The sequence below is a fragment of the Callithrix jacchus genome, chromosome 2 (genome assembly GCF_049354715.1).
Source record: "Callithrix jacchus isolate 240 chromosome 2, calJac240_pri, whole genome shotgun sequence".
Taxonomy (NCBI): Eukaryota; Metazoa; Chordata; class Mammalia; order Primates; family Cebidae; genus Callithrix; species Callithrix jacchus.
The window spans coordinates 68,019,246-68,163,424 of NC_133503.1; the positions used below are offsets into that span (position 1 = coordinate 68,019,246).

Genomic DNA, 144,179 nt, shown 5'->3' on the forward strand with positions numbered 1-144,179 from the left:
GGAGACCCAGCTAGCACACGCAGAGATTCCACATGGAGAGGCCCAGAGTAAAGAAAGAGAGAGAGGCCTGCCAGTCCCAAGTGCCCCACCTCCCCACTGTTTCTTCTCCAGCCATGTCTGACTGAAACTGCCAGGGCAGCCCACTCCAGGCCTCCCTCAATTCCCGATCCACAGAAACTATGTGAGATAATAAAATGATTGTTATTGTTTCAAGCCACTAAGGTTTGGGGTAATTTGCTTCTCACCGTCGGTAACCAGCCCACATGATCAGCTTAGAGTCATTATGCTTCATCTCCTGCCAGCTGCAGAAAACTGAGGCTTCCTGAGCAAGGAAAATGGAGCAATGACTGTGGGACAGGAATTTTGCAACATCTACTACCAGCCAGAAGTTTCCCAGATGAGGTATTTGACCACTCAACTGAGCAAACGGAGAATACCAGGGGCTTTTTCACAAGTTCCACGTAGCCTGTTGCTCCGATTGTTTAGTTGGTACAATATTTACATAAAAGCTGGGGACATTGGCACTTTTTGACACAGGTTCCTATGTTACTGATGTGTACTGGCCCTTGCTGTGGGTAGCTGATTAAATCATTCAGCCAACCTGAGACTTTTCCTGTGCCAAGCTGCCTCCAGCCCCAGAGACACAGAGAGAAAATACAGCCGCATCCTTGTCCTCCGGGGCTCTGAATCAAGCGTGCCCATAAATAATTTCCAGATCAAGCAGAAAGTATGTAGTATTTGTGAGAAAGTACAACTCAGGTGCAGAGAGAATTCAGATCCTGGTAGTTTTGTCTGAATCTGGTGGGGAAGGAGACGGGAGGGGAGCACCTTTGTGGCCACAGCCACAGCAGCAGCATTGCAAAGCAAGGCAGCTTCCTGCCCACCTTTGTTCCTGGTCTCTTCCTGGTCTCTCCCTGGGGCACCTCCACCACATGGCCTTCTTTCTGTGCCTGGAACTCCTCAAGCTCACCCCTGCCCCAGGGCCTTTGCACTTACTGTTCCTTTTGTCTACAGTGTGTCACCTCTTCCCGACTGTTTCATTATGATTTGGGTCTCAAATCAGATGTTACCTCTTCAAACACTTGTCATTTTTTGGCTAGTCAGCATCAGACCAGACTTTACATCATGGAGGCCAAAGAAGGGTGGAAATCCTCTCTTTCTCTCCTGCCTCCTGGGAATTGTGGGGTGGCATGCGACATGGCCTTAGCTACTCCAAAAGGACAGTTAGAACTTATTCCCCACAGTGACAGCACTCAAGTCCAAAGTCCATCAGGGCAGCAGGGAGGGCAGCATCCTGTCCTATGGCTGGTCTGGCTGAGGTTTTCCTGGGACCTGCCTCCTTTCCAACTCTCACTTTTCATTCCTGGGGATCCCACCATCCTGTTCCTGTTCAGTTCCTGTTCAGCATCCATTGGCCAGGGTTGGTTTCTGTGGCCTCCATTCCTCACTGCCCTAATCCCCACCCCCCGTCACTCCAATCACCATGCCTGACACTCTTCGGGACACTTCACACCATTGCAAATACCTTCTGTTACTGTCTTTATTTCTCTCCTGATTTGAACACCAGCTGTGTGAGAGCTGTCTTATTCACGGTTGTATTTTCAGCACCTTGAACAGTGCCTGACACAAAACCAAGGTCAGAAATTCAGTCTCTAATTGCTGAATGGACATGTGAGTAAACAGGGAGAGCAGGAACCGCATAAGCAAAGGCTAGGAGGGAGGGAGTGTTAGAGAGCAAATGCAAACCTTAGCAATGTGGAAATTAGGGAGTCGCCGTCCCAGTGGGCACCAGCCTCCTGTCCCTCCTCACACGCTTCAGCTCAGGCCATGGCCAGGGCCCCAGCACAAGGCAGCAAACCATCTGGTGGCCCAAATGACAGAGGAACATGTGCTGTGTATGTGCCCTGCATTGCACTACGGGTTTCACAAACCTCCTCTCATTTTATCTTTACAATGATCCTATGAGGTGATGTCAATATCCCCATGGACAGATGAGGAGATGCAGGCCAGGGAGAGTAATGGACAGCTTCCAAGGAAAGATGGGCCAGCTCTAGAACTCACAGAGTTCCCTTTGCAGGACTTACTGATATCAGTCATAAGGAAGACCCTAGAACTGCAGGCTCCAGAGTCACAAAGGGAAGCCCTCACTAGCCTCTGCTTGAATATTCACAGCTACAAGGTGCTCAGTCCATGCCATTGGCAAAAGTTCCCACCTGGCAGGTTTAGGGAAGAGAAGGAGGCAAGTCTTGAGAAAAAGTTCTAGTAAAACCCAGAAAGACCTGAGAGCAGCTCTAACAGGGAAAAGACCAGATGAAATTTGGGCTGCAGGAAAATCCCTAGGACAAGAGAAGACACTGTGGTCAGGGGACTGGAGGCCCAAAAACTCCTGGGCGTGGGGCACCCACTGCTGGAGGTGATGGGGGGATTGCTGAAAGTCAAGGCAGACAGGAAATAGACCATAGAGTAGTCTTCTGGCTGTCCTGGGACTCCTAAGACTGCATTTTGCATGTATCCCAAAGGCAGTACACCTGTGTAGCTGATGCCTCCTTCTGGCAGACAAGGTCACAGCGGGGGCATGTTGCCTGCTAACTGGGGCCCTGGCAGCTACACCAACAACTTGCCGGCAATGAGTGGCCTCTGGAACCTGTGTCCAGTGGTTTCTCCCACAGGTCTGCCCAAACACCACCCCACCTCACCCTCAGGAATCTTGGACCTGCTCAGGCTCCCAGCTGAGGGTTTTGAACGGCTCTCTCCCACCCACCTTGGAGCGGGGGAGAAGATCATTCCAGCTGCTGTCACTAAATTTGATCCTGCTTCAGTCCTGGGTAAAAGGCTATTTATTATTGCCTCTGGGTGTCTTAAGACAGGCAAACTTGCCTGGCTCTGGCCTCTCCTGGATGTGGGTTCAGATCCTGGCTCCCCACCTTTTTGTGCTTTTTTGCACTTTCTAGCAATGAGAGGAAGTGTTGTGCAGGGTAAGTGAGCTAATATGTATCAGTATGGAAGCCCAATAGATGATAACTTCTACTGCCTACAGGAAAGGAAAGAAGTTTTTTGAAATACCAGCGGCAAGTCTTTTTAATCCAGTGTTACAGAGGGAGAGTTCACGGGCTGAACGATAATGAACTCGATAACATCCATAGAGTGCATGTGAGAATGAGAATTCCACTGGGCAACATTTACTCTTCTTATATCATTCAATAAGCTATTATTGAGTGTTTATTCCATGTGCTAAGAGCTGGGGACATAAAGATGAAAATATCTGACCCCTGCCCTACGGGTCAACCAAGAGGCACCTATGTGAATAAACAATTCCAGTTGACCAGATAATTGCTGCCATGAACATGGAGGCTATGTTCAGTGGGAGCACTGGAGAAGGAGTCCTGCCTAATTCTGCCTGGGGACATAAACCGAAAAGTCATCATTGCTATGCTCCAAGCGTCCAGAGTCTAAAAGGGAGGCAAACATGAAACTATAAATACAATTGACCCTTGAACAATGTGAAGCTTAGGGGAATCAAGATCCTACACAGTCCGAAATCTGCCTATAACTTTTGCCTTCTCCAAAACTTAACTTCTAATAACCCACTGGTAACATAAACAGTCCACGAACACATATTTCGTATGTCATGTGTATTATATACTGTATTTTACAATGAAGTAGGCTAGGGAAAATAAAATGTTACTAAGAAAATCATTAGAAAAAGAATATCTTTTCTCTTCATTAAGTGGAAATCGAGCATCATTAAGGTCTTTATCTTATCACCTTGATGTTGAGGAGGAGGACGAGGAGGAATGGGCCTTGTTGTCTCACAGGTGGCAGAGGAGGAAGAAAATCTACATATAAGTGAAACTGTGCAGTTTGAGCCCACGTTGTTTGAGGGCCAAATGTAAAACCAGATACAACTTAAAGATGTGTGAGCAACATTTAGCAGGAGCACTGAAGAAGGAGCAGTAAATTTCTGCCCAGGGGAGTTAAGCCAGGTGTCCCAGAACAAAAGAAGGGGACCTGAAATCTGGAAGACATCAGGGACGATATAAGCTGCCTGAATGTCTGTGGCCTCCCTCCTGCCCTTGCAGTTCCCGACCCAGGCCTTCAGCCCAAGCTGTTCCTGCTGCCAGCTTCCGGCCTTCTTGGCCCCATGCCCACACGTCAGCTCATCCTACTCAGCACCAGCGCCTTCCCCACTCTGCTCCTTGGGGACATCCCATGCTGGGCCCCCACTGTCCCCTGAGGTATCCACTGGCACTAAGCCCACCCTAGTCTTCCCAGAAGGTGAGACCAGGATTGAGGAACCTCTTGGTTCTGTGCCCATGGATGTTAAAAGAAATGTGCTTTTATGGCTTTCTCTCCCTCTGCTTTTTGGAAGCTGCTAACTCATGCATTCCACCCCCTTCAGATTCCACAAACACAAAAACATTGACGTCCCTCCCACTGAGTGGGTCAACATCCTGTAGGGTTAGCTCATTTCCAGAGAAGAGGAAACTGAGGCTCAAAACGGTCAGGAAAAAAAAAAGCAGAAATGGGGTCAGCTCCAAGTTCAGGTCTCCACCAGAGACAACACATCTGACCTATGGGTCCCCTAGGCCAATTGAGGTCATGGGCCACTGTGAACTGGCCTTCACTGAAAGGGTTAAAGGCATCAACATTCATTTTAACAAAGAATTGCTGAGCTTCTACCCTGCGGCTGGCGCTGTTCTATATGCTGGAGATTTGGCAGACAAGACAGACAAACATGGAGCTTGGATTCTAGTGAAAAGAGATACATAATAAATGGGCAAATAAATGAGCAAACAACAACATTTCCAAGAGTGACATATGCAAGGAAGACAATGAAACCGTGTAATGGGATGTAGGGCAACTGGAGGTGAGGGGGCTGCTCATTTAGTCAGAGTGGTCAGGAAGGCCAAAACGACAAGAAGGATCCAGCCACATAAAGAGCTCTGGGAAGTGTTTCAGACCCAGAGAGCAGCAAATGCAAGGACTCCGAGGTGGGAATGAACTTTGCATGTTCATGAAGCAGCAAGAAGGCCAGTGTGGCTGCAGCAGAGTAACGAAGCATTATGAGCTGAAGTCAGACAGGTGGGGGAGCCAGCTCATGTGGAGGGTCTTGTTCATTTGGGAAAGAGGCCAGGGCTGACCTCACTAGGGAAAAATTGGCTGAGTACTTGTCACAGGACCTAGGTGATCACTCACTTACTATGGCAGGAGAGAAGGCTACAAGGCCTGAGGCCTTGGCTATCTGCTTAGTGGCTTTATGGAGTCTGCTTCCTGGAGGCTATTTGGCCTTCTGATCCTTTTTTTTTTTTTCTAGATGGAGTCTCACTCTGCTGCCCAGGCTGGAGTGCAGTGGTTTGATCTCAGCTCATTGCAACCTCTGCCTCCTAGGTTCAAGCGATTCTCCTGCCTCAGCCTCCTGAGTCACTGGGATTACAGGAATGTGCCACCATACCTGGCTAATTTTTGTATTTTTAATAGAGACGGGGTTTCACCATGTTGGTCAGGCTGGTCTCAAACTCCTGACCTCAGGTAATCTGCCCACCTCAGCCTCCCAAAATGCTGGGGTTACAGGTATGAGCCACCACACCTGGTGGATCCATTCATTTCTACTACTATGCCTGGTACTCCTTATTTAAACAGCTTAAAACATCTCTCTTTCATTTTCCTTTGCATGTGAACACCAACTTGCCATAGAGGTTTTTCCATTCCTTGAGTTTCCCAAGCACCCCAAAGTCTTTCTTAGCTCTCAACAAACTAAGCATGGAAAGGAACATACCTCAAAATAATACAAGCCATATATGACAAACCCACAGCCAACATTATATGGAATGGAGAAAAGTTGAAATCATTTCCCCTAAGAACTGGAACAAGGCATGGATGCCCACTTTCACAACTCCTATTCAATATGGTACTGGAAGTCCTAGCCAGAGCAGTCAGGCAAGAAAAAGAAATAAATGGCATCCAAATTTGAAAAAAGGAGTCAAATTATCTCCATTTGCTGACAATATGATCCTATAACCTAGAAACCCTAAAGACTCCAACAAGAGACTCTGGGACTTTATCAATGAATCAGTAAATTTTCAGGATACAAAATCAATATACAAAAATCAGTAGCATTTCTATACACCAATAACAATCAATCTGAGAACCAAATCTAGAAGTTAATCCCATTTACAACAGCTACAAAAAATTACCTAGGAATATATTTACCCAATTAGCTGAAAAATCTCTATAAGGAAAACTACAAAGCACAGGTGAAAGAAATTATAGATGACACAAATTTTAAAAATCCCATGCACACAGATTGGAACAATCAATATCAGTAAAATGACTATACTGGCCAAAATAATTTACATATTTCAATGTGATTCCTATATACTACCAAAGTTGTTTTCTGTGGAATTAGAAAAAACAATCATAAAATTCATTTGGGACCAAAAAACAGATTGAATAACCAAAGCAATCCTAGGCAAAAAGAGCAAAGCTGGAGGCATTTTATCTGACTTTAGATTATACTACAAGGCTATAGTAACCAAAACAACATGGTACACGTAGAAAACAGACACATAGATCAATGGAACAGATTAGCAAACCCAGAGATAAAGTCACATGCCTATAAGCAACTAATCTTTGACAAAATTGCAACAAAAACACACACTGGAATAGGATACCCTATTTAATAAATAGTGCTGAGGAAACTGGATTGCTATATACAGAAGAATGAAACTGGACCCCTATTTCTCACCACATACAAAAATTAACTCAAGATGGACTAAAAGCTTGAATATATGACCTGAGACTAAAAAAATGAAAGAAGAAAATCCCAGAAAAAAGCTCTTCTGGACATTGGCATAGGCAAATAATCCATGACTAAGACCTGAGAAGCAAATGCAACAGAAACAAAAATAGAGGAATGGAGGCCAGGTACAGTGGCTCACACCTATAATCCCAGCACTTTGGGAGGCTGAAGTGGGTGGATAACCTGAAGTCAGGAGTTCAAGACCAGCCTGGCCAATATGGTAAAACCCTGTCTCTACTAAAAATACAAAGATTAGCCAGGCATGGGGACAGGTACCTGTAATCTCAGCTACTCAGGAGTCTGAGGCAGAAGAATTGCTTGAACCTGGGAGGCAAAGGTTGCAGTGAGCTGAGATCACACCACCGCACTCCAGTCTGGGTGACAAGAGCAAAACTCTATCTCAGAAAAAAAAAAATATATAGATGAATGGGACTTAATTAAACTAAAAAACTGCTGCACAGCAAAAAGAAATAATCAACAGCGTGAACAGGCAACCTGCAGAATGGGAGAAAATAATTGCAAACTATGCATCTAACAAATAAACAGAATATACAAGGAACTCAACTCAGTAACAACAAGAAAACATAAATAACCACATTAAACAGTGGGCAAAGGACATGAACAGACATTTTTTTCCAAAAGGACATACAAATGAAAAAATACATATTGAAAAAATGCCCAGTATCATTAATCATTAGAGAAATGCAAATTAAAGCCACAATGAGATATCAACTTACACCTATCAGAATGGCTACTATTAAAATGTAAAAAAAAAAAAAACAGATGTAAGGATATGGAGAAAAGGAAATGCTTATACTCTGTTGGTGGGAATGTAAATTAGTACAACCTCTATGGGAAACAGTATGAAGATTTCTCAAAGAACTAAAAATAGAACTACCATTTGATTCAACAATCCCACTGCTGGGAATCTACCCAAAGGAAAAGAAATCATTACATAAAAAAGTTATCCGTGCTCATGTTTATTGCAACACTGTTCACAATAGCAAAGATGTGGAATCAGCCTATGTGTCTGTCAATGGAAGATTGCATAAGGGAAATGCGGTATATACACACAACATAGTGCTACTCAGCCACAAAAAAGAATGAAATCATGTCTTTTGCAGCAACATGGGTGGAACTGGAGGCCATTATCTTAAGTGAAATAGCTCGGAAAGAGAAGGTCAAATACCACAGGTTCTCACTTATAAGTGGCAGCTCAATAATGTGTAAGCAAGAATGTGAAATAACAGCCACTGCAGTCTCAGAAGGGAGGAAGGTGGGATGGTGGTGAGGGATTACTTAGTGGGTATGATGTACACTCTTCAGGTGATACACTAAAAGCCCCAACTTCACCACTATGCAATATATCCACGTACCCTCTAAATCTACACAAAAAAAGATTTTATGATTTTGAAAAACACGATGGGGAGAAAGAATGGGAGGATGGGAGGATTTAATCAACCATCAGGGCTTCTACTGCTGCTTCTTTTTCTTTTCCTTTTTTTTTTTTTTTTTTTTGAGACTGAGTTTTGCTGTTGTTGCCCAGGCTGGACTGCAATGGCGTGCTGTTGGCTGACCGGTAACCTCCGCCTCCCAGGTTCAAGCGATTCTCCTACCTCAGCCTCCTGCGTAGCTGGGATTACAGGCATGCGCCACCACATCCAGCTAATTTTGTATTTTTAGTAGGGATGGGGTTTCTCCAGGTTGGTCAGGCTGATCTCAAACTCCCGACCGCAGGTGATCCGTCCCCACTTGGCCTCCCAAAATGCTGGGATTACAGGCGTGAGCAACGGCGCCCGCGCCCGCGGCTGCTGCTTCTGTTATTGCAGAAGGTCTTGCTGTTGAACAATGGTCTTACACAGTCCTATGGAGACTCGTCTAGTGTAGCAAAGCACCAGACTGGTCAGACCCTCCCTGTTGATGCTGCCCCAAAGTTCAGCTTTGTTGGAGCACATTCCCATATGCCTATATTCAGCTCTCCTTCCTCAGACACCACTCCAAGTCAGGGTGGCTGGATCTAGAGGGGCTTTTAGCCACATGAACTCAGACACTTTTTTCCTTACTGACGAATTCTTCTTTGGGGGTCACTAGCAGATCCAGGTCAGAGACATCCCAATAAGATTTCCTAACTTTTAAAATAAGAGATCAAGGATTGGGAGGTTCCAATACCTTTCTTTCCAGAAAAACCTGGTATATTTTGTTTCAGAAAAAAAAATAATAATTTAAGCTCAATGTTCCTAAACCTTCTCATTTTTTTCAGTATAAGCCAGAAATATTTACTTTTATGTAAAATTTCCAGATCTTAAAGAATACCACAAATCCTATCAACTACAAAAAAACTATTAATAAATCATTAAATTTCTGTCTTATGCACATATTTTTACATAGATACTCATATGTATGTACATGTATACATTTCCCAGAATTTGAAATCTTTTTTTCCTCTGTTAACAATGAGAAGGTAAAAGATGGCTCTGCTGGCAGCCAGACTGTGATGTTCCCATCTGAACATAAACAATGCTCAATGCTCACAGAATATAAACTGAGCCCCGATGGTCTGGAGCTCATTCTAGGCCATGCTGCATCAAATAGGACAGAGAGAGAGCCAATCTGTGGCCACATAAATTACCAAACACCCCCTCCTTTGACTCATGTGAATGATTGCTGCTTTTTAACTGCCTCCAAGATAAAATGCATTAAAACGCCAATCACCGAATTGTTCTTGCTCCTTGATAATATCCAATTTGGAACCTGCTTCCTTATTCTCACCTAGAATCATCCAAGTCAAACTAATCATCTACAAAACTCTCCCAACCACCTAAGCCCCAGTACCCCTTCAAGTGCTAACACACTCCTATGGTTCCTCAGAAATCATTCTCCCTTGCTGCAGCAAACCCAATAAATCTACCTGCCTTTCAACCACAGTTGTACTCCTGGTGGTCTGCGGTTTTTCCATGCCATTCCCTAGAGCTAATCACCACCCTCTTTAAAGGCTGCATAGGAGGGCATTGTTTGAACTGCACCATCTATGTTACTTCCATTTTTTCAATATTTTCAGTGTAATTGTCAGAGGTGTTTGAACCAGAGCAACTCCATCTTGAGTATGGGCTGGGTAAAATGAGGCTGAGACCTACTGGGCTACATCCCAGGAGGTTAGGCATTCTAAGACACAAGATGAGATAGGAACAGGTCGGCACAAGGTACAGGTCCAAAGACTTTGCTGATAAAAGGATAGGGTATAGAGGCCAGCCAAAACTCACCAAAACGAAGATAGTGAGGAAAGTGACCTCTGGTTGTCCTCACTGCTCATTATATGTTAATTATAATTCATTAGCTTACTAAAAGACACTCCCACGGGTGCCAAGACAGCTTACAAATGCCATGGCAACCTTAGGAAGTTACCATATATGGTCAAAAAAGGAGAGGGAACCTCAGTTCCAGGAATTGCTCACCCTTTTCCTGCAAAATGCATGAATAATCCACCTTGTTTATCATATAATCAAGAAATAGTTACATGTCTCTTTAGTCCAGCAGCCCAAGTCACTACTCTGCCTGTAGAGTAGCCATTCTTTAATTTACTTTCTTAATATACTTCCTTTCACTTTATGGATTCACCTCAAATTCTTTCTTGCACAGGATCCAAGAACCTTCTCTTGGGGTGTGGATCAGGACCGCTTTCCAGTAACAGTATGTTCCTTTATCATAGCATCTCATCACACTTTGTAACTTTCATTGCTTTGTTGTATTTACTTTATTATAACGATTGGCTTATTTTTCTGTCTTCCCCACTGGACCATAATCTCTGTGAGGGTAGAAGCCCCTATTCCCCCTACCCAAAGGCTGTGGCAGAATCAGAGCTCAGTGAATGGTGAACCAAAACTCTTCATCACCAAAGGAAAGAAAACAAGAAGAGCAAAGTCACAATCTAGAACCCCAGAAAAGTCAAGGGCTTGGGAAGGAAGTTGCAGCCTGTGCAATACAGGCCTTGGCTGGCTGCCTACAAGCCAGGACCTCTCCTCAGGGTCTATGAATAGCTGTGACAGAGGGGAGCCCAGTACTGTGGGATGTCCTGGGACCAGAGCCTTATGCTAATAAAGACAGAAAGTTGGTTGGTCCAGAAGCAACTCTCAACCCCAATGCTGAGCGTTTCTTCAACACTCTGATCAGCAGGTCTAAAATGGATAGAGTCAGCATTCCATCTGTTAGCTCAGGAAGGGAAGAGAACTGAGAAATGCCTTTTCATGCTTCCCAATCCACTTGTGTCATTAGACATTCTGGGAAGCCAGAGAAACTTCCTGACCCTGCTAGGAAATAGAACTCATGAAGAATGTCGCCAACAGCTTTGCCGGTGCTGCCTTTCATGTGGCATTGATTCTGGGCCGAAGTGTTTCTTATACTGGGAGGATTTTGGCTGAGGGTTGGAAGGAAAGATCCCACTCTTTGAATGGTGGGATGGGGTAAAACCAGATAGGGGTGTTCATGCTTTTCCTAGGACAGGACATGAGCCAGAGTTAGAATGTGGGAAAAGAGATTTTGTGATACCTGGGTGCAAGGCTCAGATTCTGAGATAAGTTTTAGAAGAATTTATTAGGAGACTTTGTTTGGAAGTAATTTTTTAAAAGCCTCCTGTTCACTAAGGAAAAAGGAAGAATCTCCTCATATGGCTGGGGAACTTGAGGCCAGTGAACTTGGATAATAAATGCAAATAGATTCACTGAGAGCTTGTTTATACAGGATTTAGAGCACAGCCCTGAGAACAGCCTATTCTCAGCAGCCCCTACCCCCTGCACCCTGCCCCACTCTCTCCCTTGCCCTCCTCATCTTAGATCCTTTCCCTTCTACCTATTTTGGGTTTGTCCCTCAAGACTGTGAGCTGCTTGACACCAGGGAACCAGTCCTCCCAGCCTTTTCTTTTCCAACATCCAGGGCACGGTGCACATTTAAATGTTCAGTAGCGGTATGAAGGGAATGAATAAAGTCTAAACTCTTAAGGTGGCTGAAATTGCAATGCTCTGGGTTGAAATGTGTATCCTAAAAAGATGTTGAAGTCCTTACCTCCCACACTTGTGAATGTGACCTTATTTGGAAATAGGGTGTTTGAAGATGATCAAGATGAGGTCATTAGGGAGAGAGCCCTAATCCAGTATGACTATGTCCTTATGAAAAGGGGATATTTGGACACAGAGACACATGTATAGAGGGAAGAGATGTGAAGACACAGGGGGAACGTCATGTACAAGTCAAAGGGGCCACCAGCGGCTAGAGGAATGGCACAGATTCTCCCTCATGACCCTGCAAAGAAACCAACCCTGCTGCCATCTTGATCTTGGACCTCCAACCTCCGGAAATACGAGACAACACAATTCTGTTGTGTTGTGTTTAAGCCACCCAACTTGGGGTATTTTGCTACGCAGCCCTAGGAAACCTGTATGGACAGAACACATGGAAATCTAGCGTCATGAATGCAGTGTTTCAAGGGACTCGTGGGCTCCTTCATTCATTCCTTCATTAAACAAAGGCTTACCGCACACCATGCCTATGCCAGCCCTAGCAGAGGGCCCAGGCAGCAGTCACGGCACGCGGCATGCACCTTCCACTTTCCTGCTGTTGTCCTGTCAACTGTTTGCCCACCTCCTTTCTCTCCTGCAAAAAAATGTGTCCTCAGACCTTTTCAAATGCACTCCCTTTCCCTTGTGAAATACGTCCTTGATTTCAACACTCCGTACCGTTCACATTCAAATGAAGAAACCAACCCAGCCCTGCAGTTACTCTTGTGAACCATGCTACATTTAAGCTCCTGGACGTTGGAACCATCTCTTACCCTTCCCTGGATTCCCCCCTCACCCGCTAGCAGATATTCTGATTGAGTCGTCTACTGGGTGGCCCAGGCACAAGCATCCTTGAAACATCCCAGCAGCTCCTGATGCACAACGGGGTTGAGAAGCCCTGCACTGCAGGCCTATGGTGAGAGGGCTGATCTCTGTCTAATGATAATGATGATGAACACCAGCGACAATAGCTAACACACAGTGTGCACAATGTGCCAAGAACTGCCATGATGACTCACATTTACTCTTTTCAGCCTCATAGCAATCCCATGAGGCGGGATCTTCCCCCATTTGTAAGTGAGAGGAGTGAGGTGAGTTCAAGCCCCCCTGGCTGGACAGTGATGGAGTTGGGATATACAGCCAGGGGCCTGGCTACCTGTCTCACTCTGGAACACAAGACAAGGCTGGGACCCAAGGCTGTCACTAGGTTTGGAAGCACAAATGCTGGTTTTAACACACGTGGAACCACAAGCCAGCAGTTGTCACAGGCAACCTGATTGTTCTTGTCACTTGCTGCCAGCTCAATGTGTCTCCAATGGATCCCCCGAGTAAGGTCCTTCAGTAGGATTCTGTCCTAATTGAGGTCCTGCCTTAACATTGGATGTGTACCGACCTAGCACATTCCACAGGGCAGAGCCTCATGGGAAGGTGGTTAACATGTGAGGTGCAGGAGGAGCTCCTCTGGGGGTCCCCAATAAGGGGTGGGGGGCAGTGCAGAGGAGTGTCTCAGATCTCAGACCCCAGGCTATGTGACCTGGATCCAGGTCCCAGCTCTGCCTCTCAGGGCAACTTGGGCAAGTTGCTAACCTCTCTGGGCCTCAGTTTCCCTGTGCACAAAGTAAAGATGTTGCTAGTAATCGCACCTATCTCAAAGGGTTGTGGTGGGGATTAAATAAGTCCATACAGATAAAGGGCTTGCTACAGAGCCAGGCACCTGCCACACACACGTCTGCCATCACTCTGCTGGATACCAATGTAGGACTTCCACGCCATGATGGATAACGTCTATCTGTCCCTCCAGCTCCTCTCTCCATCCCCAAAGCCTGCTACATCAAAGAGCTCCCTTGTCCCCTGGCTTCCTGTTGTGTTCAGCCAACAGGCAATGCTTCCAGGAGGGAAACGGGGAGTGAGGCTGGGGTTTGGGTTGGCCACCTCCCTCACTGACAGTGGCTGCTTCTCCCCAGCCCTCTGTGTCCCCTTCCTGCTTCAGCCCTAGGGGTAAAGATGCCTGTCTGTGACCACCAAGGCTGTTGCACTATCTTCTGTGGCTCCTCTTCAGCCTACCTGCCCTTTGTAAAAAGTCCCTCTCATCTACTGCTCGAATTATCCACTTGCAGTGCACTGTTTCCTGCCATGACAGTTTCTAACGTGTGCCCTGCAGGGGCTATGTCAGGAAACTTACTTGGTGGCCAGAGTATGAGAATACACTCATTCATGCACAGCGTTCATAGGTAATAAACAGTGCCATGAGAAGAACTTAGTGCTGGATTTCAAAGAAGGATGCTTGAACCCTTCCAGCCCTACAGAATCCCACCAGGAGGTAAGGAAACACACTGAGATTGCTAGAGAAGCCTTAGCTGGGGAGGGCTGCTGGGCAGGGAGCCTGCTAGCCTTTCTCTCCATGCCCATGCCCTGCAGCAGCTGTAGGTCCCCAGGGCTGGTTCCCCAGTCCTTCTGCTAGCCTCCCCCAGAACAACAGGGGGGAACATCACTTTCTGGTGGGCTCAAGCCTCTGTGGGGCCTGGGAATCTGGGGCCCTGCAGGGGACCTGTAGCCTCCACAGATGCATTGGGGGCAGCTGCAGCACTGAGGTTGTTGGTCCAGCTGCTCTTTCTTGAGGATCAAGGGCCTCCTGGAGAGATCCAGGCAGAGATCTTGGGTTGGGAGGGTGGTGCTCAGAACTGCCTTGCTTGGCCATGAAAGTCGGTAGGAGCAGCGGCAGTGGGGAGGGCTGAGGAGTTCCCTCCCAAGTCCTCATCAGATTTGACACTTCGCTACTATCTCCTCCATCCTGCTCTCTCTCTCTCTCTCTCTCTCTCTCTCTTTCCCCGCAAGAACCCTTTCCTGCTACTTTGACTCATACCTCTCAATGTTTCCTGCCCCCATCCTCAGTCTCCTCCTGGTCTTAGAGCAATTTCTCTTTCTCTTTCTGCATCTCCACATTCAACATCCACATTGCTTTCAAGAATCTGAAAGGTGGTTAGGCTGAGCACACAACATGTGTGTTTAGAAAATAGCGTGGTCCCTAGCTACCAGAGATGGGGTGGGGAGTGTGGTATCAGAAATATTTTTCTGTATAGTAATAATAAAACACCCTGCATGATAGTACATTGTTTAGAGTTATAAAACATTTATGCCAGTAATATTACTAAATAACCATAATAGAAGACATTTATTGCCTATTTGTATTGGTACCACCCTAAAAGCTTTACTCACAATATCTACTTTAATATTCACAGCAAGACTGCACAGCATATATTACTTCTTCTCTGAAACAGACCAGGAAACTGAGATTAGAGGAGGAGGGTCATTTCTCAAGGTCATACACTTATTAGGTGGATTCATACCCAGATCTGCTGGACTCCGAAGCTGTGTGCTCATAACCACTGATGCCAGAAAGAGTTAGGATCTGAATTCCACCCAAGATGCTAACTGCTCAGCCGCTACAGTGGAGAAGAGACATCTTTCAAAAAAAGCAAGAGAAACAGCAAAACATCCAGGAATAAACGTGCAGGGAAACAATCCAGGCCAATGAAAAGGAACTGATGCAGCTTAGCAAAGCTCATGAGAGAAGAGCTGGGTAAATGCACTGTAGCTCACGTTCCTGGGCTGTAAGGCCAATTCTCCTCAAATCACCTCATTAATTTGCTGTAATGCCGATAAAAATTCCATTAGTACACGAGAGAAGATCTTGACAAATTAATTAAAAGTTATTTGGGAGAAAAAATGCTCAAGAGCAGCCAAGAAAATGTCCAAGAAATATAACAAGGAGGGGCGCTCACATTACTCAGTCACTCTTTCTGTGGATATTTATTGAGCACCTACTATATACCAGGTTCTAAGGCAACATCCTTGTCCTTTAGATACTAACATGCACTGCAGATCCAGGGGGTGCAAATGGTGTGGTTCTGGGGCGGAGCAGACAGAGGGAACCAGTGACAGCCCAGGCATAGGTTCTTGAAATGGGGTTGGGGGAATTAGGGAACTGATCGTGAGGATGGTTACTGCGTGATTGGGAGGGGCTGCGTCAGTTCATTCCATAGCAATCACCCGAGTCTGGAACCCTGATGATCCCCACTATACAAGGAGGAGGCACAAGCCCAGAGACCTTAAGTAATCTACTCAGGGTCACACAGCCAGTAAGTGGCAGAGTGGGACCCAGCACCCAACTGTGTCTGACTCAAACGTCCCTGCCAGTAACCACTAGAGACACTGATAGGTGGGACATCAAGTCACCTGAAGTCAGTGGGGAAAGGAGGCCCTAGCCAAGTGATGGTGTTGAGATGATTATTTGAGAGCTGATAATTTGATTGTAAAATCAAATTTGAGATGGATCTGATATTTAAATAATGTAAGACAAAAATGTAAAAGTAATAGGGAAAATAAAAGAAAGAAAGATTTCATGGCCCTGAGTTGAGAAAGGCCTTCCTCAGAATGCCATGAGGGTCAGAAGCGAGAAATAAGGCCAATGAGTCTAACCACATTGAAATTTAAAACTTCTGTATTGTAAAAGGCATAAAGACAAATGAGAGATGTAATTTGCAAATTACGTGAAAAGTCAGTGGGGAAAAGAGCAATGTTCTAATAGAAAAATGACAGGCCTGCCATGATGGCTCACACCTCTAGCCCCAGCACTTTGGGAGGCCGAGGTGAGTGGATTTCTTGAGCTCAGTAGTTCGAGGCCAGCCTGGGAAACACGGTGAAACCCCATCTTTACTAAAATACAAAAAATTAGCCCAGCGTGGCAGCATGCGCCTGTAGTCCCAGTTACTCAGGAGGCTGAGGCAGAAGAATTGCAAGAAGCTGGGAGGTGGAGGTTGCAGTGAGCGGAGATTGCACCACTCTACTCCAGCCTGGGCAACAGAGCAAGACTCCATCTCAAAAAAAAAAAAAATGAGGTAAATATTTTCTAGAGAGAAAAAATGCGGAAACTGCAGTGTGATATATATTTTTAATGTATTTTTTAAAAATTGTAAAATTGTGTGTGTGTGTGTGTGTGTGTGTGTGTAAGATCCAAATTGAATACTGGACCTGGCGTTATTGGCAAATTACTTAAACTCTCTATACCTCAGTTTTCTCATCTATAAAATGAGGAATAGGCCAGGCACAGTGGCTCACGCCTGTAATCCCAGCACTTTGGGAAGCTGAGGCAGGTGTAAGGTCAGGAGTTTGAGAACAGCCTGGTCAACATGGCGAAAACCTGTCTCTACTAAAAATACAAAAAAAAATTAGCTGGATGTGATGATGCCCACCTGTAATCCCATCTACTTGGGAGGCTGAGGCAAGAGAATCACTTGAACCCAGGAGGTGAATGTTTCAGTGAGCCAAGATTGTGCCACTACACTCCAGCCTGAGCAACAGAGCAAGACTCCATCTTAAAAAAAAAGGAGGAATAATTGTGTCTTGTTCAAATGGTTGTTTTAAGGAGCATTAAAGCATGCAATACTCCTAGAACAATGCCGAGAACTTACTAAATGCTGTGTAACTGGGTAACTGGTAGCTACCACCATCACCATCATCATCCTTCTCCACAGGGTGGAGGAAAAGATACTCATTACATAGTTTATTGTCAATATCACTGAGAGAGGAGATTAGGGATTACACTGTTACATTTGGCTTTATGCACATCGACATTAACCAAATTTTATATAATGGATATGTTTTGTATTGGAAACTAAAAAAAAGCCATGAGGAGCTTACCCCTCTATACAGAGAGCTGACCAGCAGGGAAGGAGAAAAAAGAAGAGCAAATGGACCGAGAGAAAAGAGGTGAGGTCCCCAGAGAGTGACCAATGAAGGGAGTGACTTCCAGGACTTGGGATGGATGTTGTTCTGCATCCAGTAAGGCAAGGCAGTAATCTGTTTATAAAGTTGCTCTGTGTTTTTACAAAATACACTCTCTTCCATTATTTTACACGTAAGCTAGTTCAAATGGCTTTTTTGGCAGGAGGCAGTGGCTCACGTCTGTAATTCCGCGGTTTTCAGAGGCCAAGGCAGGAAGATCGCTTGAGACTAGGAGTTTGAAAGCAGCCTGGTCAACATAGTGAGACCCCATCTGTACAAAAGAAAAATGTAAAAATTAGCCAGGCATGGTGCTGTCTGCCTGTAGTCACAGCTACTCAGGAGGCTGAGGCAGAAAGATTGCCTGAGCCTGAGAGGTCAAGCTGTGATCACGCCGCTGTGCTTCAGCCTCGGTGGTAAAGCAAGGCACTGTCTCAGAAAAAAGGTGGTTTTTTTTGTACTTGATCACCAAAAAATCCTGACCAAAACAAGTAGCTGGTAACATAAGAAAATATTTTCAACCTTACTGAAAAACAAAGAATTGCAAACTAAAACACAAAGATACCAGTTTTCATCTATCACATTGAAAAATATTTAACGGATTGTTAAATGCTGTATTAGTGAGTGTGACAAGAAATAGTCCACATTCACACACAGATTTTGGGGATACACATTTGTCAGCCTGTGGGAGAGCACTTAGCCATGAACCTATTTGCCTTTAGAAGAAGAAATTCCACCGTGAAAAATTTTCCAAAGAAAATTTGAATCAGGCCGGGCCTGTAATCCAGCACTTTGGGAGGCCAAGGCAGGGGGATCCCCTGAGGTCAGGAGTTTGAGACCAGCCTGGCTAACATGGTGAAACCCTGTTTCTACTACAAATACAAAAAATTAGCTTGGCATCGTGGTGCGCACCTGTAATCCCAGGTACTCGGGAGGCTGAGGCAGGAAAATCACTTAACCAGGAGGCGGAAGTTGCAGTGAGCCGAGATCACGCCATTGCACTCCAGCTTGGGCAAAAAGAGTGAAACTCTGTCTCAAAAAGAAAAAACAAAAAATTTGAATCAGTTCATGAAGATACAAGTTCAAGGATGATTACATTGTTTATATTGGTGAGAAAACTGGAAACAACCTTAGTGTGCCTCAGCAAAATAGTTGAACAGGTAGGACATCACAACAGACAGCAGCCCCCATGACCCCCAGTTCCTGGTGTCCAGGCCTTTGTGTAATGCCATCCCCTTACGTGTGAGTACAACCTATCACTTGCTTCCAGCCAATAGAATACTGCAGCATTGAGTGGATATGACCTCTGTGATTCAATTACAAAAGGTTCGAACTTCCACCCTGCTGGCAGATTCTCTGGCTTGCTGATCTGAAGAAGTAGGGGAGGCCCACATGGAAAGGAGCTGAGGGCAGCCTCTGGTCAACAGCCATGGAGGAATTCAGGCTCTCTGTCCAACAATGCAGGAGGAACTAATTCTGTCGACTATGTAAGTGAGCCTGGAAGCAGATATGTCTTGGTCTGTTTTGTGTTGCTATAACAAAATACCATAGATTAGATATTATACAAAGAAAAGAAATTTATTTCTCATGGTTCTGGAGGCTGAGAAATCCAATATCAAGGTTACAGCAACTTGCAAGGGCCTTCTTCCCACATCACCCCATGGCAAAAGGTGGAAGGGTGAGAGGGCACACATGAGGGCGAGCAAGCTAGGAAGAGGGAGCCAAACTTGCTTGGAAGTAATGTACTTTTACAATAACAAACCCACTTTCATGATAACATAAATTCATTTATGAGGGCAGAGTCTTCATGGCCTAATTATCTCTTAATGATCTCACCTCTTAATATAACCATCACAATGGCAATTAAATGTCAACGTGAGTTTTGGAGGGGACATTCAAACCATAGCAAGATTCTTTCTTCCCCAGTCAAGCCTTCAGAAGATAACTTAACCCTGGAAGACACTTTTCAGTCTAATAAGACCTAGAATGCAGCTAAGCAAAGCCCCAATTCCTGGCCCACAGCAATTGTGAGATAATAAATATGTGTTGTTTTGAGCCACTAAGTTTGTGGTAATTTGTGATATAGAAATAGATAACTAATACTGAAATTATCCCACAGTTAAAAAGGGTTGAGTCATATCTATTTGTATAACTATGGACAATAGCCATGCCAGTCTTAAGTAAAAAAAAAAAAAGGAGATAACAAAACAGTATGTTTTATATAACCCATTTTTACAAATAAGTGCCTAAAATATTTTTATTCTTAGACAAAAAATATTTCATGCCAAAATAATATATAGATTAAATCGTTCATAAGATTATAGCTAAAGGAAAAATATTTTAGGAACCTCACTTCATAGCCTGTATGGTTTCAATTTTTACAACAAGCTTTGTTGCTTTTAGAATCAGAAAAAATAATAAAAATATTTTCATTTAGAAAAAAAGAAAAATAATATTATGGTTAAAACATCAAAGAACTTAAAATATTTCATCATTTGTGGCAGATGCTGCTTAGTGGCCAGCCCCTGCTTCCATTCCCAGCACTCTTCTCCTTTGCTTGTCTTCCACCACAGAAGTTGGAAGGGTGAAATTGCCCCTTCACAAGGCTTCCTTGCAGCTAGGGTGCCTGGGCAATGAGATAAAAGTAGAAGTCTGCTGAGGGGGTCAGATATCACTGACTCCCTTTTCTCTTCTTCCTTCCTGCCCTCACAGAACACATCTTATGGAAAAGTTGCCATTACAAGACCATGTGACGTGCTATGAAAGCAAGTGTACACAGGACTGAGACAGTTCAGAGGAAGGGTGTGTGATCCAGCCTGGAACTTGGAAGTTGGCCATCCAGAAAAGACAATATCTAAGCTTGAGAGAGGAGCAGGTGGAGGATACAGAGAAAGAATAACTTAACAGGAAAACTGGGTCACCATACCCTCAAGGGGCAGCAAATTGGAGATGAAGTCATATCAGCTGAGCATTTATGTATTTCCTCCTTGAATCAGGATGTGTTCAGCTGTAAATAACAGACAATCTGACTCACAGTAGCTTAACCATAAGGTGTTTCATTAGCTTATAAGCAAAAAAGTTGAGAAGTCGACATTTCCAGGGTTGCTCCAGGAACATTATAGTATCTGGGTTCTGAGTCCATTTCTCTTCAGTTCTCACAGTCTTTCCCTCATGGTCACAATATGGCTGCCTGCCTCAACTGCAGGATCAAAGAAAGGAGCTCATGGGATCACCCACTGTGGTAGCAGGAGAAGGTATGCCTGATGTCTGTCTTTCTTATTACAAGAGGAAATTTCCTGGCCCCTTCATCACATTGGCCAAACTGGGTCACATGACAACCCTTAGCAGCAACAGAGGCTATGAAAGCTGTTCTCTAAATTTCCAGCAGTCGAAGTGGATACAGAGCAGGGGCAAAGGGCGATGGACACTATAGTGGACATCAGTGTTCTCTGCCTCTGCCTGGACCAAGAGCAAGCTTCCCAAGACTTCTTTGGCTGGGCCCTAGGCTCACCTCCTGAGCCTCACCTCTGAGCTCCTTATCTCATAGGACTCTAATTAACAGCCCAGCCAGGCTCCAAGGGGCTCAGCCTGGTCTGATTCCTGGATCTGGCTTTGCCTGTATTCTCGGCTATTAGTCTCTTACTTGAGTCTCCACTCCTGGGATGCATATGTCAGTCAGCATGTCCCCCAGCTGCTCAAAATGTTCTCCTCCATTCTTCCCCTAGTAGATGACTAAGGGATCCTACTCTGTGTATTAGTCTGGGTGCTCCAGAGAATTAAAATATTTAGGATATATATTGGACCCAGGAAAGAACTAATCCTGCAAATTTAGTCCAAATTCTGTAAGAAGAAATCCCTCCTGCCTGAGGGAGATTAGTCTTTTTGGTCTGTTTAGGTCTTCCACTGATTGAATAAGTCTACCCACAATATGAAGGGCAATCTGCTTTACTCAAAATCCACCAACATAAATGAAAATCTTACCCAGAAGCATCCTCACAGCAACATCCAGAGTAATGTTTGACCAAATATCTGGGCATCATGGCCCCATCCAAGTTAATGCAATTAACTCTCACACTTTGCTAATTCCTCACTGTTAGGCCCCAGAAAAGTCATTTCTCATATTAGGCCATTCTTGTATTGCTATAAAAAATAAATGAGGCACTGTCATTGATAAAGAAAAGAGAGTTAATTGGCTCACAGTTCTGCTGGCTGCAGAGGCATGGCACCAGCACCTGCTTGGCTTTAGGTGAGGGCCTCAGGAGCCTACAACCATGACAGAAGATGATAGGGGAGCAGGTACATCAGGTGGTGACAGCAGGAGCAAGAAAGCAAGAGGAGAGGGTCCTAGACTTAAAAAAAAAAAAAAAAAAAAAAAAAAAGCATATCTTGTATGGACTCACTCATCACCAAAAGGATGGTGCTAAGCCATTCACAAGGGATCTGCCTCCATGAGCCAAACACCTCCCACTAGGCCCTACCTCCAATACTAGAGATTACATTTCAACATGAGGCTTGGAGGGGACAAATATCCAAACAATGTTATCCACTCCTGGACCCCCAAATCCTATGTTCTTCTCACACTGCAAAATACAATAATCTCTTCCCAATAGTTCCCAAAGTTGTGACTCATTCCAACATTAGGTCCAAAGTCCTAAGTCTCATCCAAGACTCATCTCCTTCTACCTGTGAGTCTGTAAAATCAAAACAAGTTATTTACTTCCAAGATGCAATGGTGGTACAGGCATTGGATAAAGATTCACAAAAGGAGTAATTGGTCAAAAGAAAGGGGCAACAGGTCCCACACCAATCTGAAATCCAGCAGTGCATTTGTTAAATATTAAAGCTCCAAAATAATCTCCTTTGGCTCCATGTCCCACATCCGGGACACACTGGTGCAAGAGGTGGGCTCCCAAGGCCTTGGGTAGCTCTGCCCCTGTGGCTTTGTTGCATGTAACTCACATGGCTGCTTTCACAGATTGGAGTTGATGCTTGAAGCTTTTCCAGGGTCAGGGTTCAAGCTGCCAATGGATCTACCATTCTGGGGGCTGGAGGCCAGTGATCCCCTCCCAACAGCTCCACTAGGCATGGTGGGAACTCTGTGTGGGGGCTTCAACCCCACATTTCCCCCTTAGAATTGCCCTAATAGTGTTTATCTGTGGGGAATCCACCCCTGCAGCAGGCTTCTGCCTGGACACCTAGGCTTTTTGGTACATCCTTTGAAATGTAGATGGAAGGCACCAAGCCTCCTTCATGCTTCCATTCTGAGTATTTGTAGGCTTAACACTACATGGAAACTGCTCAGACTTTTGGCTTGCACCCTATGGTGCTGTTGCCAAAGCTGTACCTGGACCCCTTTGAGCTGAGGCTGGAGCCAGAGCTACCAGGATGCGGGGAGTAGTATCCTGCAGCTGTACATGGAAGTTCCAGGCTGCACCTGGGAAACCATTCTTTCCTCCTTGGCCTCTGGGTATGTGATGGGAGGGGCTTCCTAGAAGATCTCTGAAATGCCTTCAGGGACTTTTCCTCATTGTTTTGGATATCAGCACCTGACTCCCTTTTAGTCATGCAAATCTCTCTAGTAAGTGGTTGCTTCACAGCCTGCTTAGATTCCTTTCCTGAAAATGGGCTTTTCTTTTCTACCACATGGTTAGGCTGCAAATTTTCCAAACTTTTATGCTTCCTTTATATATTAGTTCTAACTTAAGTAATTTATTTGCTTCCACAGATAAGCATAGACTGTTAATAGACTGTTAGAAGCAGTCAGGCCAGATCTTGAAGGTTTTACTGCTTAGAAATTTCTTCTACTAGATACTCTAGGTAATCACTCTGAAGTTCAAACTTTCACAGTTCCCCAGAGCATTAACACAATATAGCCAAGTTTTTTGTTAAGGCATATCAAGGGTGACCTTTGTCCCAGTTCCCAATAGTTTCCTCATTTCTTTCTTTCTTTTTTCTTTTTTTCTTTCTTACTTTTTTTTTTTTTTTTTTTTTTTTTGAGACAGAGTCTTGGTCTGTTGCCCAGGCCAGAGTGCAGAGTGCTGTGTCATGATCTTGGCTTACTGCAACCTCCTCTTACTGGGTTCAAAAGATTTTCCTGCCTCAGCCTCATGAGTAGCTGAGACTGCAGGCACCTGCCACCATGTCTGGCTAATTTTTATATTTTTAGTAAAGACAGGGTTTCACCAGGTTGGCCAGGCTGATCTAAAACTCCTCACCTCAAGTGATCCATCTGCCTCAGCTTCCTAAAGTGCTGGGATTACAGGTGTGAGCCACCATGCCCAGCCATGTTCCTCAGTTCCTAACAGGCTTCATCAGCCTGGATTCACCATCCACATCACTATCAGCATTTTAGTCACAACTATTTAGTCAGTTGAAGTTCCAAACATTCTCTTATCTTCCTGTCTTCTTCTGAGCCCTCCACACTCTTTCAACCTCTGCCCATTACCCAGTTCCAAAGTTACTTCCACATCACCAGCTATCTTTATAGCAAATCTCTACTCTACAGTTCCAATTTTTTGTGTTAGGTCATTCTTGCATTGCTATAAGGAAATACCTGAGGCTCGGTAATTGATAAAGTAACGAAGCTTAATTGGCTTATTGCTCTATAGGCTGTATAGGCCTCAGGAAGCTTACAATCATGGTGAAACGCAAAGCAGGAGCAGGCACATCACATGGCAAAAGCAGTAACAAGAGAGCAAGAGGGGCGAGGTCCACAGACTTTTCAACAACCAGGTCTCATATGAACTCACTCATCATCAAGAGGAGAGTGCTAAGCCATTCATGAGAGGTCTGCCTCCATGAACCAAACACCTCCCACCAGGCCTCTAAGATTGGAAATTATATTTCACCCTGAGATTTGGAGGGGAAGCTATCTAAACCATATCACTCTCCTTCCAGTAAAATGGAGATTGCACCCTTTGTTCAATGAGGCTATTGTGAGGTTAGCTGAGATATTCCGTGTGCCCATTTGGCATACAGTAGGCATTCAAGAAAATGTTACTTCCCTTCCCTTTCTCTTAGGTACTTACAAGTCACTTCCCTCAGATCTTATCTTTTATGATCTGAATTAAGAGACTCGAGAGCTGTAGTCAACTTGTGCTGGGTCCTAGGTCTGTGAGTCACGAAACTTTGAGGCCCAAGCAGGGCCCCAGTAGCAATACCATGGACGTGAAAAGTACAGGGAATTTGGAATTGGGGACATGAGTCTGCTCAAGGAGACAAAGAAGATGATCAGCCAGGAGAGGCAGAAAAGAGGAACAGATGTTGTCTGAAGATTGTTCAGTTTCCATAAGACCAAGCTATGTGTCCTAGCCTTTTTCCATGACATCCTGAGTTTCAGTTCCATAAAGTCCTGCATGCTTGAGCCAGTTTCAGGCATTTCTGTTCCTTGAAATCAGAAGATGCCTGAATTTGTTCCTTCTTCTATCAGTCACCTGGGAGAATGCTGTCCCACTCACCAGCTCTCAGATGAACATTCTGTCTTGCACTGACCACCCTCTATTGCCACCAAGATGCAGCCCAGGCTTCTTAGCAGAATGTTCAAGGGCTTCTATGCCCTACCCCAACCCACCTTTCTATCCCATCACTCAAGAATACCACTTTCCTTTTTTCCTTATTAATACCTCATACTCAGTCCTTCTATGCTTTGTCTTTGCTTGAAACATCCCTCCCCGCCCTTCCCATGAACAAAGTCCTATTTATGCTCCCAGATCTGCTGTAAAAGTTGCCTCCTGGATCCCTCTCCACCCTGGCTGAATCATTCTCTACTCTAGCTTCCCGTTGAACAGTCTATTTTGCTATTGGAGTGGACCAAAAGAGCAGAGTGGTTAAAAGCAGAAACCTGGTGAAGTGAATCCCCCAGCTGGTGTGGGACCTGGGAGAAACATCTGACTTTCTGAGCCTCAGTTTCCTTATCTGTAACTTGGAGGAAATAAGAGCATCTGCCTCACAGAGCTGTGGCGAGAATTACTAGAGATGATGTAGCCGAGGCACTTAGCACAGCATACAGAGAACAACAGATATTCCACACATGATGCTTCCTCCTCCCCTTGCAAGCCAAAATTGGGTCATTGTGCAATTTCAGAGATGCTGGGGGCAGTAGCCAAGTCTGGGGTCTCTGGGGTAGCACTGGTGGCACAGAAATTAGCTGTATCCATCTGGGGACTACCAGCCCCAAGACCTTTCTAATGCCTCTCTCAAGGTTCCCAGCACATGACAGCCAGGAAATCTACACCCACACAGACCGACCGCAGTTGAGGTGCCCTACCATAAACCCAGAGCTACTGCACAGCACAGGATGCAAACAAGAAGAAATAACCAGTGACTAAAACCAGGAGGTTTTTATCAGAATTTTCCACAGACCACTTGGGTAAAAGTTCTTACCATACCATGTCACCCAGAATCTTCATTGTTGGGTTTGTGGGGATTTTGGGTTGTCATTATTTTGTTTTGTTTTCTGATTTCAAGCAGTCAGACTCAGCAGGGATTACTCATTCCAAAGAAAGTACGTTTTTCTATTTTGGTCCAATAGTGGTTTGGATTTCCTCAGAACGAGAGGCCTCTTCCAGCTTCCTTTGAAACATGGTCCTTGTTACATACGGAGAGCCAGGAGGGATTTAGGGCCTTCAGATCCCAAAGCCCTCCAGCAAGGTGTGGGGGGCCTCAATTCTGGTTATTCCTAACAACACGGAATCCTTTTATGATGAACATGCTTAGGGGCTTCCAAAGGTTTTCAGATCTAGTACAGAACTGGAAACTTTGAGAGCTGGTGCAGGGTCGGCAGTGCTGTCCTGATCAGATGGGTGGCCAACCGAGAACTGCTTCCACAGTAACTTACTTTACAGTGTGTGAAGGATATCACTACCCTATGAGAATCTCAACAGCTCCATTGCATTTAGGATGAAATCTACCACCTTACCATGGCCTGCGAGGCCCTGCACCAACCCCATCTCTGGCCGTTGTCCCTCTTCTTTGTACACCCAGCCACACTGACTTTGTTCCTGCTCCTTGTCAAGGCCAAACTTGCACTACCCTGGGGCATTTGCACTTACTGGTCCTTCACAGGGAGGCTGCTCCCCTTTCTCTACAAATTCCTGGCTTGGTGCAAATGTCACAGGCTCAGAAAATACTTCCCCGGGTATCTTAAACAAAATGCTAGCCCAGTCACTCTCAATGGCATTATCCTGTTGGCTTTCCCCAAAGCAAGTATCTGTAGCTGGAATTCTCAGGCTTGTTTCATCTCCCTCTAGCATGGCAGGTCCTTGCCTATCTCATTCATTGCTGCATTAGAGTAGACCCAGAGCAGACCCGGACTAGATCAGCAGCTACAGAGATTATGCCTAGTGTCTGACACATACACAGTAGGTACTCAACACATGTTTGCTGAATGAATAAATGAATTTTATATCCTTTCTTTTAAAAAATCTGAGCCTCATCCACACACTTTATAATGGACATTGTCTCTATACAAGAGACAGTCTCTTTCCAACATAATGTTACTGTTGTGCTTATTTTATAGTCAAGGAAAGGGACTTCAAGACGGGAGTTGATTCCCCCAACGCCACTTACCTAGTCATTCACTGCAGCATAACAAACCACTCCAGTTAGCTTTAAACCACTCCACTAGCTTTAAACAGTGGTTCTTGTGCTGGCCCCACCTGAGCTTATTCATTTGGCTGCATTCAGCTAGTGGATTTGCTATGGGGACTGCGACTGCGGAGCATCTCTCTCCATGCGGCCTTTTGCCCTAGATATCTTCATAGCGTGCTGGTCTTGGGTATGGTTCTGAGAGGGGGAAAGCTAAGGCCGCCAGGTCTCTTAAGGTCTAACCTCAGAAGCCACACTGGATCACTTCTACTGGGTTCTATGGGTCAAAGCAAGTCTCAAGGTCAGCCCAAAGTTCAGTGAGCAATGAAATATACTCTACCTCTTGATAGGAGGTGCTGTTCTATTGCAAAGAAGGCTGGGCTGAATTGCCATATTCATGGATTTTCAAAGAAAATCCATCACAGCTAGTGAGTGTTGGAACCAGCCTGGCCGAGCCTGTGACTCACTAAGGCAGACCAAGGGACCATGATGATACAGCAATATCAGATGACTCCAGAAAACACAATGGCCTACAACACGTAATGTAAGTATCTCTCATGTCCACTGGGGGCTGGCTGGGCCTTTGCGGTTTTACTCTGGGACCCAGGTGATGGAGCAGCCTCTTCCTGGAACCATGCCTGAATGGTGCCAGTCCTGTGGCAGACAGGAAAGGAACCTGGCAGGCACTCGCTGGCCCTAAAGCCTCTGCTGAGAAGAAATACACATCATTTCTACCAGCACATCAGTAACCACACAAGTCCCAGACACATCATCCTCTTTCTGGGAGGGGTACTGAAGATGCGTGGATGGTGAGTCCACTACCCCGGAGCCTGTTTTCCTCTTCAGCTCCTTTAAAAACACATTTTTACTGACTGGAAATGCATCTCATTCTGTTTCTACCATTGGCCTCAGTGCTGCTCTCTCATCTGTTCCCACTGCACAGAGGTCCTTCACAGAGACAAAGGTCGCTGGAGCCTTCTCTACTCCAGGACGCACATCCCAGCCTTTTCAGCCCTCCCCTGCTTAAAGACCTGCTATAATCTCCCTCTTGATAACAGGATCAAGTCCAAACTGCCATGCGAGTCCTCCCCAGATCAGGTTCCCACTGGCCTCTCCAGCCTTGTCTCCTGGCTCTGTTTGCGCTCCCCTCGCCTTGGCTTGCAGCCCTGCTGAACCTCACACCTCAGTTCCTTTCTCTGCTGTCACCTCAGCCTGCACAGCCCTTCCCCACTTCTCCAGCTTAGGAAATGTTGCTTTCCTTTTAGTATTGGCCTGTAAGTAATCTCTTTGAAGATAATCCTCTTTTTTTTTCCTTTGTCAGGATCAATCAACTTTTCCATTTTCCTTTTTTTTTTTTTTTTGAGACATAGTCTCTCTCTGTTGCCCAGGCTGGAGTCGGAGTAGCTGGGACTACAGGTGTGTACCACCATGCCTGACTAATTTTTGTATTTTTAACAGAGATGGGGTATCACCATATTGGTCAGGCTGGTCTCAAACTCCTGACCTCATGATCCCGCCTCAGCCTCCTCCCAAAGTGCTGGGATTACAGGTGTGAGCCACCAAGCCCAGCTCTTTTCCATTTTTTAAACCTCTTTTTTACAGCATTTTTTTTCATTCACCCATTCAGTGAACATTTATTAAGCATCTACTATGTACCAGGTACCATTCTAGGCACTGCAGAGACACAGGGAGCAATACAGACAAGGTCTCAATCCTTCCCCAGTTGTATGCTGGTGAGATAATGCAGGCAATAAGCATATAAGAAAATGAAAAACAAAATGCCACATGTGGGTGAACGGGGGGAAGGCAGCAAATCCCACTGCCACGTGTGTACCTATGCAACTATCTTGCATGTCCTGCACATGTACCCCAAAACCTAAAATGCAGTAAAATGAAAAAACAAAATAATTTTAGACAGTGATAAATGTGTTAATTACAATAAAAGGGACTGCTGTGAAAAACACTATAGGCAGGAAGGTGACTCCTTAAGATGAGTTGGTTAGGGGTGAACTCGCTGAGGAGGTGACACTTGAGTAACTACGGGAACAGAGGAGAGCTTTCCTGGTGGAAGAAACAACCTGTGCAAATGGCCTGTGGTGTGGTTTACTTGGCTTGTTCCAAGAACCGGGAGGAAGCCACTGTGGTTGAGGTGCAAAGACAGAAGTAAAGAGTGGTGAGAGATGAGATCAGAGAGGTGGCTCTTGCAAACCACATGGGGTGGGGGGCTCTCGGCAGTGACAGGGAACTGGGATATTACTTGAACTACAGCAGGAAGTCAGGGAAGGTCTTGAAGCAGGGAAGTAGAAAGGCATGATCTGATTTACACTTTTCAGAGATTATCTGAGCTGCTTTGTGAATTGCAGGTGAGCAAGAGAGACATCCAGAAGACCAGTTTGGAGACTCATGTCATTCCAAGACGACAATGACTTGGATGCACAGTGCAATAATAGCCTCTCCAGAAGCTGTGAACTGAGAGCTAGGGGACCATCTTCTGCATTGCAGCCCCTGGCACAGGGCTGGTCCATGGTGACAGAATGGCTTGAGGTGGTGCATCAATCAGCGGTGGCATGTGTCTGAAATGCATGCTAGCTGAACCCTCCTCGCTTTCGCTATCCTTTGCCAAGCTTCCATGGAAATCCCCCTCCACACACCAGGTTCCCCAAGCAAACCAGGGCAGCCCAGCTGACCGCCTGCCTCCCCTGCACTGGGCTGCTGTCCAGGCCTGGCGAAAATCTCACCATCCTGCCCACCCAGGCTCCCTCCACGGAGATCTGCGTGGTTAACACAGTGGCCTTGATATCTTGATATTTAAGAGATGGGTTTTCCCAGCTGAGCCTTCATTTTCTCATCTGGAAGGTGGGCGTTATTCTCCCTATCCCCAAAATCCCTTTTCCGAAAGCCTACTTCCTTACTTCTCTCTCTCTCTTCATCCCTTCCTTCAATCAAAACAAAGCCCTAGGGTTTTTGAAGTTTTGCTGATTTATTTTGTGGTAATTAACAACCCCTGGACTAATTAATTTCTGCATTTGTGTTTCTAGATTTCAGATTCCAGAATTATTCAAGCTTTTCCCTCAAAACTAGTTATTTCCCCCTTCTAGCCTGACTCCACCTGGATCCTAAGTGCCCAATGTGAGGGATGCCACCTGACCTCCTGGATCTAGCGCCCACCCAGGGCAGGTCCTCCAGCTGTGGCCACTCAGCCAATATCTGCACAGGTGGACGCTGGGGCTCAGACAGAACGGTTGCCCGGTCAAGGGCGGGCCCTTGACCAATCAGCAGGGCGGGGAGAGGGAAGGAGCCAGGGGGAAAGGGGAGAGAAAAAGGGGGCAGTGTGACAGAAAGGAAGAGGAAGGGGCAAGTATCAGAGTCCGCGAGATGAAGAGGGAGGGTGTAGGAGAAAGGAAAACAGAAAGTGGGTGAGACTGTGGAGGTGTAGGCTGGGGGAGAAAATGTGGGTGTGTGCGCGCTGAGAGAGAGAGAGAGAGAGAGAGAGAGAGAGAGAGAGAGAGAGAGAGAGAGACAGGAGACTTGGAGAGGGAAGGAAGGGAAGGAGCGTTGAGAGCAAGGAGGAGCGAGTTGGGGGCGGAGACGAGGAAGTGGGTGCGAGGCGCGGGGCGCAGGCCGTGCGCGCGCCGCCTGCTCCATCCCTGCCCGGAGCGCAGCCGGTGCGGGCGTGGGATCAAGGCAAACCCGGTGCGGAGCCATCGCCAGCCGCAACGGAACCAGGTAACGCGGCCGCCGCCTCCCGGAGGGGCTTCGGCTCTGGGTGGGGTCCCGGAGGGTTTGGAGACCCTGCTTGAGCTTGCGGCGCCGCCCGTGGCGCTGCTTCGGGATGCCCAGTGGCCATCGTGGCCCCGAACCCGGGTTCGAGCCCCGGCCCCACTGCTCGCTGGCTGTGCCTGACCTTGGGCAGGTGCCTCCGCCTGTCCTGCCAGCCTGTTTCCTGTGACCCGCGGGGGTCGTGCCTGCCCCAAGGGGGAGTTGAGAGCTCGGGATGCAGTCCCGGTCCTCAGCAGTGCTTGGGGCGCGGGTCGGCTTTGTGTCTCCTCTGCAGGCAGAGGGGTGGATTTGGAAAGTCCACTTGCGCCGAAGCACTCCCCGTTTTGTCCCCGGGTCTGGGTGGTGGCATTTTCTCGCGGCGACGTGTCTGTCCGAGCATGGAGCAACTTTCTGCTACAGGGAAGCCAGCGGAGGGCGGGGGGGCTGGTGGGGAGGGGGCTTCTATGCCTCAGGGAACCAGAACGACCTGCCTTCATCCCGCTGGGCTGCTGCCTGCTGCCCGACGCCCGGAGCGTCGGGAGGCAGCACTCAGCGGTTGGGAGTCCTTGCTGAGGACATCTGGAGGGGGATTTGCCTGTGGGATGAGCCGCGCAAGTGGCCTCTGATAGGAATCCCAGTTTGGGCAGTGACCTTGAGCTTGAGAGCCTCAGTCAGTTTCCTTCTCCATGAAAAGGGCCATACTAATCCCCCACCCCTCCGTGAGGTGTTGGGAGGCGAAGGAAGTGGGGCAGGAAAGTGCCTGTGTGCTGTGATGTCCCCAGCGGCAGCTGTCACGCCCTAGCTCAGGTGGGTCCAGTCCTGGCACCAGTTACCTCCTGGGAAGTCATCTGTACGCTTTAGATCCCCTCTGTGTTCTTTGCCAGAGATGGTCAATCAGTGGAGCTGGGTGGTAGCTGGGTGGTGGTGGGCATGAAGCAGGACCTAGGGGATGTGGGGGGCCCAGAAGCTCCAGCCTCCACTCCACACCTATCCTGAGGCTGATGCTCCTCTAAGACATGACGTCTCTCAGATGGCAGTTTCTGTCCTGTGAAGACCCCTGGCATAATCTCTCAGCACCTCAGTTTCCTTATTTATAAAATGAAGTTATAAATTCCTACCTACTAATGAGTTTCCTGTCCCTGGAGGTTATCCAAGGCAATTGGATAGATTACATTTTTTGACATCTCTGGGTCTGGATGGTGGCATTTTCTCCTTATATCTGACCTAGGATATAAGGAGAATTCCGTATCATGAGAAAATAACCTATCTCGAGAACCTGCTCCTTGCAGGCCTGGTACTCGGTGCATTGCAAGTACGGCACTGGCTAGAGCCACCACAGCAATCCTGGGAAACTGGTGCCATCAAACCACAATTTACAGATGAGGAAACTGAGGGTCCCAGAGGTAAATGATTGCCATGTGGTCATACTGGTAAGAAGTGCCTGTGCAGAGACTGGATCCAAGTCTGCCCGCCTCCAGGATGCTCCTGGTTGTATCGTGCTGGCCCCAAAATATGACTGTATAAGTTAAGGTGGAGCACAGGGCCTGGCACCTGGCACGTGCACAATCAGCTCTGGCTTCTTGTTCCATGTGTCATGGGAAGGGCTGCTACAAAGCACTGGAGAAAGAGAGCCTGAAGGCTGGCAGCAGGGTTGCCGCACTCTTGCCAGTGATTTCTCGAAGGGTCTGGAAGGAAGGAAGGTCACTACTCAGTACTACATAGGAAGCAGATATCAGACTGACTCACCCGAGCCCACCAATTTCTCTGCTTCCTCCATCACCTTGTCCCAGTTAACCTTGTCTGTATTCATCTCAGCCTAGGCTGATTCTCCTGAGCTCATAGGCACATCCCACTCTCCATCCTAGGCTGATGATTAACCACTGACCCTCCCAGGCGAGGAGTCCATGGGAAAAACAAGACCAGCTGTGGTCCATCTCCGCCAACACCCCAAAGCAGGGGAAACAGGATTAAGTTCCAATCCCAAGGATTTAGTTCAGATTTGAGGAAGAAAACCCTGATGATGGGGAGAAGGGCGTCCCAGCAGGCTAGAGAAGTTCCTTTGCCAAAAATGTTTTAAAGAAGAGGAGTACATCCAAATGAAAGGGTGGAGATATGAACAAAGCCTCTTTCATGTGCAGAGATGTTCACCAACAGTCACAGAGTGTCTAAATGTCCAACAGGGAATCAATAAAGTTATGGAACAGCCACGTGACTACCGAAAGTGGAGAGTTTTTAATGAATGGAAACGTGTTTTGCATAGGCATACAGATGGCAGGGTCCCAAATGTGTGGCAAGAGCTTAGAAAAAAGACTGGGAGGACATAGGCTAGAGAGGGTTAACAATGTTTGCCCACAGATGGTGGGGTCATGGGAGATTTGTTCCCTGACTACTTTTTCTGGACTTTCCAGAGTTTATGCAATGAACATGTTCTTTAATAATTAGTGGCCTACCTGGCTTAGAGTTTTGAGAGCAAGAAGGAGGGTGCCTGATTGAAAAAAAGAGGTACTGGCTGGGTGTGGTGGCTCATGTCTATAATCCCAGCACTTTGGGAGCCACCAGAGGTAGGTGGATCATAAGGTCAGGAGATTGAGACCATACTGGCCAACATGGTGAAACCCCATCTCTACTAAAAATACAAAAATTAGCTGAGCATGGTGGTGTGTGTCTGTAGTCCCAGCTACTCGGGAGGCTGAGGCAGGAGAATCACTTGAACCAGGGAGGCAGAGGTTGCAGTGAGCCAAGATTACGCTGCTGCATTCCAGCCTAGTCACACAGTGAGACTTTTGTCTCAAGAAAAGGAAAAACAGAAAGGTACCATATGGTTCAGTAAAATGGGTGCCCTGTCTCTGAGGGTGGTCTGTCTTAGGCCTACAATAAAGACTGAATTGTCTCTAAAAGTGTTCAAGTAATGTTTTCCAGATTGAAGTTTTTACCATCTTCGTGTCTTCTATCTTGTCCCCTCCAATTCTGATACATCCTTTATCCTATTGTCAATGTGATAATACAGATCTGAGACTACTGCTCCCCTGCTCAAAAATATTCCAAGGCTCCTCATTCCCAAATGGATCAAGACCAAAGTCCTTAGACTGGCATACATGGCTCATCCTGGTCTAGTCTCTGGCCAGCCTTTTTGCCTCCAGCTACCCCACCCACCCACCCTCTGCTGGTCCACCTACGACAATCTATATCCAGCTGGCTGAATTAACTATGTTCTTGCCCACCTCCAAACTTCCCACTTGGAACTTCTCTTGCCTGCAGTGCCCTCCTTTGCTTAGCAACCTCATCCTACTCATCCTTCAAGATCCCATTCAAACCAGATCTTCTAGGACCCCACAATTTACAGGTATGCTCTGCCCCCAGGGCTCCTTGAAGATAGGGATGATGTAATCAGCCTCCTCTCAGGATGGGGCTGACACATGAAGGCCTGTCAGTGATAGGGACACTTCTGTTTGAGGCCTAGCAAGCCCCTTAGAGGAAAGAAATACAAAATTATTAATACCGATAATATCTGTTATTTGTTGTATTCTTACTATGTTCTCATGATAACCCTATGGGGCTCACTTGCAGATTGGAAACCAAGAGTCACATGTGTTCAGCTACTTGCCCAATGTCTCACAGAATCTGAACCCTGCACATCTAAATCCAGAGCCTACACTCCTAATCAGGTTCAGGAAGAGTTGACAGATTCAGTCAACCAACATTTAAGCAGGGATCACAGAGATGCTGTGAAAAGCAATGCGTCCCTCCACTGTAGGGGTAAAGAAATGGCACGAGAATGACCTCCAAAGTGCAAGGGGTTATGCCAGACACTTGGGACCAAGGCATATATAAGATGCCATCCCTACAGGAAGCTTATAGACAGTGGGGGGATGGGGACAGTAGTGTGTAAGCAGGGTCTTCAGGGCTTTGATGGGGTGTTTAGAAAACTGTGGGACCTCAGGGAACTCGGGGTGAAGGCTGCCCAGAGGGGATGATGCATGAAATAGATCAGGAGGCCGGGCGAGGTGGCTCACGCCTGTAATCCCAGCACTTTGGGAGGCCGAAGCAGGTGGATCACGAGATCAAGAGATCGAGACCATCATGGCCAACATAGTGAAACCCTGTCTCTACTAAAAAATATATATATACAAAAAAAGTAGCTGGGCATGGTGGTACTCATCTGTAGTCCCAGTTACTCGGGAAGCTGAGGCAAGAGAATTGCTTGAACCTGGGAGGCAGAGGTTGCAGTGAGCCAAGATTGTGCCACTGCACTCCAGCCTGGCGCCTGGCACCTGGCGACAGAGCAAGACTCTGTCTCAAAAAAAAAAAAAGAAAAGAAAGAAAGAAGGAAAGAGATCAGGAAAGATAAGTAGGAATTCATCAGGTAAGCCAGGGAGATTGGGCTAATCGTTCTCAACTGAGGACATTTTTGCCCCTCCAAAGACATTTGTCAACATCTGAAGATATTTTTGATTGTCACAACTTGGGGAGGGGGAGTGCTGGCATCTAGTGGGTAGATACCAGGGATGCTGCTAAACTTCCCACAATACACGGGACAGCCCTCATAACAAAAAATTATTCTATCCCAAATGTCAATAATGCCAAGGTCAAGAAACCCTGGGTTAGAAGAGAAGAGAATTCCTGGCCAGCGATCAGCTCATTCAGGTACCCGCAAGTGCTTACCAAGTGCCTTCGAAGAACTGGTCCTTTGAGCCTGTGGTTGCTCTGTTGACCACCTGGCCTCCCTGCTTCCCCTCTGCCCCTGCCTCTCAAGCAACAAGAGTGGTCTTCTTTTTTAACATAAGAACTTTACAGAGATATAATTCATTTACCATAAATGTCACCAATTCTTTTAAAATACAAGTGTATAATTTTTAGGATATTCACACAGAGTTGTGCAGCCATCACCACTACCTGAGTTCAGACCATTTTCATCATCCTCAAAAGAAACCTGTCCACGTTAGCAGTCACCCTCTACTCCGCACGTCCACTTAAGGCTCAGCAACCACAGGTCTACTTTCCCTCTCTATGGGTTTGCCAATTCTGGACATTTTACAAAAATTGAATCATACGATAGGTTTCATGGCTGATTTCTTACATCTAGCATGTTTTTAAGGTTCATCCATGTTGTTGCATGTATCAGTACTTTATGCCTTTTTATGGCTAAATAGTATTCCTTTATATGGATAAGGCACATTTGCTTTATCCATTCATCAGTTGATGGGCATTTGGGTTGTTTCCATTTTGGGATTATAATGAAATAATGTTGTTGTGATTATTTGCATATGGGCTTTTGGGGAGACGTATATTTTCATTTCTCTTGAATATATACATAGGATTAAAATGACTAGGTCACACGGTGATGCAGCTTTGACCTGACGCCTGTTTGAGGAATTGCCAAACTGTTTCCAAAGTGGTTGCACCATCTTACATTTCCTCAGCAGCACGTCCTTCCCAGAGCTTCTTAGGTCTCTGGATGCTAGCCATCTTTGTGGGTGTGAAGTGGTATCATTGTGGTTTCGGTTTACATTTCTCTGAGGGCTAATGAATTTGAACATCCTTCAGTGTGCTTTTTGGCCATTTGTGTATCTTCCTCGGAGAACTGTGTATTCAGATCAGAGTCACCTTTTAAACTTCAATGCTCATTCCCTTACTTGTACTGAAATGCAAACTCCACAGAAGTCTCTCAGGCACCCGCCCACATCCTTGTCTGCATTTGTCTTCACTGGGGTCTGGCCAAAGCCTCAAAAGGGTCAGTTCATTCCCCACCAGCCCTCTGTACTTGCCAGCTCCTCTGACCTGCTCGCCCTTTGCACAGCAGCTGGAGGATCAGCCTCAGAGAGGCCCTCCTTGTCCTCCCAGTCTCAACGACACTTCTCCAGCCCCCCTCTAGCACACTTCAAGTTTCCTTTGGTCATATTTTCCTGTCTGATAAGATCTTGAAGAACTCCAGGTGTCTCTACACCTTTGGCTCACTCTGTAACCCTAGGTAAGCCACCTTCCCCCTCTGAGACTCAGCTGCCCCATCTGAAAACCAGAGGAAGCAGGATTGGCTTATCTCAAAGGGCCTTTCCAACTCTGCCCCTATCTAACGCTGTGTGGCAGCACTGCCAGGAGGGTGCGGGCCTAGTGCGGGTGTCTGGAGCCAAGTTGGTCACGGACTGGAGCAGGCAGCATGACTGATTATTGCCAGTCCCGTGGGGACAGTCCAGGAGCTTATGGCAGCTTTGACCTGGCATCCAGCCTCCAAGAACAGGAGCGAGGATTGTACACACCTCCAGCTCCAGCAAGGATTGGACACCTTGGCCACTTTTGGCTCTAGAATTGCCCATTTTTTCCTGGGAGAATGATCTACCACCAAAGCCTCTCTGAGCATGAGGGCCATTCATTCACACATTGGGTCACTCACCAAATCTTTCCTGGGGCCCTGCTTGTGCTCAGTCCTGGGCAGTGCCCTGAAGATACAGCAAGGGAAACATCTGACAAAAGATTCCAGCCTAATGGGGAAGGCAGACAGGTGCATGGAGTGCAGCAGGTAGACACAGCATCTGGGTATTTCAGGCGTAGAAAGGACGTGCACAAGGAAACAGAGCTGCAAAACACCCAGGGGTGCTCAGGGCAGTCAGAATAATTAGGCTTTACCTGAGACCCCAGGGCAGTGGGGGCAGGTAATAGAGGAATCAAGGGTGCAGACCTCGCAAAGTCCTCAGTGCCAAGCTGAGGCATTTGGATTTTGTCCTGTAGGCAGTGGGAGCCACAGAAGCCTCTTTCTCTGTCACCCAAACTGGAGTACAGTGGTGAAATCACAGCTCACTGCAGCCTCGACCTCCTGGGCTCAAGCGATCCTCCCACCTCAGCCTCTCAAGTAGCTGAGGCTACAGGAGACCCCCACCATGCATGGCTACTTTACTTTTTTCTTTGCAGAGACAGGGGTTCTCTATGTTGCTCAGGCTGGTCTCAAACTCCTGGGCTCATGCAATCCTCTTACCGTGGCCTCTCAAAGTACCGGGATTACAGGCATGAGCCATCACACATGGCCTGCACAAAAGGATTTTTCAGCTGAGGATAGAGGCGATCAGGTTTGCATTTTCTAACATGAAATTTTCTCCAGACAGTGCAGAGGAGGGTGGGGCTGAGGAGAGAGCCGGAGGACAGGAACCTAATCAGGATGCTCTGGCTCTTGTTCTTTGTCTTTTGCAAGGATGAAGGCCAGTACTCTGCAGCTGGAGAGGAAGGGACAGCTTCAAAGCTGAGAGGGAAAATCATCTGAAGGGGGTATGGGTTGAAGGAAGGAAGGAATCTAAGTAATGAATGACACAAAAACAGCTGATGCCAGCTTTCCGGGGTTCCTGCTATGACCGAGGAGGCACAGGAGCTTCAGGAGCTAGCATTTGAGCATGGCATTTTCCAGGTGGCTGGAGAGGGGGTGTAGAGGCAGCAGGATAGGGAGGTCCAGACCCAGGGATCTTTATATGCACAAGCACAGAAGTGTAAGAATTCAAGAGGGTTAAAGAAACAGTGAGATGCTCTGGATGCCTGTAGCACAGAGGGTGTGATGGCAAGATGGGAGGGGAAACTGAGGCTGGAGCACGCAGGTGGGGCACCCATGCTTGGCATAAGAGGGCTGTTAGAACCCAGAGCAGGGGTCCTGGCTACAAGACCACTGATGGTTGCTTCCAGGCACAGAGCACTAGCTGCCCTGAGAAAGCCCACTGCTAGAGCTAGAAAGTTCTCGATGCCTTACCACACTCCAAGGACCAGAGATGGGTGCCTGTCAGCCTGATTGTAAAACAGGCAGAAGGCAGATTCCTCCAAATGATTGACCAATGAATGTGATGCCAACTAAGACCAAGCTTTCAAAGCGATTATAAAATGGGGAAGAGTGGTTAAAAAGAAGGAAATCCTGAAAACTGATCTGGCTCTCCAAGAACGCCAGGAACATGCCAAGATCATAGATGGCAGCTAGCAGAGGACTTTTGCAGTGACCACAAGATATTTTTGTTTAGGAAAAAAAATGAGCCAGCATTTTAAAATGAGGAGATTCCAGTGCAATGTTAGGATATTTTATTTCAAACCAGAAAATTTTACTTAACATCCAGATTTCCAGCTTCTGGAGAATGTGAAGCTCTAATGGCACTGAGCCCATAGTGGCCACAGCTGCGTAGTGGCTGCCCTTCGAGCTGAGCACCATACCCCCACTGTGGGTGTAGCCTGCTGCATTTCGCCTCCCTGCCTAGGATCTGAGGCCCTGGGATCTGGGTCCCCAGGACCAGCCTCATCCCTGTCTCTGCCCTGCTACCTAGAGGCTGGGCCAGTGGGAGTTCCTTGCCCTGCAGTCCCTGTGTTCCTGGAAGCATCAGTCTCAGAGAAGACTCTGTGGAGGTGGGATCTGGGGCCACATTTGGCTCTGGAAGTCCTGCCACCCCCATCTCCTTTCAGTCACAGTACATGTTGGCAAGTTCACTCAAGTCCGCAATGGAGACCCTAGCTGACGTGCCTCACCCTTGAATTCCAGCACAGATTCCCGCCCCCCCCCTTTTTTTTTTTTGAGATTAGAGTCTTACTCTGTTACCAAGGCTAGAGTGCAGTGGTGCAATCTCAGCTCACAGCAGCCTCAACCTCCCTAGCTCAGGGGATCTGCCTCACCTCACCCTCCTAAGTAGCTGGGACTATAGGCATGCACCACCACACCCTGCTATTTGTTTGTATTTTTCTTTTGTAGAGACAAAACAAAAATTGTATTTTTTTTGTAGAGGTTTCACCATATTGCCCAGAGGTTTCACCATATTGAGCCCTTCCTGGGCTCAAGCAATCCACCCATCCTGGCCTCCCAAAGCACTGGGATTACAGATGTGAGCCACTGTGTCCAGCCTCCAGATTCCCTTTTTTGAAGTAGCACCTTTAACAAATAACCACAGAGCTCATTTGGGACCATACTGCCTTCTTCTGAAGACTGATTAGATAGTATGTTTTTCCTTTTCACTTTTTGAGTAGATAAGACCTTCACGTGGTTCAAAAGTACAATATACAAGGTGTGCCACAAAAGGCCTCACTGCACCCTGGCCACCATCTGCCCATTCCCTGCTCAAAAAAAGAGGCCTCTTTTGTTAACATGTGGCTTATCCTCCCAGATTTTCTTTTTGCAAATAAAGGCATATATATATATATGTAATATATAAATAGTCTTATCTTTGGTCCAAAGAGGAATATATAGATAGTATTTTGCACCTTACATGTTATTTTTTAGTCACTGTAGACTTAACTCTCAATGTAGAAAACTGTGAATAAAGAAATGTGCAGGCCAGGCATGGTGTCTCAAGCCTGTAATTCTAATACTTTGGGAGGCCAAGGCAGGCAGATCACCTGAGGTCAGGAGTTCGAGACTAACCTGGCCAATGTGTTGAAACCCCGTCTCTACTAAAAATAAAAAAATTAGCTGGCAGGTGCCTGTAATCCCAGCTACTCAGGAGGCTGAGGCAGGAGAATCACTTGAACTTGGAAGGCAGAGGTTGCAGTGAGCTGAGATCGCACTTTTGTACTCTAGCCTGGGTGACAAAAGCAAAACTCCGTCTCAAAAAAAAGAAAAACAAAAAGAAATGTGCAAAGAAGACAGAATAACCAGTATGACCATCCAAAGAAAAGCCGTAATACCATCCAGTCCATCGTGCTAGGCATAAATATTTTTTTTTGCTGTCCTCCCACATCCCCCAGAGGCTGACGGATTAGGAGTTCATAGTTACAATCATTGTCTCCTTATAATTTGAATCCTGCTATTTTTTGACTTAAATATAAGCATTTCCCCTCATTATTTCATAGTTTCCAAGATGTGATAGTAACAGCTGTAGTAATTTTGTTATGACATAATTTAACCATTCTTCTAGTTTTGAACATATAGGTCATTCACGATGTTGCTTATTGTTGAGAATACAGTTGTACCTATAGTTATTCTATGTATTTGTAACTGGGCAGTGAGTGTCCCTAGAATGTGGGGCACGTAGACTAGGAGCTAAAAAGTCATGATTTGGTGCCCCAGGGTTGGGACTGTGTGGGGATGAGGTTCTGGAAGGGGAAGGGCAGGGCAGGACACAGGCATCCAGGGAGCTGGAGGGAGGCAGGTGCTGGTGTGGGCCAAGCACTGTGCTACGAGCTTGTGCATCACGCATGTGCAGTATTCACGCTCGCTGTGTGTGAACAAAGTAGTGAGTGCTGGGGCTTGGCTACATTTGCCCACTGACTCTGCATGGCAGTCAGACAGCAGGGGACTGCAGGGGTTTCCACTCCTCCAGTTAAGAAATCTGAGGCAGACAACCCCCAGCCGTTGCTCGCAGTGTGGGGTGCAGGGGAATGTTACTCAGGAAGTCGGCTCTAAAAGGGACTTGAACTTGACCCATACACCTGTCAACTGCCTTGCGAAGCTGGGTTATTGGCCCCATTTTACAGGAAGGGAAATTGGGGCTCAACACAAAGTCATCTGGCCAAAATTGACTAACTGGTAGCAACAGTTAGTCAGCAGCTGCTGTGAAGGACGCGCGTTTCCATCAGGTCCTGGAGATTGAGATGAGAGTCAGGGTAAGTGGCCTGCTAGGAGGAAGGGCCGAGGCTGATCAGTGAGGAGGAGTCCAGCCATTCTGTGGGCTGTCCAGGTGGAATCTCGTGCTCCTAGAAGCAGAGTGAGGGTGACAAGCTCTCATAGACTCTTAAGGAAGGGAGGCAAGGTCAGGACGGAGTTGTCCAAATCCAGAAAGAGGGTGGGAGAAGCAGGGGAGAGGGGAGCTCCCCAGCATGGGAGGGATGTGGAGGGCAGGACCCACCCAGTGCAGAATCACGAGAAAAGTGCAGCAATGTTCACAAAGAGCTGATGGTGCAGTTCTCCAGGAGGTCCCTGAGATGGTTTTTGTTTTGTTTTGTTTTGTTTTGTTTTGTTTTGTTTTGTAAGACAGGGTTTCCTCCAGCTCAAGCTGGAGTGTGGTGGCACAACATAACTCAATGCAGCCTCCACCTCCCGGGCTCAAGTGATCCTCCTGCCTCAGCCTTCCAAATTGCTGGGATTACAGGTATGAGCCACAGCACCTGGCCCCTGCTTTGTTAAACACATTTGTTTTTGAGGTTCCAAAGAGACACAGCAGTCAAGAACAGAGAATTATGAACCCCACATCCCCCTTTCCCAGCCTCACTATTTTCAGCATTTTGCCAATTGTCTTTCATCCTCATCCCCGCTACCACATAATATTTTTTGTTTGTTCATGTGAATATTGTAAAAAAAATCCAAGGCATCACAGCACTGTGCTTGTAAGAATTTCTTTCTTTCTTTCTTTTTTTGAAACAGAGTATCGCTCTGTCACCCAGGCTGGAGTGCAGTGGTGCAATCTCAGCTCATTGCAGCCTCTGCCTCCCAGGTCACTGCAATAAATTCAAGTGATTTTACTGTCTCAGGCTTCTGAGTAGCTGGGATTACAGGCACACACCACCATGCCCAGCTAATTCTTTTAATTTTAGTAGAGATGGGGTTTCACCATGTTAGGCCAGGTCTCAAACTCCTGACCTCAAGTGATCTGCCCACCTCGGCTTCCCAAAGTGCTGGGATTATAGGCATGAGCCACTGTGCCTGGCTTCAGTCTTTGTGTTTATTTCTAACTGGTGAGCACATAGCACCTTCCCATTTCTGTAGCAAACAGAATGATAGAACGAACACAATTCCTTAACATAACCTAACACCCGATTGGCTTTCAAGTGTCCCTGATTGTCCTGAGATGCCTTTGTACCGTGATTATGTTCACATCAGGATCCAAGCAAGGTCCCTTTCAATGCTTTCAAAAAGCATTCGAACTCCCCTACAGAAATCCTGCCTTTACCGTTCATGGACTGAGCAGAACTAGGAAGACTGGACACTTCTATAACTTGATGCCACTCTTCCAAGGAGTCCGAATTTTACTAACCACAGGAGCAGCTCCCTCGGGGTGACAAACTGATGCTTCCGAGGCCAGGCAGCTGGTGTCACTGCTCGGTGTCACTTCCTGGTGGGCCTGTGTCTGGCCAAACAGGCTCCTAGCACCAGGCTCCAATCCAAAGGGGTCACATGGGAATGAGGACCAGGGCTGTTTTTCAAGACTAATTGGAGCCAGGCCTGTAGTCCCAGCTATTCAGGAGGCTGAAGCAGGAGGATAACTTGAGCCCAGGAGTCCAAGACCAGCCTGGGCAACATAGTGAGATCCTGAATCAAACAAAATTAATTTTTTTAAAGTAACTGGAAATCTATACTTTTCTTTGCCTTTTTTTTTTTTTTTGAGATGGAGTTTCGCTCTTGTAAACCAGGCTGGAGTGCAATGGCGCAATCTCTGCTCACCACAACCTCCGCCTCCTGGGTTTAGGCAATTCTCCTGCCTCAGCCTCCCAAGTAGCTAGGATTACAGGCACACGCCACCATGCCCAGCTAATTTTTTGTATTTTTAGTAGAGACGGGGTTTCACCATGTCGACCAGGATGGTCTCGATCTCTTGACCTCGTGATCCACCCGCCTCGGCCTCCCAAAGTGCTGGGATTACAGGCTTGAGCCACCGCGCCCGGCCGGAAATCTATACTTTTCATATGAAATCTCCTGATTGTTAAATATTGCTTTTTTAAAAAAATTATAAAGATTATTTGAACCCAAACAGCACTCCTCAGTAGCCTGGATTCAGCCTGTGGCCATTGATTTCATCTTTGCTGTCCAAAAATTTGAAAACTAGGAGAGACACATGTTGTTGGAAGGAAATGAGCTCTCCATCTTTGGAGGCAATAAAGGAGAGGCAGCCTGGCCATCCATCTGAAATACTGGACAGGGACTCCTCCACTCTCAGTGACCACTAGGCTATTTCCTGTCCTCAGTCCTACTAATAGTTGATTCAGAAATCTCACAGCTCCTCCCCACCACACACACACACACACACACACACACACAGAGGCACCTTCCCCTCAGACCAGCAGTGTGCCTGAGAGCACTGCAATAGCCAGACTGCAAATGCCACCACCTGCCTGGAGCAGAACCCTCAAGACCCTTCAGCCCACCAGAGACCCTTTGAGAGTCTACAGGATAAAGCCTAATCCTCACCCTCATTATTGGCCAAAGACCAGCCACATCAGAATGACAAAAACCTCTTCCAGGCAGACAGCTGCCTGGGCTGGTTCTTGACTTGCTTTGCCAAGCTATATCCGGACTTGGGCCTGTAGCAATGCTTACAAAGCCTCATCTGAATGCAGAGATGGGTGAACAGACATGGGCCCTGCCCTGGGGTGCTTATACTCACCTGGCAGGGCCCAGCAGAGAAAGAAAGAACGGCGCACAGGGGGTTAATGACAGGTATGGTAAGAGCCATGCCGGAAGTACAGGATGCCAAGAATGTATAACCAGACATCTAATGTCTGTTGAAAGGGCTGCATGGGGATGGGGCAGTGCTTTGGGGAACTAGAGGACTGATGTGGCCAGAAGCCTCTGAGTGAGAAAAAGAGAAGTTGGGGATTCATATGAGAAAGTTCCCAGGAGCCAGATGGATCACCCAGGGCTTTGCGGGGCACTGTATGGACTTGGTTTTTCTCAGTGGAACAGAGGTTGCATAAGATAATCAACAGGTATAAATGTTCTGGCGAGTGTTATCTGTTTGCTGCTCTTTATCTTAAAGGTGACCCAGCTGGTTGCATGACTTCTGCCTGTAAGAGCAAGTTGTACCTTGGAGGAAGGGCAAAACCTCCAAGGAATGAGGTTGGGGGAGAGAACAAAGAGGAAGGGAGAGACAGTGTTGATGGTGTTGCTGGTGCCCAGTTCGTGTGGCCACGGCTGCTACTAATGGTAGAGGTGATGGTGATGATGGAGGTGAAGATAAGCCTGGAAAAAGGAACCTGGACTTCTCTGAACCTCAGAGCTTTTCAGAGACACACAAAAATGCTTGCAAACACACACACACACACACACACACACACACACACACACACACACACAGTGCCAGATATAAAATACAAAAAGAAAACCACAAAATTGCAAGTATTAAATGTTCAGTTGGACATCTGCAAATGTAACATTATGCCAGCTGCTCAGAATCAGATGCCTATGTCAAATAGTCATACACAAATTATATTTTCTTTGGAATGTGCATAAATTGCAATGTATTTATGATGCAGTAAGGTATGACCTCTAAAAGGAAGAGGGTGTAGAGCTCTGTAAATGTCCTTAAATGGCTGTGACTCATTGGCAAACACTTTGTAAGAGAGTAAGCCCCCCGTCAATGGGGGTACAAAGGAACCCCTTCTGTAGCAGCCCAGAGAGGCAAGTAAAGCCAGGATGACTGCCTCTCTGGGCTGCTACAGAAGGGGTTCCTGAACATGAGGTGCACTGTGTTTTGTTTCTACCCAGAGCTTTCCTATTTTACTATGGAGCACTCATGATTTCTTTCCTTCTCCCCTCCACACACGCACACATACAGTTGCTGGGAGAGATCTTGGAAATGTTCTAAGCCCATCTCTACATCTTTCTGCTGAGGGAACTGAGGGTGTGAAACTTGCTGGTGGTAATACAGCAAGTCAGAGTCACACCAGAGACACAAACTCAGGATCTGGATTCCCAGCCCAATGTCCTTCCCGCCCTAGCTCCTGCCTCTGAGCAGTTTTGTCCCTGGGTGGCAGGGACATGGGCTTCTCTGAAAACATTGGTGATCCATATCTCCCCTCCCCAGGAACCAAGGCAGACTCTTCAGCTATCCCATCCCACCCCTGCCCTTGAAACTCCCTCTCTAAGCTTTTTCCACACTCGCCAGCCCACTGAGGATGGAGGACTTCAGCCAAGTCACAAAACATCATAAATCTTCATTTCCTTATCTATAAAATAGAGATGAATAGTGGTACCCACATAATAGGGTTGTTGAAGAGATTAAATGGGATAATGTACATGAAATATTTCAAACATTAACTGACACTTTCAAAGTGCCCAATAAATGGGATATTATATTGTTATGATGGTTCTTTTCAAATGCATTTTGCCAACTGAGTACTAATGGTCCCCATTAAGTGCCTGTCAGGGAGCAAGGTGGAGTGGATCCGGATCCTAGCTCCTGACCCTTGCCAAGTTCTCATTCCAGTAGGGAGAGAAAAACCAATCGAGAAACACATGAAATGCTAGGAGAGCCACATGAGATGTTATAGAGGGTGAATTGAGCTGCCTTGGAGGGGTCCAGAGGGCCCCTCTATGGAGCTGATGTGTGTGCCAAGACGGGAATGTCCAGGTCATCAACAGGTCACAGATCGAGCTCCGGGGAGGAACAAGTATATCGTATTCAAGGAATGAGAGCAAGGTTAGGCGGGCAAAGTGCACCTCTGAGGCCTTGGGTGGTAAAAGAGGAGATGGAGCAGGTTACAGGGGTGCCGATCACAGGGGACCTTCTGAGCTGCTGGAAAGGATGTGTAACAGGACAGCACTGGTGAGGCAGAAGCAGGCAGGTGCTAGTGATTCAAGCGCCAGCAGCAGGGAGGCTGGTCAGGACCTCTCTCAAAAGTTCAGGCAAGAGAGGATGATAGCTCCAACTAGGACTAGGATGAGGGCAGCAGCAAAGGAGAGTGGATGTGTGTGTCCGATGCGTGTATGCATGTGTGGTTTCATAGGCAGAATCTACAGGGGTTGCTGATGGGTTGGATGTCAGTGGTGAAGGAAAGACGAGAATCCAGAAGAATGAGTAAGTGTTTATTTAGCCTGAGCAACCAGGTATTTGGAGGCTGGGAGGAGCAGGTTAGAAAAAAGGATCGGGGGTCCTTTTCCAGCCCCTCACTTCATGATTTATGTGCACTTTGTGCCCACACTATGCAGAATAGAAAAGTCTACAGAGACAGAAAACAGGTCAGTGGCTGCCAGGGGCTAGGGAAAGGGAGGAACTGGGAATGACTGATAATGGGAACAAGCCTGTTTCTGGGGTGATGAAAATGTTTTGGAACCAGAGAGGTAGAGGTTGCACCACATGGTGAAGGTACTGAATGCTCCCCAAGTGGACACTTCAACATGGGGCACCGTTATGTTATGTGAATTTCACATCAGTTTTATTTATTTATTTTTTGAGACGGAGTCTCACTCTGTCGCCCAGGCTAGAGTACAGTGACGCAATCTCTGCTCACTACAACCTCTACTCCCTGGGTTCAAATGATTCTCCTGCCTCAGCCTCCCAGGTAGCTGGGATTATAGATGCCCACCACCACGCCCTGCTAATTTATGTATTTTCAGTAGAGATGGGGTTTTGCTGTGTTAGCCAGGCTGATCTCGAACTCCTGACCTCAGGTGACCCACCAGCCTCAGCCTCCCACAGTGCTAGGATTACAGACGTGAGCCACCGCACCCAGCCACCTCAATTTTTTTTTAATGTGAAAGAGAAGTAAAGACTTTCCCAAACAAAAACTAAGGAATTTTGTCATCAGCTGCAGCTTCAGGTTCCCACATCTGCTGTTGGCAGAGGCCAAGCAAATGGTGTGAGTCTCTCACTGATAAGGAAACATCACAGCAAGAACTGGTCACGAGTCAGTGTCGGGGCTGGCTGGTTTCATGCCTTCTGTGGTAGGTTAGGCTGAGAGGTATGGATGTTCAAAGCCCTGCCTGCCTCTTTACCAGCTGTGTGGCCCCAGACAAGTGAGCTTTCCAAACCTCAGTTGCACCATCTATGAAATGGGAACATGGCAATCTCTGCTATACAGATACTATTATTAACCTCTGTCAGGCGCCTGGCACATGGTAGGCACTCAGGAAGTGGAAGTGGCCAGGGTCCTGGCGTCAAGTCCCGGTCTCCCTCTTCCTTACTATAATGCCTAGGGGATGATACTCATCATTATAGAGTGTCCGCTCTGATCCCACCATCTAGCACTGAACTGGAGGACACACGTCTCAGGGGTAGTAAGGCTCTTCCCAGTCTGTGCCAACAATGCCCGTTACAGAACCCGCCCCAAATTCCAAATTCCAGACAACATTCACTTTTCAGCCCATGCAGAGGGGTCCCGCTAGAAGACTGCAGAGCTTGGAACAAGACGTGCTTGAGGACAGAAGCAAGAAAAGCCCTGGCTTTGCACCCCTCCTGACTCAGAAGAAATAAAGGGGCAGGACCAAAGCTCCTGGGAGGCTTGGGGCTTCTCTCCAATGAACAGCCCCAGCCAGAAGTCTTTTCCTGCCTGTGGACTTTGACCAAATGTCTTGCCAGAAGCAGTTAGACACCTGCACCACAAAGATGAAAGACATTTGGATGGTATTACAAGGAAGGAAGTGTCTTGTGCTGTTGATACAAACTGCAATCACGCCATCTCTTTAAAAAGAGATGTCACCAGCCTGGTGACAGAGCATGATTTTTCTCTACCTGCAAAACCAAATACATGGAGGCCGAGAACAAGGACTCTGGAGGCTGACAGACCTGGGTTCAGATTCTAACTTTGCCACTTACTGATTTTGAAACTTTGGACAACGTTTTAAATTTTGCTGAGCCTCAGAGTCTATGTTTATAAAATGTGGAAAAGAAAAATCTCTTGCCGCACAGTGTTGTGGTAAAGATTCGACGAGATAATGCCAGGCCTGTCATGAAGTAAGCATTCTACATATGTTCATTTGTAGTAGTATCATTCTCATGGGTTGTTAACTGACTGAGATCAACAGATATGGGGTCCTGGCCAGGCGCGATGGCTCATGCCTGTAATCCCAGCACTTTGGGAGACTGAGGCAGGAAGATCACGAGGTCAGTAGGTCGAGATCAGTCTGGCCAACATGGTGAAACTCTGTCTCTACTAAAATATATGTAACTTAGCTGGGCATGGTGGTGTGTGCCTGTAGTCCCACCTACTTGGGAGGCTGAGGCAGGAGAATCACTTGAGCCCAGAAGGTGGAGGTTGCAGTGAGCCAAGATTACACCACCACACTCCAGCCTGGTGACAGAGCGAGACCCCGTCTCAAAAAAAGAAAAGAGAGATGAGGTCCGTTATCTACTACCAGTTTCCTCCTGAGTGACCTTAGGACTGATGATTGAACCTTTGATGGCTCCTTATTACCTTCAGAACTAAGTCCAAACTCTCAAGCACTCCATCCCCAGATACATTTTCCTCCTGAGAACTAGCTGGAAAGGTTGGAGGAGGCCAGATCACACAGGGCATAGCAGGCATTGCCATTTCTTTTCTAACAACAGGAGGGGAATTGGAAGGCCGTGGCATGCTCAAAGACCACGACAGTTAGATTGTAAAACCTGTACAATGGTTAAGAAGAGAGGATGGGCCCTGAGGGCTATGAGCATGGAGGTAGAGGACTTTTTATAAAAGGACTCCTGGACTGAGTGGACCAAGCATCAATCCTTGCCCAGTCCTAGCCAGGAGACCATCTCAACCATATAGCCCTGTTCCACTCCTAAGCATAAGCTTCCACTCCTTTGTGCGTCGTTCCCTCTGCTCAGCATGCCCTTCTCCTTCCATTCTCTACCTGTCAAAATATATGTCTATTAGGTTTTGAGTATACACACTGTACAAAGATTGAAAAGGTCTCAAGAGACACATGGTAAGAAGACATCTTTCTCCCATCCTGTCACAGCACCGCTTCCTCCCTGGAGGCAGCCATCCCACCCTCCTGAGCTGGACCTTGACCGACGTTAACATGTGTAATGCGTGGGTATGCACACGTGTGTTCCCTTGTGCATATCACACTCAGCATCAGCACGTTTTCGGAGACTCTCCCCCACCAGCCCAGACAATCTAAGTCTTTGGATGGCTTCACCGCATTCTGTCGTGTACACGTTTATGGTTTCCAGACTTAGCCAACACAAGCAGTACTCTGGGGAATCACCGGACAGGTTCTCAGCAGTGCAACTGCTAGGTCAGTAGTCTAAGTGCTTTAAACATTTCTTGGGTTTTCCAGACCCATAAAAATGCTTCCCTCTACAAATGCATATGTGTGTGCCGGAGTACACACTCTGGCATGCATACACCCATGCACGTGTGCACCCACACACACTCACACATGGAGTTGTTGCCCACCACCACCCTCAGAGCTGAAGCTCCAGTGCCCAGTTCCCACACCTGTGTGGCCTCCACCCAAGGCTCTTATTAGCCGTCTCTTGCTCTGTCTGAACTTCTAGAGGATTGGGACCACCGCACCCTGTTCATATGCATCCCCAGCCCCTGCCCCAGGGCTCGCCTCGGGCTCCTGGGAAAAGGCAAGAAGGAGCCCAAACTCCCAGAACATAATGGGCCATCGGCACTTTTTTTCCCCAGGTTTTTGTTTTATTTGTATAAATTTATGGAGTGCAAGTGCAATTATGTAACATACATAGATTGCATAGTGGTCAAGTCGAGGCTTATCATATTGATCACCCAAATAATGTATATTGTACTTATTCAGTGATTTCTTATCTACCTCCTCACCCTTCAGAGTCTCCGTTGTCTAGCATTCTGCCCTCTAAGTCCAGATGTACACACTTTTTAGCATCCACTTCAAAGTGAGAACATGCAATATTTGATTCCAATTGCACTGGAGGGTATTATTTTAAGTAAAACAAGGCAGACACAGAAAGTCAAATATTGCAAAAGATAAGATTGCATTCCTTTTAGTTGCTGAATGGTATTCCATTGTGTGTGTGTGTGTGTGTGTGTGTGTGTGTGTGTGTGTGTACTACTGTTTCTGTTTACTTCCTTCCCTCCCTCCTTCTTTTTCCTTCCTTCCTTCCTTTTTATTGAGACAGGTTCTCCCTTGCCCAGGCTGGAGTGCAGTAGCATGATCTCAGTTCACTGCAGCCTTGAACCCCTGTGCTCAAGCTAACTTCCTGCCTCAGCCTCCTGAGTAGCCCATACTACAGGCGTGCACCACAAATTTTTAAACTTTTTGTAGACACATGCCCAGCTAATTTTTAAACTTTTTGTAGACACAGGGTCTCACTACATTGCCAGGCTGGTCTGAAACCCCTGGCCAATCCTCCCACCTCAGCCTCCCAAAATGCTGGGACTACAGGTGTGAATCACTGCACCCTGTTACTTTTTCTTTATCCAGTCCTTCACTGATGGACATGTAGGTTGATTCTATATCTTAGCTACTGTGAATAGTGCTATGAAAACATGAGCTCAGTATCTTTTTGTTATCTTGATCAGCATTTCTTAAATGAAGTTGTCCTGCCACGTAAGGGGGAAGAAAGAAGGCTAGGGGTCATTTCAGCTCTGACTGTCTGGGCTGAAGCCACATGGGTCAACAACTTGTATGGGGGCAGCCTCTCTGAGCTTGGAAAGGCTCATCTCCCTTGCAACACCAAAATAACTACCTGCTTCTTGGGCCCATTTTGGGCCAATTGTGAAACTTTGGACAATTTTTAAAATTTTGCTGAGCCTCAGCATCTGTGTTTGTAAAATGCGGAAAAGAAACACCTCTTGCCTCACAATATTGTGGTAAAGATCAGATGAGACGACACCAGGCCTGTCATATGCTGTAAGCATTCTACATATGCTAATTGGTAGGAGTATCAGTCTCATGGGTTATTAACTGACTGGGATCAAGAGATATGGGGTCCCGTATCTGCTGCCAGCTCCCTGGGTGATCTCAGGGCTGATGATTAAACCTTTGATGGCTCCTTATTATCTTCAGAACTAAGTCCAAACTCCCAAGCACTGCATCCCCAGCTAGATTTTCCTCCTGAGAACTCGCTGGAGAGGTTGGGGCTGATGCTGGGACCACTTTCTGATGCCCTCGATAGGCACCTGGAACATTTGAATTGGTCAATTACAGGGGAAAAGTTCTGAGAACGGATGGCTCATAAGAATAAGGAACAGGGCAGTGCCAGGCAGCCACTTGCTCAGACCCACCCCCAGCTGCCACCCCCCCGAATCCTGATGTACAGCAGGAGATCAGGGACCATGCGCCCCTTTTCCCGCCTTCCAATCACATCACCGTCTGCTCAAACTTCCCTTCCACCTGCCGGAGGTGTCTCAGGGCTCTTGGGTTATCACCCACCATCTTTCTCCACCAAACTTTCACAGCAGCTGTTCTCTCTGGAATCTACTTGTCCCATGTTCACTCAGTTACCTTGTTGCCATCTGTACAGAGCTCAACTCAAATATCACTTCCTTGGGGAAGCCTTCCGTATCCACACCATGATACATTTGGGTGGTGCTATTTCCCTTTATGTAACTCTTAGCAGGGCTGCCATAAATAAGCAGCTCCACAGTAGGTCACAGATTTTGTCTCCTCCCACCCGTGTGATGGGCGCTCCAGATGTGTCTGTGCTCACTACTCTAGCCCAGTCCCCGGCACAGTGTCTTCTCCTAGAAGCTGCTTGGTGCGTGCCATGCACATGCATGCTATTTGCTGGCCATGCAGCTTTAGCCAATGACAAAAATGTTATTGGTAAGAACCTACCACATGCCAGGCACTAAGGGTTTTCTATCCTTTTGCTGTCTTCATTTCACATCCAGCAAGTGAAGGAGGAGGTATTAACATCCCCACTTTACAAATGAGAAAACTGAGGCTCAGAGAGTTGGAAGTCACATGCCCAAGGTCACAAAGCTATTTCAGTGGCAGCGGTGGAATTAGAACTCAGATCTGTCCAATGTCCAAGTCCTTGCTTTCAGCGCAGGGGCTCCCCTTCACGCCTCAGCGTGCCCTTTCTATACAGTAAGGATCAAACCACCTACTTCTCAGGGTTGCCGTGACGTTCGCCCAGAAGGGGTGTCGTGCACAATGGTCACTGCATGGATGCCATTTTCTTTTCCTGTTGTACATTATTCCCTGGAAGATCAGATTTATCTTTCAGGCTGAGTGAGAAACCCAATCAAGCCTTAACTGATTCCCTCAAATTGCTGGCCACCAGTGTGCAATCGCCAGGCTCCCTCAGGGCTGTGTCTGGGGTTTAACTACTTAAACCACAAAAGGGGTTTCACCTCCTGATGAAAAGGGAAAAGAAAGTATTAGACTTGATAAATTTGGAGGGGGAGCCCATCCCAGTCCCCAGGTTGGTTGCTTTGCTCGGTGGCCTTTCCCCTCTGGTTTGCAAACAGAATGCACACCAGAGGCCTTTCTTCTGGGGTTTCACGGGTTGGAGGCAGTGAGAGGGAGGCCATGGCATCAGGAAGACCTGCCAAGTTCTACCTCTTTCTGTGGAACACTTCACCCTCCAAGCCCTCATCTTCTTCACCACCAGGTGGAAAGACAGGAGAGAAGAGTGGTATTTTGTCTTACCACAACTCAGTTCCTGGGGAGACGCATTCTCATGGTGAATCACCAAGGACCCCACTAAGAAGAGAGCACTCCTGGGGCCTTCAATACTCAAAACTCTACCCAAGGGATAAAAAAAACAAAACAAAACAAAACAAAAAAACCCTATCTGTCCACCTCAGAAAGCACAAGCCTCTGCCTGAGGTGAGTACAGGGGAGGTAGCAGTGAGAGAGGATGGAGAAGCTTCTTCTGGAAGACTTCCTGGAGGAGGTGACAGAGGAGGCCAGGGCTTGAAAAAAAAGGTAAGAGCTCTCTAGGTAGGAAAGGTCTTCCAGGCAGTGCAAACAGCACATGCAAAGGCACAGAATCAGAATGGGCCTGGCACTTTTCAGAATTAAATGCCACAGAGCCAGATCAATGCTACAAGGCAGCAGGTGCTGTACAATCTAATTCGGTACAAAGTGCAGAGAGGTTACTCCTGCCTTTAGGCACTCGGGGGACTCAGGGAGACAGATACCTGAGCTGCCTTGAAAGGAGAGTGGTTGAAGTGAATACAAGGAAGAGTGGAACATCAGGCACAGGGGATGCAAAGGCAGAGGCAGGAGATAGAGGGTGTGCTGCATTTGGGGACATGCTCGGTTGCTCGAGTGTCTGTGAAATTAACAGACAGATGCTGGAGTGTTTGATGAGACCCTGTTGGAAAGATAGGTTGAAGTCTGATCAAAGAATGGACATTAAATACAGGAGTTTGAGCTGAATTTGAATCCAGGCTCTGCCACTTTCCAGGGGCATGACATCACCTGGCCTCTTTGAGCCTCAATCTCCTCAACTGTTAAAGACCACTGGAGACCATGATTTTTCTCACTAGTGGGGTTGTGAGGATTCGGTGATATTTTATTTACCATGCGTGGTACTGCCTTGCCCAGGATAATCCTGCAGGACGGGTTTAGCCATAGTTCATTGAACCATCTTCCCCCCGAAGATGAGCGATCAGGTTGTTTTCAACTCTTGCCATTGCACATCTGCTGACGGACATCCTTGTGTACATATCCTCATGGCAGCAGTTGCATTGCCATGAGCTGAGCTCCCTAAAGAATGGTTTAGATCTCAGTGACCTAGAGGGCCATCCATTATATATTGGGAACTTTTTAAAAAGTGGAGGAGAGGCAGTTTCTGAGTAGTGTGTATGGTGTGTACGGACAGTACCCGGCATGTGCCTGTGTGCACGCAGGCGCATGAGAAACACAGGAGGTCCCCACGCACCAAACAGCCAGCAGCAGGCACCTCCTGGGGCAAGGGATTGGGTGTGCGCTGGCCCCGATTGTTGGCCCTTTCTGTACACCTCAGGGATACTTGGCATACTGGAATGAGCCTGTCATCACTTTGGAAGTTTGAAAGGACAGTTTGAGAGATTATTTTTTGTTAGCTATGATGGTGACAATGATAGTGACAAGGATGACATGATTCTTCCTCACAGGCAAAGAGGAGCCATTGAAGGTTGCTCCATAAGGGGATGATGTGGCCCTCTAGGGCAATCCTTCTGCCCACAGGGGACAGGAAAGGATGGGAGGGAGGAGCGCTGTACAAAAGCCTCTGCCCTCGAAAAGGGTAACCAGAACTTATGGTAGCTGGGCTTTAAATAGAAATACAGAAGAAGTGGTTCTTCTTTGAAAACTCCATGATGAAAGGACTCACAGCTGTTTTGGTCATCATTGTCCTCCCAGCACCTAGAGTAGCATTGGACACATTGTGGGTTTTCAAAGAAATATGTGTTGAAAAGGACTGAGGAAGGGAAGGAGAGGTGGGAGGGGAGACAAAGAAAGGATTTTCTAATTATAAGAGAGGCTGGTTCACTCAAACTGGAAGACCCTTCATGCAAACATTAACTCAAATGCCAGCCTAATGCGAAAATACATATATGCAGCTGTTGCAGTAACTCAGAAAACATTTTGTTGGGAAATAGGAAGTCTCAAAAAAAACATACTCTTTTGCTTCCCCCTCCAAAGTAATTAAGTGTGGCGGTGAGACCCATGCCGTTTGGGCTGTTTATGTAATGAAAAGATCTGCTAAAAATAATACTCAGAGGTTCGGCTGCCAGGCCTGGTGCCTGCGCCAGGGAGAGTGGCAGAAGGTGATCGGGAGCCCTGATCCCTGTACGAACAGAATCGTTATGATTAAATGATGCTTCTCTGATTCAGGTTGCAAACCGCTCCAGGCAAGAGCCTGGGAGAGGTTTAATTTATGTTTTATGGAGATTAGCTTTCCTCTGAGAAGGGGTTCCGCCATCAACTTGATTTCAACACACTCTCAGAGTTCAGGAGACTGCCAGTTCTCTAAAAAACCAGAGGAGCTGGTGGGGAAGGACCCAGGCATGAAGCAGGGCCTCAGCTTGTTTCTCGCCAGTTGGAATCATATACAGCCACCACTGGGAGGGAGCTTTGGAGATTATCTGGTGATCCTGGCTCTTATTTAACCAAGAGGCATTGCACATGCTGTTACTTTATTGAATTAGTGTTTGCACTACTTCAATAGCGCAAAGGGAGGAAGGAGAAAGCACTCAGATGCCCGTGAGAGGGTGATATGGGGATGATAGGATAAACCTATTCATGGTGAGCCTCCCCACAGACTGTTATGCAACCATTAGGACTGAGTGAGTTCTGTCCCTGCTGACCTGGATGTGGGATCACATGTTCTGCCAGTAAGATTTAGAGATGTGTTCAGAGCAGGGGTGGTGTGGATGACAGGTGACGAACTGCAGACTAAATCTGGCCCTCTGCCTGGCTTTGTACAGCCCGTGGCTAAGAATGGTTTTTACATTTTTAAATTTGGGGAAAAAAATCAAAAAGAGATTTTTTTGCGACACGTGAAAATGCTATGAAATTGAAATTTCAGTGTTTATTACTAAAGTTTTGTTGGAGCGCAGCCACGCTTTTCTGCTTGCACGTCATCTGCATAGCTGCATTCCCACTGCAAAGGCAGAGCCGAGCCATCACAGGCTGCAAGACAGTACATGTTTATTACCTGATCCTTTTCTGAAGAAATTTGTTGGCCACTGCCTTACAGTATGATGACGTTTTACCAAACAGCACCAGATACTGTTCTCAGCACTTCAGAGGAGTAGATTCATTACATTTGTTTATTTATTCATTCATTTCATCCTTTATTCATCAGATCTTAATGTCTATCTGTAGGGCCAGGCACCAGGAACCAGCAGTGAACAAATAGATGTAGTCCCTATTCTCACAGAGCTGAGAATCTGTGTCTAGATCCTTCTTTTCTCAGTACAGGCACTTCCAGATTTTCCAACTCTTTCTCACAAGTCTCAGTGTCCAGCTTCTGGCATCCTGCCTCCCTTCCCCCTCCCCAGTATGTGTCCTGATTGCCTGAGTCCCTCCCAAGGAGAGGTATCCAGAGTGACCCCATACTTCCTGGGGTCTTCCTTGCCAAGAGGTCGAGATCTAGAAGGACACATTTTGAATCGGGTCATGATTTCTGTCTGGTTTCAAGGTGCTTAACATCCAACCTTTGCCTTTTCAGCTCCTGTCCTCCACTGACTCCAGAGAAGGAGATCCCCAGTCCTTGACCCCATCACGCAGATGGGAGCAGGCACCAGCTATGGAGAGGGATACAGCCATGTCTCCACATGACCCATCCTGCATGACCCCAAAGCTACCACCAGACAGTACCTCGGATTCTATGCGAAACCTGGAGAGCGGAGACCAGCCCCAGCCCCGGAAGGAAGCTAGCTCTTCAGGGGATCATCTGAGGACTGGAGTTTGATCCATGAACCTGGCTTCAAGGCCTTGCTTTTTCTCTTCTTCATACTCATTCCCAACACCTTAGAAGCTTAATTTATTTCTAGAAAACAGCCCTGAGTCAGTCATCAAAGGTCCCCCTCCAAAAAAGAAAAAAAATTGGACACACTGTGGCGCTGTTGGGAGCCAGGAGTCCAGTGGTTGGCATAATTGTCACATTGGGAGCAGAGAAGAAGCAGCCAGGAGCCCTGGTCAGGGGACAGAGTCATAGGGTCCCAGGATGGCGCCCAATGGCACAGCCTCTTCCTTCTGCCTGGACTCTATTGCATTCAAGATCACCATCAGCGTGGTGCTTGGGATCCTCATTTTCATCACCGTTGCTGGCAATGTGGTTGTCTGTCTGGCTGTGGGCTTGAACCGCCGGCTGCGCAATCTGACCAATTGCTTCATTGTGTCCTTGGCTATCACGGACCTGCTCCTCGGCCTCCTGGTGCTGCCCTTCTCTGCGATCTACCAGCTGTCCTGCCAGTGGAGCTTTGGCAAGGTCTTCTGCAATATCTATACCAGCCTAGATGTGATGCTCTGCACAGCCTCCATTCTCAATCTCTTCATGATCAGCCTCGACCGGTACTGCGCCGTCATGGACCCCCTGCGGTACCCGGTGCTGGTCACCCCGGTTCGGGTCACCATCTCTCTGGTCTTAATTTGGGTCATCTCCATTACCCTGTCCTTCCTGTCTATCCACCTGGGGTGGAACAGCAGGAATGAGACCAGCAAGGGCAATAATACCACCCCTAAGTGCAAAGTCCAGGTCAATGAAGTGTACGGGCTGGTGGATGGGCTGGTCACTTTCTACCTACCGCTACTGATCATGTGCGTCACCTACTACCGCATCTTCAAGGTAGCCCGGGATCAGGCCAAGAGGATCAATCACATTAGCTCCTGGAAGGCAGCCACCATAAGGGAGCACAAAGCCACAGTGACACTGGCTGCCGTCATGGGGGCCTTCATCATCTGCTGGTTTCCCTACTTCACCGCATTTGTGTACCGTGGGCTGAAAGGGGATGATGCCATCAATGAGGTGTTAGAAGCCATTGTTCTATGGCTGGGCTATGCCAACTCAGCCCTGAACCCCATCCTGTATGCTGCGCTGAACAGAGACTTCCGCACCGGATACCAACAGCTCTTCTGTTGCAGGCTCGCCAGCCGTAACTCTCACAAAACTTCTCTGAGGTCCAACGCCTCTCAGCTGTCCAGGACCCAAAGTCGAGAACCCAGGCCACAGGAAGAGAAACCCCTAAAGCTCCAGGTGTGGAGTGGGACAGAAGTCACGGCCCCCCAGGGAGCCACAGACAGGTAATAGCCCTAGCCACTGGTGCATGGGATGGGGACACTGGGAGAGGATGCTACTGATGGGAATGATGAAGAGAGCTGCTGTGTAGATAGATGGTGCTGGTTTATGTTCTAGGAACTCTTCATGAGCACATTGTAAACACTGTCTTGTTTAATCCTCTCAGCAGCCCCCAAAGGTGGAACTTATTAGCTCCATTTTGAAAGGAGCATATTAAAATTCTCACAGGACTTGGCAAGGGCTGCATAGCTGGGGCCTGAACAGTGGTCTCCTGACTTCAGAACTTGCCAGCCCTTTTTTCCAGCTACAATCGTCTTATGTTTGAAGCCTGACTGCCACTTAGGAGTCATAGTGTTCAACCAACCCCTCCAGGGTAGCACTCAAGTAACCATGTCACCAATGCTGCCACTTGATGGGGCTGTTGTGGGGTTAAATGAGAAACCCAGCTTGGTTCAGCAGGTATTGAGCACCTACTATGCGTCAGCTCTTATTGGGGGGGTGTGCAAGTTGGTGGGGAAAGAGGCCACTGGAGTCAGAAAGGTGGTGCCTTGGAGGTGGCTGGGTTTGGGCATGATTCTTTCAATTTTAGGAAAGGTGAAAGAGTTAGAAGCAAGGGTAAGGGTAACTTAAGTAGATCTATGCTTTGGAAAGAGGGCTCTGAGTACCCCTAAGATGTGGACCAGAGGGTGAGATTGTAGATGAGGGAGTTGTGGCACTGATTCGTGAGACAGGAAAAAGAAGAAAGCAAAATCAAGAAGGCCGTAGATCTTAAAAGCTTGCAGACTCTTGGGTGTTCAGAGTGCGGGAGATGCAGGAGAGGACAACAGGATTCCCCTCCCAGAGGGGACCAGGCAGAAAAGATGCACAGAACCAGAATGGGATTGGGATAAACTCACTGGTGACAAAGCCAATGCAGGACATTCAGGGAAATTGCACCAAAGACCTGAGTGGCACCGAGGAAGCTTGCTGTGGCGAGAGATAGCTTACTGGTCTGGGCTTTAGCTGCTGAGAGGAGTAAACTAAAGAATGCTCAGAGGATACCTGGCACATAGAAGTTGCTCAATAAATGTTGCTTTCCTTTCTCTTCCCACAGACCATGGCTTTGCCTTCCAGAATGCTGGTCTGTGCAACTGACCCATTCATTCATGTTTGTTCATTTGGCCATTCGTTCATTTGCAAACATTCGCCCAATTCCCACCACATGCCAGGAATTACAATGAATACTGAGGATATAGAAATGAGATTTTTGGGGTTTATAGTGATGAAGTTACAGAAAATCAATGGCACAGCCCTGATTTCAGCTCTGCCATCACTCACCTTGTGTCTTGAGCAATTTCCTCCCCCTCTCAGGCCTGTTTCCTCATCTCACAGAGAGTTGATCTATCCTGGGCTTCCCCCTTGCCCTCCAGAGTTGCCTGATGCTTACATGAACAAAGGGACGTGAACATGCTCTGCCATCTCCTAAAAGGACATAAGTCTACTCTGGAGCACTGAGCAACAGACTTAAGAAAAGCTTGCACGAAAACTACAGACCCACCAACAAGGTTCTGGAGTTGCGGGGGCAAAACTGCCTAGTGAGACCCTTGCATATGCCCTCTGGTCCTTGCAGCTGCCACCCCCATTCCCAGAGGTGGAGTGTCCCCCTGTAGACTTGGGTCCTGGGCCCTCTGCTCCTCCACCACTGTCCACCCAGAGCAAGCCTGGTTGCTCCGGCACTGAACCGTTGGCTCGGGCGCTGGACCCTGCCCCTCACATCCACCTTCCAAGTGCACACCTGGGAACTTCCGCTTCCAGTCCTGATGGGCAAAACGCCCATCTCCCCTATCTTTGCACAATCTCTTATTCAGGAGGCAGCTGGAGTGCAAAGCTGACTTAGTTCACAAAGCATAACAAAGAAAAACATACAGGGATGTGGTTCAGCTAGAATGTGGTTGCCACTCTGGTTTAGTCTTGTGTATCACTTTGTATTGCTGTTATCTGTTTGAGCCCTGGCGTAATAAGCCACCTTTTCAGCTGAATCCTTAAGGAAACTTATTCATTCGATAAGCACTTAACAACAATAGGTGGCATTCATTGAGCACCCACTACTGGCCCATTTTAGATGTCTGACATTGTTTCTAGGCATTAATTGTTCTTCGGGGGCATCCTGTTCCCATCCCTGCACCAAGTGCTAAGGGCACAACGTTAGATAGAGCATCTCCCACCCCGCACAACCTGCAGTTGTTCATGGTTTAGTTAAGAAGCTGACTGGTCAGATTCAGAGCCACACATGCCAAGGATTGAAGCCCAGGTGGGGCTGACGCATGGGAGCTCATCGAGAGAGCAGATCTCTGAGCTTTTAAATGTAAACGAGAAAGGCCCTTTCATCCAGCGCAGGGTTGCACCTTTGAGACTCACACTCACTTCATCCTCAGCACAACCCTGTGAAGCAGGGACTTGCTTAATCTCCACTTCATAGATGGGAAAACTGAGGCTCACAGAAGTCAAGTAAACTGCCTCAAGGGACACAACCCAAAGCTGTGAGCTGAGCTACAACAGCAATAGCAGAGCCTGGCATAGGCTGTCTTCCGGGTGCCTGGCATGCTGTGGGGTCTGAGTGTCCATCTTCCATTCTGATCCTCACAGGCACCATGTGTGGAGGGCTGTGAAGAAACCAAGGCCAGCAGAGAGGTGGTGCCTGCCAGGGTCATGCTTGCAGTCAGGAGCCGGGGCCAGAGCTCATGCTCCTGAAGACCATGGCTGTAGTCTGTCCTCCAGCCCCCAGGAGCAGGGGCAGACGGCTTTGGCAGAGAGGGAGCCAGTCAGAGGGCCCCACACCATGGCTGAGGGCATGGAGGGTGGAGGTAGCCAAGAATAGCCAGAGGTTGATATTCCCACTGAGACTGCCAGGGCGATCAGGGCCTCGTGTGTCCCTTGATAAGCTTGGCTCCTGGTTTCCCTGCTGGCTGATAGCATGTCCTTCCAGCTCTCCATCTGGGGACAAACCCTCACTGACCCAGAGCCCTTATCACTGCCAAGGTTGGGGTGCCTGCCTGAGCCAAGAATTCCAAAGGGAACTGAGCCAGCCTGCCCTGGGTGGGGTGAGGGCACCATTGGCCATGGGGTGACTCCAGAATATAGTGTCCAAACTGACTGGTCCTCCCCTGTGGCCAACCAGCAGCCAGCCCACAGCATGACACCATCTGCCCCTTCCTGATCCCTACTGTCCGCGCCTCATCACCCCTCATCACTCTCAGATGCCCCTGCTCCCAGCCACTGTGTCTCCTCTGTCACTCACAGTGAGCTCCCTGGATTGTGAATCTCAGCGCAGTGCCCCTTCTTGGGAATCTCTGCCTCCCATGGCCACCTGCATATAGAGAGCCCTGTGTCCATTTCCTGTGGCTGCCATAATCCCCACTAGCCCAGTGGCTGAACATAACACAGGTTTTTCTGTTGCAGTTCAGGAGGCCAGGTGTCTGAGATCAAGGCATTGGCAGGGCTGATTCCTTCTGAAGGCTTCCAGAGAGCCTCCCTCTCCTTCCCTTTCCCCACTTGTAGGGAGCCTGCATATCTTGGCTCAGGGCCCGTCTCGCATCACTCCAGCCTCTTGCTTCCAAGGTCACATCACCTTCTCCTCTGCTTTAGGCAGCTCTCTCCCTCTACCTCCTTAGAAAGACATTCACAATTGCACTGAGGCCCGCCTGGGTAACCCAAACCACTCTCCCCATCTCAAATTCCATAACACCATCAAATCTGCAAAGTCCCCTTTGCCGCATAAGGTAACATTCGTGGGGGATTAGGATGTGGACACATTTGGGGGCCATTATTCAGCCTCCCACAAGTCTCAACTCCCTGGCTCATCCTGATTTGGCCCTTGTCCACCATCCTGCTGCCTCTCCTGCCACCTCCCCAGGCCCATCCACCACCCTCTGCCCTGGCCAGAATAAACCACCCAGAGCTCATTCAGTGAGAAGCATTTACCAAGGACTTGCTGCCTGTACTGGCCCAGCCAGCACTGTTTGCGGTACAGCAGTGAGCAAGGCTGAGGCCCTTCTCTTATAGGAATGTCACTCTAGAGCAGGGGTTCTCACAGTGTGGCCCCCAACAGCAGGGGACTCCCAGAAACAGAGGGGCTGGCCTGGGCCCGCCAGCCTTAATGAGTGGCAGAGCTAGGATTTGAGCCTAAGTCTCTCTGACCCCAAAGCCTAGACTCTGGGATAAAATGTTGACTGGATTTGAACTTGGCTCTGTTTTTGACTATCACCTCAGTGCTAGCCCTACAGATACCAGATGGGGAAACTAAGGCACAGGGCGACAAGTGACCTGTCTGAGGTGTTAAACTAAGGAGAGGCTGGGAAGAGAACCCTGTTTCTGGACCCCTGCCAAGGTCTCTTTAAGCCCTTTCCCCACCCATTCACTTGTTCATGGTAATCTCCCAAGGCAGTAGATAATATTCATTAGCACCAAGGGTATCACAGTCTCTGGGTGTGGCCCTTCCTCATGCCTGCACGGAGTCCCTGTGCCTGTGCCGGTGGCTTCAATACTCCTGGAGGCCTGGAGGGCTGGAGTTACAGCTGGTGCCTCCCCACTCCTTCTAGCTCTTCTGTCCCCCGATCAGCCCAGCATCTCATCCGGCCCCTGACTGGCTCCCTGAATTTGCTCTCCTTCCCTTGGAGACGTTTTCAGGCAGAAATTGGATTAGATTCCACGTCTCCTGTTGCTTAGAGGAAAACACCAAATTCTTATCCCGGTTGCCAAGGCACTGCACTGCCATGACCTCCTCTCCTCCTGCCCCTCTGGCTCCCCTCAGCCCACATGGCATCCAATCCCATGAAGCTTCCCCTCAGCCCAGGCCCTCTTCTCCTCTCTCTTGAATTATTATATTGGTTTATCATCTGCCCCCCCAGACCATAAGCTCCATAGGACCGGCCCCTGTTTATGTTGTTCACTACTGGACCCTAACACGTGACAATGTAGCTGACACAGAACAGGCCCAGGAATATTGTGGATTGAATGCCTTGTTCTAGGGCCTCCAGAGCCCTGAGAAGTGAACCCACACCCACTGTAGAGATTAGGAAACCAAGTCTCTAAGAGGGAAGTTCCAGAAACCTCCTAAGAACTCAGAGATTCCTGGTTCCCCTTTCTAGCTTGGATGTCACGGTAAGCCTCCCTCCAAATACCGGCATCAGGATCTGCCTCCTGGCAGAATCCAGTACCGGCTCTGCATCATAGAACCTCGGGGTGGGAACAGCCCAACCCTTCCCCAGCTCTGCCACAGATGAACCCAGGAAGGCAGTGCAACTTCTGGTCAACAGCACAGACAGCGAGCTTCAGAGTCAGGACTGGAATCTGGAGTTCCTACCAACCTGTGTGCACAGCATCACCACAGCATGTCCTGGTTTGGGCAGAGGTCAGGGGCACAGGGGAAGGAGCAAGTCCAATCTCAGAAGCTGAGCCTGCAACATTCGCAGGCATGAAAGAGCCAGGTGTCTGATACACACACTTCTCAAGAGCTGTTGCCCAGAAGAGAAGTTTCCTTAAGGGCTTGAACATGTTCACCCCTTCGATTGCCCCAGCTTGTTAACTTAGACACTCAGTTTACTGAAATATTCTCTTTAGCACACAGTTTCAGTGTTCCTGCCTGGCCTCTGCGAGTGCCCTTCACTCCAGCCTCTTGCTTCCAAGGTCATGTCACCTTCTCCTCTGCTGTAGACAGCTCTCCCGCTCTACCTCCTTCTTAGAAAGACACTCGCAATTGCACTGAGACCTGCCTGGGTAACCCATGCTATTCTCCCCATCTCAAATTCCATAACGCCCATGGCAGCTCATCCCACAATCAGGGGCCCTGGCTGGCCCTGCTACTTAGGAACCTGCTGGCTTCCCTGTGTCTGCTTCTCCTCCCCTCTGCCTTCTGAAGCTGCTGCCCCATCTCACAGCTGCTGAAGGTGCTCTCCTGGGGTGCTAGAGGGTGGGTCTGCCCGGTGCGAGTCATGGCCCCACCACTTACTGGTTGGATGGACTTGGGCAAGTCACTCTCCAGTCTGAGCTGCAGCTTCCTTATCTGTAAAATGCTGGTAATCATCAGACTTACTAGGAAAAGTCAGAAGAGGCGTAAAGAGTGAATACGCATAGCGTAATTCCTGGCACGTAACAGGTACCTCAGCAAATGAGAATTTTCATTCTTCACCATCCACCTCGTTTTCTTATTCCTGTCTGTCTGCCTGCCTTTGTCTTTCTTTCCATTTTATTGTAACAGTTTTATCAAGCTACATTGGACATATTATAGAATTCACCTGTGTAAAAGGACAATTCAGTGGTTTCTTGAATATTCATAGAGTTGTGCATTTACAACCACAATCCATTTTAGAATATTTCATCACCCCCAAAAGAAAACCTGCGCCTGTGAGGTGACCACCCAACCCCACCCTGGCTTCCTGCGTTCCATTCCCTGCACCTTCGCATTGAGGTGGCTTTTGGCCTCTCTGGATCTGCCTGTGTGACATTTCATGAAAGAGGTGCTCTTCTGTGCCTCTTTATTTTTTGCCTGTTCTTCCTTTGTCTTTTTCTTCCATCCTTTTTGGTGTTTTTTTCCCTCCCCTCTGTTTCTTCTTTTCTGCCCTTTCTTCCATCCAAGGGCCTATTTTTCCTTCCCCAGGTGTTTGGCCATTAGGGCAGCTCGTGGCCACTGCATGCCCTGGGTGGAGAGCTCCAGGCATGAGGCTGTGTTGTGGGCCACCGGGCCCCAAATCCCTGCCCACCCAGCTGCTCAGGGCCTGCAGTTCTGCAGTGGCCATGCAGAGCAACACGCCAGCACAGACTTAATCCTCTTCCTCTTCTGTCTCTTCAGAGAGTTTGGGGAGTGAGAGCCCCTCCCACTCCTGGAGAGGAAGTCAGGGGAAGGAGAGCAGAAAGAGGAGGTGGGAAGCCCTTTACAGCCTCAAAAGTCAAGGAGAATAAATCGTGGCCCCCCAGGAGTCATTGAAAGGTAGAGAACCTTCCTGCATGGGTCTGGGGATGGTGACTAGAAGTCAGATGGAGGCTCTGACTTCTATCTGTGAGCCCCTCCTTCCCCTCCCCTGCCCTGCCCTGCCCTTGCCCTGGTCTACACCTCCTGGCTCCTTCTGAAGGTGCTGTCTTCCCAGAGACTGTGATGGGGCAGGGAGGGACACTATGCCTTCAGGGCCACTGCTAGTACATTTGTACCCTTAAGAAGGAGCACAGTGGATAGGCAGGGTGCTGTAATCCCAGCACTTTGGGAGGCCAAGGCAGGTGGATCACCTAGGGTCAGGAGTTCGAGACCAGTTTGGCCAACATGGTGAAACCCCATCTCTACTAAAAATCTGAAAATTAGCTGAGCATGGTGGCGCATGCCTGTAATCCAGCTACTCAGGAGGCTGAACTTGGGAGGTGGAGGTTGCAGTGAACCAAGATTGTGCCAATGCACTCCAGCCTGAGTGACAGAGCAAGATTCCATCTCAAAAAAAGAAAAAAAGGAGCACCACAAGGTGAACAAGTGAGGAAAAGGCCCTTCCTCCAGGGGACCTGGCCCCAGGGCACAGCCTGGCAAGCAGAAGGAGGGCTGATTGCAGGCCCTTGCCCCCTTCACCTGATGCCTTTGTGAAGAGAACGGCCTGCACAACTGTATGGGGGCTGCAGACCTTCCAGACTCCTCAGGAGATAGCCCAGCAGAAGGCAGGGGTCAGAAAGCTTTTCCTGCAAAGGGCCAGAGAGTAAATATTTGAGGCTGTGCAGCCCCTACAATCCCTGTTGCAGTGCCACAGCTCTGCCCTTGTAGAGCGAAAGCAGCCACAGACCATACATAAACGGGTAGAGAGGGCTGTGTTCTCATGAAGCTGTATTTATGAACACAGAAATTTGAGCTGCATATCATTTTCACAAGGTCACGAAATGTGATTCCATTATTTTTCAACCATCTCAACAAAAACAGGTGGTGGGCTCAATTTGCCTGTGGGTTATCGTTTGCCAACCCTGGTGTGGGGTAAGAAATGCCATTTCCAGCTCCTGGCTCTGTGACCTTGGGCAGGTGGCATGCCCTTTCTCAGCCTCAGGTTGCTCATCTGCAAAATGGGGATAAAAATGCCTCCCTGAGAGAATTAGGATGAGATTTAGCACCGATTTATGCAAAGCGCCTGGCACAGAGCAAATGCTTAGTAAGTGGCAGCCTTTATTATTATTTTGTCCCCATGGCCCATTTGCCAAGGAGCAGCTGAATAGTTCAGGGCAGGCTTTGCGGATTTCTGTCTCAGCTGTGCTACTGAATTGTTCCAGGGGGTCCTGACCCTAAGCCTGCTGCTCCCCCCATCTGAAAACAGGAGACTTGGATCAGTGTCCGGGGACCATTCCAACACCAACTATATATAAATACTTAACAAGGGAGAGAGCATGCCAACCCCCCAACTGTGTTGTGTCAAGAATCTTCTGGCAAGGGTGGTTAGGAACGTGTTTTTCATACTAATGAGTCACTCAAAGTGTGGAAGCAAATTCAGTAAAGCGTGTCCTTGTCACGACTTGAGTTGCCGGTTCGGGAGCCAGGGGCAGGTGAGTGTGCAGGCTGGGCACAGGGTGGGACTGTAGAGAGAGCCCCAGGCAGAAGGAACAGGAGACCAGACCAGGCTTTCTCATTCCCCTGCCACAGATTGGCTGTGTGAGCTTGGAGAGATTGCATCCCTCTCTGAGTCCCAATTTTCCCATCTGTAAAAGAGAGCTAAGAATTCTGGCGGCTGTCCCCATCCCTGAAGAAGCAGCAGTGAGTCACAGAGCTCCCTTGTTTTGGGGTGTTCATTGCATTCACAATGTGGCAGAGCACTGAGGGGTGCGGAAGGGGTGTGCCTGCATTGCAGGGTGTGCACAGCCCTGAAGGCTCCCCTGGGGTAGAGGACCACTCCCTCCCTACCCTGCCTGGAGATAGAAGTCGAGGCAGTCCCAACTGCCAAAAACCGGCAGTTGGTTCCTTCGTAGCCATCAGTGTCGTCTGTTTCTCCTGTCTCTGACCCATGTAGAAAGCGGCAGAAGGTAGTGAGGGCCTGGAAAGGATCTCTCAGACACCAAATACAGGAGGAAGGAATTCATTTCAGCTGGGAGCAAGGTGGCATAGGTGCCTAACAGCCAAGCCCGTCTAACAAAGGAAGGTTCAGCCTTTATATAGGCTTATACTTTAGATGTTACACGTGGAAGAATCTTAGCTTCATAGTTTTAGGACTCACATGTGAAAAGGTTTTAGTTTACAGTTTCAGGAATTATATATGAAAGGGTTCTGGTTTACAGTTTTAGGACTCACATGTGAAAAGGTTTCTGGGTTGATCTTGTTTTAAGTAAAAATAGTGCCTTCTGGAGAGTTTCCCCAAGACCAAGCCTGTTGTTTTCAGGAAAGAGCAGAGCAAGGAGGCGCCAGCTGGCCTACTCTCTCTTCTATTGAGATGCACAGTGAATGACAGAGGGAGAGGGAATCCCAAATGCCTGGGTCTCCCTCCTCATCCCCCACTTTGAGACCCTCACCATTTCATAATATTAGTGAGAGGTCTCACTTCCCAGATTTTCTGAAGAAACTGATAATGTTTCATATAATATACTTGTGATGTTATTTTTGGCTAACTACAGCCGTGATGAATCCCCTAATCATCTGAAGGAACAGGGGGAGTAGACAAGGGAGCAACAAACAAACACCTATTATTATTAAACACTTGTGATGAGGGTTTTGAATCCTCCCAAGGATGAGAACCAACCTCCAAATAAGGACGCAAGGGTTAAATCCGTGCCACACCTGTACAGGCACGTGTGCCAGTTTGGTCATGTGTCGCACAATACCTTCCACTGCTTGTGCAGACAGCCGTTGGTTAAATTGAATTTTCCACAGACTCCTCCTTCGGCTGCTAGCAAATAGTCTAGGACCAGCCGGTTCTGGTAAATTGCATTTCTCATTTGTGTATTTTGTTGTTGTTGTTGTTGTTGGGCTAAAAGGGACAGAGCTTTGCCCGTTTCAGTAGTATTTCCAAAACAGCCTGCAACCTGATGATCCGGTTGAGCATGTAAATAGGGGTCTGGGATCCCCATGAGCTATCCTCTGCCCATGTGGTTGGCCCATAATACTTAATAGTTTTCTCTGGTGGCCACTTATCTGTCCATTCTCCTGTCTTGAGGTTTCTCTCTAGTAGAGTAGACTGAATACATTAACAGCCCACCTGTGTTAACAGATAACAGGAAGGAAGAGGGCCTAATGATGCCTGTGACACAGCTGCCTGTCCATCTCATGGATTACACACCTCATATTGAGTGTCATCATATAAACAGGTTTCCTTCTGTGTCCATGTACATTTATAAGAACTGCAGGACAAAAGAATGGCAGTAACTTTTACGCCCTACCTGGTGTACATACTGAGGGCATTCTTTAAAATTAGTTAATGTCCCTACTGTACAAGTCCAAATATGAAGAAGAACAAGTCCCATGATGAATTTCCTCACGCTTCGGCCGTGCGTGGACCAGCCAGCTTCTGGGGTGTGTCTGGAGCAAGGCTTGTTGTGCTTTTTAAGGTGATTCTGCAGTCCTTGCCTTGGTTCGAGTCTCAGCTGTTGCTGGTTTTTACATGGCTGTGGTGGATTCAGGCTGGGATTCCCTCTACCTTCATAGCTGTGGGATTGGTCAGGATCAGGTCTGAGGTCCTTTCCATTGTGGCTTTAGAGGGACTGTACTCCTGTCCTTTATCCACACATGATTACCTAGTGAGAAAGGGTGGACTGGGGGAGAAAAAGGCTTACAGGACATTTGTTATTTACTCAGGTTGAAGTATCCTAAGTCATTCTACCTAGGGCTAGTAACTAGCATCCTAATTCAATCTCTCCCCACTCCGGAGGAGTTTCTAGGAGTGCCCAGAGTAGGGGAGGGGGCCTATGGTATAAGACTTCATAGGGGAATATCCTGTTTTTCCTAAAGGGGGTGCCTCTAATTTTGAATAATACCAAGGGAAGTGCCTGCACCCACTTTAATCTTGTTTCCTGACACACTTTCCCTAAGCTGTTTTTGGTGGTTCAATTTATTTTTCTACTTTTCCGGAACTCTGAGGTCGGTAGGCAGTATGCAAGCAGTTTCCAGGTGATACCCAAGGCCGTTGCTGTTTTCTGGACTAAATCCTCCACAAATGCTGGTTCGTTGTCTGATCTGATGCGCAGTGACAGTCCTAACCTAGGGATAAGATCTCGAAGCAGCACACGGATTACTTCATTGGCATTTTCAGTCCTACTCACAGTATGTGCACACCAGGACCAATAAATACTTATGTCCCCCACACTTGGACATTTCAGTAAAGTCTACCTGGAGATCTTTAAACAGAGCTGCTCCATAAGCTTGAATGCCAGGGAGAATAGTTGGGACCCTGCCTCACGTTGTGTTGCCGACATGTAATGAATGCATCACTGTGCCACAGTTTTGGTCAAGGCTGATAAGTGTAAGATGTAAAAGTACCGACCCAGCATCTTTTCAAGTGACTCTTGACCTAAAGGAGTGGTCTCATGTATGGCTTGTACAACCATTGCACATAGCGGGCCCTGGTATTTGGCAGGCTTACCAGTGAGGTCTTTTGGTATTCATTAGAGTCACCGCTATGTGGGGTGCTTTGATATTTAAATTCTTCCTAGAGTTGAGGCTAGAATCTTTGATTGCCATTTTTCTTCTTCCCCCTTTTTTTTTTTTTTTTTTTTTTGACAGCATGAAAATGCTGTGTTAAAATCGGCTAACCCTAAAGCCAGGGCCAACAGAAGTTTCACTTTTAGCTTCTGCCACATTCGAGGGGTGTCTTGTCTTCTCCCCTCCCCCCTTTGTCACGGTGTGTAAGGGTTTGGCCAGTACTGCAAAGTTTGGAAATCCACAATTTACAAAACCCACCGCTCCCAGGAGCTCCCTCACCTGCTTTTCCGTCTCAGTTTCTGTCACTTTGCAAGCGGCTTGCTTCCTCTCTGCTTCTAGGCTGCATTCCCTCTTCCAGATGGCGAGCCTCAGATATTGCATTTGCTTTTTGGCAAATCAGGGCTTTCCTTTTAGACACTTTATACCCACAGTCCTCCAGGTGCCGAAGTAAGGCATTTGTTTGCACACCCGACTGCCCTGGGGTGTCCCAATAGAAGGTTATCAGCATATGGAGGCAGCATGCAAGCAAGAAGCTTCTGGGGGATGGTCACAGGCTGATGCCTCCCCATCGATGATGAGAGAGAGTTTCTGAGCCCCTGGGAAGCTGGGTTCAGGTGCATTGAGTGGTGACACCTGCTTCTGGGTTTCTCCCATTGAAATGCAAATACTTTTTGACCCTCCAAGGCCAGTCCAATGCTAAGGAGGTATTCTTTAAGTCCAATTAAGTGAACCAACTATCTGCTGCTGGCAATAATCCCAACTGCGTGTATAAGTTGGGTGCAAAGCCACGCAAGCCCTGCACTGGCCTGGGAGATAGTATCAGTCCTCTGCTTCTGGCTAGGAAGCCTCCACCCTCCTTCCCAAAGGACAGTGAGAGCCTGGATGACCCCCGACTCAGGCAGTTTTAGCTGCAGGTAGTCTCCTTTGTTGAATGGGATAGTGGCCCTCGATTTGCACAACAGGTTTTGCTGGAGAAGGCGGGCAGGGGCAATTCATAAAGTACAAGAAAGTCTGTTCTCTTAACACCTTAATCGATTTAACAACACTGGCCTTGTTCCTTTCGATGGGGGGTTACAGGGCTATCGTCCAGACCATGGGCTCTTTGGGGGCATGTCCAGCCCCCCTCTCTTTTAGTCCAGTGGCCCTTCCATTAGATTGAACAGAGCCCCTTCACGCTCATTTGGATCCTCCTGCTTAGGATCCTCCTGTTCCTCAGTTGACTGTGGACATTTTTTTCTTCCAGCGTCCTATTTCTCAACAGAATGCAGTGATCGCATTGCAGGCCCAGGCGGGTAGACTGTGGGGGTTTCCAGGAACTCTGTTTTTCCATACTCTTGGGGGTTCTGGTAATCTGCAGGAGCATGCTCCTCCAGCCAATCAGAAGCGGCTTGGAGTATTCGCCACCTGTCGTCTGTGTCAAAAAGATGCATAAGCAGCTGATGGCAATCAGCCCAAATAGGGTTATGAGTCTGAATAATAGTTTGCCGTAGATCAATGAGAGCTTGGGGTTTCTCAGTATAAGACGAGTTGTTAATTTTCCAATTGATAAGATCAGCCGAGGTGAACGCAGGTACATGAAAACACGCCTTTCTACCATGTGGCCATCCTGAGGGGTTCCACTCCCGTGTACCTCTGCTCTCTCAAAGGCATCTGCACCCCGGCCTTGGGTCACAGACAGGCTGCCAGAGGGGGAGTTCCCTCTGGGAAGTGGGCAGCAATGGGCGGAGTTTTTTACATTCTCTTATGTCTGCTCTGGAGGATTTTAGGGGTGTGCAGCTCTGGTGGGAATGCCGAGGCCTCTGGCCCAGGGGCAGGCGTCCTTGAGGAGGAGGAGGCATTATCGACAAAAACTCTTCTGCCACTGGGTCGACCAAAACCTTGGGAGTTGTCTCTGCCAGGACCTTGAGATTCCGCATTTCTGGGCTGCGAGGGGGATGGTGGTTTCTAGCAGTCTGTCCCTTGGCTACTAAAACAGTTGCTACCTGCTCTGTTAGCCACTTCGGAGGGTTTAACACTAACTGCAACCACGACTCTATGTATGGAAATTGATGGAGGTGTTCTAGCTCGCCATATAGAACCTCATGCCTTACTTTGGAGACAAGGGGCCTGTCTAGGGTCCCCTCTGGGGGCCAACCTATCCTAAGTGCTGGCCAATCTTCCCTACATAAAATCCTTAATTTCTCTGGTGTCAGTTACTTCATAATTCCCACTAAATCCCTTCTTGAAATTTTTTAGCATGGTTTCTAAAGGGGTGGACTGGCTATGGAAATGACCTATATTAACACTTCAAAGAAACAATTCCCACAGTTAGGAGAGTGCTAGTTTACTCGCAGTTCCCGCCTAGCAAGACCCAGCCCGGAGCACTCTCCGATTTACATTCACTTCAATCCTTTTGCAATTGCCCAGAGGCTTCTTCACCCAAGCCTTCTGTGGTTGTCTCTAATTCTTACAAATTGCTTGACGCATGAGGCCCTTCCTAATGGGCCTGATACCTTTTATGACTGATGAGTCTGGTCGGACACATCTACACACACAGACACACATCCAATTGCTCTCCTTCCAATTCAAAACCATAAGCAAAAGCTTCCAAGGTTACAGAGAGCTACCTTCCAACATACCAATCTGGCACCCGTGGGTGATCAGGCCACGCCTCCACCCAAAATGGGGTGGGCTACATTCCCGGGTTCAATCTTACCAAATTCAGTGTTCAGACTTCCCCAAATATTCGTTCCTCCTCGGTGTTCAGCCACTGGGTGGATCGGCACTGCAGGGCCTCCTTGCTCCGCTCTGGCTAGGCTTTTCCACCAGGCAAATACCTGCCCAGGAGCGCTCTCAGGATGCATCACCCCAGTGAGCAGGAGTCCCCCTGCAGGGATGCTCCACAGGGCTAGGCAGACCACCTAAGAGACGTTCCTGCCGGCTGCTATCCGAGACTCGCTTCCCGGCCAATGCACCAAAATGTAGCAGGAGCGGCCACGGGAAAGGATCTCTCGGACACTGAATACAGGAGGAAGGAATTCATTTCAGCTGGGAGCAAGGTGGCATAGGTGCCTAACAGCCAAGCTCATCTAACAAAGGAAGGTTCAGCCTTTATATAGGCTTATACTTTAGATGTTACATGTGGAAGAATCTTAGCTTCATAGTTTTAGGACTCACATGTGAAAAGGTTTCTGGGTTGATCTTGTTTAGTGCCTTCTGGAGAGTTTCCCCAAGGCCTAGCCTGCTGTTTTCAGGAAAGAGCGGAGCAAGGAGGCACCAGCTGGCCTACTCTCTCTTCTATTGAGATGCACAGTGAATAACAGAGGAAGAGGGAATCCCAAATGCCGGGTCTCCCTCCTCAACGGGACGTCACAGGTCCATGGAGGACACTCAGTTCCTCCTCATGTGAGGACTGATCACATACCTTTGTCACCCAGGGACAGACTGTTATGGTAAGTGGCAGGGCTGTCCCCAATGCCCAAAGGATTCAGGGAACTTCTCCTTCTCATGCTGAATCTGGAGACACAGGGTTTTAAAACTTGCTGTGAAAATGGAAGAGAAAATGGAAAGTCACAGAGAACCCCATGTCTGTTGCCATCCTTCCTAATCCCTGGAGTCACAGCCCTGCACTCTCTTCCCATCTTGGTCCAGGTGCAGACATGGCCTTACTATCATGGTGGTAAGAGGATGCACACACTCTTGTTCTGCCCCACTTTTGTTCCACCTGCTATTTGTTCCTGAGCGGGCTGCACGTCTCTCCTTTTGTGGCTGCTGAGTTTCCTGCTGTCTCACTGATTCACTAGTCCCTTACCAGCACTCTTGCAAGCTGGGAAGCCATCGATGACATGGCAGCAGTCTGTTGCCAGAGCTCTGAAGGCTGACCTTCCCAGTTTGCCGGCTGGCTGACCAGGGAAAGTTACTTCCTCTCTCTAGAATTCTGTGTCTTCTTCATCTGACAAGTGGGGCTGATCATTCCAGCACCTTCCTCCCAGGGCTGGGGAAAGGACCAATTGAGTGAGTGTACTTGCCCCAGGATTAGAGCTTGGTGTGCCCAAGTGTAAGATACTTTGTCTTATTCTGCTCTGGGACCTCATAGGCCACCACTTCACAGATGCTGGAGAAACTTAAATTTTCCGTATCAGAGAGCGCAGCCACTTCCAGTAGCAAACATGGTGGCTTTGGAAGCAGTAAACATGCAGTCTGCACAGGCTTCTCTCCCGTCCCCCCCAGTGTAAGTCTCTGGAGCCTGTCTGGCCCTAGTGGCATTCTCTGGGCCACTCCAGACCTGTCTTGTCAGCTGCTCTATCCATAGTAGCTGCGTGGACATAGTCGGCCAGCTTGTGGCCTCTGCCTGGCACTGTCCAAAGCCAGCTATATCCCCTGGCAGGCCTTGGCCTCTGCTGTGGGCCCCCACCCCTAGGACACCCTAGCAGGCAGCCCCCAAGGCTCAGCCATGTGCTGAGGCTCACTGTAGGCTCTGGGAGATTTTAACCATCTCCTGTAGCCCCTGTGCAGGAGAGGTGGCATGTGTCTATAGTCCCAGCTACTTGAGAGACTGAGGCGGGAGAACTGCTTAAACCCGGGAAGAACCCGGGAAGCAAAGACAAAGCAAGACTCCATCTCAAAAAAGAAAAAAGAGGAAACCTAATGCACATTGACTCTCCACCACCATTTCTGTTTTTTACTTAAGAAATGGTCTCTGCCCTCACCTGCCATTGCTGCCTGAGTGGCGGGGCCAGTGCTGGTGACAGAGACAAGCCAGGGCCAGGAGCCACACAGCCTCTCTGCATTGCAAAGCCTAGCCCAGCCTGCCCCATCTGACAAGCATCTCACACTGCCCAGCACGTTGACCCTCTCCCAAAAACTACCTGGCAATGGTGACTACTAACCCTCACTGCCCTGGTAACCGTTGAGGCTGGTAGAGTCAGACTTCAGGGAGCCGGCTGACCGTGGGCACACCAATTAACCCTTCCAAGCCTCAGTTTTTTCACCTCTCAAAGGAGACGTCACCAGTACCTGTTTCATAAAGTTGTCACAGGGATTAAAGGAGCGAATAATACAGAGGCTGGAGAACAGCGTCCAGCACATAGTGAGCCCAGGGGTTACCAGCTTTCGCGAGAGTGGCTGTAAGAAGACCCTTCCGTATTGTTCCATCTGGCTCTTGTCTCTTCCTCACCCTATGGTAAACATCTTCATGCCGGGAACACTTGGTTTCTTTCAGATTATTTCCCTAGAAACTGAATTTCTGGAAACAATTACTGGCTAAAGGGGAAGGGTATTTGAAGGCTTTTGCTACACTTGGTCTCACTGTTTTCTGTGGGGGCTTCCCTGCTGCCAGCCACATCTGAAGGTATCATTTCCTTGAAGCCACATCAGCAAGAGTGCTGCAAGGTGGCAGACGTGCTGGAAGTGCTGCAAGGTGGCAGACGAAGGCAGAGGGTATGACCACAAGAAGGGGCCAACAGCATTTAGGGATGGGCGAGTGGGCAGGGAAGAGTGGAGAGTGACCACCATTCTGGAGCAGTGTGGGCCAACACTGGGCCCCCCTCTGAGCTCTGCCTTGTGCATTATATGGCGGGGAGCTCACCACTTTGCCATGGGGCTGACCTGGACTCCCTAAAGCTCCTCCACTCATTCACTGTGAGTCCCAGGGCAAGGGACCGAAGTTCTCTGGGCTGACACTCCCTCGTCTCTTAGAGATCAGAACAGGATAAATATCTGTCATATTGATCCTGTGGATGTTGTGAAAGTTAAGTGACAGCATGGATGTTGAGGGCCTGATCCCTGTGCACTCTTGTGGTTTTATTACCAGCAACCCTAGGTCAGCAGCAGGAAATGGATAGCTGGGAGTGGTGGAGGGGCTCGGCAGAAAGGAGGCCTCCCATGCCATCACTTCTTCAACGGGACATGCTGGAATGCACCCAGCGCTGCCTACTGGCTGTGTGACCCCCGGCAAATCTTCTAACCTCTCTGCCTTAACTTCCTCTTCTATAAGATGCAGAGAATCACATCTGCCCCATGGGGTTGGGGTGAGAAGGAACTGAGTTAAGACATAGAAAATGCTAGAGCCAGGCGGCAGTGCAGCAGGAGCCTAGTGGACGGTGGCCTCGCGTGGTTGCTCTGATGGCTCAGCACAGGCTTTGCACCTAGCAGAGGTGGCAGAAGCCCAGGCCCACTACTCACCAGCTGTGTGACCTTAGTCAGGGCATTCAACCCCAGGAAAGACCAGTCTCCTCTTCTGTAAAGTCCCCCACTGGCATGACTGCTGACGGGGGCAGGCGGGGGGTCCCAGGCTGAGCACACAGTACATCCTCAAAGACAGTGCTAAGTCACGCGTTTTGCCTAAAGTTTTACTTTTAAGGAGGATGCACATGAAAATGGCCCAGACCCACTCCCCTGCAACCTTGTCTCTCCCAGTGGTGAGTGAATATGCCTTGTCAGAAAGGCAAGCCCGATTTCCCTGCTGGGGATATTCACTGCCCCATACAGTCATAGAATTTGCAGAAGGGCCATCCAGGTCACAGGCTGAGTCCAGTCCTTGTTCAATTCCTGACACTCCCCTGCTCCACAGCCTTCAGTGACTCCCCACTGCCTGCCAGATCATACACAAATTTCTCAATCAAGACCTTCATGCTCTGGCTGCAGCATCCCTTTCTGCGCTTCTCATCTTCTTCAGCCCCATGCTTCTTCCTCTTCAGCTGAGATAGGCCATTCCCTGTTCTCAGAGCATACCTGACAGCTCAGGCTGCCCTTTGCCTGAAGAGCCTTACCCACCTCCCCAAACACCCCTCATGGCAACAGATGCAATAAATGCCCTACCTGCTCCATGGAGCCTCCCGTGAACTCTTTGGCCAGAAATGGCTTCTGTGCCACACAATCTTGCTGGTGCATATCCACTCATACTCAGAGGCAACACAACCATGCACACTCAGGCACTGGAGTGCACACACACTCTTGAGTGCAAGCAGACCTGCCCCCGTGTGTAGTTCACACCTATGCATACATTGGCACACCCCCCACAGACTTGCTTACAGGCTCATGTCTGTGCACATTTGCAGTTTTGTTTTTACACTGCAGCAATGAACCCAAATGTTTTACCACCCTTGAGATCAGCAGCCCTGCCCAGATCATCTCCGTGTCCCTCGTATTATCCCTCTGTACCGTTTTGCCAAATCCATTTAGCCCTCCCCATGGGAAGCCACATGCCACAGCAGGAGAGAAGTGTGCTTTGAAGTCAGCTAGCCCTGGGTTCAAATGTGAGCGTTGTTACTGTGTGACCTGGGGCAGCTCTTACCTACCTGGAGCCTTGGGCTCATGGGCTGTTAAATGCACACACCTGCTCTCACTTTATCATGCCATTGAGACAGTTAAATAGAAAAAAGATGCAAAACACCTAGCTCAGGCCCCAGAAAATGAGCAGTCAGTAAATGCTACTTCTTGACATTTATTCATTCACCAGCAAATTCAGGGCTCTTGCTAGAGTCACAGCCAATCCCTCCCTCTCCCAGCCTCTGGGTCAGGTCTCAGGCTGTAGCTCATGAGTGCTCAGGAAAATGTGTCCTGGGAGCTCCGTCATCAAAATTCCTTTTATGAGCCTGAAGCTCCCAGACCCTCACTTTTCCTTTGTCATGGAAAAAATTAAAAAGGGGTTAATGCCTTGTGACTGTCAACTGTTGATCTCAAGTAAGTCCCCTTATTTGGTGCAAAAGCGAACCCAGGATGTTTGCAAAGCTCTTGCTGAGAGTCTGCCTGGCCTGCTCAGCAGCCTGCTCACGCCACCTGTTAATGCAAGAGGAAGTGAGCCCTGCCTTGCAGGGACATCCCTGCCATTTACACCGCCCCTCAGTCTCCACTCCTTCAAAGCAGATCCTGCCGGCAGGCAAACCCTCTGTGCTTACTGTCCAGAAACCCAGGAGAAGGCCATGAGAAAAGAATTCCTCATGGAATACAGCGCAGTGGCTCACGGCTGTAATCCCAGCACTTTGGGAGGCCGAGGAGGGTGGATCACGAGGTCAGGAGATCGAGACCATCCTGGCTAACATGGTAAAACCCCATCTCTACTAAAAATACAAAAAAATAGCTGGATATGGTGGTGCATACCTGTAGTACCAGCTACTCGGGAGGCTGAAGCAGGAGAATTGCTTGAACCCAGGAGGCAGAGGTTGCAGTGAGCTGAGATCGCACAACTGCACTCCAGCCTGGGCGACAGAGCAAGAGTCTGTCTCGAAAAAAAAAAAAAAAGAAAGAATTCCTTTCATGAGCAGAGGACCGAAGTGTCGTCATTTGGGCATAGTGGGTAATATTGGTTTGTGGCAGAAAACAAGGGGGTATGAAGAGAACACTGTAATTGGTCTCTAGATGACTTTGTGTCCTGAAATTTCCACCACAGGTATTTTAAAACAACTAAAAATTAGGTGTGGCCTAGAGAAAAGGATGACCCCTGATTTTAGCAAAAGCCTAAGGCAATGAGAAATACGCCTAGTGAGGTAGGTTGTGGCTGGCCCCAATGGCAGGAGCCATCCCTTTCTCCTCCTCGACCTCCTCCACTTCTATTTCCTCTTAAAGGAGAGATGTCCTGGTGACAGTTCCCAGGAAGTAGGTGAAACTGACCCTCTCAGTCTGGTTTCTCATGTGTTGTTCAGTACAGGATCAGCCCAGAGCCTCAACACACAATCCCTCTGCTGTCAGTTTTTAGGGAACCTCAGGGACAAAGCATTTACAAAGGAGAAAGAAGAGAAGGAGGATTCCTTGAAGTTTCAAAACATTCCACTTCTCCCATCTTATCTCATGCCTCTGACAGCCTCTTCTTCAGGATCACCCCTGTTGTACAGATGTGGAGAGGGACTGAGGAACGGAGAGAGATGGAGTTGTTTAAGACCAGCAGCAGGGCATGAGGAAGGCTCAGACTGCACAAGGGGCTTCGAGTTCCAAATCTCACACCTTCTGCCATTCACTCCTAGCACAAAGTTGCTGCTCAGACACTTGCTGAAGCGGTGAACGTCCCTCACTGCCTCCCCACAGGATTCCTGCTCACAAGGCTCTTGCAGCCTGGCGATGAGAAGGTAGATGCTGAAATAAAGCCAGAAAGCGGGAACCGGCTACCGGAGACAGCCAGGGGAAGCCCAACTGCTTCTGGCCATCTGTGAATTAGGGAAGTCACAAGACAGAAGAATTACTCTCCAAATTGAGATTTATCAGGATTTTCATTCATTCATTAACACACATGAACACCTATTATAAACTTGGACAAAGTAAATTATATAAGACCCAATGCCTGCCTCTATGCACTCCTGTTTAGTCTGGAAAACAAGACAAGTAAGCTGACACCTAACCCAGGAATGTAAGTGCCTTGGCAAAGGGGCTACAGGAGACAGGAGGGAACCACTAATCCTGGGAGACCTCAGAGACAGCTGCCCAGAGGAGATGATACGCAACAGAGTGTTGAAGCAGGAGAAATTGATCAGCAAAGAAGAAAATACAGGAATTTTAAGCAGTGAGAAATACAAAATCTGTCCAAAGGCACAGATGCAAGAAATAGCAGAGTTCTGTCTGATCATTTGTATGATAAGCAGTGGAGGGAAATGGACAGGGGCACTGGCATTCATCATCTGTTGTCCTCACATTAGCCCTGTGAGGTCACTATTATTAACTCATTTCACAGATGAGTAAACCGAAGCTCAGAGTGGGGCTGAGCAAAGCTACCCATGCAGAGTAGCTCCCCTCGTGGCTGAACTTATTATAACACCCTCCATGTAAAAACACGAGATTCAGATTCAAATGGCACTTATTTAAGAATATGATTACTCTGAACTCTCTTAACTGCAAGTAGCAGAAACCCAGTTAAAAGAGGATGGGGTTTGGGAGACAGGTAACTGACGCACAGAACTGGAGAGACTAAGAATAACTTCAAGCATGGCTGGATCCAAAGGCTCAAATGTCCTCAGAAATTTGTCTTTCTCTAGCTTTCTACTTGGCTTTCCCGTGTTGACTTCATCTTCAGCCAGAGTCTTCCCATAGAGCCACCAGCAGATCCAAGCTTCTATCTTAACATCTTTGCAGACCCAGTGGAAAAGTATGTCCCTTTCCTACAGAAAACTCCAACCTTTAGTTTCATTGGCTGGATTGGGTCATATGTCAACCCCTGAATCAACTGTCATGTACCCAACCCTGAAGCCAGGGCGAAGGGAAATAGGTCAACGCCACCTAATCTACAAGGACAAAAAGTGGGGAAGTTCAAATCCCTAAGAAGAGTCAAGGTGCTGTTAGCATGAGAAGGGAAATCAAGGATGGAAATGTGAAATGAGGTGTTTATCAGAAGCACTTACTGTACGGCAGATACGTGTTATATACACCTATAACCCCATTAACATCCGCTAGCTTCCAGTGTTCTGGCTCAGGGCAAAGATGGGCCATGGAACCATGAAGGGGGTTGAAGAAGATTAAACCTGCTACAATCTCTGCAAGTGGTAGGTTAGTGCAAAATTAATCGTGGTTTTTGCCATTAAAAGTAATATATACTAGAGTCTACACAGCATGGGAATCCCAGATTGGTGTCTCATTCCAGCTTATGCATGGCACAGGGGGCAAGCCAAGTAAGAGAGAGAGGGGCTTCTGCCACTGGGCTTTTTAAAGCTAAATATGCATGTCAAAATGCCTCGGATACTCACTTAAAAAAACACAGAAGGTAGACATTCCGCATGGTATAGAGGAAAGAGAATGAGAAAAAGAAATCAACTTAGAATGAGAAAAAAATGGAGAAAATGTAAAGCATAAAAACAGATGGAAGAAATGAATGAAAAAAACTAGTAATTACAGTAAATATAAATGGAATAAATTGACCAATTAAAAAAATACAAAGATTGTCAGGCTTGGTTTTTTAAATCCAAACAAATGTTTTTACAAGGGCTTTAAATGTAAAGAACAAGATTTTTGAAAGCATAGGAAGGAAAAAATGATATACCAGCAAATGCTAACTGAAAGACATCTCAGTAGCTATGTTAATATCAGACAAAGTGAACATTAAGCAAAAAATATACCATCTTTAAAGATAAATATGGTCACCATATTTTGATAAACAATCCAGTTCACCAGAAAGATAAATTCTAAATTTGTATGTGCCAAATAACCCCACTTAAAAAATATGTAAAGTTTACAGAATTACAAAGAGAAATTGACAAATAATCATTACAGCAGAAAAGTATAATATACCTCTATCAAAATGTAAAGACTAAGAATATAAAAAATCAGTAATTAATATTTGGAAAACACAAAATGCTTAGAACACCATCTCTATAGAGAGTACCTATTCCTTTCAAGTATATATGGAACATTTAAAAAGCTGACCATGTATTAGGCTAAGAAACATGTGTCAGCATATTTCAAGGCACTGAATATGTTTCACACAGAACAATTCTCTGACTACTACAAAATTAAACAATAACAAAACTCTTACATAGTTGTAAATATGTTTTTTGTTTGTTTGTTTTGATACGGAGTTTCGCTCTTGTTACCCAGGCTGGAGTGCAATGGCACAATCTCGGCTCACCGCAACCTCTGCCTCCTGGGTTCAGGCAATTCTCCTGCCTCAGCCTCCTGAGTAGCTGGGATTACAGGCACGCGCCACCATGCCCAGCTAATTTTTTGTATTTTTAGTAGAGACAGGGTTTCACCATGTTGACCAGGATGGTCTCGATCTCTTGACCTCGTGATCCACCCACCTGAGCCTCCCAAAGTGCTGGGATTACAGGCGTGAGCCACCATGCCCGGTCCGTAAACATGTTTTTTAATAGTTCATGGGATAAAGAAAAAAATAATTATGGATATTACAAAACAATTTAAAGTACACAACACTGAAAATACTGCACATCAAAGCTTGTAGGATACCACTAAAACTCTACTGAAAAGGAAATATATAGCCTTCATGGCTGGTATTTTTAAAAGCAAATTTGAAATTTAATGATTTAAACAGCCAATTTAGGAAGCTAAAAAGAACAACAAAATAAACTCAAAGATAACTAAAGGGAGGACACAGTAGAGACAAAGGAAGAAATTAATGAAACAGAAGACACTTTTAATAAGGAGAAGAGCAACAAAACCAAATGTTAGTGCTTTGGAAAGTTCTGGCAAAACTTTCTAAGATAACAGAATAAACAACATAAGACGATAGATAATAAAGGGGGGATATTAATATAGATGTTGCAGAGTTCAAGAAAGAACATTCCCATCAATTTTATGCCCCAAACAAGAAAAAAACTAAGGTGAAGTGAATAAACAAACAGAACTGGCCAAAACTGACTTGGGAAGAAATAGAAAACCCGAAGGGCCCTATAACCATTAAAAATAAATAAAATGACAGGCTCACTTTGGCAGCACATATACTAAAATTGGAGCCATACTGAGAAGATTAGCATGGCTCCTGTGCTAGTATGACATGCAAATTCATGAGAATTCCATATTTTAAAAATAAATATGTAATATGAATAAAACCCCCGTAGTATTTGGTTTTGCAAATGAGTTCTACCAGACACTCAAAGAACAGAGATCACTGTGCAGTCCTGTACAAACTCTCTCAGAGGAGAGAAAAAGAGAGAAATTGGCCAGGCACGGTGGCTCGCACCTGTAATCCCAGCACTTTGGGAAGCCAAGGTGGGCTGATCACAAGGTCAGGAGATCGAGACCATCCTGGCCAACGTGGTGAAACCCTGTCTCTACTAAAAATACAAAAAGTAGCTGGGCATGGTGGCGTGTGCTTGTAATCCCAGCTACTCAGGAGGCTGAGGCAGGAGAATTGCTTGAACCCAGGAGGTGGAGGTTGCAGTGAGCCAAGATTGCGCCACTGCACTCCAGCCTGGCACCTGTCGACAGAGTGAGACTCTGTCTCAAAAAAAAATAGAGAGAAATTATCCTATTCATTTTATGAATAGAAGAATAATGTAGATTCAAAAATAAGTATGAAAAAGGAAATTACAAGGTAATCAGAAACATGAACATAGTTACAAAAATTTCAAAGTATTAGGAAACATAATCCTGCAATATTTTTTAAAGAAAAACATAATTCCTCATGACCAAGTTAGATTTATACAGAAATAGCTTGCTTTCATATTAGAAATGTTACTAATGTAATTCAGCTCATCAACAAATTAAGGAAGAAAAAAATCTTTGTAAATATTGTATTATATCATGAAAAAACATTACGGCAGGGCATGGTGGCTCATGCCTGTAATCCCAGCTCTTTGGGAGGCTGAGGTGGGCAGATCATCAGGTCAAGATATTGAGACTATCCTGGCCAACAAGGTGAAACCCCATCTCTACTGAAAATACAAAAATTAGCTGGACATCGTGTGGGTGCCTTTAGTCCCAGCTACTCAGGAGGCTGAGGGAGGAAAATTGCTTGAACCCGGGAGGCAGAGGTTGCAGTGAGCTGAGATTGTGCCACTGCACTCCAGCCTGGCAACTAAGTGAGATTCCGTCTCAAAAAAAAAAAAGAGTAAGTTTAAGCATTTATTCATGATTTGAAACACAAAACAAACAAAATCTCTAAACCACTTCTAAAATAGGGAGCAGGGCTGGCCATCACACTCCTATTCAACAGATTACCAGCAATCAGTCCAGTAGACAAGAAAATAAATTTTAAAAAAACAAGGGGCGAAAAAACAAAATTATTATTCACAGCTAATAACTATCCTCTATACAGAAACCAAAAAGTATCTACAAATTGTTGTCATGAATAAGAAAATTGAGCAGCATTGCCAGGCATAAAATCAACATACATTGTCAGCTTTTGAAAACTACCATTTATAAGAACAATCAGAAAACTAGACACTGAAGAAGAGCTAAATAAATATCTTTCAACGATTATACATTTTTCTGCATAAAAATCTGGTGTGTCGTTTGTCAGATGAGTACCTAGGTATCTGGTGATTTTAGTTGTTGTTGTAAATGGTATCCTTTTATAGATTGTATTTTCTTACTATTTCTGATACATAGAGAATTGGACTCCATATATGCAACTGAATTTTGTATAGTGATCTTATGTCCAATAGCTTTGTTATACCCTAACATTAATTCAAATGACTTGTAGATTCTGGAGGAAAAGACTCGATATTATAAAGATGTTTGCTCTTGCCAAATTAATCTGTAATTCAGAACAATTCCCATTAATCCAAACAGTGTTCTCACAGAAATTGACAAACTGATTCTAAAATCTGTATAGTTGAGAACAGGCTCAGGAATAGCCAAGTCTTTTCTAAAGAGGAAAAAATAAGATATAGCAGTTAAATCCTTGGTGGTAATGCTGCAAGAATAGAAAAATAGACCAGTGGAAAAGGATAGAGAATTCAGCTAGCACTCAAACACGTATGCACCAGGAGACAGGTTCAGTGAAGTCCTGAGCAGCATTTCTTGTAAGGGTTAAAAACTGGGAACAATCCAGATGTTCTTCAACAGGTAAATGCAGAAATAAGTTGAAGTCTACGCATACAAAGAAATACTTTTTTAAAGTTATGTCACATTGTAAACACAAACATAGTAAGGCTCCCTGAACCCATCATACGGATGCAAACAGTTATCAACTTATGCCCAGTCTTTTTTTTTTTTTTTTTTAACTGCTCCTTGTGGAGCAGGACTACCTGTTCCACAGGTAGTGTGCCTGGAGTAGACTTTTTTTTTGAGACAGGGTCTCACTTTGTCCCCCAGGGTGGAATACAGTGGCATAATCTCAGCTCACTGCAGCCTCAGCCTCCCAGGTTCAAGCAATCCTCCTGCTTCAGCCTCCCAAGTAGCTGGGACTACAGGTGCTTGCCACCACGCCCGGTTAATTTTTGTATTTTTTTTTTATAGAGACAGGGTTTTGCCATGTTGCCCAGGCTAGCCTCGAACTCCTGAGCTCAAGCAATCTGCCTTTTTTGCCCTCCCAAAGTGCCAGGATTACTGGCATGAGCCACTGCGCGTGACCCTAAAATACTTTACAACCATGAAAATGAGCTACAGCTACACCTCTCAAAAATATAATGTTAAACAATAACAAAAAGTTAGCTACAGAGAAAAGATCATAAAACATGATTTCAGATATATACACGTGAAATACAGGCAGAATAACACAATAGATTGTTTAGGGATACAGAAATATTTGCTGAAATAAATCAGGGGCTGGTAAAGTTCAGTTTCTTAATCTGGCAGGTGGTTCTACTGGTATTCTTTTCAATATTCCTTAAGCCATGCATGTGTGTTTTATACACAGTCTCTTTGGATGCTTAATGCATTTCATTTAAAAATATTTAATGAGTAAATTGACATGTAACAAAGAGATATGACTGAATAGAGGAAGACTTGAGATGTTTGTTTTCTTTTTAGTTAATCCCTATGGTCTGAATTTGTTACTATGAACATGTGGCATTTCCAAAATAGCATTATTTTAAGTGACTTTTAGGCCCCTTAGAAGGGTAGTTATTTCCTAGCCTTGAGCTACCTTTCCTTTGATGATTTCACTGAGTGCAATGAGAGTTGCCTTCTCAGAGCCACAGGCTACGTCTGGAATGTTAATGCAAGGGCAAATACCTGCCTGCATGGTCAAATATGTACACTGCTAACACGGTAAAGGACGGTCACAGGCTCTGAAATGCCAGAGGGATGACCTTGAGGCCCAGGTGCAGGTGGGTGTTCAGGGAGGATGGGAGTGACCAATCTACAGGCCTGGCTGTGCCCAGGCCTACTGCAATGGCTTGGCCGGCACACGCCCCACATGGAAGTAAGTGCAGATGTCAGCTCTGTCCTTGTCTACAAAGCCTTACAAAGTTAGGCCTCCAAACCCACAGCTATCATCAGTGGACACTAAAGGCATGAGGGTTCCCTTCTCTTCCTCTGTGGAAGGGAGAGGGAGCGGTACACTTGATTCCCTTGGTGGCCAAGGTGTTCACAGCTGATTTGAAAGCCAGGAGTAACTCAGACTTCTCCCAAACTTCCCCCACTCATGGCACGCTGTAGATGCTCAGGAATCATCTCACTAAGACTCAGAAATGGCACCGTTTGACGGGGTGCCTGCTACCAGACAGCCTATGTGTGCTTACTTTTATATGTATTCTGTAACACCGAATTCTTTTTCTACTCCTTCAGGAGTAGAAAAAGAGAGGACTGGGGGCAGTGGTGGCTCATACCTGTTATCCCAGCACTTTGGGAGGCTGAGGAAGGAGGATCGCTTGAGCCCAGGAATTCAAGACTAGCCTAGGCCACAGAGTGACAACCTGCCTCTATAAAAAAAGAAAGGAAATTAAAAAAAAAAATTATCCCGGCACAGTGGTGAACACCTGTAGTCCCAGCTACTTGGGAGACTGAGGTGGGAGGATCCCTTGAGCCTAGGAGTGAGCGGCTGCAGTGAACTATGATCACGCCACTGCACTCCAGCCTGGCAACAGAGCAAGACCCTGTCTCGAAAAAAAAAACAAACAAAAACAAAATCCTGAATTGGATATTTTTATCTTCATTTGAAGTCCAGAAAAACTAAGTAACTTGACCACAGGCACGCAGCATCTTAGAAGTAGAGTTGGGATTTGAAAGCAAGTCTCCTGAATGCTCCTTCTTGTGGGTTGAGGGAAGAAGTCCTCGTTGCCTGTGGGCTGTTCTGGGTGTCCAAGGGAAGTCCCCCTCCCCTCCCCTCCCCACCCCACCCCACCCACCCTTCCCAGGGCCTGGCTTAGTAGATGCAAAACTGTGAGGCTAAAGGTGGGCTGCCCCTGCCTTGCTCTGTGGCCACCTCAGCCTGGTGTGTGCTTGTGTCTCCTCAGGAAGCCAGCACTGTCCCATACTTCATGCTCCAGCAACCTCCTGAGCTGCTACAAGAGCCTGTGGGGGCTCAGATTCCTTTGGAGACATATGGGGGGCCCCTCGGAGGAGCCGTCGGGGGAGCCATTCTCTGAGGAGCCACAGAAGAGACCTCCCCAGAAAGCGATGAGGACGCCGCCTTCCCAGTCTGTCTAGACCTGGCCCCAGGACACTGAAGATACTGCTCCCGGTCCCCAAGATGTGACTCCTGGAGCTCCTAAGGACCCAGTCTCCAAAGCCACCTAGGACTCACCCTTGGCTGAGTCTGGGGGCTCCCAGAACACACAGCTGGGTGTGGGGTCCTCAGGCCTAGGGCAGAACAGCTTATTCTGTGCTCAGCATTCCCAGATGGGCATGCAAGACTCCTCTGGGCCTGAGTGGGCCGAATCCCATAGGTTCCAAGCTCACATTGGTGCTGGCCCTGGGAGTCATGAGCAGAGATGGTGGGACAGACAGGGATGCGTGCACATGTGTATGCATGGGTGCATACGTGTAGGAACATGCATGTCCTCTGAGCAAGGCAGAGGGTATTGAAGAAAGCACTGGCCTCTCACTCCTTCATGGGTTCTGCAGGATGAAGGAAAGGAAAGGAAAAGACAGAAAAAGGAAGGAAGTAGCTTTTAATGAGCACCTGCTGTGTACCAGGTGCTTCCTCGCATGAGCTCTTGTAACCCTTATAGCAGCAACATGAGTTTACGGCAAGAATCACCACCACCCTGACTTTACAGAGGTGGAAACGGACTCAGAGAAGTGTGGGACCTGTCCAAGGCCACTCAGCACCTGGAAAGTGTGCCTGGCACATAGGAGGCATGCACAAATATTTGTTGAATGGATGAATGAATGAGAGGATGGGTGAAAAGCCAGCCCTCAAGCCCATACTCCTGACACTGCACTACCCCGCCTCTCAGGACAGAGGGCAAAGATTTCCTTGACTCAGTCACCTTCCTCCTAGCAAGGCTTAGAGCCCCAGGCTCTGGGGGTCCCTACCTGCTACAGTATGACCCTTTCTGGTGCTTGTCGTCAAGAAGCAGTGTGTGGTGGACTTGCTGGGGAGAGTGTCTGCAGCCAGGCCCCATGGAGGGCAGGGTGGAGGCTGAGGGATTGTAATGGTTGTGAGTGGGGGATTTGGGACCCAGCACTGTCTGCTGGCTGCATGACCTTGGGCACATCACCTAACCCCTCTAAACAGCTTTTGAGTCCCCTGTCCAAGAGGGTAGGCTCCCTGTTCCTATTTCCAGGATCCATAAAGAGACTCAGAGAGATAGGGTGGTGCCAGCCCCAGAGAGAGGGGGCTGTGAAGGGCCTTCTGCCACCAGGGCTTCTCAGTGGCATCTCATGGCTAACCCCAACACTCAGTGTTCTTTGGTTTCCAAGATGCCCTATGGTCTTCCCCCTCCCTGACATCCTTGACCTCTCCTTTCTGTCCCTTTTGCAACTCATTGTCCTCTTCTTGCCATCAGATGTGGCTGTTCTACAGGCTCAGTCCAGAGTCCTCTCTTCTCATTCAACATCTCTCCCTCTGTGACCTCATCTGCACCCACAACTCCAGTTACAAGGCACGAGGTTCAGTTATGAAATCGCTCACAGATTTATGACTGCAGGCTTGGCTCCTTCCGGGAGCTTGAGACCCACTGCCGCCTCCGCAACACCTCCACCTGGGAGATTCAAGGGCGCTCTCCCTCAGCGTGTCTGCAGCTGCGAGCCTACCTTCCCCCTGCACCCACCCTGCTTCCCAGCTCCCCTTCTCACACCAAAGCCTTCACAGGGTGAGTGTCCACCTTGCCACCTTCTTTTACCTCAGTCCTCATGGAGTCCTGGTTCCACTGTCTGCTGGCTTCTTCCCATCTACCCTGTGTCACTCCATCTAGCCACCATTGTCTCCATCAGGACAGCTGGAACACCTCAGTACTTCTGCCCCCACCCAGTCCACCCTCCACCTGATAGCCAGAGTGGGCCATGCCAGAGAAACCCAGGCCATGCGTTGCAGGTGGAAAAAATCATCTTCAACCGGGCCCTCAGGCCCTGTGTGCTGGGACCCTGCTGGGCCCTCTCCAGCCTTCCCCTGCACCAGGCCTTCTCCATCACTTCACTCAGTACCTGCTGTCCTTTTCCTTTTGGTTTGATTAACTTGCTCTGCCCATTCCATGCTCAAAGCTGTTTCCGTGACTAAATGCTCCTTCTGTCCATTTCAGTGCTCTGAACTGTCACTTCCTTCAGGAAGCCCTCGTTGGCCCTCCGCACCAGGCCAGGCCCCTGACACAGCCCTCAGAGCTCTCCTTGGAAGGCACTGGCACAGCTGTGATGTCACAGCTGTTTGTATGACTCCTTGAGTGTTGTCTGTCTCTCCTCCTCACAAGGCCGTGGGTCCTGTCTATTTCCAGTGACCACTGTCTTTCTAGCCCCTAGAGGAGAGTTTGTCACATGGTAGGAGCTTAATAAATACATGTTGGATGAATGAGCACAGAAAAGAGACAGTGCAGAGAGTGGACAGAACAGATGCTTTCAGCAGTGTATCTGCCAACAAACCTAAAGGTATGATTTGCCCTGGTGACCCCCAGAGGTCCTTAGTCTCTTGGGTGAATTCCTTCTGGAATCCCTGAAACCACCTCCTTGGAAGGTTTCCCAGGAGTCTGAGGCAGGGGCGTCTCTCAGTCATGGCCACATGACCTTGAGTGAAAACAAACCAATCTGGCTGATCACAGACTCAGCTGGTCAGAGCTCTGGCCCGAGGCGCCCACGCAACACCCACCACAGCAGAGGACGCCTCCACATCTGCCTCTGGGCTGCCCCCACCTTCTGCAGGCCTTCTGGGGCCTCTGCTGGCTGCAGAAGTGGGGTGCATGCTGCCTGGAGGAGGAACATCTGTGGTGGGACCCCAAATCCATGTTTGTGTTACCATCGTGTTCCAATAAAACTATCGAAACAGATGCTGCCTCACACTTTTATTTTTTAACTTCCTGGTGAGGAAACACTTCCCAAACTTCATCATACAGTGTCTTGATTTAGAAAAAGAGTCATGTTAAAATGCTGGGGTAAAGGCCAAATTAAAAATTGCCTTGAAAAGTAAAGATGTTTTCCAGAATCTAGTTTCATCTTAAAGGGCCACACCAGCAGTGAGGGAAGGGCTGGTCAGAAGGACCCGGAGAGCCAGGTAGTTGGGAGGAGCGTGGTAAGTGTTCCTGCAGTGGAATAGTTCTGAAATTGTCAGATGCAGAGATACCTTTTTTACGTGGGAGAAAGAGGCATCTTTAAAATGGAAAACCTGCCAATCAAGCAAGCCCACAATAGAGAGTGGGTGGATGAGGCACAAGTGAAAACCAGGTCAGGAGAAAATGCACAGATTTTGTGCAAGGAATGAATCCCAGAGCTACCAACAGAAGGGTTTTGAGGAGGAAGGAAGGGAGCAGGCCAGAGTTGAGGATGATGTTTGGTAACCGCAGTGTCAGCCATGAGCCGTGCTCCCTGGCATGGAAGGGAGGAGGCTGGAGGTTGAGGAATTCTGCGTTTCCAGCCCTCCGGAAGAACCCACTAAGACACACCTGGACAAATTTTCACAAGAAGCATAGAAGAGATTGTGTGTAAATCAAAGCTTACAGGAACTGCTCTGCTCAAAATGAGATTTTATACATATTTAGGGGAGAAAAGACAAAGCTGGAAGACTTGGGAAAGGTGAAGGTAGTAAGTTGGGTTGCAGATGATGCTAAACAGTCCTGAACTGAACTGCTGACCCCTGAGTGACAGCCCCAGGTGTGATGAATATCAGGGCTCTTTATAGTCAAGCAGCCAGGGCTGGGCCTGGGAACTGCAATGCCAGAATCCTGTGCCAGCAGGCTCAGATTCCACCAGTGGGAATCAGAGAAGCAAAAACCAGGATCGCTAACTAGGCAGAGGGGAATGAGGTTGCAGAGCGGGAAGGAGACCAGAGAGTTTTTGGGAAACTACCAAGACTCGGGGTGTGAGGCCCAAACAGGCTTCATGGGCAGTCTGGAGGCTTGGCGGCCACATTAGGAACTGTGTCTCCTCCCGAGAGTCACAGGAAACCTTTGAAAACCTTTGAAAGGTTTTCAGCAGAAGGGGCTAAATGCATTCAGTCTCCAGTGGAGAAAATAGACCGGGGGAGGATCAGGGGCAGATCATGGAGGTGGACAGGAATATTCTATGAGCCTCTGCTCACTGCAGATCTCAAGCTGCATCTGGGAACCCAAAGAAATCAAAGCTCGTGCCCACCTGAAAGATGGCCATGCACCTAAAGGTAAAAGGGAATGAGGGAAGGAATGAGCTGTGTGGAGAGTAGGGCGGCTGCAGCCAGGAGAGAGGCTCAGTGCACGAGTCTGGGAGGAAGTGGATCCAGCAGCCAGCTGTGAGGTTCTAGAGGAAAAGGTGCCTGGGTACCCCAAACCAGGTGTTTAAACCTGGTTTAGATGCAAGGTGGGTGCTGGGGAGTTGCTCAGTAGCCAGATTGAAGGGTGGTTTGGAATCCCATCCTACTCACAGCAACTGAGCCCCAGGAAAGCACCCTGAAGTTCACCGTGGCTTGGTGTGACCCTCGGGACTGCTGTCAAGGGAGAGTTCATCATCTGTATTGTCCAGATGAGGGAATGGAGCTCGGAGAGTTCAGGTGGCTCTCATGTCACACAAACAGGAAAGCCTCACTGGGGACACATATTTCCCGCCGGAATTCCAAGCATCCAGTGAGAATTCAGGAGCCTCAAGCCTGCAGGGTGAATGGAAGGAGCACCCTTCCCAACCGCTAATAGACCTCGGGGGCTCACAACTCGGTGTTTTGGAGGTCTTTGCAGAAGTCAGTGCCGTGTCCGTGACCTCATTCAAGGTCACAGAGCAGAAAGTGCTTCTCACGTCCTGAGATGCCACCCGGCGAGCTGCTGCACTGACCTGGCCGGACCTTGACCCTCACTCCACGGGACATTTGGGGCACTGCCAGAGTTCTCATGCACCCGGTGGCCCTGGCAGGACTCCCAAGGAAATAGGGACCCAAAGCAACATACAGTCTGGGCCACGTGGCTCCCAGATAAACCTGTCCGTCACTTTCCACTGACGTTTATGAGCCCCTTCCTGTTTCCAGACATGATGTCAGCCCTTCTACAGGCACCATTTTGTCTCTTCTGCAGCCAGCCATCCCAGGTAGCGACTAGTATCCCCACAAGCAGTGAACCACTCCGAAATTAACAACCCAAACAAGCAGCGTAGCTCGGGCTCCAACCAGATTCACTTGTCTCTAAGGTCCAGATCTTTTCTTTATATATTTATCTTGAAATTAATTTTTAAAGACATAAGTGATACTGGACATACACTCCCTTTTTAAAATGGAAACATTACAGAGAAAGGTAGAGTTCATTTGACACCCCCCAACATCTTTTTTCCCTAGCAATTTAGCATGAACTATGCCAAACGTCTCCATGCAGCCACTGTCACCCTAGTTTGCTGTATGGTGTTTGGTTGTTTTATTTGTTTTGTTTTTTAACATAAAAGTTATACTGCCCCTAAGGAACCAAATTCAACAGTATGTCTTCAAGTTTCAACCAAGCTACCACATAAAGATCTCCCTCATTATTTTTAGCCACGGGGGTGTTCTGTGGTATTGGTAGTGGTAGGTAGTTTAGCTGTATTCCTAGCCACAGATATTTGAGTCATTTCTATTTTTTGGCTGTTTAAACAGTGATATGCTGATCATCTGACAATGTTTCTTTGTGCACATGTGCAAGTGCAGTTTTTGGTTTGTGTGTGTGTGTGTGTGTGTGTGTGTGTGTGTGTGTGTGTGTGTGTTTGCGTGCGTCTGTTTAGCATAAGCATACCCGCAAGTATCTTTCTGGACGTGGAGTATACATGGTGCCAAACAGCCTCCAGAGAAGCACAGCATGTTCACACTCCCACCAGCAACACTGGGAAGAAATTGTCTCTTCACGGCTTCAGCATCCCACCCGTGCCTTGTAGTCCTTCTAGTCCTTCTAGATATGCCCTACTTCCAGGGAAGGACAGAAAATGTAGGTAGAAGAAATGCTCAGACCTCTCCTGAGGCTCACCCCAGGCTCTCCATGAGCTCTATCAAGTTCTGCCTTCTCCTCGGATCTCTGCCTGAGTCACCCAGATATTAGCGGCTGTATCAGCTAAGAAGGGTCACAGTAGTGCTGTGTAACAAACATCCACAGTATCTCCCAGCATATGGCAGTAAACATTTATTTAGCTCACTCATCTGTAGGCAGCTCATTTAAGATGGGCTCTGCTGGGATGGTTCAGCATTGCTTCCAGTGTCTCCCATGCTCTCCTGGGACCAGCAGGGACACCCAGGCATGTTCTTCTCTGGGAAATGGCAGGGATGTAAGAGAGCAAGCCCAGAAACACACGTGCATTTCAAATTTCTGGGTATCTCATCTGCAAACACACCATGAGCCAGAACAAGTTCCACGGTCAAGTCATGGATGGAGCGAGTAAATCCTCCTCTCCACTCTCCAGTGGAATGAGACGAGAGGTGAATGACTATCTAATCCACCACAGAAGCCAGGCCAGACATGAGCTGAAATCTGCCTGGCACCAGAGTCCTGCAGACATGAGCTGAAATCTGCCTGGCACCAGAGTCCTGCAGAGCAGGAGTCTCAGGATGGAGACAGGGTCCCCAAGTAACTGGAAATGAGTTATTTAAGCTCCTCAACTCCGCATTACTGACCCTGCCTTCAGTCTCCTACACATGCCACAATGATTCTCTACCCTGCCCCACAGTGAGATCTCTAAGACTCAAATCTGGGCCTTGGCACTGCTTGGCTGTGAGCCTCTCAGTGTTCTACCCCCACCACCACTGCCCCACCCCCATGGTCTGGCCCTGCCTAATGGCCCAGGCTCACTCACACTCCTCCCTGTTTGCTGCACTCTCCTCTCTTGCTCAGGGACCCAGCCTCTTGTGCACACTCTCACTCGATGGTCATGCAGAATCCCTTTCCCAGGCATCCTTCAATCCCAGCTTGGGCCTCATTTCAAAGTGATCCCTGTACCTGTTCCCAGAATAATTCATTACTTCCTCCCCTGGCACACCCCTCTGTCCAAGAGACCTATCACAGACATCCCAGAGGTTCTAACTCAGATGCTTTCAGGGGCCACCAAAACTCACTGGCATAAGAAAAATAGAAGAGGGTGCCTGGCGATTTACAACCAACATCCCTGCTGTTGGTCTGCATCCCAGCCATGTTAATTTCACACATGTCCATATGACCTTGGCCAAAAGGGACCACAACAACCCTGCTGGACGATAATGCTGCCACCTGGGACTGTGGGCCCAGAGTCTGTTTTTCAGGAGAAGACATATATTTGGATATTTATTATGGATATTAGAGGGATTAATATTTGTAAAGCTCTAAGAAGGATGCTGGGGACATAGTAAATGCTGTATACACGTTAAAGTAAGTGGATAGATGGGAGGAAGGGAGGGAGAGGGGAAGGGAGGGAGGGGGGAAGGGAGGGAGGGGGGATAAATGAGATAAACCTCTCTTTGAAAAGTTGATAATTGAAAAAATAAAACATTAGTTGGGTCCGGTGGTTCACTCCTGTAATCCCAACACTTTGGGAGGCTGAGGTGGGCAGATCACAAGGTCAGGAGCTTGAGGCCAGCCTGTCCAGCATGGTGAAACCCTGTCTCTACTAAAAATACAAAAATTAGCCAGGCGTGGTGGGGTGTGCCTGTAGTCCCAATTACTCAGGAGGCTGAGACACAAGAATCACTTGAACCTGGGAGGCAGAGGTTGCAGGGAGCCAAGATCGCACCATTGCACTCCAACCTGGGCAACAAAGAGACTCCATCTCAAAAAAAAAAAAAAAATTAAAGCACTATACTGAAAGAACCAAGCCTTTTTATCAGCCACATTTGACCAGAAGGCTGCCAGTTTGTGGACTCAGAAACGGAACCGCTCTGTTACTCTGGGGGAGCCCCTAGAAGAGAGAGTAGGGGTGGGGTGTGGCCCCTAACAGAGCAGACACCACCAAGGATGCCCCTCCCTTTCCCTCTGCCCCTACCAACACTGCACACACACTTCCCTCAGCTCCTTTGGGGAAACTGGAGAGAGCAGGGAGACCTCAGAGGACAAGAAACACAGGGAGATTGGAAATCGCCTCTGTCTTGATCAGGCTTTCTCTGCAGGGCTCCAGAGAGGTCCCAAGAGCCGCTGGAACCTCAGAAAGGGCCTTCAGTGAGCCCACTCCTCCCAGTTTCATCACCATTGCCCTAGCTCAGGCCTCTGCCATTTTCTTGGACTCCCCACTAGCTTTCCAGTCCTCATTCCCTCCTCGTCCAATGTGTATAGACCCCTCCTTGTGCCCAAAGGGCATCTCAGAGCCAGCAGGTCATGGTATCTGACAGGCTTTGAATTCCAGCTGAGGGAACAAGTCACACATGAGTTTCTCCGTCCACCAATGGGCATAAGTGTGGTATCACACAGAGTTGTTGGAAGGTTTCAAAGCATGTCATGCCTGCAAAGTGCTTGGCAAGATGCAACCAAAGAGCTTAGACAATGTCATGTGCTCAGTAAGCATGAGCTATTGCTACTGGCAAAGTGCAAGCCACCAAGTGCTCTTCTGCTTAAATGCCTTTGTGACTTTTACTACCTTTGAATGCAGAGCTGGCTAATTGGCTTGGCATTCACAGCCCTGCCTGATCTAGCCCTTGTAGGCTTCCCTGCTCCCACATGGATGCAGTTTCCAGCTGTGAGATGTACACACCCTACTCTAAATGGCACATTCTTGACTTGTCGATTCTGAGCCTTCCAAATGTCAAGACTTTGCAGGCTTCCCCCCTCCCAAAGCAATGGAGGTCCTCCACCAACCTTGGAGCTCAGTCCAGGATGTAGGTGTCAAGTCAGGGCTGCTCTGGGCATTGAAATTGAACATCTCTTAGACTTCGGGACAGAGGTCATTCTGAGTTGACTCCAAGATCTTCTCCCAGAGACACAGCATTCATATGATCAAGAGCCTGAGCCCAAGAGAAAAATGTAGGTGACTGACACAGGACCCTGGGTCTTATTCTGTCATCCATGACATGGTAGTATTGGGGACATTTTCTTTATGCTATTTATAACCAAACTGCCTTTTCCAAAGAAGGTCCCTTATTGTTAACTAGGTCCCCATTGTTCTGCTGTGCACCTGGATGAATCTGAAAATGCATTTATCTGCATAATAGTGGGAGAAGAATTTGGAGTTTGTGAGGTACAGTCTGGGGTAGCAGGTGGTGAGGAGGAGGGATGAGAAAAGAGAAAAGAGATAAAAGTCGCTAAGATGGGGACAGAATGAAGTTAACCATGTATATTCCCAAAATGACACTTAGAAGAAAAGTGAATGCCTCATATGCATTTTATAGTTGTACCCACTGATACGGTATAAACCCTTCTCCACCTCTCCTCCTACACAAAGATCTCCAGGAGAGACCATTGCCCTTATGAATATTTTCGCTTTGGTTGGGGGCGGGGGCAGAATCTGGGAAGGGGGTGGAGTTTGGCATTTTGGCCCACATAGGTCACAACTGAAAGGACCCTAGAAGAGGCAAGTTTCCAGAGGCAAAAAAGACCAGGTGCTCCGGATCCTTTGAGAAGTCACTGGAATCTTAGGAAGGCTGTGGTCTTCCTAGAGGGTAGTGAATGAGTGAGATCAAGCCAACCTGGTCCAGATCTCAAGGCATCAGGAGATCACAGATGCCATTTCAGTTACACACGTTTAATAAAATCTACCTTACAGGTTGTGTTGAGGATTAAGAGAGGATGAATGAAAGCATTTGATACATAATGACAACATTATTTGAGATGGATCTTCTTTGCGGTTGTGACTCCCTCCAATGCCAGAAACAATACTATAGAAATGTCCAATTTGAAGATTTAGGTCTCAGGCAGCATAAAATGCTAAAGAACTGGGTGGATCTAAGCAGGTGTTCAAATAATTTGAAATCTCTTAGACTTGTATTGTGTATGAGAGGTAAAGGGGTGAGGACCCTCTCAGTTATTGAAAACTGTCTCCTCTGAAACATGTCACTAAAGACAGGACCGGCCCAAGCTGAGTTAGGGTGTGGGCCAGCCAGTTGGTGGGAAGCCTTGGAACATCATGGAAATAAACCACCCTGTGCCAACTCCAGTTTCCAGCATTGTTCTTCTCTCACAGCCAGAGAAATGTTCTTTGGTCCCCACACTTGAGCCTGTAAGGAACTTTTCCAAAATCCCTTGTTGTGTGTTTTTTTGATTGAGATATAATTCATATACCATAAAATTTGCCTTTTAAAGTGTACAATTTAATGTATTTAGTATATTTACAAAATTGCACAATCATCACTGCTAAATTTTGCAACTTTGCAAAATTCTGTATCATCCCCAAAAGAAACTCCACACCCATTAGCAATGACTCCCCAGCCCCTGACAACCATGAATCTACTTTCTGTCTCTGTGGATTTACCCACTCTGGACGTCGTGCCACACATAGGCCATCAGAGCGAGCTTGGAGCCCACAGTGTCCTCGCTGAAATACAGGAACACAGTAGTTCATGCCATTGGGCTACTTACCAGCAAAAAATGATGCATCGTCTAGAGCTGAAACCCTCTCCTGTGCTTCCCACTAACTTCTTTGATTTGGATACTCCCCAAATGAAACTAAGGAAGGAACAAAAACCACAAAAAAATGGGAAATGTTTTGCTGAATATTTTCCGAGTACTGACTCCACTGTGACCATGGAAGTAAACAGGTAAGTGACTTTGTTTCTGTATATAGGTTTTGTTAACAGAAAAATCAGTTTTTCCCTGACCCTGATAGATTAATATTGAACAAAGATTGAAAAACATAGATCTGAAGAAATGCCAAACCATTTACCTCCCCGGGAGCCTTGATCCCAGCAAAGACTTATCCCAGAAAAGCCCTTTTCTCCCTCTTTGTATTGTTAAAAATTTTTACCCAAAACTTGGGAAGAAACCTAAAAGGTGACGGCATGTCCTTTGAGTGTCACAAGGGGGGCCTATCTAGCAGACCCATCCAGGACTATCTGATTCTCCAGGAGACTGTCCCCTGTGCTTGATTTACTGTTTACTATTGATTAGGGCCCAGACTCTGCAAAGTTACATGTTAACTTGTAGAAGATTAAGTTGCAAATAGTTCCTTTTGGCTCATTAGAAATGCAAATGATTTCTGTCCAGTGCGAAAGACACCGCCAAGGCTTGTAGTTCACTGTCCCGTCCACAGACAGGACACTGACCTGTTTATGTCTAATTCAGCAATCCTATCCCAAGACATTCTTTCACTGATGGTCTTTAGGTGTTTCTCAGATTATTTTTTGAACCAGCTCTACCCACCATCGTATTTGTTCTCTCATTAATGAGTTTCTCTGTGTCTCGTGTTGACTATACATCTGTGTGAGTCATGTGTTTAATCTTTTGAACAGTATGCTTTAATGAAATCTTGGGTTCTAACCACAGCCAGTGGGCATGGACGCCCCCTGCTGGCAGGGCCATTTTATCCATTACACGTCATAAAAATAAGCTTTTCAGAAGCTTCCAAAGATAATTTGGGACCTGAAAAACAACAACAATAAAAAAAACGGAGCCTTTAAAGCATGGAAAAAATGCAAATTTAAAATGAGTTTACATTTGATTAAAATCTACAGAATGCAATATTTTATTTTATTTTTATTTATTATTATAATCATTTTTTGAGATGCAGTCTCACTCTGTGGCCCAGGCTGGAGTACAATGGCGCGATCCTGGCTCACTGCAACCTCTGCCTCCCTGGTTCAAGTAATTATCCTGCCTCAGCCTCCTGAGTAGCTGGGCTTACAAGCACCCGCCGCCACACCCAGCTAATTGTTTTGTATTTTTAGTAGAGATGGGGTTTCACCATGTAGGCCAGGCTGGTCTCGAACTCCTGACCTCAAGTGATCCACCTGCCTCAGCCTCCTGGAGTGCTAGTATTAGAGGCATAAGCCACCACTCCCAGCCTAAAATGTAATATTTTAGTTGTCTACAAAGTATAGCTTGTCAACCATAGCTAAGCTCAATTCACAATTACTCAAAAAATATCTTTAATATGGGATATTCTGAGTGTTTACAATGTCTGTTCAGAGTTCCTCAACACAAAGGGGGAAGTCAAGTTCTGTGCATCATTTTTACTTAACATGAAATGAAAATGAGACTGGGCATGTACATAGGGGCATTTGCTTGCAGGGGCATCAGCCAGTCCCATCTGCCATATTTCCAAGATGAGATTGATCTAAAACTATAGAAACCCCACTCCACCTGTCAAGGCCACCCTGGCTTTCCAGGATCTGGTGGGAGAGTGTGGGCATAATTCATGCCCTCTCCTGGCTCCCTCTGTCACCAAGATACTAGGCCATTTGTGTGGTGCCTTGCCCACACTCAAGGCCACTGGGCTCTTGATGCTAGTCAGCTGCCCATTCAGGCAGCAAGAGACCCACCTTTCCTCTACCAATCTTCTTGAGGGTGTGTGCTCATAGAAATCACCTTCTGCTTTCCTGGTGACAATGGCCAGCTAATGAGCTTGGCTTTGATGAACACTTGCTGCAGGCTGTGAGAACCTAGCACAAAAAAATACTCTGGGTTTAAAGAACAGCTCTCCTTTGCTCTGATTTTGAGCTGCCTCTTGAGAAATTCCTTGACCAGCTGGTATCATGGGTCACTCCAAGGGGCGAGAAAGAGGTTTCAATGAGTCTTTCTTATCTCCACGTCCACAGGACACAAACCATTTCTTGAAAGATTTGAATATTGATTTTGATAATTTAGAAGTATCAATTTTGGCCAGCCATGGAGAACATTTCAACCATAAGAAACTCTTTTTTTTTTTTTTTGAGACAGAGTTTCGCTCTTGTTACCCAGGCTGGAGTGCAATGGCACGATCTCGGCTCACTGCAACCTCCACCTCCTGGGTTCAGGCAATTCTCCTGCCTCAGCCTCCTGAGTAGCTGGGATTACAGGCGTGTGCCACCATGCCCAGCTAATTTTTCGTATTTTTAGTAGAGACGGGGTTTCACCATATTGACCAGGATGGTCTCGATCTCTTGACCTTGTAATCCACCCACCTTGGCCTCCCAAAGTGCTGGGATTACAGGCGTGAGCCACTGCGCCTGGCCCAAGAAACTCTTAACCAGGCCAAAATTTTAGAGCCGTGGGGTGGGGATTAAGACTCCTGTCCTCCCAGTTCTGAAACCATAATCAGGCCAGCACTATTAGTGTTTACAAAATCAAATTCTATTTTGATCCCAGATAAGAGGACAACACAGATATGAAAACTGCAGTCCTCAGGGCCTTTGCCAAGGGGAAACCGCACTCCTCACTGGGCCTCAAAACCCAGAGATATGAGCTCTGGTTCCAGTTCAAGTTCTAAGGTAACCTTAGGGGGCCTGTTACTTCTTGATTTGTACCTTGGTTTTCCCATGTGTAAAAAGGGATGAAGGATCAAGTCAGGATTGAATGATATAATGCAGATAACTCATCTAGCACATATCTAGCTAGTACCTAGCAAATATATGTTTTCTAGGTCCCATAATTTCGAAGTAAATAAAAATTAATTCATCCTACATGTCACCAAACAGTAAAGGTTTCCAGGTTAAAAAAAAAATTATATATATCTCCTGTGGTTTAATGTTTGATAAAGGTCCTTTTTGTACAGACACCTTAATTTGGGGGGCTTACTCCACATCTCAATAACGCACTAAGATGTTCCCAGACACCACCTGAAATGACTCTCCCAAGTGTTAAATGCAATTGCGGTTCACAAGCTGACATAACAGACTGCCTGCAGAATCTGGTTAAACAGAAACATTGATTAGCTTTGATTCTGCAGTCTTCTTTGCATATTCTGGAATCAACTTTTTGTTTTCCTTTCTTTTTTTTTCTTAGTGAAAAACAAGCTGTAGGACTGGAAGGAAGGTAACAAATCAGTGAGAAGGGGAAGGACGTCCTGGGGTGAGATTATAAACAGCGGCAAGGGCGGGGAGGTCTTTCTAGGGATTGTTTAAATATTTACCCCAAATTTAAATAGAATGTGACTTTTAAAAATGGAAGGAATTAAAAATCCTTTATTTGGCAAAATCAGATCCACCATTATTCTTCCAAACCAGTGGTCTCAGGAAAGACAAGTGACATGTTATTAGAAGAAAATGTAAATGTTTCATTTTTGTACATTGCTGCTGGGTGATTCCTGCTACCTTGTTATTTCCTGTATTTATTGCCATGGCAAGCAGCTGTCAATCAGGGCTGCCCCAGCAGGGAAGCACCCTCTCACATTTAAATCCTTTCCTCTATCCTGAAAAGCCCTCCTGCCCAATGTAGAATGCAAACCTCCTCATTGCTCAGCCTTCTTTGCCCCTAGGGTGCAGACATATGACTTAGAATATCCCAATCAAAGGCGCGAGCAATTTTGATTTAGAAATAAGCTCCTCTGAGCAGTGGGATGGCAGAATCATATGACAGTTCTATTTTTAGTTCTTTGAGGAACCTCCATACTGTTTTCCACAGTGGTTGTTTAATTTACACTCTCACCAACAACGTGCAAGTGTCCTCCTTTCTCTGCATCCTCACCAGCATACATACATTATTTTTTGTCTTTTTGTTGAGACTGGGATGAGATGATATCTCACTGTGGTTTCTGCCGGGCAAGGTGTCAGAGTCGTCGACTCATGGATTGGTTAAAAAAAAATATGCATACTGACAATAGTATAGGTTTGAAAAAGAAAGTTTATTAGAAAGGAAGAACGCTGCAAAGGGGTGCAACGATGAACCTCAGCAAGACAACTGAGCATGCGGCAGTGGGTTTTTCCTTAGGGGTGTTTAAGGACCTTAAGGCAGGAGCTTAGGGTTGGTTGTAAAATGAGTTTTGGCATGGCATTCCAGAGATGTATAGACATTTTAGTTACTTATAAAAGTTGAAAGAGGCCTGGAACCAGATGCCGACTTTAGATACTAGGGAAGTCTAATTACTTCTAATTTTCTCCAGATAGGAAGTTTCGCCTCTGGAGGGCCTGTCTGAGAGTCACCAGGTGGTCTTTGCTTGCTTCTAAATTCTTCAGATAAGGAGCTTTGGTCTCTGGGACCCCTCCAGTGGTCACCAGGTGATTTTTACTCTCCTCAGCTTCTCTGTGGATTTCCATGATGATAGACATTGAGCATTTTTTCATATACCTGTTGGTCATTTGTATGTATTCTTTTGAGAAATGCTTATTCTGATATTTTGCTTATTTTTAGTCAAATAATTTGGGCTTTTTGCTATTGAGTCCATCAACAGATAAATGGATAAAGAAAATGTGATATCTATATATACTTGTATTAGTCCATTTCATACTGCTGTGAAGAGATATCTGAGACTGGGTAATTTATAAAGATAAAGAGGTTATAACTATTATGCAACTATTATATGAATAAATTTTTTAAAAAGGAAGGGAGGAAGAAGCGCCTCTGTGCAGGACAGAATGTGGTGGGCCCTGGCCGTAGCTGGCTCACTCACCCCAGTGCACAGGCTTCCAAGGGCAGCCCCAGCTCCCAGCCAGGCCAGTTGTGATGCCAATCCGTGAGCTCTGTAATAACCCCTATGCTAATAAATCTCTCCCTGCTTAACACCCAGCTCCTGGCCTGTAATATGTGTTCACTGAATTCTAATTATATGAATCTGCTTGGGGAGAAGGAATGGCTCTGCTCTGAGGTATGTCTTCCTTACTAATTGGGAAACCAGGCTATGTCCTTCAGATGCTTTGCCAGAAAGTGCTCAGCACAGATCAGGCCCCACTGAAGATGGAAGACAGGGAGGAGGGAGCAGATATGGCCCCCAGCCCTGCCCCTGGACTGAGTATTATTGAAACCCCCTTTTTTCTGGTATATTCCTGGAGATACCTTATCCCTGCCTGAGAAGATTAGAACAAGGGGCCCTCCGAGGACTACCTTCAGTCCCAGGCATGAGGAAGCTTGCTTTGGAAGACCTGGCCCTGTCCCTTCAGTGGCCCTCACAGGGTCAGGAGTCTATGGGCCACCTGGAGCCCACCCTGGCCCCCTGCTAAACCACACTTGCAGGAAATTGGATCCTGGATTTCCTTGGCCAAATGGTGCTAAAACCCAATTCTTGAGCCTCTACTGGCCTGTCCCCAAGTCCAACTTCTCAAGGGTGGACCATGAACATGGCTAGGCCCAGGTGTTGCTACTTATGAGGGAATATGGAATTTTAACCATTGGGCATACATAAGACCTGGGGTGTATAGGATGGAGCCCAGGTAAGAAGAGACAGAGCAGGGTGGCCTCCTATCAAGGCCCAGTTCTCCTTCCCATACCATGTTCTGATGCAGAATTCCAAGGAGTCGAAAGATTCCAGATTTGAACCTGGTTTTCTAGGTAGTTTTAAAATTATACTTTCTCAAGATCAAAACATGGAAGCTATTTAATTTAATAATGTGTCTATGTACTGGTTACCTATGGCTGTGTAACAAATGACCCCAAAATTTAGTAGCTAAAAATGACACACATGTATTATCTCACAATTTGTGTAATCAGGAATCTGGAAACTGCTTAGCTGGGTTTTCTGCTTCACAGTATCTTGGGAGGCTATAGTCAAATCTCAGCCCAAGATCTACAGTCTCATCTGAAGGCCCAACTAGGGCAGGGTTGGTGGCTGAGCTCAGTCAGTGGCTGGCTGTCAGGCAGGCTGGCCTCAGCTCCTTGCCAGGAGGAATCTTCTTCACCAAGGCATGCATGCCAAGAGGCATCATGAGATTGTAACAGAAGTTACCATTTTTATAACCTACTCATGAAAGTGACACCCCCATCACTTTGTCTTACTCTACTGGTTAGAAGCAAGTCTCCAGCCAGCCTACCCTCAAGGGCAGGAACATCGGGAGGTAGAAATTGCTAGGGCCGTCTTAGGGGCTGCCTGCCACCGCTTGCTTGATTTTTGACTTGTAAGTATTTAGATATATGGGATGTGTCCTCTTAAGCTCCACAAATCTTAAGAGCAGCCCTGCTCTTTCCTGTGAGACTCGCAAAGCACCTCCTTGCCATACTTAAAATGTCCCCCCTCGGGGGTTCTAGCAGAATCCAAATGCATCACCTGCCAGGCCCAGGGCTCTGCACTCAGAGCTCCCACTGAGAGCCGGTGCTCCTGGATCACAGCCCTGCATCCTGGACAGATGAGCAGAGCCCAGTTCAGAGGGAGCTTCCATGAAGGGCAGAAATTACCACCTCCAGCTCCAATTACCAGCTGAGCTAATTGCAAAAGTAATTGCAAAAATAATTGCAATTGAAGGGCCTAATTACCAGGCTGGGCCAGAGAAGTGCTTCCTCCTCGCCTTTGGGGGCTCCTGCTGCCTCCTGGGGACTGCAGACAGGGTGGGAATCCTGTTCTTGAGAGAACAAGAGGTCTGGCTTGTGTCCAAGAGACCAGATTGTCAGAGATAGACCAGTCTTCCTCTTCATGGTAAAGCTCCCTGGCCCTGAGGATAGCCTCTCCCATTGGATTTCTGCCTTGGCCCTAGACTCGTAAGCCACCTGGCTCACTCCCGGGCTACCAAGGGCCAACAATTACAATATTATGAGAGATGGGCTCCTCGGCCCTGGCATCTGGGTCCTGGCCGTCTTCCTGTTCTCTCCTACCCCAGGCACTGTCTCTGCCGCAGGCACTGTCACCCTGAGACTGGGTCCCCCTCACTGGCCAGTCCTCTTCTCAGGGCACCCCTATACTTCCAGCCTCTAGGTCTCACAACTGCCCACAGGACCAGCCCCCTCGCAGCACCCACACCTGCCCAGCACATCTGGCCCAGGAGGCCCAGCCTGACCTGGTCCTGGGTTAGCTGCCTGGTGCATAGCTCAGGTTTGTAACTGCGGAAAATGAGAGGGTGGAATAGGGGAGGCCTCGGGTGACAACACTGTCTATGCCCCCCATTAGGCCCCTCCACTCTCTACCCACAGCCCCAAGATCAGCCATCCAGGAGCCCTATACCGCCAGCATGGTGCCTCCTCTGCAAACTGGAGCCCAGCAGGGTCCCTGCAGAGCCTGGAATCAGAGGCGAGGACTGTTTGGCCGAGAAAGGCCAGGGCTCCCCTGGGAGAGCTCCTGTTCTGTGGAGACCTGTCTCACTCGCAGGGGCCTAGCCCCTCCTCTGCTGGAAACTTTCCAGTGGGGCCCACTGCCCTCATCTCCTCCGTGCCGGCCGGCACCTCTGCCTCTGCCGTTTGATCCTCTGCTGCTCCCTGCAGGCTCCCAGGGGGTCCTGCCCAGGGCTCCTGCCCAGGGCTCCGGCCACACTGCCCTCCTGGCGGCTCTGCCTGCTCCGCATCCTCCGGCAGGCATCCTCGTCCGTCCAGCGGCAGAGCCAGGCTTGGTGGAGCCCTGCAGCTTACATGATTTGGGGTGCATCTCCAAATTATGTACAAAAGGATAAATGGGACAATGACGTCCAGTCCTAGGAAACGAGGATCCCTGAAGCTTCGAAATTTGCCTCCCCTCCCCCCATCTGGTCCCAGTCCCCCTCCCCTACCTTCCTGAGGCAGCCTTTCACCGGCCCCGCCCACCGCTCCCTTCTCCCGCCGGGCCTGGGGCCTTCCCCAGGACGCCCCGCGCTTGGCTTAGGACGACGGTCCAATCTCCCTACGTGGGCGTCTCTCTGTGCTTCTGATCCTCCCATGAGGCTGGGGGCCAGGGCTGTGCGGCGGAGTCATCAGCATTGCGACCTGCAGAGTACAGGGAAATGAATTTTTTTTTTTAGACGGAGTTTCACTCTTGTTGCCCAAACTGGAGTGCAATGGCACCATCCTGGCTCACCGCAACCTCCGCCTCCCGGGTTCAAGCGATTCTTCTGCCTCAGCCTCCCGAGAAGCTACAGGCATGCGCCACTATGCCCAGCTAATTTTGTATTTTTAGTATACACGGGATTTCTCCGTATTGGCCAGGCTGCTCCAACTCCCAATCTCAGGCCATCTGCCCGCCTTGGCCTCCCAAAGTGTTGGGATTACAGGCGTGAGCCACTGCGCCCGGCCGAAATGAATTAATTAATGAACCCTTTTCCCACAAATAAGCAAACACATGAACATCTGTTTTATGGTCTTGCAGGCTTAAACATTCAGCCGTCCCAAAGCAGGGGCTGCTGCACCAGGAAGGTCTCCAACTCGCCCACAGCCACCAACCAGCCTTCAACTCCCAGCTAGTCTCCAAACAGGGGAAGTCCAGGCAAAGTGAATCCACCAGGGGGCAGTGCAGGACCACGAATGCCCTCCTGGTGCCTCCAGTCAGCACCCGCGAGTAACTGCCCTCCCTTACCCTGCAGAAACCATCTCTCTCTAGCGCCAGCATTCCTAGGCTCCCAGAGTTTCCTACCCCTTTAAGTTAAACAGAAGAAGAGTAGAGCTGAAGAGTCAGGCAGATCCAGGATCAACCCCAGCTCTACCATTTCCACCCTGGCTGTGTGAATGTAGACATGTTCCTTCCCCTCTATGAGCCACAATTCTCTAACCTGCAGGGTTTCTGTGATGCCTGCCAGGGTTCCCTGAACATGATAAACTGCCAAACATAGGCTGGTTATTGTTAATTCAGTCCCACTGTATGATTTCCAAATGATGCCATATTAACCCAACTTTAGCTTTAGGGGGAAAAACTCTGGTTTAGTCTCCATTAAAGACATCCTGATGGGTTACTGATTTCATTTTTTAAGGGGAATGAGAGAAAACAGGGGCAAACCTTTCTGGGTGCAGATTAAATTTGTAGTTAAAAGTTTGTGATATGAGAGACAGTGGGTACAGCAGAGCCCCGGGCCCCAACTCCCAGCCACTGGGCACTGGCACCCATCGTCCACTGACTCTTTTCCCTACTCTCAATCCGTGAGCTTCTGCAGGCTGTAAAGGGGACTGCTGCCTCTCTGGAACCCCAGTGGCTAGCTCACAGGAGGCGATTGAGAAATGCACACTGCATTGCTTTGAGGACGGCTTTAGGAAATTCTTTCCCCTAGTCATTTGGGTTTCTATTGGCATCATCTGTGGTTTTTGGCTGCAAGCCCCGAACAGTGACTTGAGTGAACTTTATTGGAAAGATGTCAGGTAGCTCAGAAAAAAATGAAAGGAGGTCTGAGCTCAGCGAACACCAGAGCAGCTCTGGAGGCCAGGATAGAGAGCACTTTTTCTCTCTGCCAAGTTGCCCCCACTGTAATGAATGACTTCTGGTGGTCTCTCTATGATACAGAACCCCTGAAATCAGGTTACCCCTTGGCCTGGCCTGGCCTGCAGAGCACAGGACAGATTGATGGATGTCCCAGGATAATGTCACGTGCAACACAAAAGGGCAAGTCCCCCCAGTGAAGTGGGCAGAGAGGCCGGGTGGCCAAAGGTCAGCCAAGTTCATGATAGTTCAATGCAGCAAGTCCAGGCTGAGACTCCAGTCCCCGTGACATTGATTCCCACCTGGGAGCCTGGGCCCAGCCCTGCACGGGGAGCTCAGAAAATGGAGACATGAGCAGGAGCAGACAAGACTCTGCTGTTGGAGTGTGTGAAAGCCACTGGGAGGACAGAGCAGAGTGAGCAAGAGTGAAGGAGGGAGGCCCTCCTTGCAGCCAGGCAAAGTCCTGGCTGTCCATCAGTTTGCCAGCCACTTGCTGTGCAACCTCCAGCAGGTCCTCGGCTCCTCTGAGCTCCAGTTTTATCATCAGTAAAGACTTTTCTGGGCAAGCATACCTGTCTTCTGCAGTCCCACTGTCCAGCAGTGCTTTACTTATGAAGACTCTCAACACTGGGGTCACTGAGGACTAAATTGCCACCCACCACCTCATACAGGCACACACACACATACTCACACTCACTCACCAGACCCTAGTGAAAAAGAGGCCCCTACACATCTCAGGTGACTAAATAGGACGTTTCTAGAGCCAAGGAAGCTTGCCTTGACTCGGCTCCCCCAGCTCATCAGCTGTGCGACCCTGGGCTTACTGGGAACCCTGCAGCCCTCTGACCCCAGCCTTCTGCTTGCAGGTCATGCCATAGATTCTAGGGTGGGCTATCCAGGGAGTGGGTGGCTCAGTGTGGCCCCTCCCTGCCATAGGAGACTGACCAGAGTGGACGTGAAGAGTACTAGCCATACCCAAAGGTGGCACTGAGCCAAGCCGCCTACGTTAGGGCAATGCTAGCTGCTGGAGAAGTAGGCCCAGTGTGGGCGCACTCAACTCAGTGCAAGTCTACTGCTTGTTCATGTGATAGTTCGAATCTGGAAAATCCTGACAACCCGGACAGGCCCACCTTTCTATTTTCTTTCATTTTTGCTTGCAGGCTACAGAAATATTGCCTGAGCACATGTCTTTCTTGTAAGGCCTTGCTATAAGCAGCAAAACACAGCAAAAGCCAGTGTGTGTTTCTATGAGCAGAAACACCCACTCACTTTCAGGATTTTCACCTCTTCCCCTGGAGCTGCCAGTTCCCTGGGCTTTGTTTTCCTTCCATATTATTTTAGGCAATGAATGGCTCATCAGATGTGTTGCGGCTGCATCACACAAGTCCCCCACTTTCCACCTGGGATCTCTAGTCTTCGCTATTCACTGTCCACACCTGGAGCCATGCCACGTATTTAAGGTTGTTATGGCAACACCCTTGCTTCAAGGTGCCAATTCCTATATTGATTAGAGTAACACAAGTTCCTGAAACAAATAGATCCAAAATGAATAAGGACTCAACACATCAAAATTTGGTTTCTTCTTCACCTGATGGTCCTGAGCCTGTGGTTGTAGCTGTGAGCAGTGGGAGGGTTCTCTTCACAGTAAGCCACATACCAGGCTTCCACCCCCGGGAGCCACCTCCCCTTGAGCACAACGGCCTTGTTTTCATCTCTTCCAGACTCAGGAAGGGAAGAAAATGAGGGACGCATTTGCTCCTTAAATGCTTCAGCCCCAAAAGGGAACCCGTCCCTTCTGCCCACATTTTATGGTCCAGAACACAGAACTCAGCCCACGGTCCAACACACTCCAAGTGTGGCACAAACCAGGAAGAAAAGAAAACAGATCCAAGGTCAGCAGCCAGCCGTCAAGAGGGAGGCTCCCTGCTTTTCCTCGGGGGTTTCTCGCTGGCCCACCCCACATGGCTAGTGGCCCATCCAAGTCAGCAAGTGTTGACTTCGTTTCTGATGTGTGCAGGCCCCGAGCTGGGAACCAGCAACAGCAAGGAATCAGACGCCATCTTATCCAATGAGTTCATCCTCTAATGGACAGACCAGAGAAACATGTGCTTCCACCCCAGCAGGACCGGACAGAGAAGGGTGCTGAGAAGGTTTCGAAGGAGCACATGTCTGACTTCTCAGGGGAGATAGCATTGGAGCTGAAAGGTGCGGGAGTTGATCCTCTGGAGGAGGAAGGTGGAGGGTAGGTCTCAAACAGTGGCAAGTCAGCCAGCAGGTGGAGTGGAGTCACTGGAGAGGAGACCTGAATCCAGTCGGCAGCTGCAAGCTGGGAGAGGTGGCTCCATCTGTGGGTGATGAAGCAGAGGCCAGTGTGGAGCAAGATCTCCAGAAAGTAGGATGTCAGGTGTGAAGCCATTAAGTTTGTGATCTGTTGCAACTATAACAGATCACATATTTAATTGCATCAAACAACACAGATGTAGGACCAGAAAGTGTTGGAGACCAGAAGCCCAAAATGGGTCTTACAGAGCTAAAATCAAGGTGCAATTAGGCTGCATTCCTTCTGCAGGCTCTAGGGGAAAATCCATTGCCCTTCCTTTCCCAGCGTCTGGAGGCTGCCTTCATTCCTTGGCTCGTGGCTTCAGCCAGCAGCTGCATCCCTTCCACCTCTGCTCATCATCCCTTCTTGACTCTACTTATAAGGACAGACCCTTGCGATTACATCAGGGCCACCAAGTAAGTGGGGCTCACCTTTTCAGCTTGTGATTCCTAATCACATCCTCAAAGCCACTTTTGCCTTGTAAGAAAACACACTCACAGGTTCCAAGGACTAGGACATGAACATCTTTGGAGGTCATTCTTCAGCCTGCCCCAGCTGGTCATTCAATGCCAGCAGTCACCAAGAGAGAGTACAGGCAAGATGAGGAGCAACTGTGCAGAAGGCCAGATCACAGTGACAGGGAAGCCCGGAGCTCTCAGATATCTAAAGGAAAGGTGGGCCAGACGTGGTGGCTCTGGCCTATAATGCCAGTGACTTGGGAGTGCTGGGAAAGGACAGTGTGGTCCCTGGCTAGGGTTCCACCCCCGCAGACTTAGGTGAGGACAGGCACTCCTATCTTTGTGCCCAAATGTTGCATTTCTCAAGACCACCCTGGCCTGCCACGCCCCCATCCCGGGCCTATAACAACCTGAGATCCTAGCAAGGCAGAGACACAAACAGCTAGACATCACGAGGAACCCATTGGTGGAAGAAGAAGCAAGCGACTGGCCGTCAAGAGCACGCTGGGGGAAGAGCACGCTGACAGGCACCAGTAGGCCAGCTGGCCATCACCCGGCTGAACCACACAGAGTTAGGCCAGAGTGTTCAGAGAAGTGTCAGGTTGCACAGTGGCCTGACTTCAGGGGAAAACCATCTCCCTTCTGGCTCTCCCATCTGTTGAGAGCTGCTTCCACGCAATAAAACCTCACACTCATTCTCCAAACTCAAATGTGATTCGATTCTTCTGGTATACCAAGGCAAGAACCTGGGATACAGAAAGGCCTCTGACCTTGCGACAAGGCAGAGGGTCTAATTGAGCTTAGTTAACACAAGCCGCCTATAGATGGCAAGCTAAAAGAGCACCCTGTAGCACATGCCCACTGGGGCTTTGGCTGTAAAAATTCACTCCTAGACACTACCTTGGGGTTGCATCCTTACAAACTGCCAGTCTGCATGCTTCCCTAGAGCAGCGGGGCACTGAAGAAGTGAGCCACACCCATATGGCACTCCCTGCGAGGGCAACAAGGGAACGTTTCCTACTTTACCAGCACCTTGGGAGACTGAGGTGGGAAGACTGCTTGAGCTCAGGAGTTCAAGATCAGTCTGGGCAACATAGCGAGACCCCCAACTCTATAAAAAATACAAGGATTAGCTGGACATGGTGGCGTGCATCTGCAGTTCCAGCTGCCGAGGAGGCCGAGGTGGGAGGATTACTTGAGCCCAGAAGGTTGAGATTGCAGTCTGTAACCATGCCACCGCACTGCAGCCTGGAAGACAGAGTGAGACCATGTCTCAAAAAAAAAGGAGGAGGAAGAGGAGGAGGAGGAAGAGGAGGAGGAGGAGGAGAAGAGGAGGAGGAGAAGAGGAAGAGTGATAGTGGCAGCAGAAAGCATGATAGCAGGACCGGGTCCTGCCACGGACACCTGTATTTTCTTGCCATAAATCCGCTCTCTCTTCCGGTAACTGCACCCCAGGTTTCCTGATGGAAATACTTCTGTACATTCTTAACCCAATGATCAGCCTGTGACCCAGTCAAAGTCAGTCAGCGCCTTTTCTCCCCTGGCTCGGGGGTGGGCGTGGCCCAAGCCAGGGCAGAGAGGCCTTTCTTGGAAGTCACACTGGAGCTACTGGGGAAGACATTGGTGCTGGGGGCCGCTTTGAGAGAGCCCCTCTGAGACTATACAGGAGGAAAGCAGACTTGAGTGATGAAAAGAGATGATGACAGCATTTGGAAATCTGCATCTAGCTATGCAGAAAGAGAACTCTAGATTTCTCAATTATGTGAACCAAAAAAAGAAGAAATCAGCTTAATCCCATTTCTAGCTGTCGCAACCAGATAAGTATTGACGAATCCAGCCCGACACTGGTCTCAGGTTTTGAGGCTGCCTGCTGTGTCTCTTCTCTTCCCCTGCCCTCTCCCCTCAGCTTCTTCCCCATCCTTCAAGGCTGTGCTCAATGCCACCTTCCTAAGGAAGCCATCGCTGACTCAGATTCTCCCATTCCCAGGTTGGCCTGGCCCTACCTTAGGGTCCCAGCCTCTTAAGGTGGCCGCGTCACCCAGGGTGCCTCTCGCAGCCCCCTTGTCTTTCGCCTCTTGGGTAATGGGTTGCTCATCTTTTCTGATCACTTGCAACCCCAGAGACGTGACTTTCCATGGCTCTGTCAAAACCAGGTGCTGAGCTGTGGGAGAGTCAACAGCGCCATCTGAGATTCAGGGAAGACAAACATGATTGGCCCTCACCAGAAGTTGCTGTTCCCTGTTCTCAACAGGGCCCCCAATGCCAATGTGGGGCTTCTCACCCTCTTCTCTGCAAGGCCAAGATCACCCCAACAGAAGAAATGAAATCATCAGGCATCCCCCCAGACACAGAGAATCAAGAAGAATCCTTGGAGGTCCTGGTGCCTTAGCTCTTCCTTGTCTCTGCCCAGTGGTGATGAACACTGACTTGAATACCTCCAGAGACAAGGTGCTTATCACCTCTCTGGCAAATCATTCTCTTGCTGAACAGTGGGTCCAGGTCTATGCCCCTAAACTTGCCTTTCCTCTGTCCCTCCAGGAATGTCTAGTTGGGTACCTCCCTTAACTCACTCCTCAGCACAGCCCCCAGCCCAATATTCCCTGGCCGTGCCGTGGGACTATCTCTTGCATCGCCCCCTCTGCTGCCTCCACCCACATTTCTGCAGGCCCCTCTCTCTTACTCTAAGTATTTTCACCTGTTCCCTGATGAATCTCCCAGCTCTAAGAGCAGAAAACAAGCTTCTAGGCACCCCAGGGTTCTCAATTTCACCCTGGCTCAGCACATGACCACAGCCACGCCCCAGGAGGGAGGGGAGCAGAGCACCCCCTACACTCAGGCCTCCACCTCCAGAGGGCCCTGAGCTCAGCCCAGGCTGTGGTGCTGGGTGGAGAGGAGCACACGGGCACTGTGGTCAGGTCAGGCACCCATGCCTCCCCACAGGTCACTCATCTGGGTCTCCAGGCTGGGGGAGGCCAGGACTGCATTTCCTGGCATGGCAGCTCACTCTTATGCCCAGACAATGCCACTGAGCCTGGGGGAGGCGGCCTCATATTGGAATCAGCGATGATCCTCATATCCAACTCCAAACACCTTGGCTCTTCAGAGCTTCTAAGGCCCTGTGATCCCTGGGCTACATCTGGCCCCACAGGGCTCTCAGTAAATGCCTGAGGAAGAGAAGGGGTGGGAGGAAGAGGAGAAAGCATTTCTGAGCACTGATGAGTGCCAGAGCCTTTTACTGACACCTCATCCATGCCCTCAAGACTGGGTGGTTGTCCCAATTTTCAGAGAGGGACCCCGTTCAGACAGGATCTCACAGCCAGTGAATTTCAGAGTGGGGACTTGAGCCCAGCCTGTCTGATGCCTGAGTCACCCCACACCCTACCTGTCTCTGCCCTTCCTTCCTGCACTGGAGTGCACGGTGATGTGCCATCACAGCCAGAGGCTGCTGCTGAGGGGACAGGTCTGGAGGCTGTGCAGCTTTGTCCCTCGGGAGGAAGGGTTGCTGCCGAGAGGGGGATGCAATGAAGAACCAGGGTCCAGGAGGGGCTGCAGCAATCTTCAGATCAAAATGCCAGACTTCATGAGCCCAACTGCTTCTCAGGACTGCCTGGCAAGGCCTCTGCTCCACTCCAAATCCCCCTCCTCCCAGAGGCCACTGCAGACCTGCACACTCATGCACCCCATGCATGCTGGCCTCCCAGCTCAGTAACCCACCTGGGCACCGCCTGGCCAAGCCTGGCTCAGGTGCCTGCGATGGCAGGGGAGGGGAGGCTGTGTGGTCAGTTACTCCAGGAACATTGTTTATTATTCTAGACACCACTTACCAAGACACCACCGTGTACGTGGTATGTTCCAGCTGTGCAACTCTGTGCAAAGCAGTTCTCCCCAAGTCTCGGTTTCTTATCTGCAAAATATGACAGACTCTGGTGCCTGCCTTAAAAGTTTGTTGGAAGAAATAAATGAGTAAGCCCTCACACAGTGTCAGCTGCTATTATTACTATATTCCTATTATACTGTTTCTAATCCCAACAACAACACAGCTAAGGTGGTGCCGTTATTCCCATTTCACAGATGAGAAGACTGAGGCAAAAGGAGGGGCAGGACCTGGCTCAAGGTCCAGTGGAGAGAGTGTGGGGTGACACCAAACACTGTCTTTATCACATCATTGTTTCTATGTTTGCCCAGCATCATTTCATCCCCAGCAGCACATCAGGGCCGGGGCTCTGGGGTCCATCAGACCTGATCCTCCATCCAGTAGGGAGATAAACACATAGACAATTGCAATTCCAGGTAGTGAGAGCTGGTTGCAGAGCCCAGGGGGCTGTGGGGAACAGAGGAGAGCCCCTCACTCAGCCTCGGGCCCTGGGGAGAACTCATGAGAGGCCAGCTCTCAGCCTGGCCTTGAGTAACTAGGACTTTATGAGGAGCGGTATCCCAGTTCCTGGGGAAGCAACTGGAACTGAGCCTGGTTCTTCCCCTTTTCCATGTGATTACTTGATTTTGAGGGAGTGTTTGCCTCTCTGAACATCTCAATAGTGGGAGTCTCAGCAAGTGCGCTCCGGTGGGGGTGAAGACTGTGTTGGTATGGATGCCTCACACTGGGGCGGGGGGCGGGGAAATAATGGCTCGCAGAGTCTCCTCTTCCCTCAGTCTCCAAAAGCATAGCGAGCAGCTCCTACCTGTCCGACCTGGGACACAGGATCATCATTATCTCCTTTTACACCTGCTTGGGCTGAGAGCTGACCTGACCTGCCCCAAGGTCACACAGGTTCTGAGCCAACTCCGCATTCACTGGGTGCTCACTAAGCGCTCATCCCTCATTTGATCCTCCCCACCTCTCTGAGAGGGTGGAGTTATTTGCTTCCATTTCACAGATGAGGGAGTGAAGACCCAGGGGAGGTCTCAACCTGCACTAGATCCTGGGGCATGGCCAGGACAGGGCAGCCTTCAGCCTTCTCTGACACTCTCTGCCCACTCCTGCCCAAGCATCTGTGCTGATGGCCCCACACAGGCCCCTGGACAGGCCCAGGGGTCAACACAAACACCCCAATTCCATAAAGGCTTTAGGAGTTGACCGTTTAATGCCCAGGTCCCATTTTTCAGAGGAAATAAGCTTATCACAGGGGGTCAGGTTAGCTGTCAACAAGGCAGTAGTGAACATGGTGGTTTCTTCACCAGTAAAACAGAAATAATAATAGCCCTCCCTTCTGTGTCCATGAACCCAGCCCTGATTTCATTCAGAGTCCCATCCCTTGCCTCTCTGAGCCCAGGAGGTCTAGAAGAGAATGAGCCCCACCCCTGCTCCAGGCATGGACCGAACAAGGCTGGCCAGTATGTTACCATCCCTCAGGAGCGTTTGGGTCCCTCAGGAGGGTCTGGGTCCCTCAGAAGGGTTGGGATCCCTCAGGAGCGGCTGGGTCCCTCAGAAGGGTTGGGGTCCCTCAGGAGGGGCTGGGTCCCTCAGGAGGGTTTGGGTCCCTCAGGAGGGTCTAGATCCCTCAGGAGGGTCTGGATCCCTCAGGAGGGTTTGGATCTGAGTCCTGGGACTCTGAGTGTCTATGATGGAGAGGAAAGGCTTTCAGTGGAGCTGTAGAGAGGAGAGGATAGAGCCAACGATCACTGTGCCATCAGTGAGAGCCAATGTGGGAGACCAAGCCAGGAGGTAGACGAGGGTCCCAATGCCATCCTTGGATGGTCTGGACACAGCCTCAGCTTTGGCTGAAGCACTTCCCCACTGGAATATTTAGTAACAGAAACCAATAAATGTCTCCTTTTCTTTGAGCCAATTTAAATCAGTTTTCTGATACTGGCAATGTCAGAGACTTGACAAATACAGTAACCCCAAACTAAACTAAAATACCACATTTGCCATGAGAAAATACAAAAAAGCATTAACATTTTAATAGTAGTAATTAAACAAACAGGAAAACAGTCAAATTAAATAAGAGCATTTTGTTTATCTAGAAGGCAGTACTTAAGAGAACATTATTTATTTCAGGAAGAATAAGGAAGAATAGTCAGCTGCATGGAAGCAGAGTAGACGGCGGTTGCTAGGAGCTGGGGAGGGGGAAGTGGGGGCTGTTCACAGGCAGAAAGGTTCACTTGTGCAGGATGAGAGGTTCCAGAGACCTGCCATAAAGCGCCGTGCCTGCACACAACAATACCGTATTGTACATCTGAAAATCTGTTAAGAGGGTGGATCTCATGGTAAGTGTTCCTGCCACGGTTTTTTTTAACCTGAAAAAACCCACTGAACTAGGGAAAAACAGAATAAGAAAGAAGAAGACTTCCAGAAATCTGAAGAAGGCAGTTGGGCACTCAGAGAAGACACCACCAAGGATGGCGTGCCAGCTGCATGCTAGGCGCTTGCTCAACTGAGATTGTTTACACCTCAAACACCCAGCACTGCCGGTGGTGTTACAGCCACTGTCACCAGTGAGGAAATTGATGTTCAAAAGGAACAGACACTCAGCCATGCACATTCAAAATCTGCATCAAGCTCCATCTCACCCCAAGTCCAAGACTATTTCCTCATCACATACATTCAACAATCATGTATTGAGGACATATGTACTACCAGACCCTGGGATGGCTCTGTGGTCATCATGTGAACATCCTAGAAGGAATCCAAAAGAGGAAATTAGTGGTGAAAATCAAAGCCAACAACCTTAGGAGGCTCCAGAGGCTGCCTCCATCCCCAACTATTCCTGGGGTCTCCAAGTACAAGGTGGAAGCTCAAGACCTCTGACTACGGGAGCTATTTATGTCTTACTGAACCAGCACACCCTCTGGCCCCAGACCAGCACACCCTCTGGCCCCAAGACCAGTGCATCCTCTGGCCCTAAGATCAATACACCCTCTGGCCCTGGACCAGCATACCTTCTCTCTCCCTAAGATTGGCACATACTATTGCCCCAAACCAGCAGAGCCTCTATCCCAGGATCAGCACACTCTCTGGCTCCCAGCATCTCCTCTGGCCCTGGAAAAAGCACATCCATTGTCTCTGGCCACCAGCACAACCCTTGTCCTTGGCACTGATGCAGCCTCTGCTCTTGAGAAAAGCATTAACAGTCTCGCCTGAAAACCTCTCAACTCTTCTTTATATAAACAGGAATCCCTTGCAGATCATTATATAACCTCTGTCCTCTGGTTCAAGTGAAAAGCAAATCCTTTTTAAATCTTCTTGAAAATTCCATTCAGAAACTGCATGTGAGAGACTCCAAGAACTCAGAACTACACAGTTAAGCTGGATCTAGCTTAGCCAGATCGGAGAGCAGGACTGCCACTGCCACCATGTGAGCACCTATTGTGTGCACCCAGTGGGGAGCTGTGAGTCCACATGGGTTTCTGCCTCCCTGAAAACCCTGGGGGCCCCATCGGGGGGGTGGTGCTGGTCAAACAGATAAGAAAATGGCAGCCCAGAATGATGCAGGGCAGAGGACTTGAACCCAGACTCCTCTGTCTCCAGAGGCTATCCTACCTCCTCTTGTTACCCTTGCCAGCACACTGATAAACAGTAACCAGGAAGGAGCAGAACTCAGCTCTTCAGTTCTTCATTGCTGCAAAAAGAAGCTCAAAGCCCCCCCCCGCCCCAGTATCTGCAGAGTAGGGGTGCGGGGACTCGAAGGAACAAAGTCACTCCCATTCTGCTCTGACATCCTCAGAATGTATTGCAACACTCTGGGAACAGTCTCCTCAGCCCCATAAATAATTGAGAACCCGTGCGTCCTGTGGCATTTCTGCTGAAATCGTCACTCACCCACACTCTTTGTGCTTTCTGCAGAGCCAAAGAAATTCTTGCTGATTTTTTTTAATGCAGTCTTTTGTTGAAACGTTTTGAAATTCCGTATCCACTGAATAGGTGTTCAGTTCCCAGTCTAAGGCAATGGAGGCACAGAGATGACCCGGATGAAGCTCTGAGCTCAAGGAGCTCAGACTTTACTTAGGGGAGAGAGAGACTCAACAGACCCTTAGACTGCCACAAGTAAATGAGTCACCAGAGTTAAGGAAGCAGGGAAGGCAGGAAGAGTGATGGTGATGGGGAAGTTCAGACTGGCCTGGTGGGTCTGTGCCTTGCAAGGGGAGCAGGAGGAGACAAGGAAGGGAGAAAGAAGAACTCCACTTCCCCAAGGCTAGGCCCAGCAGGGGGCTGCCCTGGAGGAGAAGTTGTTCTTAGAAGAGGGTGGGGGATAAGTGGGGAGGCAGCTTCATGGTGGAAAACTCTGCTGTGAGCCGGGTGCTCCCTCTGCTCCCTCCGGTCTTCAGCAAAGCTATTAAACTCACAAAGTTTCAAGTATGATGACGTTTTTCAGTGGCAACAGAAGGAGAGCAAGTTGCACACACCAGTAGTCAAGAGGCCAACCTGAGCTGACACCCAAGGTGCAGGAACTGAGGACCACAGGGGAGGCAGTCCAGGGGCATGCAGCACTCAGGGAAGCACAAGCTCTGACACCGAAGCATTCAGCCACCTGCACCAGCTTCTTATGGAGACCGGTGACTCCAAGAGACACCTGGCAGTGGAGCATGGTGTGAATACAGAGAGAAAGAAGTGACTTGCTCTGGGGTGGGGTGAAGGGCCTTAAAAAGGGGGTGAGACTGGAGACCGAGCTAGGAGGAGGAGAAAGGGAAGCATTTCAGAGACAGAGCCCCAAGGGTGGGGGATGTCTGTTGTCATGGCTTCTCAGCCTTTGTTCCTTGCTTTATTTGGTAACCACACACACTTTCCTCTGGAACCCCTAACTCTTAGTGTCCGTGGTTTACGTGGTCCTTACCCCATCCTCCCACCTGCAGGAGTGGGTTTATAATCTGGGCTTGGCCAATCTGTACACTCCATGCCCCATAGCCATTGGTTTACAGATAGACACATGACCCAAATCAGCCAGTGAGAATCTGCCCTGGGAACTTCGTTGGAATGCTTAGGAAAGAGGGTTTCTCTTTTCCCAGGACAGGCCAGTGGCCACCATAAGGCTGTGCCTGCCTGAGAATGGAGTCAACACAAAAGAAACCATATTTTTAGATGCAATCTTCAAGCACTTTGCATGTCTGAAGCTCCCTCCCCTAGACATTCAGTTACTATATTAGTCCGTCCTCAAATTGTTATAAAGAAGTATCTGAGGCTGGGTAACTTATAAAGAAAAGAGATTTAATTGGCTCATGGTTCTGCAGGCTGGACAGGAAGCATGGTGCTGGCATCTGCTTCTGGGAGGCCTCAGAAAGCTTCTAATCATGGTGGATGGCAAAGGGTAAGCAGGAGAAAGAGAACTGGGGGAGTGCCACACACTTTTAAACAATGAAAACTCAAAAAAGAACTCAGTGTCACGAGGATGGCATCAAGGGGACAGTGCTAAACCATTCATGAAACCTGCACCCTCATGATCCAATCACTTCCCACCAGGCCCCACCTCCAACATTGGGGATTACGTTTCAACATGAGATTTGGGCGGGGAAAATATCCAAACCACGTAAGTTACATAAGCCAGTAATTTTCCACTTTTATTTAAAAGTATTCAAGCTGGATTATCATATGTGTGGCCTCCACATCTGTGATGGTGGCTGCAAAGACCTCTATAGGAAAGACAGCTGGCGTGTCAAGGAAGGGTGAGGTGCTCATTCTGAAAGGCTGTGGCTGGGTCACACAGGACCACAATATGAAGCCAAACATGGGCCTCGGGAGACGGGAAAGAATTCTAAGCAAGGTAGTGATATACCCAGATATATGTGTATGGACTCACTCTGTTTATTCAAATGTGTTTAAAACCTAGAAAGAATTCCCAAGTAGACTGTGAGCCAGACATTTTTCTTTTCCAGTTTTGCAGTCTGAAGGTGCTATCCAAGGTACTGATATCCCCCAGAGGGCTCTTCCAGGAAAGGGAGCAGGCTGAGTGCTGTGGGAGGAAACTGGCATGCTGGCTCCTCCATTTGAAATGCCACCTAGTTCCCTTCCCTTGCATCTGCACAAGTAGAATCAGTCCTGTGCTGCCTCCCTGCTCCCATAGAAGGGAAGAAAGACAATGTGTGTACTGATACCACCCGAAACCAGCCTCAGGACACACAATCTTTCGTCTTTACTCTGCCTGGTCTGACAGAACAAGGGACTGATAAAATTCATGGATAAGAGCACCAGGAAATGAGTTTTTTGACACTTCCCCTGGTCCAAATAGCCAGAATGATTAACACACTTCTTTGTTTTTAGAGGCAAGATCTCACTCTTGCATAGGCTGGAGTGCAGTGGGGCAATTCTAACTCACTACAACCTCAAACTCCTGCACTCAAGCAATCTTCCCACCTCAGCCTTCCAAGCAGCTGGGACTACAGGCATGTACCACTATACCCAGATACTTAAAACATTTTTTGAAACGTTTTTTTGTAAAGATGTTGTCTCACTATGTTGCCCAGGTTGGTCTCAAGCTCATGGCCTCAAGCAATCCTCCTACCTCCGCTTTCCAAAGTGCTGGAATTACAGGCATGAACCACCACACTGGGCCAACACACTCTTAAACAGTTGGTGGTAGGTTGTGTTATCAGCCCCAGTTCTTCACCTCCCACTATGTCCAAGCCCTTTGTTATGTGACTTTGGAGTCCTTCCCATGAATCAACAGAGTGCATTTCTTCTTTCCTTGACCTTAGCCATGACCATATGACTTGCCTTGGTCAAGAGAATGTGGTCAGAAGACATGGTGTGTCTGTTCTAGGCTTAGACCTTAAGAGGTAGAGGCGTTTCCACTGGCCCCCGTGCACCTCTCCCATCTCCATGAGGAGAGCAGGCGCCAGAGAGACAGCTGTCGGGAGATCATTCTTCCTGTCTCTACACATCTTGTGAGCAGAGGCCAGGAATGGCTATGTAATTTGCAAGTCCCACTGCAAAATGAAAATGCAATGTCCCTTGCATTTATTAAACTATTAAAAATCTATTTTAAAATATAAAAAATATCAAGACAGCGACAGCACAGCATTCAACCAAGTGTGGGCCCTTCTTTGTGCAAATCCCTGAGACTACACCTGTCCTGTACCCAAAAAGCCGACCCTGGCAGAGCTTTTGTTTTAGACCAGGGGTCAGCAAACTATGGTCTTCAAGTCCAATCTTGTCCACTGCCTGCTTTTGCATGGCTGTAGAGCAAAGAATGGTTTTACACTTTTAAATGGTTGGAAGAAAATCTAAGAAAGAATACTATTTTGTGACATGCAAAAATTATGTTTTATTCAAATTTGAGGGTTCATAAAGTTTTATCAAAATTCAGTCATGGTTATTCATTTATGTCTGGTCTGTCTGTGTCAGCTTTCACACGACAACAGCAGGACTGAGTCATTGTGACAGAGACTGTGTGGTCTACAATGCCTAGTGTTTACTTTCTGACCTTTTACAGAAGAAGTTTGCCAACCCTGTTCTACCCTAGACAGAAGAGTCACCCAATCAATTCCAGCCTGTATCAGCAGAGCATCAGCTGACCTGCAGCTCTCTAGGAATGAGAGGTTATTGTTGCATGCTCCTGAGTCAGTCACGTGGTGTGTAATGCCACAGTAGCTAACTCTTCAGGGTGCAGTTAACCTTTCTCAAAGAAAGGTATCTGGAATGAGTTCAGATGTCCATGGAGGAGCCTAAATGACACTGAAAAGCATAGAAATCAAGGTTCTTTCCCACTCTCTTTAGTTCCTTCTCATTTTATCAAAGGGGAAGCCTCAGCTTGGTCCTGGTAAGTCTTTAATGCTCTCCTCACTCCTTAAGAACAAACAGGATGAACCTTGAGCTCCTGGGGTAATGGCATCTCTCTAGAACAGAATGAGTCTTTGTTTTATTGTATTTATTTTTATAATGTACCTTCTATTTCTAGCAAGCAACACTAGTTTTCTATGACAGTACTTTAGTTTCCTTTAAAAATGCAATTCTTTACCTAAGAATTGTGATTTATTTTAACAACGATAAAATGATGATATCATTAACAAAAATATCGAGGAAGTCATTGTGCAGTTGAAAGTCAATGTAGAAAAAATCACAAAGGCAGTGAACAAATGACTGAAGTCTGAGAAACATGGATAGAGATGACAGTTGAGACCCCCTCACTTCTATGGCTGCAGAGTGCAATGCTAAGCTTCTTAGATCTGGGATGCCATTCCCTGACTCTGGCACTATCTCTGCCATTACTAGCTGTGTGACCTTGAACATGTTGCTTTACCTCTCTGAACCTCAATCCCTTTGCTGCAAAATAGAGATGCTAATCCCACCCCCAAGGCTGTAGTGCACACTGCTGTCTGCCTGCCTGCCACCATGCTTGCTCTTCTGACCCATACTCACAGAACCTCAGTTTTATTCAGATATCCACTACTCCCTGGCATGGCCATGAGCTTCAGGAAAGCTGATTCCAGCCCAGGAAGTGGTTTACTTGCCCTTGCCCTTGCTAGCGGTTTGTCTGAGAGTAGATGTATGATCCAGTGCCACTGAGGCACAAGAAACTTTTGAGAGCATGTCTAGCTCCTAAGAGCCACTGGCAATAATATTCTCTTTTCTTTGCCTGGATATGATTAGGATCAGATGTGATTCCTGGAAACAAGGTGGCCATTAGCCTCCAGTCTGGGGAGGAAGCCAACACCAAGCACGAGAAAACAGGTAGATAAACAGAACTCAGGCTGGACGATGTTGCTGGGCTGCTGAATCAAACAATCCTGGAGCCAACCCTACCTCTGGGAATGAAGTGTGTGGACTAATAAATGTCCCTGTTTAAACTGGTTGACGATGAGGCTTCTGTTACTTGAAATGGAAAGAATTCTAACTGGTAGACATTGGTCCCTTATGTTCTAGGTTCAAATAGCTACATAAGACTTCTGCAAATTGTCTACTTGGTCAGGCTACTGTTACATAGACAGTCCTTCATACGTAGACATCTATAGCAGGGAGGACTCCCATTTGCTGGCCAGTATTCCTTCCCCTCTTGTTCCCTAGGAACAGAACGCCGATTTTATTGAGGTAGCAGTGTGCCCAGTTAAAAGACTACATTTCCCATCCTCCCCTAGCAGCTAGGAGTGGCCACATGACTGTGTTCTGGCCAATGATGTGCAAATGGAAGTGAATTGTGGAAATTCCAGGAAGACAGCTTAAAGGGGCTGGTCTCAGCCCAAAGTACACTGCTTTCTGTCCTTCCTCTCTTTCTCTTCCTTCTGCCTGGAGTGGAGCTGTGACGGTTGGAGTCCCAGGAGTTTTCTTGCACCATGTGGTGGCCGTGAGGATGGAAGTCCTATGCAGCAGAGCATAAAGAGGGAAGGAGCTTGGGTCCTTGATGAATGCCTGGGGCTGCCTACCAGCTCCCTGGCTACTTTTATGCAATGAAGTGAACCCTTATGTGTTTAAGCCACTGCTACTTCGCCATTTCTGCCACAAACGGCAAAACCTAATCCTAACTCATACTCTATCTAATTGGAAGTTCCTTGTTCTTTATCAAAAGTCTGATGTCTACAAATCTGTGAAAGTGAGGCTAGGATAACTTTCAGATGCACCAAATACCTAAGATTTAATATGATCTTTATTGACACTCAGGTTCTCCAGAGAAACTGAGTTGTTAGGAGAGCTAAACAGATGATTTGTGTGATGCACTTAACTCAGAATCTAGTGCATAAAAAGCGCCTTGTTCAAAGCCACGTAGCCACTTTGCCACAAAGGCAAAACAGGAACTCACACTTCTCCCCTTTGCTCACTCCCCTATCTTGAGCCCTTTCACAGGGTAATGAGCTCCACCACCGAGGAAGTGTTCAGGGGTGGGCCCTGGATGACCGCACTTCCTCCAGGGACCCCTCAGGCAATGATTCCCTCCCTGGGCAGCAAGCTCAGTTGAACAACCTCTCAGTTCTTTTCTAAGTTCAGGATTCCGTGACCTGTTCCCTCCCCTTTCTGCATTCTCCTGGCTCTGTCTCTGTGATGCCTGAGAGTACAATAATGCATGACAAACGTGAAGGAGAAAAGTTCATCATCTAAGCCCCCAGACTATACCCAGAATCTGGAGCATGAGCAGGGTGGGTTTCCGGCCTATTCCCTCTGTCTTCAGGGTCCTTGCTTGCTGAACTTCATTCAACTTCCCTGTCTCCTGTAGGGGAGGTGGGGTCCATGTGACATAAATGTGGCTGACACAATCATGGGAGAGGGTCTAGAGGTGTCTGCTCTTGCTCAAAGACAAAAGAAACTGATTGGGAGTCTCTAGAAACTGTTCTGATGCTGCTGCCTGCCGGAGGATATCTGGTTTTGGCAGAACCTTATCAACACTTTCTTAGTGCTGTTATTAAGGCAGCCAGCTTGCCCCAAGCTGATGAATTTTAAAAGAAGCATAAAATAATTTTTGAAAAACTTTGAAGCTGAAAGAGTAATAAATGTTTAAAAGCTAGGCTTGTTTGAAGCTTCTCTCTGCCAGCAGATTAACCAATTTACTGATTACGAATTTGGGGAAAAAAATTATTAGCAGATTCCAAGAACCATGTTAGACATTAAAGCATCTCTGACCATTTAATTCTTAGGAGAACGCTTTGAGGTATGAACTGTTGTCCTGCCCTCCACACTCGCCCCTGCCATCATCTTCAGCCCTAATGGGGAGCTGGACTCAATCCTGGGCCTGTGAGACTGTGCAGCTCACACTCTGGTCTCCATGCTGGCCCCAGCCATGTCCTGGTCCTCTACCACAGGCCCAGCCCTGGGCCTCAGCCAGGACAGATGGCCCACTTAGCCTGCCCAGGGACAATCTCCTGTGCTTAAATGCCAGCTCTCAAAGCTTCCACACTGGCCAAAAAGGTCAAGAGTTCTGCAGGAGCAAGGAAAGGGTGTCACAGGGCAGAAGTGAGTATCACCTATTCCACTCCTGTTCCCATTGTCTTGAGGAAGACACCATGCCCCTGAACAGCAGAATCTGGTCCTGGTGGCCCTGAAGACAGAACTAGAGACCCCAGAGAAGCACCATGGAGGAAAGTTTTAACCCCACAGAAGATCAGCTACCAACAGAGCTGCCCAACTAGGCAGGAATGAGTTTCTTATCTCCAGAGGTATGCAAGCAGAGGGCAAACTGCCACCTCCTAGGAATGCAGTATAAAAATCCTGGCCTTAGGTGATCTCTGTCACTCAGTAGCATCGAAATCACCCATGTTCCTGTAGAAATTCTTGCAGTCAACATCAAGTCATATACTGAGTACCTGTTCAGCCAGGCCCTGCTCCAGAGGCCCATTCAATACTCACCACACCATGGTGAGGAGCATTAGCCCCATTTTACAGGGGCTCAGAGAAGATAAGTGGCTTGTCCAAGGTCACACAGCTAGACCTATGTCCAGCTGTTCCCCATACCTGTGATTTACCTCTCTATACTACTTGAAATGAATCCAATTTATAAAAAGCAATATTGGGTCAGGCACAGTGGCTCACACCTGTAATCCTAGCACTTTCAGAGGCCAAGACTGGCAGATCACAAGGTCAGGAGTTCAAGACCAGCCAGACCAACATGGTGAAATCCCATCTCTACTAAAAATACAAAAATTAGCCTGGTGTCATGGTGCACACCTGTAATCTCAGGTACTCAGGAGGCTGAGGCAGAAGAATGGCTTGAACCCAGGAGGTGGAGGTTGCAGTGAGGCAAGATCACGCCACTGTACTCCAGCCTGGGAGACAGAGCGAGAATCTGTCTCCAAAAAAAAAAAAAAAAAAAAAGCAATATTAGGTGGGGTGGGGGCAAAGGGGCCTCATGCATAATAACAAAAATCACTACTATTTATTAAAAATGTGCTACACGCCAGGCGCTCTTCTGTGTACTTTACAGATGTCATCTGTTTAATCCATCCACATCATCTTCCCATTTGACCTATGGAGGAACTGGCCTCATTTGACCTGAGGCTACTGCAGGTCAGTGACAGAGCCAGCCTGGCTGTGCTCCATGTCTTTGCCATATTCCCTATTCAGAATAGGCAGGGGCAAACACAGCTGCAAGGCATGTGGGTCAGCAAGTGGAGGACAATGAGAAGATAGGGGGTCCAGGGGTAGACTGGGCAGCCAGTGAAAGAGCCGAGGTCGCAGGGCTGAAAGGAAGGCCTTTCGAGCTGCAGGGCCTGGCTACAGGATAAGGAGGCTGCCCGTGCTCACCTGGTGTGTATGGCCAACTGTGTGGCCTTGGTCAAGGCACTGCCCTCTCTGAGTTTGAGATAGGTCATGGTTTAAAGCAGAGCTCTAAGCCCAGCAAGGATAAGAGAACAATTTGAGAAACTGAGGCAAGTAGTTAGAAAAGAACTGTGATTCCTTAAGTGCAGAGTCCCTGAAGCCCACTCACCAGTTTCCTAGCTGCAAGTGTTCATTAATTTACCCTCCCTGCCTAGAGGAATGCCAGGCTGGAGATTCCTGCCACTTGAAAAGGTTAGGCTCCCATTATTCCAAGAGGGAGCTGTGGTGGCCCGCCTCAGCCTCCTGTACTCTCAGGTCCCACTTGCACACTCTCCCTTCTTCCAACCAGGACTTGCAAGAGGCACAATTGCCAACCAGATTCCAGGGAGTGGGTCCTCAGGTCTCATTCATGTATTTGTTTATTCATTCAACAAACATTTATTGGACATTAGCAATGTACCCAACCCTAAGCAAACACTTTCAAGTCCAAAATCCTTGCTTCTCTGGTATGGGACTGATTACCTTCCTGAGCCCAGAGAGAGGGAGGGGTTCAGACACAGTTGCATGGCTAGGAAGGGGCAGGGTCTGCACGCAAGCCCATGACCTTGCTGCGATGCCACCAGCCCTGATCCACTGTGTCTGGGACGAACCTACAGCCCAGGGCCTGCTGCTTGAGCCATGTGCATGTGTGTCTGAAGGTCCTGGATTTCCCACCATCCTGGCACCTGTCACAGTTTAGCAGGTTACCATGGTATCGTTCCCCAGCACCCCGGGCAGCAGGGACCACCATCTGTTTACACGGCTGTCAGAGGAATTGATGTCATGCGAAATTGTCGGCTCAGCGGGGTGGGAGGAGGAAGAGTGGGCGGCTCTGAAAGCATCCAAGCCATCAAGACTCATTTTCATCAAAGCCCTGAGTGAGCCTATGCTCCCCTGGGAGGAAGAGAGAAAAAAAGGGGGAGAGCCGAGAAAGAGCATTTCCTGAGAGGAAGAAGCAGGTAGCAATAGTAACGGTTAGTGTTACTCCTTCCACTTTTACCGTCATTTACAATTCACAGACTCATGTCTGCTTCTCCCAGCTCTGGGAGGTGAGCATTGCCATTTGCTCCATTGTGCAGATGTTCTAAAATATAAAACTGACACTCAGAGATATGGAGAGCCTGATCAAGGTCATAGGAAAGCCAGAGGTCAAGTCCAGGAGGAAAAGCTCCCTGATCTTCTGGCTAAGAGACTGTGGGGGTCACTTTTGGCCAATATCAGAGACAGGCCTACCCCAGAGTGAACGTGCTCAGGCAAGTGCAGAACAGTTTTCTGTTGCCCACACCTGCAGAAAGTGGGAAGGAAAGGGCGTGAAGAAGACTGGGCTGAGTGCAGGGAGTTCCAGGCTCTCATTACACATTTGACACTACCAAGGCTGCCATGAAGGACACAGCAGCTGGCTAGTGCCTAGGGCATACATCTTGAAAGACACCTAAATATTCCTGGGAATGTAACCAGAGGGAAAGTGGAGAGCTGTCACCTGCCTGTGCAGCATCTGTCCCCTCTTCATTGGTGACAGCCTACTGATTCTCTTCTGGACAATCAAACATCTCCTATCTACACCATCAGGGTTTGCACAAGGATGGCCTATCCAGGAATGACCTAAACCTAAGCCAATTCCCAGATGACCCAGATATAATCCAACTAGACTATCTTGACCCCTGGCCAGGGTGATTGGCTCAGGCATAGGCACATGACCCCAGACAAACCAATGTGAGTCAGGAAAAAGAACCTCTCCCTTCTGCTGGGTTACTAACAGGAGAGAACACAGGCCAGAATTAGGCCATCCCCTTGTCACCACAAGGTACAGCCTGCCTCAGGTGGGAGCGACCATGGGGAAAAGCAAGGCCAGGAAGGAGAGAGCAACCGATTCTTCCCTCTGGGTCCAACTAATCTTGAAACAGAAGCCACTGAACTTATATCGACCAATCTGCTTCCCTTTTTGCTGAGATAATTGAGCTAGGTTTTCTGCCATTTGCCCATGAAATAGTCCTGGTGGGTTCATCCTAACTCATTTCCAGGAGCAAACCCTGTGAGTTTGGAAGGAATCACTGAAGAGGCTGCTTGGAGGTGAGGGCTGGACTCCCAGGGCAAACTGAATAACAATAGATGACTGTGAAGGTGCCTTCAGAGGAGAATGGGAAGGTTCACTGTAGGGTTTTAGTTTTGCTGGGCGGGTCATGCAAGTTGATACCAGAAAGGAATTGCTACAGTAGAGGGCAGACTGAGTTGGCCACCAGCTCACCCTTTCTCCATCCTTCCTGGCGGCACAGCACTCGACCTCACCTCTAGAGAAACATTGCCCAAGTAGTTAGAAAGTATTGATTGGCAGGGATCCAAAGTATTAGCCTGCTTAAGTGACCTACTGGTTTCCCGCTATCCCAAGTACTGTAACATCTTGTGACCTTAAGCAAACCCTATTCCCTCTCTGGCCCTCAGTTTCCTCATCTGTGAAGGAGGGACTTTGATTTGTATTTTGCTGGTGAGGAAAGGGAAGCTGTGAGTGAGCAGGATTTGATTGATATGCATTGTGGCAGGGCCAGGGAGGGCTTAGAATCTCTCATCCCTCATTGCAGGGAATCACTGTCTTTCATTTTCCAATAAGCAAGGATTTCAGGTGGGAAAGGATTTCTTCTTTCTTTTTAAAAATATATCTTTCCCCACTTCTCATAGCTACAGACTGAAATACTTATGGATAAAACAATATGATGTCTGGGATTTGCTTCAAAATAATATGGAATGGGGAGAGGAGGCGGGGTATAAATTAACAAAATTGGCCAGGAGCTTTGAAACTTGGATGATGGACACATGAGGATTTATTATCCTATTTTTCTACTTCTGTATAAGTTTTAAATTTCCACAAGAAAATCTTAAAAAATTAAAATGAAAATTCTGGCTCACTATCACTGTAAGCTGCTCTGACATGTTTCAACATGCTACATCCAGAGCCTGAGACAGGCTCAGCCAGAGGGAGATGAATCAAGTGTACCAGAATAATTGATGGAGATGATAATTTGAGTTTGTGCTTCCTGTGTTTTTTTCTCTTCCTCCACCTCAAACAGGTTGGCTGATTTTTGCTCTCTGACTTCTAGGGAGGAGGAGGAGGCAGGGCCAAAAGTAAAAGCTTCTTGAGTCTTCATTGAAAAGAAGGGAGAGTATTACTGAGGTTGAAAAGAGGAGTGGAAGAGGTCTCCCCAAGTTTGGATAGTGCTTCCTTGGCAAAGCTCCTCAAGTCCTGAGGGCAGCAGAAAAGCCACAGAACCATCATTTCCGCTGTGTAAGAGGGCTGTGTGAGCGGAGACTGGGAATGTCTCCATGGTGGCCAATGGGCACCCATGCCCAGTGGCAGAGGGGGCCTCTCAGAGGCTTTGCCAAGGTCTAAGAATCCATAACCTTTGCCTTAAGCCAGGAGGGAGAATGTTCCCTTGATGACTCACACTAACTTTCTGGTCTGTCAGATGGGATGGGGGTTTGAATTCTAAACTGATTTAAAGAAAATAAAGCAATAATAGATCATGGTGGGCATATGAGAGGGAAGGCAAAAGAAAAAAAAAAAGGCAGGAGGCTCTGGGATCCAGAGAGCAGGGTTCTAATCCTGGTTCTACCGCTTATGAGCTGTGAAACCCTGGATGAGTCCCTTCACCTCCCTGACACTCTGTTTCTTCATCTGTGAAACAAGGACAACCGGCCTTGCGGGAGGGGGTTGTTGGGAGGATAAAAATGAAGGGCCACCCCACACAGCATGGATCACAGAGCAGGGCAGCCCTTACTTCTATTTCCTCCTCTCTCCCCCATCCCAACCACCTCACCCCCTGCATTTAGGAAGAAGCCATTTAAATGCAACCATAATTAATATGCAGTTGGCAGAGGCTAATTAAGAATTTATTTTTGCTTCTTGATTAAATGACAGTTTAAAATCTGGTCTCTCGTTTTCTCGGTTGGATACACAGAGTTCCCTGGAGTCTCCTGCATACAGTCAGGAGGCCCCAGTTAAATCTACAAACAGGAATAAGTCATCTCCAGCGCTGCACGCCCAACTCAGGATTCTCTTGCCCATCACCCTGCAGAGAGGATGAAACACACAGGCAACTTGACTTCTTCCAAACTTACTTCTCCCTTGGCTACTCCAAGTCAGGAAATGGAACACGATCCCCCTGGTATCATCCCTCATTATCTCTGTTTGCTGCATCTCCCCATCCCATCCCTCACAAAGGCTGCTGGCTCCATCCCACCCCCACCATCTGCCTGCTTCTCTCCTTTCCTCACCCCCTCCCAATTCAAGCTGCCGTCTCCTCCTGCCTGGAGCTTCTCATTGGGATCCTTGCTTCCCCTCTGCCCCTCCTCCTTTCTCTACTTGACAGCCTGAGTTTTTCCAAATATAAAGTGCAGTGGTTAAAATATTAATTGAGCCCCTCCAATGGCATTGCATTGGGCTTAGAATAGAAAGTCACTCCTTATCCTGGCAGAGCAGCACCATCTATTCTCTGCCTGTCCTCTGATCTCATCTCATCTCATCCATCATTGTCTCATCTTTGCTCAGGTCACTCCAGCCTTCTGGTCACCTTTCTGTCTCTTGAACACACACACCAGGCTTTTCCCTGCTTCCAAGGCCTCTGTATCTTCTCACGGCTGCCTCCTTCTCATTCCTTGGGTGGCACCTCTTCAGAGAGGCTCTCCCTGACCTCCCCATCTCAAGTAGTTTTCTGTCTCCATTATTCTGTCATATAAATGAGCCAAATATGCCCCGTACATTGGTCCCTAGGGAATTTCTTCCCAGCAGGCTGAGCCCAGATAGCTCTAAAACCCACTAAGCACCAAACTCAAATTTTCACACATCCTCTTGTTTTAAAAATAGCCCAAACCCATGGATTTTTTAGTAGCTTAGGACCTGCCAGCTTTGCGTACTCCACAAAACTACATCCCACGTCTGCTGACCACTGGTAAAATGGAGACTTGTGGTTATCAGACCCCGGGCTACTTCTGCCCTTCAGAGCAACCAGAGATTACACTGGTGCACCATTGCCAAGACATAGAAGCCCCAACTCCAGGGCCCGCCAGGAGCTCCCTTGCCTTCCTGGCAGCCCCCTCAGCATAAGCCTCCAGGCAGTCTCATGCTGCCAAGGATTTGCCTTCTCATGCAACCCTGTAGGAGCACTGCCCAATAAAGATTGTTGCATGTTACTGCCTCTTTGATCTTGTCCTTGTCCTTGATCAGTCTCCAGAGCCTTTGAACCCTCTATACTCTATCCATTACCCCTGTTTTCTTTTCTTTTTTTTTTTTTTTTTTGAGGCGGAGTTTCGCTCTTGTTACCCAGGCTGGAGTGCAATGGCGCGATCTCGGCTCACCGCAACCTCCGCCTCCTGGGTTCAGGAAATTCTCCTGCCTCAGCATCCCGAGTAGCTGGGATTACAGGCACGTGCCACCATGCCCAGCTAATTTTTTGTATTTTTAGTAGAGACGGGGTTTCACCATGTTGACCAGGACGGTCTTGATCTGTTGAGCTCGTGATCCACCCGCCTCGGCCTCCCAAAGTGCTGGGATTACAGGCTTGAGCCACCGCGCCCGGCCCCCTGTTTTATTTTCTTCATACACTTAGCACTCTCTGAAATGATCTAGTTAATTTTTTCACTTGCTTTTTGTTTCTCTCCCCATTAGAATATAATATTCATCTAATTAGTCAATACGTCTGTGAAAAAGATATTTGTCCACACTAGTGATCAAAGAAATTGCAAAGTAAAACAAGAGATGTCATTTTCCATCCAAGGTTGCAAACTTCTAAAAGTTTGACAATGACACGTATTACAAGAGTATGGGAAGCAAAGGAATACACTCATATCCTGCTAGCTGGAAAGTAAACGGACACAACTTGGAGTGTAATTCAAAACTTCAAATACACATAGCCTATGACCAAGCAATGATATTCCTCAATATCTACCCTGAGTAGCATCCCCTCATTTACAAAAGGAGGGATACGTAAAACAAGTAAATCGATGGGGTATGGTGGCTCACGCCTGTAATTCCAACACTTTGGGAGGCTGAGGTGGGCAGATCACCTGAGGTCAAGAGTGTGAGACCAGCCTGGCCAACACGGTGAAACCCTGTCTCTACTAAAAATACCAAAATTATTTTTAATAATTAAATATTATTTATATATTTATATAATTAAATATAAATAATTTAAAAATAATTATTTTTAATAATTAAACGCCAGTTGTGGTGGTGCATGCCTGTACCCCCAGCTACTTGGGGGTACAGTAGCTGAGGCATGAGAATTGCTTGAACCCGGGAAGCAGAGGCTACAGCGAGCCAAGACCATGCTGATGCACTCCAGCCTGGGTAACAGAGCAAAACTCCATCTCAAAAACAAAACAACAACAACAACAACAACAAAAATTAAATAAGTAAAAGGTGACTTGCACCACCAGGAAGGTAGCATAGTTGTACTTACCCCTACTCTTCCTGTAAGAACAACAAAAAACCCTGGGCATGACAGACGAAACAAACACAAAAGATGGAAAAATAGAAGAAGGCAGACTGGATAGGGATCTCAAGACCCAAGGAACAACACAATATTGAGTTCCCTGGGTTTTCCTTTAGCCTCATATACCTCAGACTTGGGGCTGAATAAGCCAGCAATCAAGAAAAGCCAATGGGTACAAACAACAAAAGGTCGAACAAATACCAAGAAATGATAACTGCTTGAGGTGATGGACACCCCAGTTACCCCAATCATTACCCATTATATGCCTGTATCAAAATCCCATAAATATATACAACTATTAGGCCGGGTGAGGTGGCTCAAGCCTGTAATCCCAGCACTTTGGGAGGCCGAGGCGGGTGGATCACGAGGTCAACAGATCGAGACCATCCTGGTCAACATGGTGAAACCCCGTCTCTACTAAAAATACAAAAAATTAGCTGGGCACAGTGGCGCGTGCCTGTAATCCCAGCTACTCAGGGGGCTGAGGCAGGAGAATTGCCTGAACCCAGGAGGTGGAGGTAGCGGTGAGCCGAGATCGCACCATTGCACTCCAGCCTGGGTAACAAGAGCAAAACTCCGTCTCAAAAAAAAAAAAAAAAAAAAAAAAAAAAAAAAAAATATATATATATATATATACAACTATTATGTACCCATAATCATTTTTAAAAATAGCTCTTTTAAAGATACAAAATACAAAAAAAAAATTCAGAAAAAAAGACTTGTTTGCTCCCTCTCTACAGAAAACAGAAAAAGATACTAGCATGTGTGTATATAAAATAAAGATTTTACTGCGAAGTTAAAAAAAAAAAAGAAAGGTCCAAGAAAAGCCTATTCTCTCTGTCCACAAGACTAGGAAATGTGCAGCTTTGAAAGACACAACCCTATTAGACAATAACTGCTCCACTGCAGAAAATCTCCAGTCCTACTCTCACCCACACCAGCAAAGGCCATGGGGGGAGCCTAAATCTCCATCCTTTCAGGTCTATAGCAAAGTGCCCACAACCCCAGGTGGAGTCAAAGGAGGCCAAGCAGGTAATAAGGCCTATGGTGTCAGTGGAGATCATATAGGAAGCACTAATGAAGTACTCCTACCCCTTCCAACCAGGGAGGCATAAATGGGGACCTGGTGCGGAGTTGGAACTCCCATACCCACCCAGCAGTTGATGAAGAGTATTTCCCATTTTGAATGTCAAGGAAGCCAGCTGAGGAAACTGTGACTTCCATCTCATCTAGAACTAACATGGCACCACAATTTTTCCTTTACCAGAGCAGTTTCAAGAAGAAGCCTACTAAAATAGAAGATTTAAATAAGAAGCAGAAGCCAGGTGTGGTGGCTCAAGCCTGTAATCCCAGCACTCCAGGAGACTGAAGTGTGCAGATCACTTGAGGTAAAGAGTTTGAGATTGGCATGGCCAACATAGTGAAACTCCATCTCTACTAAAAATACAAAAATTATCTGGGCATGGGAAGCTGAGGCAGGAGAATCACTTGAACCCAGGAGATGGAGGATGCAATGAGCTGAGATCATGCCACTGCACTCCACCCTAGGCAACAGAGTGAGACTGTCTCAAAAAAAAAAAAAGTAAATAAGATGTAGAGTCTTACAACATAATACCCAAAATGTCCATTTTCAATCAAATCACTTGTTATACCAAGAACCAGGAAGATCTGAAACTGAATGAGAAAAGACAGTCAATAGTTTCCAACACTAACATGATACAGTTGTTAGAATTATCTGAAAGAATTTTAAAGCAACTGTCATAAAAGTGCTTCAATAAGCAATCATGCTTGAAGCAAGTGAAAAAATAGAAACTTGAGCAAAGAAATAGAAAGCTTCAGCAAAGAGAGAAAAATATAAAGGAGGATGTGATGGAAGTTTTAGAATTAAAAAATACAATAACTGAAATTAAAACCCAATAGATGGGCTCAGCAGTAGAATGGAGAAGTCAGAGGGAAGAATCTGAGAACTTGAAAATAGAACGATAGAAATTACCCAATCTGAACAATAGAGAGGAAACATACAGAAAAATGACGGATGGAGCCTCAGGAAAATATGACGCTATAACAAAGATGTAATATCCATGTCACTGGAGTCATAGAAGAAGAGGAGAAAGGGGATGTGATTTTACAAATATTCAAAGAAATAATTGTTGAAACCTTCACCAATTTGGCAAGAGAAATAAACATACAGGTTCATGAAGCTGACTAAATCCCAAAGATGACATATACAAAGAAATCCACACCAATGTACATCATAGACAAACTTCTGAAAACTAAAGACAAAGAAAAAAATCTTGAAAGCAGATAGAGAGAAATGATACTTTACCTATAGAGGAAAAACATTCGAATGACAGCAAATTTCTCATCAGAATCCACGAGTGACAGAAGAAAGTAGCATAATAGTTTTCAAGCTCTGAAAGAAAAGAGCTATAGTCACTAAAAATATTCTCTGGGAATGAAGAAAAAAAAAACAAAACATTCAGATGAAGGAAAATTAAGAGTAATTGCCACCAACAGAACTACCCTAAAAGAATGACTAAAGGAAGTTCTCTAAACAGAAATAAAATGTTAAAAGAAGAAATCCTGGGACACCAAAAAGGAAGATCATGGAAAACAAAAATATGAGGAAATACAATATATCTTTCTTCTCCTCTTGAGTTGTCTACATTGTGTTTGCTAGTCAAAGCAAAAATTATAATACTATCTGATGTGGTTCTAAATGTATACAGAGAAAATATTTAAGAAAATTATGTTATAAATGGGAGAGGATAAAGGGACATAAGGTCCTTCATGAACCAGTAAAATGACAATACCAGTAGACTGCAACAAGTTACAAGTATATATAATATGATACCTGAAGCAACCACTAAAAGAGCTATACAAGAAGATACATTAAAAAATACTGTGAGTAAATGGGAAAATCAAGGTGGAATTTTAAGGAACATTCAAGTAACCCACGAGAAGGAAGGAAAAAGAAAATAGATACACCAAAAAAACTGAGTAAACAAACAAAAAAAGTCATATTTAAGCTACATCATATTAATAATTACATTAAATGTAAATTGTCTACACCAATTAAAAGACAGTGATGAGAGTGGGACAGTGGACTACAAAATATGACCCAACTATATTCTGTCTACAAAAAACTCATTTCAAATGTAATGACACAGGCAGGTTGAAAGAAAAAGTGTAGGAAAAAATATATCATGGCAACATTAATCATAAAAAACAGAAGTGGTGATATTAACCTCAGATAAAATGGCTTCAGAACAAAGGAAATTACCAGAGATGGGGAAGCACATCTGATAGTAGTAACAGGTTCAATCTGCCAAGAAAACAGCAATTTTAAATGTTTATGCACTAAAAAATAATACAGCCACAAAATATATGAGGCAAAAGCTAATAGAACTGAAAAGAAAAAAATACACAATTATATTTGAAGATTTTAACACACCCTCCCAAAAATAGATAGAACAATTAGACAGAAAGCCAGCATGGATACTGAAGAACTTAACACCATGAACAAATATAATCCAGTTAATATTTATAGAACACTCTACCCAACAGCAGCAGAATACACATTCTTTTCAGTTTCCCATAGAACATATAATAAGGTAGACCATATCCTAGGTCATTTAAAACAAAACAAACAACATCAAAAAAAAAAAAACCTTAACAGATTTAAAATAGTTGAAATCCCACAGAGTATGTTTTTCAAATACAATGATGTTTTCAAATACCAAACATCAATAACAAAAATAATAGGAAAATCTTCAAACACTTAAAAATTAAATGACACACTTCTAAATAATTGATGGATCAAAGAGGTAGACTTTGTCATAAGAGGATATAAGATATTTTTAAAAATACACTGAGCTGCATAAAAATGGAAACACAGCATATCAAAATTTGGGGCACAACTAAAATGGTGCAAAACGGTTTGGCTGTGTACCCACCCAAATCTCATTTTGAACTGTAGTTCCCATAATCCCCATGTGTCATGGGATGGACCTGTTGGGAGGTAATTGAATCATGGGGTGGTTACCCTCATGCTGTTCTTATGATAGTGAGTGAGTTCTCACAAGATCTGATGGTTTTATAAGGGGATTTCCCCAGCCTTCACCCATGCTTTTCCTTCCTACTGCCATAAAGAAGGATATCTTTTCCTCCCCTTTTACCATGATTGTAAGCCTCCTGAGGCATCCCTGTCCATCCTTAGCTGAGTCAATTAAACTTCTCTTCTTTAAAAATTAACCAGTCTCAGGTATGTCTTTATTAGCAGTGAGAGAACGGACTAATACAGTAAATTGATACTGCAGAGAGAGAGGGGCTACTGTAAGGGTACCTGAAAATGTGGAAGTGACTTTGGAACTGGGTAACAGGCAGAGGTTGGAACAGTTTTGAAAGCTCAGAAGAAGACAGGAAAATGTAGGGAAGTTTTGAACTTCCTAGACACTTGGAGGCTTCAGAAGATAGGACAATGTAGGAAAGTTTGGAACTTCCTAGAGACTTGTTGAGTGGCTTTGACAAAATGTTGATAGTGATATGGACAATGAAGTCCAGTCTGAGGAGATATCGGAGATGATAAACTTGTTGGGAACTAGAGCAAAGGTGACTCTTGTTATGCTTTAGCAAAGAGACTGGTGACATTTTGCCCCTGCCCTAGAGATCTGTGGAACTTTGAACTTGAGAGCAACGATTTAGAGTATCTGGTGAAATAAATTCCTAAGCAGCAAAGCATTCCAGAGGAAGCAGAGCATAAAAGTTTGAAAGCTTTGCAGCCTGATGATGCAATAGAAAAGAAAAACTCATTTCTGAGGAGAAAATTTAAGCCAACTGTATAAATTTACATAAGTAATGAGGAGCCCAATATTAATCACCAAGACAATGGGGAAAATGTCTCAGGGCATGTCAGAGACCTTTGCAGCAGCTCCTCCCATCACAGGCTTGGAGGAATAAGAGGAAAAAATTGTTTCATGGGCCAGAGACAGGCCCCCCCTACTGTGTGCAGCCTCAGGACATGGAACCCTGTGTCCCAGCTGCTCCAGCTGTGGCTAAAAGGGGCCAAGGTTCATCTGAGGCCATGACTTCAGAGGGTGCAAGCCCAGAGTCTTGGCAGCTTCCACGTGGTGTTGAGCCTGTGAGGGCACAGCAGTCAAGAGCTGAGGTTTGGGAACCTCCACCTAGATTTCAGAGGGTGTATGGAAATTGCTGGATGCCCGGGCAGAAGTTTGCTGCGGGGGGACCCTCATGGAGAACCTCTGCTAGGGCAGTGCAGAAGGGAAAGGTGGGGTGTGAGCACCCACACAGAGTCTCCACTAGGGCACTGCCTTTCAGACCTGTGAGAAGAAGGCCACCATGCTCCAGATCCCAGAATGGTAGATCCACCAACACCTTGCACCATGCACCTGGAAAAGCCACACACACTCAATGCCAGCCCATGAAAGCAGCTGGAAGGGAGGCTATACGCTGCAAAGCCACAGAGCAGAGCTGCCCAAAGCCATGAGAGCCCACCTCTTGCATCAGCATGACCTGGATGTGAGAGATATGGAGTCAAGGGAGATTATTTTGGAGCTTTAAGGTTTAATGAATGCCCTATTGGATTTTGGACTTGCATGAGGCCCGTCGCCCCTTTGTTTTGGCCATTTTCACTAATAGTGAAAATAATGGGAGCAGATGTATTTGCCCAATGTCTGTACCCCCATTGTATGTAGGAGGTAACTACCTTGCTTTCAATTTTATAGGCTCATAGGTGGAAGATACTTGTCTTGGCTCAGATGAGACTTTGGACTTGAATTTTTTTTTAAAGATGGAGTCTTGCACTATCACCAGGCTGAAGTGCAGTGGCATAATCTCGGCGCACTGCAATTTCCACCTCCTAGGTTCAAGCAATTCTTCTGCCTCAGCTTCCCAAGTAGTTGGGACTACAGGGATGCACTACCATGCCCAGCTAATTTTTAGTAGAGATAGGGTTTCACCATATTGGCCAGGATGGTCTTGATCTCTTGACCTTGTGATCCACCCACCTCAACCTCCTAAAGTGCTGAGATTACAGGTGTGAGCCACCAAGCCCAGCCTGGACTTGGACTTTTGAGTTAATGTTAGAATGAGTTAAGACTTTGGGGGACTGTTAGAAGGGCATGATTGTGTTTTGAAATGTGAGGACACGAAATTTGGGAGTGACCAGGGGTGGAATAATATGGTTTGGCTTTGTCTCCACACAAATCTCATCTTGAATTGTAGTTCCCATAATCCCCATGTATCATGGAAGGGACCCATTGGTTGGTAACTGAATCAGGGGGCATTTACCTTCATGCTGTTCTCATGATAGTGAGTGGGTTCTCATGAGATCTGACAGTTCTGTAAAGGGCCTTTCCCCCTCTTTGCTAGCACTTCTCCTTCCTGCCACCATGAAAGAGGAGGTGTTTGCTTCCCCTTCCCCCATGATTGTAAGTTTCCTAAGGCCTCCCCAGTCAAGCTGAACTGTGAGTCATAAAACCTCCTTCCTTTATAAATTACCCAATCTCAGGTACGTCTTTCTTAGCAGCATGAGAACAGACTAATACACAGGGCCAAAAGAGAAATTTATGGCACAAAACTCATCTATGAGAAGGAAAAAAAGGGTCTTACAGAGTAATTGAAGATTCCACCTCAAGGACAGAAAAAGGGTAGCAAAATAAACCCAAAACAAGCAAAGAAAATGAAAAAATAAAAATAAATAAATGAATTGAAAACAACAAAATAATAAAGAAATATCAAAGAACTTATTCTTGAAGAGATCAGTAAAACTGATAAACCTCAGGCAAGGCTAACAAATGAGAAAAGAGGGAGAGGGAGAGAAAGAGAGAGAGAGGACACAAATTACTAACATCAAGAATGAAACCAGGGAGCTCACTGCAGACCCTGTAGACATCAAAAGGATAATAAGGGACCACTATAACAACTCTAAACACATGAATTTGACAACTTAGATAAACTGGATCAATATTTTTTTAAAGCACAAACTACCCTATCACGAAATAAGAAATCAGTTATTTGGATAGCCCTATTATGAACACTGAATTCATAATTTTAAAACTTCTAAAAAAACTTCACACCCAAATGGCCTCACTGAAGTTCTACCAAACATTAAAAGAAGTAATACCAATTCTGCACAGTCTCTTCCAGAAAACAGAAAAGGAGGAAACACTTCTCAATTTATTTTACGAAATTAGTAATACCCTAATTTTTTATTAAAAAAATCAAAGATAAATATTATATCAAAAACTAAAAGTTCTCAAACTACAGACCAATATACCTCATGAATATAGACACAAAAATCTTTAACAGGCTATTAGCAAATACAATTTGCCATACATAAAAAAATTGTATAACATGACTAAACACTGTTTCAACATTTGAAAATCAATAAATGCAACCCACCATATCAACAAACTAAAGAAGAAAAATTACATATAACAATTGATGTCAAAAAAGCACTTGACAAAATTTAATACCTATATATGATCAAAACCCCCAGAAAAAATAGGAATGAAGAAGAACTTCCTCAACTTAATCAAAAACATCTACACAAAATCTATAACTAACATTAAACCTAATAGTGAAAAGCTATTGGGCCAGGCACAATGGCTCACAAATATAATCCCAGCACTTTTGGAGGCTGAGGCAGGAGGATCACTTGAGGTCAGGAATTCAAGACCAGCCTCACCAACATGGTGAAACCCCATCTCTACTAAAAATACAAAAGTTAGCCAGGCATGGTGGCAAGTGCCTGTAATCCCAGCTACTTGGGAGGGTGAGGCAGGAAAATCACTTGAACCTGGGAGGCGGAGATTTCAGTGAGCTGAGATTGCACTAGGGCACTCCAGCCTGGGTGATGGAGTGAAATTCTGTCTCAATAAAAAAAAAAGAACTCTGTCTATTGTATGTTTTCCACCTAAGATCAGAAACAAGGCAAGGATGTCTGATTTCACCACTTTTATTCAACAGAGTTGGAAATTCTAGTGCCAGTGCAATAAAGAAAGAAAAGGAAATAAAAAGCATACAAACCAGAAAGGAATAAATAAAATTATCAGTATTTACAGATGTTATGACTGTACATGTAGAAATTTCCGAGGAATCTAAAAAACAAGGTTTTTTTTTTTGTTTTTTCCTGATCTTGGGGGGAAACATACAATGGTTTGTCACCATTAGGTTTAATATTAGTTATAGATTTTGTGTGGATGTTTTGATCAAATTGAAGAAGTTCTTCTCCATTCCTATTTTTCTGAGAGCTTTGATAAGTGAGTTTAGCAAAATTACAAGACAAAAACATATAAAAATCAATTGTATGTCTATATACTAGCAATGCACATTTAATATCACTCAAAGAGATAAATTCTTAAGTATAATTCAAAAAAACACATGTACAGGGCTTGCATGGTGAAAACCATAAAATGCTGATGAAGGAAATTAAAGAAGATCTAAATAAATGGAAAGACATACTATGTTCCTTTGAAGACTTGACATAGTAATTATAGTCAATTATTCCCAAAACTAGTACTCAGGTTTAACACAATTATTATCAAAATCCAAGCAATGTTTTTTGTAAATATAGACAAGATTATTCTAAAATGTATACGGAAGGGCAAAGGAACTAGAATAGTTAATGCGTTTTTTAAAATAAGAGTAAAGTGAGAGGAATTTGTCTACCTGAATTAGAAACTTATTATATAGCTGCATGAATCAAGACCTTTTGATATTGGTGGAGGGCCAGACAATATAACAATGGAGCAGAGTAAAGAACCCAGAAATAGACTTACATAAATACCTCCAACTGATTTTTTACAAAGGTGCAAAAGCAATTCAATACATTTCAACAAATGGTGCTGAAGCAATTAGACATCCATAGACCCACTCCCCCCTCAAAAAGAACCTTGACCTAAACCTCACATCTTATCAAAATGGACCACAGATATAAATATTAAAAAAAAAACAACAGCAACCTATCAACCCCTTTGGAAAAAAATGGGAGAAAACTTTCAGGGTATGGAACTAGGCAAAGAGTTCTCAGGCTTCTTGACATCAAAACTCCAATTCATAAAAGAAAAAAATACTAAATTTGACCTCATTAAAATTTTAAAAGTTTTTCTCCGTGAAGACCCTGTTAATAGAATGAAAGGGGCCGGGCGCGGTGGCTCAAGCCTGTAATCCCAGCACTTTGGGAGGCCAAGGCGGGTGGATCACGAGGTCAACAGATCGAGACCATCCTGGTCAACATGGTGAAACCCCGTCTCTACTAAAAATACAAAAAATTAGCTGGGCACGGTGGTGCGTGCCTGTAATCCCAGCTACTCAGGAGGCTGAGGCAAGAGAATTGCCTGAACCCAGGAGGCGGAGGTTGCGGTGAGCCGAGATCGCGCCATTGCACTCCAGCCTGGGTAACAAGAGCGAAACTCTGTCTCAAAAAAAAAAAAATAGAATGAAAGGACAGGCTACAGACTAGGGGAAAGTATTGCAAACCATGTACCCAACAAAGGACTAGTATTTAGAAAAAAATATTTTTGTGTTTAAAATTATTTATATATGTATATATCAGAACTTCTCAAATTCACTATACTAAGTGAGAGAAGCCAGACTCAAAAAGGTTTCATACTACATAATTCCACTTATATAATTTTCTGGAAAAAGCAAAACTCTACGTAAGGATAGAAAACAGATCAGCATTACTAGGAGTGGGGTTAACTAAAAAGCATAAGACAATTTTTGTGTTTGAGGAGGGGGTGTTGGAATTGTTTTATATATTACTGTAGTAGTTATGGTTACCTGACTGTATGCATTTGTCAAAGCTAATATAACTGTATGCCTTAAAAGACTATATCTTATTGTATGCAAATTTTATCTCAATAAACCTAACCTAAGCAACTATATCTTATTGTATGCAAATTTTATCTCAGTAAACCTAACCTAAGCAAAACCTCTTGGAACACTAAGACAATAAACAATTCAACTAGAAAATAGTCAGAAGACATTGTAGTCCATTCTCACACTACTTTCAAGAAATACCTGAGACTGGGTAATTTATAAAGAAAAGAGGTTTAATTGAGTCACAGTTCTACAGGCTGTACAGGAAGTATGACAGCTTCTGGGAAGGCCTCAGGAAACTTTCAATCATGGTGAAAGTGAGAAGCAGGCACATCTTACATGGCTGGAGCAGGAATAAGAGAGAGGGGGAGAAGTGCCACACACTTAAGAAACCAGCTCTCATGAGAACTGTCACAAGGCAGCACTAGGGGAATGGCGCTAAACTATTAGAAACTGCCCTCATGATCCAATCACCTCCCACCAGACCTCATCTTTAGCATTGGGGATTACAATTCAAGATGAGATTTGAGTGGGGACACAGATCTAAACCATATCATTTTGCCCCTGGTCCCTCTCAAACCTCATGTCCTTCTCACATTCCAAAATATAATCATGTCTTTTTAACAATCCCTCAAAGTCTTAACTCGTTCCAACATTAACTCAAAAGTCCAAAGTCCAAAGTCTCATCTGAGACAAGGCTAATCCCTTTTACCTATCAGTCTGTAAAATAAAAAACAAGTTATTTACTCCCAAGATATGATGAGGGTACAGGCATTGGGCAAATACTCCCACTCCAGAAAGGAGAAATCAGGCCCAAGAAAGAGGATACAGGCCCCATGCAAGTCTGAAATCCAGAAGGGCAGTAATTAAATCTTAAAGTTCCAAAATAATCTTCTTTGAATCCACATCTCACATCCAGGCACACTGATGTGAAAGTGGGCTCCCAAGGCCTTGTGCATTTCTGCCCCTCTGGCTCAACAGAGCTCAGCCCCCATAGCTGCTCTTAAGGGCTGGTATTGAGTGCCTGTGCCTTTTCCAGGTACATGGTACAAGCTGTTGGTGAATCTACCATTCTGGGCCCTGGAAGATAGTGGCCTTCTTCTCACAGCTTCACTAGGTAGTGTGCCCCAGTGGGTACTCTGTGGGGTTTCCAACCCCACATTTCCCCTCTGCACTGCCCTAGTAGAGGTTCTCCATGAGGGCTCTGCTCCTGCAGCAGGCTTCTTCCTGGACATCTAGGCTTTTCCATACATCCTCTGAAATCTAGGAGGAGTCTCCCAAGCCTCAACTCTTGCACTCTGTGCACTGGTAGGCTTACAGCCACATGGAAGTCACCAAGGCTTACAGCTTGTGCCTTCTGAAGCAGAGGCCCAAGCTGTATCTGGAGCCCTTCTAGCTACAGTTGGAGCTGGAGTGACTGAGATGCAGACAGCAGTGTCCTAAGGCTGCACAGACCCTGGTCCTGGCCCTCAAAACCATTCTTTCCTCCTAGGCCTCTGGGTCTGTGATAGGAGGGACTACCTAAAAGGTCTTTGAAATGCCTTGAAGGCCTTTTTTCCATTGTCTCAGCTATCAGCATTTGGCTGCTCCTTACTTATACAAATTTCTGCAGCCTGCTTGAATTCCTCCTCTGAAAATAACCTTTTCTCTTTCTTTCTTTCTTTCTCTTTGTTTCTTTCCTTTCTTTCTTTCCTTTCTCTTTCTTTCTTTCTTTTTTAAGACAGAATCTTGTTGTGATGTCCAGGCCAGAGTGCAATGGCACAATCTTGGCTCACTGCAACTTCCACCCTCCCAGGTTCAAGCAATTCTCCTGCCTCAGTCTCCCAAGTAGCTGGGATTACAGGCACATACCATCATGCCAGGCTAATTTTTGTATTTTTAGTAGAGATGGGGCTTCACCATGTTGGCCAGGCTGGTCTCAAACTCCTGACTTTGGGTGATCCACCTACCTTGGCCTCCTGAAGTGCTATGATTACAAGCATGAGCCACTGCACCTGGCCAGCATTTTCTTTTCTATCACATGGCCAGGCTGCAAATTTTCTAGACTTTTATGCTCTGCTTGCCTTTTAAACCTAAGTTCCAGTTTCAGGTCATTTCTTTGCTCACACATGTGATCACATACTGTTAGAAGTGACCAGGCCACATCGTGAATGCTTTGCTGCTTAGAAATTTCTTCCACCAGAGACCCT

At 47.1% G+C, this 144,179-nt stretch overlaps 1 protein-coding gene, 1 long non-coding RNA gene and 1 other non-coding gene across 6 annotated transcripts; 2 read left to right on the forward strand and 1 right to left on the reverse strand.

Moving 5' to 3' along the window:
* The first annotated feature begins 30,856 nt into the window (after window positions 1–30,856).
* Window positions 30,857–89,558, forward strand: HRH2 (histamine receptor H2). Of its 4 annotated transcripts, XR_013531992.1 has the most exons (5): window positions 30,857–30,939; window positions 56,652–58,225; window positions 65,047–65,184; window positions 86,595–88,397; window positions 88,824–89,558. XR_013531992.1 is itself a non-coding variant. In XM_035290541.2 (3 exons), exons 2-3 carry the CDS (start codon window positions 57,150–57,152, stop codon window positions 86,785–86,787), a joined length of 1,269 nt encoding a protein of 422 aa, XP_035146432.1. In that variant the 5' UTR covers window positions 30,857–30,939; window positions 56,652–57,149; the 3' UTR covers window positions 86,788–89,558. The 4 variants fall into 4 exon arrangements, 1 of the variants encoding a protein (XP_035146432.1); XR_004739513.3 differs by having other exon boundaries at window positions 86,595–89,558; XR_004739512.3 differs by lacking the exon at window positions 65,047–65,184.
* LOC118151858 (U6 spliceosomal RNA) lies at window positions 82,172–82,276 on the forward strand. The gene has a single exon (XR_004740263.1). It is a non-coding gene; the product is annotated as a U6 spliceosomal RNA (small nuclear RNA).
* An 11,772-nt stretch (window positions 89,559–101,330) lies between the features above and the next one.
* On the reverse strand, window positions 101,331–117,410 carry LOC118151345 (uncharacterized). The gene is made up of 3 exons (XR_004739515.2): window positions 117,275–117,410; window positions 113,340–113,449; window positions 101,331–105,320 (listed from the first exon to the last, which is right to left on the reverse strand). It is a non-coding gene; the product is annotated as an uncharacterized LOC118151345 (long non-coding RNA).
* Window positions 117,411–144,179: the final 26,769 nt, after the last annotated feature.

Excerpts from the sequence above, each read along its gene's own strand:
- HRH2 (XM_035290541.2), top strand. The coding sequence starts at position 57,150 with ATGGCGCCCAATGGCACAGCCTCTTCCTTCTGCCTGGACTCTATTGCA. Across the intron at positions 58,226-86,594 it reads CCCCAGGGAGCCACAGACAG|GAAGCCAGCACTGTCCCATA; the intron begins GTAATAGCCCTA and ends GTGTCTCCTCAG.